Here is a 144,179-nt window from a genome sequence, read left to right as displayed (position 1 = left end):
TATTGCAAACATACAAGAGGAACCGTGACTGGGATAAACCACAGGAGTTTGACGTTCTGTCAATAATATATAGTATACATATATAAAAAATACCCCTATATACTATATAGGGTATTTTTATATATGTATTCTATATATTATTGACAGAACGTCAAACTCCTGTGGATAAACTTACTATGTTAGGCCTATAGGTCCTAACCATGGATTCACATTTACAACTACACTTATAAACGTGTTTTCTTAGCTTGAATATTTTTCATGATATGGATTATGGATCCATACACAAAGATCAGAGTGTATGTTGGGAGATGATAACTAATTTTCAGACCAATAAATTAATGCTCGTTATAACTTAAGCATGATTGAGCAATCCATATCTCCATAAACGATTTTTTCAGGCCAATGAAAATGCTCGTTGTAACTTCAGCAAGATTGAAATATTCATATCTCCATAATGTTATATAATCTGTGTATATATTTTTTGTGTGAACTTGTTCACAAAAAAAATCTTTTCAAATTATTCCTTACATATCAAATGTCCAGTCTTCAAAATTTCAAATTCACTCTATTGACTTGATCTTATTTCTATGACGTTATAACAACCAATCAGAGGCGACAATACAAACGGCAGAGTCATTTTTCCATCGTGGACTGATAAAGGATTTTTAAAGCCAATTGGATACAAATACTCGTTGCAAGTAAAATTGAATTATATGATTATGAATTGTTACTAATTATTAGTTAGGACGAATAATCATACCCTGCCTCCACTCCGTAATCTTCCGTCCGTCGTTCAGAGCTACGTCATCGCAGCTAATTGTTAGTAGGCTATATAAAATGTAGGTATTAGAGCGAATAATTTACGGTCTTGCCTTCAACACTCCCGGCAGGAACGACGTAATTTACAGATTATAGTAAGAGTTATCAGCTCATAATTTGATATTCCAGGGGTTATTATCACTGACGTTACTATCAATCTGAACTATATCATAGTAAAACTGAAGGGCACCGGAAGACACCTACACATGTACATTTGATCCTATAATATACACCAAAAGAATTGCATAACGGTACACTGTGGTTGACTATGTACATTTTATTAATGTATGTGTGTTGCTCTGAAGTTGGACATCGCTCACTCTGTAATCTGCAAAGGAAGTCTCAATAGGCATGTGAGTGGTCAGTTTTTGTTTGTTTTTGGTTTTTTTCCTGAACTGCCTTCATCTTCGGGATCATGAAACAGTCTTAGGTCCAAAACTGTATGAAGTTTATATTTAGCCAATCAAAAATGACGCTACAAAAAGTTACGTCATTAATGATGACTCTAAGTCTAAACTTAAGCCTAAAATTATGTCGTGATTCTGGAGCCAGGTGTGGATATAACGTCACGGTTATAGTAACCCCCATCCTCGATACTCCAGGGGTTCCGATCACTTACGATCTCTACACCCCTGGACTATCTCATAGTAAAACTGGAGGCAACAGAATAGAACAGGTAATTTAGTCAGACGATGTACATCAAAAGAGCCGTATAACGGTACACTGTGGTTGACTGTATGGCTTTGATGTTAGGCGTCGCTCTCTCTGTAGTCTTCAAAGGAAATCTTTGCTGCCTGTGATTGGTCAAATGTTTTTTGCTGAGCTGCCTTCAATTTCACTATGATATGTCCAGGGGTGTAGAGATCGTAAGTGAACGGAACCCCTGGAGTATCGAGGATGAGTAACCCCTGGAGTACATTACGTCGAGGATAAGTATGGTGTCGTTTTACAGAGAGCAACGTACACTGATAAACTATGAAAAATAGCGTATTTTCGTATACGTTACAGTTATAGGGTGTTTTAAATATGAAAAGAGAGTCTTCACGTGTAGGGGGTCTACCCGTTGAAATCGAAATCTGACTAGCGTTACGTTACGAAAGATCTAGAGAGGCGCCTAAAGTTTTCCCCAGGTGTATGCACATGTAGACTTTAGAGCGAAGAAACTCCTGTACCAGACTATGTTTATTGTCAATAATCAAATTTCATGTCTAGACAATGTCTTATATATTAGCGTTACGTCATTCTAATTTAAATTTTGACGACAACACTTCATTTCATTTCCTAGAAATCAGCGTAACAATCGTTCCCAACTTGGGAAACTAGCTACATGACGTCAAATAGCCTAGCGTAGTATATATATTGCATTTCATTTTAACATTAACTTTATTTTCTGCAGCTTTTTAGTTAGTACTGAAATTTCACTTATTTATTTCATTATGTTGTTTTTGTGTGTCTTTACTGACATGGCCAAAGCAATGATAATATATATATATATATATATATACATGTATTAGTTTATTAGACCTTACAGTCGGGGAAAAAAATGCATGTACAAAGGGAGGTAACTCGAGAAGTTACTCGTCTTTGAATAACATTGTGATAACTTTTAAACAAAGCTAAACAGGTAAATTCTTATAATATTTTTCCATTGACGCATACCATGGTGATTTTATGAATAAACTGTATATCACCAGTTGGTATGCCGAAATAAAATGTTCGCTTCGTATTATAATGAAAATAGCGACACACCATAAACTTTAGGCAAATGTAGTCGATAGCAAAAATGTATATATTTTGTTATTTGTCCTCACTTTTATGCACATTATGGACTTAAAGTACTGTTTGGTTTTATTATAAAAAGATTTAATAAGTTGAAAGTTCTCTATGATAAATTAGTTTTTTGGATGACTAACATATTTGTTATTTTACAAAATGTCACTTATAAATACTTTCGCCTTCGCGCGCAGGGCTATTTCAATTTCCATTGCGCATGCTCAGCCTCTGTGTTCCTGAAATATGGCGACTCCAGCGAAAGTCAGTAAGCCTGACGCTAAAAACAATCATGAAAACGCCGACGAACAAGCAGGTGATAGTTTTGTTTCAAAATGCACTGATCTTTATTTATTCAGAAATGCCATGGAACATAATTCAGTTTCATGTGTGGTCAATTTCACCACTTTCCAACGGTTCGACATGCTGAAAGGACCGCCATGTGCAAACCAAATCTTTTGTTTGGTAGTGTATTTGTGTTCCCTTTATGGTGCTAGCGGCTCAGTTATATTATTTGCCTTTCGTATCATTTGCATATGGTACAACAATGTCATGTGTTTTGTATTTATATCTTTGGCATCTTGGAGAAAAATACCAGAATTGAATTTCAATGTGTGTAAATCAACCGGTGCGGTTCTAAAATTGATGCCGAATAATGACGTCACAACTACACGTGCAACCGACTTCCGGTTAAAATAACCTCTCGTTTTGTCTTCTTGGTACCATATATATAGCTAAACAAACATAACTTACCGTTTTGAAGGCAATGTCAATTTATTAACCAGATTTAACCACTTTTAATAATCTTTATCATATATGAAAAAAATGGGACCATGTTAAAATCTCTACAATCTTTGTTATTCACAACATGATCTCATGATCAGTAGAGGTCTTTATAAATTTAACATGTTATTAACATTATTGTTTTGATAGTGTAATACATTTGTACGTTAATTTAAGAATATGAATGATATATTCAAAGTAGTCGACATAGCCAGGGAAGGGGGTGTGGGGTGGGGTGGGCTACTCAGCCATGCCTCAAAAGTATTGCTGTAACCTCTTGAGGACAAGTTCTTTTCTTGATTGGGGAAGGGAAGTAAATATGTTACCCTGGTGAATACAAGCCGCAAAATACCGCTTGGCTAATTTAGCGAGAATTTCTCTTTAGCTCAATCAGTTGAGCGTCCGACTAGTAACCCAGAGGATCTGAGTTCAAATTCTGGCAGAGTTGGTGATTAATTTATTATAAAAAACATGTGCTGGAATATAAATTTTGTGTTGTTGCAATGCAGTGCGTTTTGAGGCCCCATTTCCAATAAAAATGATCTTATTTTTTTATTGGTACCATGCAGTTAATATTCCCATTTGATACTTTGGATATTCATATACAATTAATTTCTTTTGAGAAGTAATGGGATTACAGTATGCTACTCCTTATTTGACTCTCAATTTCATATGAATTTCATTGTTAATGACTTAAATTTTCTGATTAAAAAAGCTCTGGGCTCAATTTTCAAACTAGAGAATAAGAGTCTGCAATTACCAATGTGACATGATTAATTCCTATACCTACTGATAATGTTAAAAATAAAATGAAAAATTTCAGCAAATCATCAAAGGATTGTTGATGAAAATACCTGCATGACTATTCAAAATCTCAAATCAATGAAACACAATAATTATTGTGTGCTACGTTGTCATATAAAAAATGTTTGTTTTTCTTTTAATAGACAAAGAACAGCAGGAGGCGATTGAGCAAATAGATGAAGTCCAGAATGAAATTGACCGTTTAAATGAACAAGCCAGTGAAGAGATACTTAAAGTTGAACAAAAATACAACAAATTAAGGCAGCCATACTTTCAGAAGAGGTCTGACTTGATTGCAAAAATTCCTAATTTTTGGGTCACTGTTGTATCCTTTTGCAGTCTGTGACGTTAATTATTGTTGCTGCTAGTCAAAATTTTTACTATGACTATTTAATCACTAGTCCAAATTAAATCAACAGCATTTTTGCTTCAGCACTTCAGTCATGATAAGTTTCAATTTTGGCCCAAATTACAGTCTGGATGCATTCCTGAATGCAAATTCTCACAAAATGATGCACCTGGATAGAAATTATTGCATGCAAAATGCACTCAAAATGTGTCAACAAATGCCAGTTGACCATGGCCACTGCTCTTGCAAATGCGTGTTTACCGGTTTTAACTTGAAGGGATCAGGGAAACTACTAGTCTGGGCTAGCCTTAAAATTTTATGTCAATGGCATTGGACTAGTGCTTATATTAAGTCGCTTACTGATTTAGTGTTCTGTGTGTTTTCATCAATTTGAAAGTCTGTGTAGATTTAGATAATATAACTCCTCAAAGTTATCTTCTTGAAAGAAAAGAAAGGTTTATTATTGGCACAAAAAGTGTTTTAATAGATAAAAAGTATTTATTAAAGACCCTTCCAAGGGAATTCCGGCTTTTTTCCCCTTATTTAATAATTACCCATCAATATTTTCTTTTCGTAACCTGAATAACATTGGATGTATGAATTTGAGCAATTCCTTCCTTAACCACATCCAAGTTTGTTAATCACCCACAAGTATCTGCATTGTTAAATGAAGAAGATGAAGAGGCACTCCAATTCTTGTCCAAGGTTGAAGTTCAGGAGTTTGAGGACATAAAGTCTGGATATAAAATCAACTTTGTAAGTAAAAGTTTTAAAACATAGATAATCATATTTTGTTATGTATCATTGTGATATATGAATTTGCTTTTAAAAAATTAAAACAAAAATTATAGCCTGCATAAAAATATAGGTTGAAAAGTGAAAATGCAAAGTATTAATTTTAAAAACAGCTTCAAATTTTGATATAAATGTACACAACAGAGCTACTTCAAATAAAACATTCTTTTATCTTGTATTTGCAGTTCTTTGATGGTAACCAGTACTTTGAGAATGACGTCATATCAAAAGAATTTCATCTAAATGACACAGGCGAGCCCTCATCGAAATCAACACCCATCAGATGGAAAGCAGGCAAAGTAGGACATTATTTGTTTTATACTTTACAACCCAACTAGTGCCCAGATAACTTCAAAAATAGAGAAAATTACTTTCATTAAAAAAATCACTAAAACAGGTCCATAAATCTTAAAGAAAAATTTAGGATTTATAGAAAGTAGGGACTTTGTAGAAACATTTAAAATGAAGAAATATTGTCGAAGCATCTGAAAAGACATCAGCGGTTTCATTCCAAATGAGAAAATAAAAATTTATCTTAAGAAAACTGAAGAACTTTTGATTTTGAATACTTCAGGATCTAACAAAGAAGTCCAGCACCCCCAGTAAGGGAGGGCGTAAGAGGAATATGGAGGAGCAGGAATCCTTCTTCTGCTGGTTCACAGATCATGGAGATGCAGGTGCTGACGAGCTTGGCGAGGTGTTGAAAGACGATATCTGGCCCAACCCCCTCCAGTACTACTTGGTATGATCAATACAAATAAAATTCTTCAGAAGCAATTTTTCATATAAAAATCTATCTAATTCATTCCATTTCTTTGTACTTAACTTGCATTTGTAAGGTTTGAATTGGCATCAACATGACACACTAAGCTAGTGTTTCCCACAGCCCGATCGCAATTAGCATGGCGCTGCGCCATGCCCCTATAACCAAACGTTTACTAAACACTACCTTAATACCAGGCAGTGTCATGGCTTGATAATTGAGTAAACAAAAGTGGTGTGACCACTTCCTGACCCAATGACCAACACCCCAGTGGTCCTAATTAGCAGCCTTGGGCTAATTCCACCTTGGCTTTTGATGTCACTTTCACATCTGTGTATTATGTAACCTGAAGTCAATCAGCTGGCCTTTCATTAAGTTTTATGACTAAAGCACTAATACAAAAAAAAAAAATACTGCTTACAATTATAAATGATTTACTCACATTTTTAATGTTTAATAGGCCTATCTATATCTGATGTATGTCACAAGCTTTGCAATCGTAATGGCTGCCATTTTGGGTATATTGTAATCGTCAATCCGGATGGCTACACAATATTTCAGGATTTTACTAATATTCACGTTTTTTAAAAATGTAAACGGTATTATTATTTTTTTAGAATTTTGGTGTGAATTTATTTGTAGACAAAATAAATAATAATAAAATTATTAATAGCAAATTAATTAAAACAAATAAAATTAAAAAGAAATCTATAGCTACTTGTTTCTCTCAGATTAAATTACATTTTGAATACTACTGTAACAATTATCTGTATTATCTTAAGTTAGTGCTTGTAAATTTAAGAATATTATTGTAGATAATTATCCATTTTTGTGAAACATGTTTATTTATTTTAATACAGTATTTTTGATATTTCAATGTTAAAAGACATATTAAAATAAAGGTAATAGGATTGAAATAAAGGCATTTTTCCTATACTTTTAGCTAATATAAAAGAAATTTAGATCATTCTTGTGAATCAATAATAGTCATGATAATATGATCGGCAGATTCCAATTTCCCAAATCATTTTTAAGTCTGTTAATTTGTCATATTTCCATGTTGTCTGTGTTTACCATAAAAAAATTATAAAAAAAATTATACTGCAAAAGATGTCATTTCAACTTCTGTAGGAGGCAAGATTATTTTTAAATAGTAAATACTTGAACATCAACTTCTTCTTTTGTTTAAAGTAGAGTTTAAAGCATTTAAATGATATTATGTTGAACCAGAATTAAATAAACAACAAGACAGTTTTAAAGATTTTCCCTTGGATTGGAAGTTGTCCATTTAACCTTTTTGCCCATCTGATGGTTATTTATCGCCGTGAAGGTGCCCTTTTCAAAATCTAGCACCATGTCCTTTTTTCCCCTGTGGGAAACACTATGAGCTCATATGCTGATCATTTTAAATGAAGAATTTTGGCAATTTTGACGGAAATATCAGAAAACAGTTTTCATTATCGAGTCCACTTTTATTTTGAGTTGAATTTGTTTGTGTTATTCTTACTGCAATGAAGTAGAAAAAACATTTTTGGAAATTATGTTGATTTCATTCAAGGGATACCATGTAAAAATACTCAAGATCCAGTTTTTCATTTTTCCCGAATTTTTAAACATAAATTCATAGAAACTGACCGCGAGAGAATAAACCATTACTGAATTGAATATATAATAATTCGATTAACAACCTTAATAATTAAATTTCAACAATATTTTTCTTTTAGTAGAACATCCTTAATAATTTAATTTCCAATATTTTTGTAGGCATCAGAAATGGAGGAGGAGGGTGGAGGTAAGTTGAAATCAGCAAGTCAAGTTTTACTCCATTGTTAAATGAGCAGTATTAAAAAGTTAAATTATGGAAGGTCATGTTTGATTTGCTTCAATGTAGGGTTGAGGCAATGAAAGATGTTTTGCTCCTTGTATAGCGATGCCACATGCCACATTTGAACCTTCAATTTGGGAATATTTTTGGATATGTCAGCTCTTACAACTTTTAAGGTCAGTTTAAGACCTTATTGGGAAAGTTCAACTAAGTGAAGATGATGATCGAACTTGCCCTCTCTTAGAAGTTTATGATAGAGGTTTGTTTCCTAGTTATGTACTCAACTAATTCTGATTCACACTTGATATTTAAAACGTTTTTACATTATCTAGATGTATATTGCAAATATCAATTTTGAACATGTTTATTATTTATTTGTAGATGAATTGGATGATGAAGATCTTATGGAGGGTGAGGAAGATTTTGACGGCGAGGAAGAGGTTTGTATTTTAGGGACACTTTATCTACATACCTCAGGACTTCCAGAATTTTGTTAAGGATTATCTCTGAGAAATTTATTTTAACAGAATAAAACCCTTAAAACTGAAGTAATAAGATATTAAACAAAAGCTTAATAAGTGAATTGCATAATGTAAGTTTACAAATATTGATTGTGAATGAGTGACAATGATGAAAGCTTTATTCCCATCATTCGCGGTTTCCACAGATGGGCAGCACTGCTCTATGATGTTCAAACTACCTTCCTTGGATGTCTGAGTCACTCTGCAAATTTTGAAGTCAATACAGTTTTATATTTGAAAATAATTTATTATTCCTTCAAAACAAAACATAAGTTATCCTGATATTTCACAAAGTGATCTGGCAGTGAAAAATCGTGCAATCAAAACTTAATATCATATCTTAAGTGATACTCTCTATAAATATAGTAGATTTGAGTATCTTTGGGTCATTGCCTTTTGATGAAGTTGTAAAAAAAGCTTTTGGACCACCAGAATCATTGCTATGTGATAAACTTAACATTATGGCAATAACATTTCTTTCTGTTACTTGTACTGGGTGTATATAGGTTAAAGTGAACAGTCTGGCAAGGATGGCTAAAGTCGGTTAAAATGGTGCGAATGTATCCAGTATAATTTCTTATGAAATAGAAAAATAAAATCTCTCGCCAAAATCTGTCTGCGTACGAAGAAATTAATTTAAAGTATAGGAACCCTAAAATATCCTCCTGGCTGACTATGTCCGTGCTTACATTTCCACGCAGCCTCGCTTTCAATGCTTTCAACTTTCCTTTACTTTAATGGTCAGAACTGGGAAACGTAAGCAGAACTTGGCCGTCGTATGAATATGTGAGAACTTTTGGAAGGCCAATGTATGCATTTAGACTGGTTTTCTTTGCCCGACTATTCACTTTAACATCTTTAGTATGAAACTACACTACTTGCAAGGGAGACAAATCTTGTAAATGTTGAAATACAAGTGATGTGAAATAACACTATTAAAAACACAACTTTCTTAGTTAATGTATCTCGTTCGTAACAAGTATATAACATGATTTTCACAGTCAAAAATTATTAAGAAAAAACTTAATTTATTTTTTGAATATTGAACAAAGACAGAAAAATTTGAAATAGGTTGACTCCACTATGAAAGGAAATGATGAAACTTACCATAATCCATTCACTGAGGAGACGTTCACTGTATCCATGGTAACACAGCACCGTGTGGAGGTCCGGAGTTATCTGCTACTGTTGAGGTTTTCTCATTGGTTAGTAGGTAACCCCATGACCTCTTGTCCTGGGTTCAGTGTTGCTCCCATGATAAGATTTTGGCTCTGATCTTTGCTGTGTGAAAAAAACGTCTTGACTTAGCATTATTTATATTATAGCAAACAAATTTTATGAGTGTTAAAGACATCTAAACAAAAAATGAGAAACATGATTTTAACATAAGTATATTGTAAGATGTTGTAGACAAACATGATTTTAACATAAGTATATTGTAAGATGTTGTATTCTTGCACATTTAAATGATATAATTATCATTATATAGTAATATTTTTGCTAAACTTACATATTGAATATAAAATGAAATTGGTATTTATTTTTATTTTAGTAATAATTGGGGTATTAATTAGCTATCCTGAGCGCTGTTCTTGATACAAGATTAGTGTCAATGTGATCGTGGCATCTTATACTATAGTATAAATATTTTATTTGATTGTACATGTAGAAATGATGAAACTTACCATAATCCATTCACTGAGGAGATGTTCACTGTATCCATGGTAACACAGCACCGTGTGGAGGTCTGGAGTTATCTGCTACTGTTGAGGTTTTCTCATTGGTTAGTAGATGACCCCATGACCTCTTGTCCTGGGTTCACTGTTGCTCCCATGATAAGATTTTGGCTCTGATCTTTATGTATTAATATTTAGTATGTAGAAAGTTTCAGTGTTATGATTTTCTTTTAAATTTCGTATGAAGGTTTCAGTGTTATGATTTTCTTTTAAATTTGGTATGAAGATATATAGCTGAAAACTTTGGCTTTTGTTATGTCAAAACTTGGGGGAAAATGCAATAAATATATATTTTAGCTGATTATGTGTGTATAATTATGCTATTAGAATTTTGGAAAACCCAAAATTGATTCTGATAAGAATAATATTTTAACTATTTCGTACATGAAGAGAAATTTTCTACATTATATAAGATCTGTATGGATGTGACCATCCTGTCAATTATAAAATAATTGTACATGTAGAACTGATGAAACTTACCATAATCCATTCACTGAGGAGATGTTCACTGTATCCATGGTAACACAGCACCGTGTGGAGGTCCAGAGTTATTTGCTACTGTTGAGGTTTTCTCATTGGTTCGTAGATGACCCCAAGACCTCTTGTCTTGGGTTCAGTGTTGCTCCCATGATAAGATTTTGGCTCTGATCTCATTGTATTATTAGTTTGTAGGTTTCAGTACTAGTGTTTAAAGTTTGTTAAATGAATGAATATAGAAATCTAAATCAGAAAACTTAAAGCTGTTTACTTTCATTAATAATGTAAAATTTTGAAACGGAAAATTATATAAATAAGATATGATAGTATTTACAACTGAATTTGGATGGTAAGTTAGGTTTTAACTTCATATATATCATCTTGTGAGATGTTTGGTAGTAGTCCAAAATTAAACTTAAAGAAACCAAATTGTTCTATGTCATATAGGAATATAAATTTTGAAAATAATTATCCTGACTATTACAAATGATATAAGAATTCAGATCAGTATTGATGTAATCATTTGTCATTGAAATTGATAGTATGTACATACAGTAGAAGTGATGAAACTAACCATAATCCATTCACTGAGGAGATGTTCACTGTATCCATGGTAACACAGCACCGTGTGGAGGTCCGGAGTTATCTGCTACTGTTGAGGTTTTCTCATTGGTTCGTAGATGACCCCATGACCTCTTGTCTTGGGTTCAGTGTTGCGCCCATGATAAGATTTTGGCTCTGATCTCATTGTATTAATAGTTTGTAGGTTTCAGTACTAGTGTTTAAAGTTTGTTAAATCTTGTATGAATATATAAATCTGAAATCTTAAAGATGCTCCACCGCCAACAGAGCGTAAATGATATTCATCATTTGAACAATAATTAGTGTTTAATCGTGTATTTATATGTCTAATTAACACAAAAAAATTATATAGAATAATTTATTTTGCCTTTGGTGCATGCGCAATCAGTACTTCATTCAATATAGGAGATAGTGCCACAAATTTTTTTCGGGATGCAATTAATTATTTTGCATATATATTTTTAACTTGAAGTAAAATTAGAAGCTCAAACTTTTCAATGGTGGTAATGGTGTAAAGTAAGTAACTTTTGTAACTGAAGAAAAACACCAAATCGTCTGCTCCTGTTTTTGATAGTGAAAAAATACCATTTGTCAGCAGTGGAGCATCTTTAAGCTGTTTACTTTCATAAATAATGTAAAACTGAGAAGGAAAAAAAATACATTAATAAGATATGATAGTATTTGCAACTGATTTTGGATGGTAATTTAGGTTTTAACTTCATATATATCATCTTGTGAGATGTTTGGTAGTAGTCCAAAATTGAACTTAAAGAAACCAAGTTGTTCTTTAACAATGTCAAGCAGGAATAGAAGTTTTGAAAATATTTATCCTGACTATTACACATGATACGGGAATTCAGATCAGTATGGATGTAATCATTTGTCATTGAAATTGATAGTATGAACATACAGTAGAAGTGATGAAACTTACCATAATCCATTCACTGAGGAGATGTTCACTGTATCCATGGTAACACAGCACCGTGTGGAGGTCCGGAGTTATCTGCTACTGTTGAGGTTTTCTCATTGGTTAATAGATGACCCCATGACCTCTTGTCCTGGATTCAGCGTTGCTCCCATGATAAGATTTTGGCTCTGATCTCCGAACTGGTGCTATCTTATTATAATTTAGGGGCCTGTAGCTGTTGAGTTTTAAACCTCACTCTGAAGTTTATAACCTGGTCCGTAATTCTTGTGTCTTTTGGCAACAGTGTATTGTCTATGTAAATGTATAATGGAGTCTGGTCAGCATTATAAGTAATAAGTAGTTCAGTATAAATTCTGTAGTCACCTCCTCCCCACAAACAGCTGCTATTTTGAAATGAATATTATAAGGTACATGTATCTGTTTTATGGTCATGGAATCAAGAGGGGAATACAGTGTTACAGCGAATAAAATTGAAGTGTGAATGATCAAACATATAAACATATGTACCGCCTGTTGAGTGAGCAGAATACCTGTGTATAACATTTGACCCGCCAACATCGACTAACAAGCATTCTGATTGGTTGGGGGCGGAGCTACACTTATACTTGGCAGTCGAATCTACACAGACCACGTGTATTGACATTATAACTAATGTTACACACGTGGTATTTGTTTACATTAAAGTAGAATGATGTTCAATCAAATAAAACAACAAATTCTTTTCATATTGGGTTTATTTCTTACTTATTATCAATGCAGCATTTTATTATTGCATTCTCCTGATATCCATTATGTTATCAGTTTGATCACGGCCAGTCAATTTCCACATTACACGTATCCACACTTGCTGAAATACTGCGAGGTCTGACAGTTCGGAATGTCCGCAAGGGCATTAATGATGGCCATTTTCAATGAACTCGGATGTGAATGACGTATTTGCCTGTAGTCGACATCGCATGGCCTGATACACACATATCGGTGACGTTACACTAGCTTGATATCCAACATGGCTCGTAACCTTGCACCTCTGTGGTGGTGAAATCCACAGTTATCAAGTATTACAACACCGCCTCAGACAAATACAGGGTTTCCAAAATCATGCTCTGTTACCAGCTGTTGCGACAACTGACACCTCATCAAAAAAGTGCATTTGTTCAGGGCGATAGTTCATTAAAGTTCCAGAAATTGTGTTTCAATATCTCCGTAATTAGGTCGTAATGTTGGAATTCAGGACAAAACTTTGTACGACATGCCGAGATTTTTACGAATTACCAAATTAATTGACATCATACAGGGCATGTTGTCGTTGTTACACATGCCATTTTCGAGCAGTTAATCGCGTATTTCACAGCAGTTAATACTTGTTCATTTATATTTTTGTAATTCAATAAATTTTATGACTTCAGTCAGTTTCAGCATTGTCGAGGTGGTCAGATCTGCTCGCCATTTTTGCAGCTACACTATCACATGAATGCTTACTTCACACACACACACACGTGTGATTTATGCATTTTTTTTTTGTCAGGGACTGTGTCAGCCTGTTTACCCATCAGCCAATCAAATCAGCATAGGATTGTTTTAGCCAGTGATTTAGTGAAATGATGTGTTGTACACATGTAGGATTGTTTGATCGTTCACACTTGAAGTTTATTCCTGTAACCATCCTACTTTGATATTAAATTAAAGCAAAGGCATTGAATTTATTTCTTAATATATTCTGTATTCAGATTACTTATGTAATATTTCTGCCAAATATTTGTGTACCAAAATATTTGAGATCATTACTTATTTTGAAGTAATACGATAGGTTTTCTTCTTGTTATTTTGAGTTAATTGTTTGCAAGATCTGCTAGTAATGGTAATTAAATGTTGTTATGTTCTATATTGTAGGAGGGAGATGAGGATGATGTTGGTGAAGATGATGCAGAAGATGACGCAGAAGATGAGGGTTGATCTTTGTCTTAACATTTATATTGTTTCATTGTCGTTCATTTTATCATCACATTTTTCATCAGTCATGTTTCATTTGGAGTTGTCTGTCAGTTGTCGTCTTTGCATGTCGGCCGCCTGGTCGCTACAGAAGTGGACCATCTCATGAAAGGATAATCAAGACATTGTGACATTTGTATGGACAAAAAACTAAACCACCAATAGTTCTCAGCTGTTTCTTGGAATTGTGTTCTGGACGGAAGACAAGTATATTGTTGTCTTTGGAAGTGATTCATAGAACTTGCCTGCAAATGAAAACATTTTTAATTCTTCAGTCGAGAACGAATGGATTCATAAATGTGCTAGAATATGATGACTTCTTTAGTAATGATGTTGTTTGGGACAGGGGGATGCATTTTTCTTTTGTTAATGTTTGTTTAAATGTTTAGTAGGCCTTTCCATCCTCTCTGTTCAGATCAGCCAGGAGTCGTAAAGAAGGCTGTACGAAATGGGCTTCACACTGTCTATGCAGAACATCCCAGATATGCTGACTTTGAATCACTCTCTCAAGATTGCACTGTATTGTTCAATATGAGGCTTGGTTTAATATCCACCAAATTGAAGGATTGTGTTAAGACAGTCCAAGTATGTTTTCTAGAATTCAATGGCTTTAAACTGAAGGCAGTGTTAGTCAAATCATTGTTATGAAATTAATATATCTTCTTTTAATGGGAAGGTATGAAGTTTTTTTCTGAAGATCAAAAGAAAAAAAGAATAATGGAATTTAATATCCAAATAAAAATGATTGTTTAGATAACGTGACATTGTCATTTTTGTGTGCCATGCAAGATTTCACCAAACCGAAACATTTCATTCATTTTGTTATTGTGTATCAAATCATCTGAATATTTTTGATTTTTTTTTAAAGATTAATCTTTATATAGGGGTACCAATCTATTTGGTTGTCACCGGTAGTTGAACTCAATTGGTAGTCCCCTTTAGATACATGTGAGGCTCACTTACCAGAATAAATCTGCATGTATTTTTATTTCTTTTGTTATAATTTTTTTTAGATACATTCTTTGATATAAGTACTTCCGTTCCATCAGTATAACCCTTTGTTAATACGATGCTGCTGCATCTCTGGTATCTAAACAAGATCACTGTAATTCTGATGTTCCTATTCTAAACCAGCACAAGGGACAACTTGTCACAATTAACATTGATATACTGTACAATGTTGATGCGGTACATAATCAGAAATGGCTGCTGTCTTGGTGCTATGTCTAAAAGAAGAAAATATATTAAGACGGCTCTGGACACTAGATTGTGGCATTCAAGCAGACATTTTCACATGTTTATTCTTGCTGTCAACGACTTCCTGGAGCAATCCTGTGTCAGAACTACTTATAAGGCGTTTTACTTTCGGTTAGAATGTTAGTTGCACATAAAGTCATTTACATAATGTGTTTTATAATGTACATGTATTCTGCTTAAATATGTTGAGCACAAACAAAAGTCGAAGTGTAGTGCTCAACCTTGATATGTAAGCATTAAACTGTCTTCCTATAGCATCTATGGTTAATATAAATGCCAGAGCTTTCCAGACAATCTTCATAATAACGATTACAGATCAAAGCAAATCTGAAATGTGCGATAACACTGAATTCATTATATCATTCAGAAACAAATACCATAAAAAACATGCTGTATAGATAGAGTAGAACCCCGATATTTGGCCAGTAACATGCTGGGATGAAGGGGTAACAAGGTTTTTTTTTCAAATGAATGACCTTGGCCATCATTCGTTTTGTGGTCACCAGGGATAAATAGGCTAAATTGTTAAAACATCCTGTAAATATCTTGATAAATAGCTTAAGAAGTTTTCTTACAATGTTACAAAGGCAGAACAGATGGCAGTATACACAGGGACCTGGCACGAAAATTTTTAACCAACAGTATACATATATATATTACTAAAGTATAGTATCAAGTGATACTATAATATACATTTGTGTATATATATGTATTCTGTGGAACCTCCCAAAACCGATCACCTCTAGAAACCGAACATGGATGTCATGTACGGAATGAATTCCTCTTTATTAATAGTATAAAAAAACTTCCCAAAACCGTTCCCTCCCAATTCCGAATACCGAACCGATTTTGAGATCGGAATAGTCAAATGTAACTAAAATACACTTCTGAAAACCGGCCTTACCTGAGCGACACCGATAGATTGAATTGAGGTCTGATCAACCGACCGTGAAATACACACGTACCTGTACCATAGTTGTTGCATGACATGTCCTGGGGCATGTATACAGATGTGAAGGCTATAGGTACACGGTAATTATACCCGAGATCGTGGTGTGATTATTTAATCATGTCTATTGTTAAGATATCTAACGAAGGTCTACCATGTGCACGCGGTTTGTTTACTGTAGGAAAACAAGCAGAGCTAGTAATAAAGAGAAAGTTTCGTATTCAAATCACACGTTTTTTTTATTTACATATGTAGTTGTCGGATAACATAAATTATCTGTATGAAGAAGCCGAAGCAATGTATTGTTTTAGAAAATGACTATGTCATATAATGGCCGGCATCGACTGATCATCGTGTAATTAGACCATATAATTTGATTCTTGACGTAACCGGAAGCGATCGGTCGTACATGTATGTAGGTTGCAGACGATAACATCCCCAAGAACATTCACGCAACTACTAACTAACTAAACTACGTTTATAAGCGGTAACAAAGTCAAGTTTGCTGTAATCCATTCCTTTTAAACGTATGATTCTCTCTTTTGTGATAACATTCCCATTAACAATCAATATCGGTTGGTTTTAACGAACACTAGGCATAAATGCGGTGCACTAGTGTAAAAAAAGACTTCCGATCGATTAAATCCGGATCGTGATGATCGGTATTCGGTTCACTTCTCCAAACCGAACCCTCTCTAAACCGGCCGAAATTATATGCACCGACCATGATCGGTTTCGGGAGGTTTCACTGTATTTATTCTGTTAGTTAAAAAAATCATGCCAGGTCCCTGTGGCAGTATAGACTAGAAACATATACAATATTAGATATACCCCGATTTTCTTCTATTTTCATTGGTTAATAGATATGCTCACGTGAGGTTCGATATCGACTTGGTGTTTCCATTTTTAGAAACATCAAGTCAATATTTCTTCTGTGACGTCATTATCCAAACATTGAGTTCTTCAAGGTGACGTCCTATAGCCATCGATCTTGTAATTAACATCTAAATCGGATCATACTTTTTATATTTGTCAAAGGAACTACATGTATCTAATATAAAAATCCAAGGACCTTTGATTCGGTTCATATATGGTGTTATACTCAAATGTCCATAATTGAGTAGCATACGCAATATGTCAATATTACATGAAAACAGGTTTAAAATGCACTTTCTTAAAAACATCCTATTATCTTCTCCAAGTAATAATAATTCAAAGGGCAATGTGTTAGTACATGTAAGAGCTGGAAACCTGTGTATATTCGGCATGTAGCATGCTGGAATAAAGGACTACCAAGTTTGTTCAAATAAACGACCTTGACCTTCATTCATAGTCGCAGGGTAACAGGCTGAACTACTAAGAGGCCTAGAGACAGTGTAGCAATCTGGAATAAAGGGCTACAAACTTTGAGCTTCATTCCAGGTTACAGTAGTAAAATAGGCTAAAATATGCTGGGATAAACGAATGAATGACTTCGACCTTTTACGGTCAAATAGGTCCCATTGGCTAAAATCTTTAATGTCTTCCTGCTAATAATAAGAGACGCGGAGCCTTGATATGCTTTTAGCATGCTGGGAAGAAGAGCTCCTAGGTTTGTTCAAATGAATGACCCTGACCTTCAGTCAAGGTCAACATGGTCGAACAGGAGAAGAAACTACCACTTTATACTAGTCTATGGTGTGCCTCAAACCAGTCTTCCACACAGCGGCGAACGTTTAACTCGAAGCCAAAAGTGAGACGATGTCAAGGAAAACGCAAAGAAGAGGAAAGTCGGTTAGGACGTTCTAGTGGAAAGAAAAAGATAACAAATTAAGTCGCCTTTAACGTTAAATGTAAGGTGTTCAATTCAACAAATGCTCTCCAAAGATTACATGCAATCTTCGCTCGCGCGCTTAACCTGGACCACCGAAAGTGATTTTGTATAAGATAAGTTTGTAACTCGTTTCGCAGTCGATGTAAAATAAAATTTTACAAAGTTTATTAATTCATTTATTTATGATTACAATTTTAAGACATGTTTTGTCGTTAAAAGAACAATAACAACTGGAAATGATATACATGTATTATGTTCTTTATACAACGGTTAATGAACAAGCGACAAGGGACGTTATCAGGACAAAAACGGAAGCCGCGCCTATCCCTGCACCTCCCGTACCAGCCGTCGTCTGTCCCGGAGATATTGCTATGTCCGTAATGATATTAGCATCGTGTGTGCTGAGTTTAGGTGTATAGTACAACGTCAAACCAAAGCTTCCACCGAAACTGGACTGAACTTTTTCGTGCCACTGAATCTGTAGGAAAAATATAATGCCGTCAATGAACGCCAATTCAGGTTGTTATAAATCAACGTATACAAACGAAATGCTGCTATATGTAGTTGCGCTAAATACACAAAATAATGCTAAATATTATCGCCTAGGTTGATAGATTATCTTTCCCGTTTCTGAAACGCATTTTATTTTTGTGTCTATTTTAAAATATTCTTTAAAAGTCTACGTGTGGTTTAATTGCTCTGATGGTATACTCTTTGTTTATCTCATGCGAAAAAAACCCCGTGTCTAGTGGAAAAAAGGGCGACTAACTTAGTAAATAATCACATGAATTGTGCTATCATTTCAAATTTGCTACAAAATCTGTGAATTCGATTCTAAAAATGGGCAAGTAGGTAAAGAATGGAGTACTTCAGAATTTTATGAAATTCTGCTAAGGTAGTCCTACAAAAATGATTTTACCTTGAACAGGGAATTGCCGTTAAACTGATTAGCCTACTTATTTTTTGAACAACTGGGACCTAGCTATATATAGTTTTCTTTCATACCTACGGGTGTAATACTGGCTGGTCTAGGGCAATACACTCATGTCGCCTGAGGCTGTATTGCATGGCTACTCATGCAATAAAGCCTCATGACGTCACGGCGTCAACAAAATCTCTAATTCCTCGGTAAAATTTGAACCTTTTATTCACGAATATGACTGGTTTTATTATGAAAGATGCAAACAACGGAATTTGTTATGAAAATATCACGTAAATTTTCATGTATGGAAAATTGACTTCCAGTCGTCGATTTCTCCGAATTTATTTCGAAATGGTGGGATATTATAGCTGTAAAATTGCAATAAAACATCGAGGTATGAAAGAAAAATACTCTTTCATAAGTGGATATGAAGGATAGGGATATTCTACCCTCGGGATCACAAAATGTAGCAAAACCCTCGGCAAGCCTCGGGTTTTACTACATTTTGTGACCCTCGGGTAGAATATCCCTATCCTTCATATCCACATATGAAAGAGTCTTATAATCTTTACTACCCTTAGGACTGCCTTTCTGAATCCGCTCCGACCAATAAGGAAGCCTTTCTGTAGGCATTCTCCACTTAAACCGTCAGTCCATTTTCCAATCAGAACATTGCACTGTTGATGAATGCCTGTGGTACACGACCTTGGGATGTCCTTGGGGAATGTTGAGGTAGAACCTTTTGGTAAAAAAACATGATGTATTGATGCGTAAATATTGGTGAGACTTGTTTATAAATAAACCAAACAGTAACATTTTAAGAGAGAATGAAGGCCTTTCGTCATCTACTGTAGCCGTCGTCACGAATAGGGGATACACTTTTAAACTATGGCCCCAGACCCCTGCTGGCTATACCATTGACCAACAAATTGTCATTGATCAGCATTACCTTAGATTTTTATAGACAAGCGTGAAAAGCATCCGATTTCCAATGCCCGTTATTCCTTTGTTTACCATCACTGTCGTTATATCTATCCCTGGATCATGTTATAGCAAATCTGAAGGCCCTGTTTGCAAAAACAGATGAGACAGGCAGATTGTTCCTTCGTTGTACACTGTATGACTTTGAAGGTGGGCGTCTCTGTCAGAAATCCCCAAAGTAGTCGTTACATTCCGTAAACTAGGCCTTTGATTGGTCAGTATGTTTTATTCCTGAACTGCCTTCATATTCAGTATGACATAAAATTCAGGGTGGGGGGGGGGTGTGTGGTTATCACGACAGCGATAGCAACCCATGGAATATTGAGGATGAGTTCCATAGATTTGTAAAATGTTGATTTGTAGTTTAGAATGTTTCTGATCAAAGAAGTAACATTCAATTAAATCGATTATTTCAATTGTAAATGGGTCGCCATACCACCTTCATCATACACTCAAAACTTGAATAAAACTAATTATGCTTATCTTGTTTTCAATGTATTAAACACTTACTTGTTTCGTCACAGCCATACAAGAGGATCTCGTGCACAACGTCATCATCATTGCTGAGATAGGGTTTAGTAGCTACCATCTGGTAGTCGCCATCTGTTGGCAGATCGGTCTGCATGCAGTAGTGGGACTTGGATTCTGTTGGAACGGCTGTCTCCGGGAAACGAATGGTCTGGCTCTTTATTCCTGGAATTAGGGATTGAAAAGATTTAACATTTTGTTAAAACAGTTAATGATACGTCTCTTCGGGCAAGTCTATACAGCATTTAGAATTAAATGGAACGCCCGTCTTACATGTGGCCAAAAAATATATATGTCTGATTAGTGTTACCCGACCGACCCCATTTTTTCAAAACGACCCTAATTGTTTGTCCACTTTTCTACGAAAAAAATTAAAAGGCGGGATATCGATCTCAGACTCCGGTTCCGGACATTATTTTAGAGTGAAAGACTATATATAAATATAATATATATAATATATATATGCCGACCTACCGACCCTATTTTTTGCCAATGTAACACCCTAAACAGACATGTATTTTTTTGGCCTAATCAAAATGCTTGCGGTTTCTTTATTCAGAAATCAGGGGTGGGATTGGAGACATAATTGATTATTTCTTTTAAAGATTTAACATTGTACTGAAATGTGTTGCCAACTTATGATGTCTTTTCGATCAAATGTATGCAGCATTTAGAATTACTAAGTGAAACGACCGTCATGAGAAAATGGATAAAAGTTTGTTTTGTTTTGTTCTTTTGTTTCGTTTTTTTATTTTTTTTTATTCCCGAAATGGTGAAATGATGTTGAAAAAATAGAAAAGCAATGAAACTCGATCTGTCACATAGAGAGAGCTGACAACAGCAAATATTTTCATCCTCATAATAATGAAAGTTTGACAAAGCATTAATAAGTTTTCTTGACGAACCGGCTCCATTTAAGGCGTCACAGTGAAAACCGTCGTCGTCATCACATTTAATCCAGGAGTTGGCAACACTACATTTAGAGTCGGAGAACGGTGTACAGATTCCGGGATGAGTGATCCCGACTGTGATAGGTGGTGCATTTCCTTTGGTCCACACACACTTTGGATCTCCTAGCTCCTCGCCGTTTGTCTTCCCATCATTGTCCGAGTCCATCACACAAAATGTTTTTGTCCATATCTGTAAAACATCATTAAGGTTTATAGATATATTTGTCTTTTTATTGACAATTTGTATCCCATAAAACAACAAAATACATTGCAAAGCAGAAGTTTTAATCAACAGTCCATGTTGATATATAGACCTTTATTGGGGTGCATGTGGTGTCATTTCACTCGATAGAATTAAATAATGACCACATTACTTGAGATTATACATAGGTGATATAACCCCATATTGACCGAATCAAAGGTCTTTATAATTTATGTCAGACATGTAGTTCCTTTGACAAATTTCAAAAGGATTATCCGATGTAGTATATGCTAATTGCAAGAAAAAGGATTGCCATAGGATGTCACCCTGAAGAACTCAACATTTGAGCAATGGAGTTTACGACGGAATATTATAAATGTCTTGTTTTCCACTATTCTCATTAGTTATACATGGTCATGTGAGGTTCGAAATAAGCATAATAACCCAGTGTTTCCACTTTTAGAATCGCCGAGTCAATATTCCTTTTGTGAACTTCATTGCCCCCATATAGGATCAGTTTTGCAGGGTGGCGTCCTATGACCATCGTTTTTCTTGTAATTAACATGCACATCAGAGAATACTTAGAAACTACATACATCTAATATAAAAGATAAAGTACCATATGATGTTATACCGCCCTGGTAAAATGAGATAACAACAGAGGGCGTACCTTAAGGTCACTATTTAATTCTATCGGACGGTATTACTCCTGGAATAAACCTCAACAAAGATTCATAATTGATAAATATCAACTCGGTGTTTCCCATACTAGAAACACCTTGTCGATATGTATATATCAAACTCAACGTGGCAGTGTTTTGGTCAATAAGAGTAGTGAGAAATCAGAGTATATCTAAGATATATATATATTCTTACCTTTCCGGCATTATAGAAATCTATTCCGAATTGGTTTGGCGAACCTCCACCTAGCGGGTTAAAATGGCCAACGCCTTTCCACATGTGACTTGCCTTACACGGATGAGGCACGTTCTTACCGTTGGGAATTTCGTCCTGGAAGTGTTGGAACCCCCAAACCGTTGTCAGGCATATTACAATACTAAATGGCACACGCATTCTGAAATAAAGATGTAACTAATTTTCAGCTTATGCTATTTTTGAGACCAAATATTATACAATAAAATAGATCACGCATTCTAAAAAAATAGGATTCGTAATGATTTATATCAATTCTTAAAAACAACAACATTATTTACGTTTGTAATAGAATTGATTCCTTAATCACAATTAAAACAAGTTTATAAATATATGTAAATATAAAATTCATTATGCTTCCGTATACTAATGATCGAAGTCATTACACTGAAATATAAATAAAACGACAAACAAAACGCGCAACATGTATACAAAAGCACATCATCGTTGAGGCAAAATCGTTAGATACATAATTCACAATAAAACAGTATTGTAATATATTCAAAACAAATTTACACTCGTTTATCCGCAATTTACCTCACTGCAACATGGGTCCAAGATATAAGGCAAATATTTTACCCGAAAAAATGTAAGAAACGCAGGCCTACATGCACACATCCAGTTTTCAACACATCTTTACATATATATGAACACTTCATGAAAGGCCACACGACATTAATTATCACTGGTTCTCAACTATCAGGCACTTTAAATTACATCCGAGTTCGATCACTCGATAACAGCACAAGTGAACATAGCCCCGGGTGGATGTAAATTGATATTACGCGAATAATTACATTTACATAATTGTACGTCTAAATACGATTCTGTCCCTAAAGGCGACGGTGTGGTCGAGTGGTTTCAAATATGTTAAAAACATTTTTGAAAAAGAATATATATCCCGCCATAACACTACAGACCCCCAACTTCTGGGTCGCTTGTTCGTATCCAATGTCTTACAGATTCCGACTGCTAGTCGGTGGTTTTTCTCCGGGTACTTCGGACGCTGGTTGCCAATAGTATAAGTTGTACCTAGGCGTCGATTTCTTTGAAAAGTATGACGTAACGTATATCATATTTAACCTGGACACCGTTCCTAAAACAAAACATGAGACGACACTAACATTAAATATCTAGTTCATATGTTTAAAGTATATATAGGTAACTAATGATGGATACCATGGGTTATATCATTTTCGAGCATTTTCGAGCAGTCACCGTATTGTATCAACTGCAGCCCGTCTGGCATTCTTGAACGTTTTCCATAAATTGAAGTTTGCAGTTGTCACCGTTGATCGCAGTAAACTTGCTGCCTTCCGCCATATATGTTGCCGACTATAAAATTGAGGTCACAATAGATTATCCCCGACGTCTCCATTGAATGAGGGAAACTCCTGTTACGCTATATTTGGGTACGACTTGACGTCAAAAAAGATTATGACGTCACATTTCAAGGGAGTTTTCCTCGATCTATTTTTGACACAGGTTACTGGACTCGCGAGAGGTATCTGGACTGAGTCCAGTAACCTCGCGTGCTTTTCGCCGCCGATTTCGCGTGCTTTTCGCCGCCGATTTCGGTGTTGATATCGCAGTTGATGAATACTTCTGAGAAGCGTATCGGCCAATCAAAAGACAGCAAAAGAAGTAGTCATATAATAATATACAATTATCGACCTATTTTCAGGTGGATACGGTGAGTTATCAACCCGAGTAAGTGATATATCCCGAGGCCCGTAGGCCGAGGGTTATATCATTTGCGTTTTTATTTTTCATGTTGCGCAATTTGCAGCTGGGGTTTCCGAACTGCAGCCAGGATTACGTGGAGGAAAGCAGAAATGAAAAAAGACATGACCCTCCTCTTTTTGGCCTTTGAAACTGATTTTTTTTTTCATTTTTTTTTTTTTTTGTTATCAAAACATTTGGCTTACTTTTCCAAATATTCACTGCGAGATCTTTAGAAATGTTTAATCTTAGGTAATTTAGAAATATATAGTGTACATAAATTTATACCACTTATCATTCGGCAAAACCCTGCAGTTAACGCTTCTTTTTATGATGGAATCCGCAGAGATTTACCAAAAGTGAAGGCACTATTCATTTCCCGCCAAAATCCAAGCACGCAAAAACAAATGACGTCATATACAGAATATGACGTTTTATGCATACAGTGTCCAACTTGAGCGTCAAAATCGCAAAAGTCAAATATGCGAAAATCTTTCTAATGGTATCTCCGTGGTTAGCTGGATTACAAAAAAGGTATAGTATCACATGAACAACTATGACGTACATTTCGGTATTTAATTACTGTAAATTACAGTGTAAAACAGGAAAAAAGGGTGCACTTGAATACTGTACGACACTGCTGGAGGCAACCAGTTTTTGCCGAGTACCAACGCATCTGTATCTGTACGATTTCCAAGCAAATCTAGTCAATAAGCCTTCTTCTGATAGCCATGTCTTTTACATTGTATATCCCTTTCTGATATATGGTAACATTTTTATTAAGACTCGGGGACCCTTAATGCATTGTTATTGCACTTTCTCTTTAGCACTATACTTACAATCCTATTGAATTTTACAAATTTTTCCTTGTGTCATCTTCGAATGAACTGGCTAGAAGACACTACCATGATGATTTTCAAAAAATATTGTCTCAAAATTCGTCTGTGATAATACAAGTACATATGCGATGGCGGTCGCTTGCCAGTTCACGAGTAGAAAATTCTCATAATTTTCACATTAGACTGACGAGTGCTTGAACGGTTAGAACTCACCAATGCATGTATGAGACGACTCGGGAGGCAACTAACAACAATCCTTCAATAGATAGGAAATATCGTACGTCGAACCCACGAACTGAAAAAAAAAATATGTTTCTCGAGTAAAATTGAATTCAAAACATAATTAGGGAATACCCGGAACCACCCAAGATGTTGATATTTGCGTCATCTTGATGTCAGCATAACGTCATATTTGTTCAGAGAATACAAGGTGATTTACGTTATATAAATATAACAGTGCATAATAATAAATGAAATAAAATATTTTATATTCAAATTAAAATGAGTAATGCAAATTTCATTTTGCATAATAGAAAGTGAAATAAAACATTTTATATTCAAATTAAAATGAGTAATGCAAATTTCATTTTTATGTAGATCCATTTATCTAAATTATTTTTCATTGTTTCAGGAAACTTTAACGTGAACAAATCACGAAGTATAGAAGGATAATCAACAAACATAGCTGAAAACACTGTATTCACAGATATGGATCGTAAGCTATTATCCCATCAATATTACACAGTGATTATGTGTTTTCAAACTTTTGCTACGAAAGCAAATTCCTTTGACATACATTGTAAAAGTGATTCAGTAATTGGAATTTAAAGAGAAGGAAAAAAGAATACGTTTTAGAGATATCGAAATAAATTTTCCATAAGTCTTCCAGACGAGTTCACGTTTTCACATACAAATGTAACCTGTCATTTTCTATATATGTTACAATTTTCTATTTAACGTCAATGCTACCTTACAATAAAGAAACACAGTCAAGAGCACAGGGACCCGACACGAATTTCCTATAATCGCTATACAATGTATATATACAGTCAAGCTTGCCTTAGCGACCATCTCTATATAAAGATCACCAGATTATTAATAAGACCACTTTCTCATGGTCACAATGAGTAATTGTAACACAACTTTTCCGTCTTTGCATATTACAGAATTAGCTCACTTGCGGGTAGACGTATCCATTGTGATGTCATTATTTTGTGAGTGTAATTCACGTCGTTTTCTCCGAAAACTATGACGTTACGCTCGCAAACACATGACGTTACAATCAATACCTACCTGCAAGGACAGATAACTCTGTAATATACAAAGACCACCTTGTCTTGTTCCCTTAGGTAATCTTCATAGACAGGTTTGACTACATTGTACCGTTGGTTAGAAATTCATACCAAGTCCCTGTAGTCAAGAGCACTCTCAGTTTTACAAACGCTTTATATGTTTCTCTTTCACAGTAAACAATAGTGCACACCAGAAAACTCTCGGTGACGGGAATATCGGCTTTTGTGGATATGTGTTGCTTTTCTTCTCCTGGATAATCTTTTTCGCCTTTTTACCAATTTCTGTGTGCGCTGCGATACATGTAAGTATAGACACAAAAAATGGCCGCAACATTTACAGATACACCAACTTGTTATCGCGTGCAATTGAATTATAAATAAAAAAAAATAGCGAATATTATTCACTGTGGAAATTGTTTCATTATTCAAGCACAGGGTACATCAAAACAATGTGACTAAAGGTCCTTTGCAACGCGCGCGTGGTTTACAGTACTATAAGGTCGAAAAGTGCAGGTTTATATTAACATACTAGTAATATACTTGAATCGATGTGAATTATGATTAGACAAAAAAAAAAGTCTGTTTAGGGTTACATTGACAAAAAATAAGGTCGGTAAGTAGGGATTTTTCTTTATAGTGTCTTTCATTCTAAAGTAATGGCGGGAACTGGAGTATGAGATAGAAATCCGGACTTTTATTTATTTATTTTTTTTCGTAGAAAAGTGGAAAAAAATAGGGTTGGGGGTAAATAATTAGAGTCGGTCGGGTTACGGGTAAACAGACAATTTTTTTTTGGCCCTAGATACTCTAAACATTGAAATTTACGCGAGGATAAATTACGCTACATTTTGTAATTACGCGAAGGTCGCTTGATCGCAAAAGTATTCTGCGCATAAAATTTTGAATATGTTTTTAAATATAAAGGTGTATCTATCGCAAAAATAACAATTTTAACACCACAAAAGGTTAATGCACGCAAACCGTTAAGCATTCACAAAGATAACCAGGTTTACAGTACAAAGATGTATAAATGGCCGGATAATGCATTTGTTTGAAGCTTGATATCTTGGATTGGAACAAAGTTTCAATGGTACAGATGGCCTTTTAATGTAGACTTAATGGGACCTCTAAAATTGTTGGCGCTATGATTAAATCAGATTACGATCATCGCATTATTTGTTTAAGTCTGTATGGTAAGTATTGATATATTTACCATAAAAAATAAAAGTGTCGTCATAGATCTGTTCTCTAAATCTCTAAATCACGAACATTTTAATTTGATTTTCTTTCCTTTTAGTGTATTTTCTTTTTTCATTCATAGGTAGTGCATGACTATCAGCGATGTGTCGTGTTTCGTCTGGGCAGGGCGAAAAGAGCAGCATCCGGTCCAGGTACCTTGTAAACTTGAAATCAGAGGGGGGGGGGGGGGGGGGGGGGGGGTAAACCTAAATTATTTATGGATGCAAACGATTTGGTTAAAGAATACTACCGCAAAATGTCATGTTCTCCGTTGGACAATCTAACCTCTCACCATGGACGTAGATAATCAATTGTAAATCCTTGCTCTCACTTACACGTGTACACAGGCAATATTTCTTCACGTGAATTTTACGTGAAGATTTTCATGTGAAATTTACGTGAAAAAATATTGCCTGTTTAGGGCCTTAAAGGTCCACTACTTTAAGAAACGGCTTTTAATTTTTTAAGGATAATGTAAAACAATATTGCTAATTTTGTAGATTAGCTAAACTTGTAAAATTCTGAAAAATGTTAATTTTTATAACACGGCTCGTAGGATTTCTCCCGCCGTCGTCATACATTAGTGCTCGTTAATTAGCTGTGTCTATCAGAATTAAAGTACATGTAACTCTGATATATGGATAATCATCAAGTTAGCTAATCGCCAGACACATGACACTTCTTATATAGTCATTGGATACGATACTTTTAATTTCTTGCTTAAATTTTCACTTGTAATTGTAGCAATTTGAGTGAAGAAAATGAGACTTTCATTGAAAATAAAATTAAATAAAGCTGACAATGCAAGTTTAATCTAAATTGAATACCTTTTTTAACTTGCATTGTCAGCTTTTAGTTTTCAAGATCGAAAACAACTCGCATAAAATGTTTCACATCTGTGAATACTGTTGTATAAGTTTTATTGTGTTTCTCGTTTAAGGTCTCATCTTCACTTTACCGTGTGCTGACCAGTGTACTATGGTGGACCTGAGAATAAAGTCCTTCGATATACCACCACAGGAGGTAGGTCTGGTGTTCAACTTATAGTTCAACGCAACATGCTGCTCCAGATCTAATATCAGGTTTCTGGGCCTCCAATTATCAACAAGATGTCATTTAAAGATTTTAGCCTATTTGCCTTCAATGACTTTGAACAAACTTTAATCCCAGCATACCATATACCAATATCCTGTATGGTACAAGTGTGGCATGCTTTCCACCAACGATGAACCGATATTAAGTGTAAAATTCCACTACAGTAGGTATCTTAAGTAAATATAACATTCAATTAACTGATTTTTTCTTCTCCGTTAATATAAGACAATCAATATTTTGTCTGGTTTGATATAGATTCTGTCCAAGGATTCTGTGACAGTGGCTGTGGATGCTGTGATCTACTGTTATGTGTACGACCCAGTTATGTCAGTTTGTAACATAGAAGATGCCTTTGGTTCCACTCGTCTGCTGGCAGCAACTACACTGCGAACCGTCCTCGGCACAAAGAACCTAGCGGGCATGCTCTCCGAAAGGGAAGCCATTTCCAAGGAAATGCAGGTACATGTCGAACCTATGTTTCTTGGAATGTTTACATAGTGTTCTCAGACTATTTCGCAATAATAATTTCAAAAGCACCTTTCGCTTTTTAAAGACACTTCCAAAACACTAGTACCACCACCCAAATTTTGACAGGATCTATTTTAACGACATAGACCAAAAACATAAAATGATCCATCTGGTGGCTAATACCATCACAATGCTGTATTACTTCTAACACTGAATATAATTCGTATGTATATCATTTTTTTAGCAAATTCTGGACGAGTCAACAGATCCTTGGGGCATTAAAGTGGAAAGAGTAGAAATGTAAGTATTATAACATTTTCTCTATATATTAATTTAAACAACAATTTAGGAAAAATAATATTAACAAGAGCTAGGCCTTAAGATTTTGTATAGCTCATTTGCTTAATTGAGGAAATGTAACAAAAACTCCGCCTGTGGAGTCAATCCAATGCTTAGTTTCAGAAACGGCGTTTGTATATAATAGCAACTTTCCAAACCCTAGCAAAATATTACCAATGTAACTTGAGTGCTATAATAAGTTTAGAGGATTCGTTTATATAAAAATAACCATATTTACCCTTCAAGACGGCTTTCAGGTTGAATTTTGAATTTCTACCCGGTAGGGACTTTTCTTATGCAATGAGAAATAGCCAATGCTTAGTTTCCTAGAAGTCGTTTATATATGAAATACAAATGTAGGCAAATTCACCCCTTTCGACCCCTGCCCCTAGGCCTCAGGGCCCTTGAAGATCTGGCCAACTGTTAGTATAATTTTGATGTTACCAATGGAATATGAGTGCCATCTAATGCTTAGTCTCAGAGAAATTGTTTGTTTTAAAAATCCTGATTGACCCCATTTGACATCAAAAGGATGCTAAAATTGAGTGTTTTCAAATACTAAGACTCAGAAAAGTCGTTCTTGTCACAAAATGTTAGAGGTCATTTGTCGAAAGAAAGATTTATCCTATGTATTTATTGATAGTAGTATATTATGATTGTAAGAACTTGCCCATGCCAATGGCGTCGAAATAAATTTTCAAGATATACTAAAATTTTGAGTTTTCACCCCAAAAGTGTTTTAAGTGTTATGATGGATGCAAAATGTGTTTTGATCAAGTTTCAGTATTTAAAATCTTGACATTGATTAGTATTAATTCCCAAAATCCACTAAAATCCAAAGTTTTAGCTCGAAATATCAGAACCGGTGTCAATATTTTTGTTAAGCTCTGTCCATGTATTCTGAAAATTTTTATGAGTAAATAGACCAACCTCCAATTAAAACGGGTCGTGATTTACGTTGTCAAAAGTGGACTTTAACGCAAATGCTGACGCTGCCGTTGCCGCCACCGGAAAAGTAACACCCTTGGGTTTGCCCAACCATTCATAGTTTTGAATCCCATCAATAGGGGAGCAAATAACCAAAGTTGGTTGTATTCCGACCAGTGGTTTTCAAGAAGTCAGATTCGTGATTGTTGACTTATCTTGAGCTAGTATACTAAATAAACTCGTTGACACGAAATCGCTGAGTCGAAATAACTTTAAAGTCACTTTTTATCCTTTATCTATGTATTTTCATTTCGTGTGAATCGAACATACGCTTCAGTTAAAGTGACTTCCAAGTCCTTTGAAATAATAACCAATATAATAGAAAAAATGCCAAGACAAGTTTTTTTACGAATGGAGTGAAGATCACATTTTAAAGTTCAGTTGTGTGTCACTACTATTACAGAAAAGATGTCCGATTACCAAAACAGTTACAAAGAGCTATGGCTGCAGAGGCGGAGGCATCTCGAGAGGCTAACGCGAAAGTGATAGCAGCCCAGGGTGAACAGAAGGCGTCGGCCGCCCTACGCGATGCTGCTAAGGTGATGGCCGACACTCCAGCTGCCGTCCAGCTCCGCTATCTACAAACACTTAATTCGATAGCTGCCGAGAAGAACTCTACAATCATATTTCCACTGCCAATGGAACTGTTGACAGGCATATCACGGGATTAGCGCAAAAAAAAAAAAAAAAAAAAAAAAATGCATAATTAAAGATTCTTAACAGCTTTCTAATAATCAAATGACTTCGACCAATCTTCTTTCAGAAATCAATAAGTTCATGACGTTGTAATTGCGGCCTTCCAAAGATGGGTGTCACAATTTTAAATAATTTTTTTAAAGTTTCTCGTAAAATGCTTTTGATATTTTTCTGTTATTATAAGGAAAGCACATTAAAGACGAAGTTTTCCGGTATGCTTTGACATCGTACACAGAACCGATTTAAATATGCATATTTACCGGCAAGTGCAGATTTAAAACATAAACATACGTTATTCGAACGGGTCATACCGCAAAACATACGGTCGTTACTGTTTAACTAGGTCGGTTTCATGGAAATTGATCATATAGGCTAGAAGAATGTCCGGGCAAGATTTACGTACCACAGATCAAGACGGACGATTTGAGCATAACCGCCCTCCATCCCTCCCCCCTCCCAATAAAAAAAAACCCGCAGCAAATACAAGATTAGTGGATGGAATGAAGACCATTGAACAGTCGTTTGAATTCAATAATATATCATTATTACAGAAAAGATGTCCGATTACCACATCAGTTACAAAGAGCTATGGCTGCAGAGGCGGAGGCATCTCGAGAGGCTAACGCGAAAGTGATAGCAGCCCAGGGTGAACAGAAGGCGTCGGCCGCCCTACGCGATGCTGCTAAGGTGATGGCCGACACTCCAGCTGCCGTCCAGCTCCGCTATCTACAAACACTTAATTCGATAGCTGCCGAGAGGAATTCTACAATCGTATTTCCACTGCCAATGGAACTGTTGAAAGGCATATCACGAGATAAGTGAAACTAGATGACGACTTTTAACGAATGCATACAGCTTTCTGACAATCAAAGAACTTTGGAAACTTGGAAGTTCATACCGTTGGTGTATATTTTCCAAAGATAGCCAATTTCTTTGATTTTTTTTAGTTTTCCTGTAAAAAAACTCTGCTCTTGTTTTTATATAAATGTTGTTTTTTTTCATAAATGTATTTTTTTCAGAAAAAAGGAGAAGCAAAAATTCTTAAGTGTTGTCTGATACTTATATACATGTAATTTTCAAAATCTCAATAGTTTTAAATAATTACATTAAACAGTGAAAAAATCAGAAAGGCTTGAAGCGATATTTTTTTCAATGGCTGATCAGAATCCATTCGCGTACACAATTGAAAATAGGCCATGGGCTAGGAGGGTCCAACATGCACCCCCCCCCCAAAAAAAAAAAACCCCTCCGAACCAATATTTTTCTTAACCCTTATGACCAACTGATCATAAATCAAAATGTTAACATTGCATAAGCAACTACCTGTTAAACAGTATATGTAATGCTATTTAAAAGAAAATGCGCTATAAAAAGTAGCCCGAAATTGAGAGCCAATCGGAATCAATAGATCTTGGAATTGACCAATCAGAGGCGCCGTAGGTGTTTACACATTGGAGTGTGTAAAGATAAATGATAACTAACTGCTATGGAATTTATCACATGGGTTTTCCATAGTTATGGGATAAATGCTGTTTCAGATTTCTCCGGCATAATGGAAATTACACCAGATCCCTATTCTTCGAATGGTGGAATTGGTTCTCCTTAGCACATAATTCCATAATTCCTATGAAGTACCATTCATCAATCTTGTGGACCCTCGTGCGACCATAAATGGCACAGGTGATATCATCGAGGTCATTAATGAGGCCATATATGTTAAATGTTTTTCTTTGGTCTGACCTTTCCCACTCCCTTGAAAGTGCTGGTTGTGTCACATCTGGTGTATGCGTAAAGAGACCATTGAAGACTCTCCAAAAAAGGTTCTCTACAGTGCTTTCCAGACATGGCAAATAGTGGAACGTCACTGCAGGTCTTATTTATGACCTCAAAGAATCCACCTTTGCCATCTATGGTCACTGAGGGTTCACAAGAATGAGGAATAGTGCTTCATACGAATTAAGGAGAACCAACTCAACCCTTCGCAGAATGTGGATCTGGTGTCTTTTCCATCATGCCGGGGAAGTCAGGAACATCATATACGATATGTGAATCACTAGGTTGGAAACAGGAAGAGCCCCCACATCCCTTAAACCGATGTTTCTTATGTTAACTCTGGCTTTGGACGGTTGACAAGTTAGAACTACGATGGTAACCCGGTAATGTAACGTCACATCAGCTCATCGCCATTGAAGACAAAGAACTAGTGATAGAAATATGTGACACCGTAGTAACCATCTGACATTTCCTTACGTTATACAGAGGAAATAACAATGGATCTGCTCATTCTAAAAGACACTTTCGGAAAATGTTATGGTATTTACGGATAACAGGCTTATCTCAGTTTTAATTTGATACCATATAGCTATTAGTTGGCGTTTTGATGTAATAATTTAGTTTGAGACGCTACTAGCCTACAAAATTTCGAACATGAAAATGGATTATTTTGATGTCCCACTTAGATATTCAGCCAACTTTGAATTCAAATGTTAAGATCTAAATCATCAATAGCCAATGTTATATTCAGGAAATTCTAAGACACCAGGAAACAATTATGGTCATTTTGATACCTCATTTGTCTACTTCGGTTGAAAAATGTCAATGTTATGACTATTTTTTCCTTTTTAGTGAAATTCGAGATGGCAGCCATCTTGATGGCGTCATAACCGGAAGTTCACCCCAAATTATGCAATGTTAACATTTTGATTTGTGATCATTGGGTCATAAGGGTTAGGAAAAATATTGGTTCAGAGGTTTAGGGGGAGGGTGGTGCATGTGGGACCCTCCTAGCCCATGGCCTAAAACCATATTTCGTGATCGACGAACGAATGAGATACAATAGCAACTTCACTTAAATTTGTATGGTCTATAACTTTCTCTCTTTTTGTCACAGAAAACATTTAAAGCGTTTCCACATAATTTTATCTGCCTTAATTTTAGACTTTTGGTATATACAGATTTTTGTAAAATTCGTATTCACAAAGATTTTAAATAATTCAGTATAAATGTATTACTTTTTGTCGTGTACACGTTTATAATATCTCGGAAATCTCCGAAATGTTCCGATCTATTCGGGTATTGCCGATGTTTCCGATTGTATGCTATATAATAGCTGCAATATTGTAGCTCAAAAGACTTTCAGACAGAAAATGGTGTCGTCTTTAGAGCTACAATTGCCTATTACTGCTAATGGAGCAAAGTAATGATTATACAAACCATTATAAAACGTTTCTTTGCATTTTATCGTACTTTTTTATGTCGCTTACCTACTAGGGAATAGAACTGAGCTATATAAAATATCAAATTCTCATCGATCATTATTTTTTACATAATATATATGAAGATCTTTCTGAAGGAAACTTATACGGCAAGTCCACAAGTTGTGAACTTGTGACCGGTACAGTATATATTGAGAATAGTAGTTATGTTTGTTTTAGACAAAAATAATATGTATATGCATGTATACGCTTAAAATAATTGGAAACCTACAAAAAAGTATAGAAAACTGTGCCCGTGTGATTTTCGGAGGCAGTGCTCCACTACGACACATAGGGACCAATTCGTACCCGGCCGAAAGGTATAGTAGGCCGGGTACGTATATTCGTTCTAGTTATATAACAGTTTGTTAGAGTAAAAATTACATAAAACATAACTTAAAACATCAATCAAAGTTATCCGATTTCTATGTCTTGAATTTACACCACATGCCAATGAATCTCATACCAACCATAATATTCAAGGGGTTACTATTACTGCCGTTATATCCAATCCTGGACTCGGCCATAGTGAAACTAGAGGTTCTATCTGCGACAACGGACGAGTGGGTGCTTTGGTCCTTTGATGTACATTAAAGGAATCGAAAAAAAGTACGTTGTAGTTGGCTGACTTTACGGCTTTGAAGTTGGGCGTCGCGTTTCAAAGGAACTTTCTGCTGGCCCGTAATTGTATTTTTTTGTTGTTGAAATGTCTTCAGCTTTAAAACGAGATAGTCCAGGGGTTGGATATATAACGATAGCGATAGTAATCCCTGGAGCATCGAGGGTAATTACATGCTATCATAAATACTTATATAGCTGTCGTAATGGTCAACTGAACTAAAAGGCAGTAAATAGTAGTATGATGTTAAATATTTTATCGATTCAAAATTGTATCATCTTCCATATCATATTCTTCCCTAAGACTGGGTGCATCTTTGTCAAGAGAGCTAATACGAGTGTGATGAAATAAGAGCATCTAAGCCGTGTATGTGTCATCAGTGAGTAGTGAGTAGAATGGGTGTGTAATAAAATACAGATTGAGAAACGTGCAAATACGTTTCTTCTGGAAGTAAGCGATGTAAAATGCTATACAAAGAACTTTGCATCGCACTTTAACCTACGTCTTGAATATTCTAATGACAATGCATTTTCAAATCAATTTACTAGCATATGAAACCATGTTTTGAAAATCAAACAATAGAAAAAAAAGTATTAGAAATTATTATTTATTGAAACTTAATATACATGTATGTGCTTGACATACATGGGGTGGGAAAGCTCATATCCAAATTCGTGAGAAAAGAGCACTTATTTTATGAATAAAAAAGTTATATGTTTTTACTATCTTGTGTGTTCATATCCACGCTAACAGTACGTATCAATGACGCCTGCTGACATAATCTCATCAGCGTGTCGGAATCAATAGTAAATGTATTAGGTACTAAAGGCACGGTTGTAGCAGAATGGGTTCGCTGGTCTGCACTGTTCTTTGGATCAACTACTAGTTGTGGTCGGGTATGTGTAGTTGCACAATTTGCACTAGGTGGTATAGGATGGATCTGCCCAACAATTGGCTGACTTTGTCCTGTACCAACCACAGCTCGCTGGTTTTGTGATGGGTTGATGAAAAGAGTACAGTTGATAGGAAGAACATTGCCACTCACAGGATTTTCATGACGTCCAGTCGATGATGAAGAGTTGCTATCACGCGGCTTACTTGGTGTTTGTTGATGGCTATTTCTTGAAATATGCGTTTCTTTCGCATGATGTTGCGAAAAGTTCACTTTACTTTGATGTTGCGGTGCAGAAGCAATAAGAAACTCTTGGTGTGAAGTATCAGATACCGCCATTACCGCTGTTGCCACGGTAACGGGTAATGGACGCAAGCTTTCTGCATTACTACCAATCATAAGATGTGTAGAAGGTTTTGCCATTAATTTAGTCGGATATGAAACGACGACTTTGTCATGTGGATTTGCTGACGGAAAACTGGTAACAGCTTGTGGTGAACTATTATGCATGGAGTCTTGGAGTATTTGAGATGTAGCTGCTTCCTCAGATAAACCTATCCCATTGTCTTGAGATTCAGAGGAGCATGACGATAAAGGAATTGATTTAGCTCGGTCCTCCGATTTATGAGATGCAATATCAATGGAAGCATTTTCTTGTTGAGTTGCTAACGCAGATGCCTGAGTTTTAGGCTCACCACTTTGCACCAAAGATTGGCAATGTTGGTACTGCTGCGTTGTAGAAATAGGAAGCGCTGCTCTTTGTCTGATTGCAAGATTGGTCTTACCTATCTGCATCCCTTTCATCACGGGAACAGAAAGATATGTACCAGGTTTTATCGGCGTAGATGGCACAATATTAACAGAAGAGGTAGGAAATCGGCTTTGGGTAACTTTGGTAGTCTGATTACGGCGGTCGATTTTACAGCGTGGCTTACTTGTTGAAAATGCAGGAACAGAAACATTTGACGTATGCATATTGTGCTGAATATCTAAAGCCATATGCTGTAATAAATTCCCGGACACCGAGTCAGTCATTTTCACAGAGTTCTGTGTGTTTGTGGTATTCACTTGTATATCTTTGGCTGTAGAAGTTGTACATACGGTGTTATACCTGCACGTTACCGCTGACAGTTTATGAGGAGCATGAAATGCACTTTTAGGTGATGCGTGAAGCATATTGACAGCCGGTTGATCACATGTTGAAGTTTGCGACGTGTGATGAAAACCAGATTCCGAACGTGACAAAGTATTCGCCATAATTGAGGGTAATGACAAACTTGCGCAATCCATGCTGTGTGTAGTTTTATCAGGAAATGCTTTGTTTGCTGCTGCCAAAATAGACGACGCTAGAGTAGAACTAACGACAGGATGAACATTTACAAGAGTCACACCAGATGATCGTGGTCCATTTCCTGTGAGATTCATCGATACATTTTCTGTCGCAGCCTGTCCATCAAGTGCTGTCTTTCTTTTGTTTGCGGGATCAGTCTCTTTAGCTAATTCTGGCGTATGTTTGCTGGCCCCAGTAGTTTGTATTGGTGCTTTATCTGTGGCATTACGATTAGTCATTAGAGTGGATGCAAACGCACTATCCTTGGATTTCTGTGCATTCACAGACTCAAATGTTGCTTCTGTGCTTGTAACCGCGATATTCTTTACGACGGTACTGTTTTCACTTACAGTTGTTGGTTCCCAATTGTCTGTAAGGATGTGTCTAATAACATTTACTGTTCCATGTGCACTGTCTGTTGTAGTATGACCAACTACATTTACCGTTTCAAGTGAGTTTTCCGTGACAGTACGACTGGCAACATTTACCGTTCCAAGTGTGTTTTCTGTGACTGTTCCCTGTGCACTGTCTGTTGTAATATGACCGGCAACATTTACCGTTCCAAGTGTGTTTTCCGTGGCAGTACGACCAACTACATTTACCGTTCCAAGTGTGTTTTCCGTGGCAGTACGATCGACTACATTTACCGCTCCGAGTGAATTTTCTGTGGCAGTATGACTAACTATACTTACCGTTCCAAGCGTGTTTTCGGTGGCAGTACGACCAACTATGTTTACAGCTCCAAGTGAGTGTTCTGTATTAGTCTGACCAATTACGTTCACGGTTCCTAATGTACTTTCTGTTACTACCTGACCGGGTACACTTACGAATGATGGTATCGCATTTTGATTAAAATCTAAAATAGGTGTATGCAAAATACCATGATCAGTATCTATACGGGTGGTTTGCTGCTGATATCCATTTTCGGGGATGTCATACAACTCTCTATTTAGTTGAGATGCACTTGGAATATCACTACAATCAACCTGCTGCTGGTTCACAAAAACCAATGGTGGTCCTGCAAGACGAGGACCCTGGTTCACTGGGGTATTCAGCTGCTGAACGAGTACACTATTCTGTGAGCTTCTGGCAGCATTTTCTTGAATACAAGGATTCATACTTGGATACGTTTGGATAACAAACTGTTCTAGTGGCACATTATCATTTGAACTGACCCTGCCTTTATTCATTTGAGAACTTGGCAGAAATGTCTGTACATATTGAGTTTGATGTGATGAAGGAACTGATGAGGCTTGTTGAACTTGGATGATTGTAGGTCCATTACTCTGCACTGATATTTGATTGTTGTGATAGTTGTTTGAATTATTAATGCGGTTGTGCGACTGTCCTTGAATATGAGAAGGTGAAAGCTGATTCAGAAATTGTTGCTCCTGTGGTGAAATAGTCGGCAGAATTTGGTTAGTAGGCTGACTGAGACCACCTTGATCACTAGTTTGGAAATGCGTATTTACGTTACCAGGTACCATGACATTGGTATGCTGTTGAGCTTGAGCTTCCACGTTTCCACAAATCTGTATAAGGTTGGGTTGTGTTGTTGGCGTCACATCAATACTGTTGCAAAGAACCCCTATACTCCCTCGAGTTGCGGGTTCTATGATATGTTCGGCTATAGGAAGCATATTTTGAGCTGTCCCAGAGACACCAGTAGTGTTAACAGTCTGTGAGCCGATCATGTTCATGGTCCTCAAGGATAACTGGAGCTGCTGTTGTGTGTTCTGTATCTGAACATTTAACTGGTCTATCATCGTCTGAAGCATAGGAAGGTTCTGAAATAGAAAAAAAAACATTTCCCTAAAGCTTTGTTTTCATGTCGGTGGGCTTTAGCAAAATTAGCTCCCCAAAAACCGACCAGTGGCAAGATTATAAGATTATTTTATTTAAAATTATGGTGGCTATTTAATCCACGTTGTTTCTAGATTAGACGGGAATATATGAGAGAAAAGGTCTCTACGCACTTGTGGCATTCCATCAGTTGCCTGTCCGTTTTGTTGTAAAATGGTGTGTTGCAGAAGTTGTTGTTGAAGCAGGTGTTGTTGTTGTTGTTGCTGTACTTGTTGTTCAAACATCTGTTGTTGTATCTGTAGAAGTTGCTGTCGCTGCACTGTCAACTGTTAAATAAAATTTCTCTAAACGGTGATAGGGAAGGTAAATTGTATATCATAAGGTAAACCAATTTTCTTTTGTGGCTACTAATTTCGTGATTTCCAAAGTTCTTGAAGGTTAACATTAAAATTTACGTATTTAAAAATTGATTGGAAATTCCTATGATAAATGGTGCAGATATTAATTACTAGAGATAAACTTTCATGAAATTGCTGAATTTTGGATTGTGAAATTCGCAAAAGTAAATTGTGTGAAAAAGAATGTTAGTACATTATTACTTCACCAACAAAAAATTTGACATTGAGGATTTTATCCAATAAAATAATTTTATTTTTCTTGAAGCAAACATTTTTATTGGCTTAAAGGTAGGTTTCGCCCAACCAAAGAAATAATTTTTCGGAAGAAAAGATGAAAAAACCATATAAAAAATACCTCAAATTCATTTCTTTATGCGTATGAGATAGAACAAATGTGTCTTGAATACAAAGTTGAAGGAAATCCTTGATTTATTACGATATGTCAGCCAGACAGGATAATATGCAAATAAAGCTGCGATGGATTGTGTTGTCAAAGTTTTGTGCATGCGCATTGTTACGCACTAAAAGTAAACAAAATGGCTGAACGAAAGTGTGTCAGAAAAAAATGTATCTGAATCGGCAACAAAGAGGAGGAAATTAGAATGGAATAGGTAGCACCGTAGGATATATCTAGGGAATGAAATTCAGAGATGGCATGTAGCAATAGAAGAAACAGAAGTCACTTATCAAGCGGAACTTGCCCGGATTTTGTTGGGACAAACTAGATATATATTTGATTTACTAAGTTAGCGAGCGTATGTAAGTAACATGAAGTGTTTTAGATCATATGATATGTATAAACAGTCAATCACACTTCGATTTGTTGTTGTCATTTTTTCACTAAACATGCCGTGGCAAGACTGTCACTGGTACCTGACTTTTTGTTGCATGCTTTCGTTTGTTAATGCGGCCTCGTTTTGGAAAAAAATACATCTATGTAAAGTTCGACTTTGCTCTATTTTTAGAGGAGTATTTTCCTGGTCAAGCTAGGCAACTGACCACCCATATTGTTCGCTGTATGCATTAAAAATGATCTGAAGATTATATACATGTAAAGGATAAATTTCAATTTCATAGACTTTATATTTCATTGGGTGAAACCTACCTTTAAAACTTTACTATATTATTCCATAAAGAAAATGACAAGTTCGCCATTTGTATCATCACTTCTGATTTGCACAAACAGTACATGTATCTCTATTAATATTTGGAATTTCAAGAGCTTGCGAATAGAATATTAACTAGTCAAGAATTGACTCTTATATCCTGATACTATATACAATGTACTGTATATGATGTATCTCTGTAACAAAATCATCAATTTAAATTAATCTTTAAAGTGAGTGAGTCTAAACAGAGTATGACAATAAGGAAACTTGGCCGTAGTTTTGTGTTCTCTCTTGAGACACTTAATCCTGTTGTACTCACGTTAGATCCACTGGAGGTGGCGACATTCACGGACACAGGGATGATGATGTTTGATGTTGTGGTGGAAGTATTCGATGTAGTTGTTACATTCTGTTTGGAGACAGTTGCTGCTATAGAATTAGTCAACGTCGTAGAACTACTAGTTTTTCCAAAATCTGGAAAAGGACACAAGACAATAACATCTTATTAACAACAAATGTCATTTAATAAAGGATGGGCTAGATTTAGATGGTGGAGCATAGCTGGGTTACTGATGCATGGGGAAAAACCACCAATCCAGTGGTCAGCACTTAACAATTGCCCAACATAAGGAGAATGCTAAAGACTCAGAAGAAAAACTATTCACTTGCATTCCCTAGCTGGCAACTGCTAAACGTGAGTTTTGAACTTGCAAGCCAGTGAAAGAAGGCTAGTGGTATTATGCCAAGACATTTAATTCACTCAACCTGTGTAACCTCTATTTTAGAAGACTTACGTGAGCATACTTTGACCTGGCTGACAGTTTCTGTAGTTTTTCGGCGGTTACTCTGCCAGAACTTTTTCATTCCGTGAGTCGGTGGCTCCCTCTCACCGCCTGTCTGCTTCATCTGATGACTCACTTGGACAATGGTACTGCGTGATGCTCCCGTAACACTTGTGATAAACGTATAACAATTGGTCCTGGCTCCAGCTGAACAAAACAAAGATATAATTATGTAGCATATATTTTGCAATATTTACCAGAAAAAAAAGTACATTAATACCAATAAATTATTTGTTATATGCATATCATCTCCTCATGCGGTTGGATAGGATTTGTTACACCATATTTTTATGAGCCTAAAATGAACCCTGGGAGATTGAGGAGAAATTAGGAATGTATGTCAGGAAATCTTTTGATTTGATGGACAAGGCATGTTTACAGCTGCAAATAAACGATTTAAAGACTAAAATGACAGGTTAGTATTCTATGTAATCTTCATCTCATTATCAATACAAACTTACCAGAAGGTGTTAACATCTCTGCAATGACTCTCCTGTGTTCTGATTGGCCTTTGTTGGAGCGGCTCCTCCAATCCTGAAGCAGTTTCTTGTGAGTAATTGCCATCTAGTAAAATAAGGAAACACCATGTGATATACTCATTGGTAATATCTATAACCATCAAATCACTATCACTAAATGATATGTTTATGTACTGGTGTAAAATTACTTTCACTAAATCATATCACTATCACTAAATGATATGTTTATGTACTGGTGTAAAATTACTTTCACTAAATCATATGTTTATGTACAATTGTGTTAGTTTATTATATCAAAATAGACTTACAAAATTTCTGAAAAACATCTTTATTATTTTGTACTTAAACTCACCAAAATTAATGAACTCATCTTAATAACTTTTACATGAATTGTTGATAACTAATGGAATTTTAATTTATTGCATAAAAATTCATTTGAAGGTAACCAGTTTTTGGATGAAGGGCCCAAGGGAATTGATTTTTACACAAAAACTATACTGTCCAGTGGCTGAAGCTAACATTATGAAATGTACCTAAACAGCAGAAGACACAATATGAGAATTTTAGTAAAAAGCATACCATTACACAGTTGTCCACGCAGCACCGAGTTTGAGAAATCTGTTCAAATGGCTGTAGGAGACCTTTTCTGGCTAACCCATTCACTGGCTTAGCACGACACAAACTCTGTAAATCAACACAATCATATGCATTTTTATAAATAATTTAACATTAAAACATATACATATACAGCATAAATCATTTTTTATACATGATAAGACAATTAGTTATCTCCCATTAATAACATATTCGCAAATACATAAATAAACAAAAGTGCTTGATAAGTATATTTGATTCTGTGTAGTGGCCTAGCTGACTTTTCATGTTGATACATGCGTGTGCAATCTGTTCGTCTCTCCAAGGTGGAATCAACTGTCTGCAATTACGATCATGTATATGTCCAAGAGGAAAAGACTAGAGTATCACTCATAAAATAATGTTTTATCATTGCCACATCTTTCTGCAAGGGTAGATAACTCTGAAATATGCAAAGACGGAATGTCTGTATGGAGCCACAACTAAAGAAACCAGAGGCTCTCTGTTTGTATAGTCCAAACTAATTGTCTTTCGCAAATTTAAATACTAAATTTTACGACTTCAGTTTCAAAGCATATTCATGGAAATAAAGTTTCGCTGATTTGAAGTTAAATGGAAATACCCTTTAATTCAATTGTGCAAGAATTATGGAAGATATTAATTCATGGAGGTAAACTTTCCCAAATTAACCTTGATCGCAAAATTTGCTGACAGGAAAATAAATCGCACTCTAAGAAAGTAGGTTTACAGTACATATAATGCTGTCTTACCTTTTCAGTGACAAGTTTCTTGTGGAGGAAGTTGTTAGAATACATAAGGACCTTTTGTACAGCTCTCTCGCATAGCTTTTTCTCATTCTTAAGGTATTCTCTCTGGACCAGAACAAAAGCCTCAAATGTTTTGGATCGCTTCTGTCCATTTCCTATGCCTATTCCTTGGTTTTTAGAGCCAGTATGCCTAAAGATATTGAAGAATTTTCATATAATATATTAATCAATAATAAATATGCAGATTTGTTACTTAGTCATATATGCCTATTTGACCTATGCCCTTGACCTTTAAAAATTATTGATTTCTAAAAATTTGCGATGCATGCATAATAGCTTTTCAAGTAAGTTTTAAAATCAAGACAATATCTCTACTAAAAGCTCTTGCATGGTAATGTCATCAGTTTTTGAAAAGAGAAATATATATATCAATTTTGACTTCAATGACCTTGACTTTATATGGAAGTCATACATAAGAATAAATATAGTAAATATTCAATCAAGAGTGTTACAAATCCTTACAGAGAGATGTTCCAGGCACATGAATAAGGATCGTGAAAAAATTCTAAACTTAGGAGTGTATACTAATGAGACAATCAAAAATGGTGTTACTTTTCATGAAATCATCTGAGCTTATATTTAAGGACTCAATTTATTCATATATCGGTCATTCTAATGTCTACTGAATACAATCACTTACTTTCTCTTGGATTCATTGTCCTTTGTGTAACACTTCTCTGCACTGAGTTCCTTTGCCTTCATCAACAATTCAGTCAAGGCTTTAACTCGAGTATCAGATTCTTCTGAGTTACCTAATGGAAACCAGAATCATGGTAAAAATGTAAAAATGTATTTAATGATGCAAGGACTGATCTTATATTTTACATTCAATATTTTTAAAAACCCAGTAAAGATTTAAATAGTTATATGTGCCGAAAAATTAAAGATGTTCATAAAAGGTCATATTTCGTAAGTGTTTCCCGATTCAAAATCCACATTTGCTTTGAGGGATTTTGGTGAAGAAGTCTAATATTGTCTTCGACAAGATTCAAACATAATCAAATTTAACAACTTGGTAACTGGAAATATATATAGACTATTCTAATAATTTTCCAGAATGACAAATCCTCAAGTCTTTCTAATGTGCACAAAGTTATGTTAGGCATACAGTTGGACATATCATATGCATTTATACGTAATTTGTATTCTGCAGCGTTACGCGTATTCAAATGTTGTGTTTTTTCTGACTGTACAAAATGTAAGTCAGATTTTTTTTTGCATGCTTGAGCATGCAAGCATGCACGGGCGCTACGCCACTGTACACTGCCAATATGAAATATTGTGTTTATCAATTAACATCATATACTCAGTCATATAATTATATAAAAAAGAACATGGTATAATTTGTACATTTTATATCTTTTTCTTAAAGTATGCGTCAAGTTAAATATCCCATACATCTGTTCATGCCACTACATACCAACAGCACACTTAATTTTGCAAAATACATATAGATCTGCCATCATTTAAAGGGCCACTACCTTTCTGAAATAGCTTTTATTCTTTATTATGGGAATGTAAAACGAGATCAATAATTTTGTAGAATCACAGAAGTTAGAAACTTACTGTTGATACTACACATATCATCACCTTCTGAACAATCTAATCGAAAGAAATGTTAATTTTCATTACGCGAGTCGTCTTATGTTTCGCGCCGTCATCCTAAATACTGTGCGGTAGTTAGCTATCACAATGCCTGACGGCAAAACAGCGAAATGACTCTCCACTGTTTTCATATAATACACAGAAAATCTTGAATATGTTTGGTGTTGTAAGCTCATCTTAGGCCATGAGTATATATTTTCTGATGTTATAAGAAACCTTTATGTTTTACTCCGGCAAGGTTACAAGTGGGCCTTTAACTTGTAACATTTATATACACTATCTAATATATGTATTCTTGAAGTGTGTTTTTTCTTGAAAGTGGCTTGTTTTGAAAAATATTTTAAGTACATATACCATGTTATAATGATGTAAATAACAGAGTAAATATCTACTTACCATCAGCAATAATATATTTCTGTAAACAACCACATGTTTTAGGTCGGACTACTGGGCAGAATAACCTTTCAGCTGAAGTTACAGACAACAAACTAAACAGGAATCAATATAGGCTCCTATTAGCGTAATGTATTTTCACAACATTTTATTAAAAAATATTCCGACATTTGTTGATATTAAGACTCTTAACAGCTTTTAAATAAGTAATTTAATGTTAGCTTATTCAGACTTTACAATAGTATTTTTATTATTGCTTGAGTTATTTACCCTTGCACATGCTAATGCAGGTAATGATCGTGATCTTATAATTTTATTACCCGCAATAATGTACTTTTTTTCTAAAAGTATGACAGTGCATACTCTCAAAAGCTCATGGCATATTACCTTAATTACAATTGTTATTAATTGTAATACCAACAAAGGTAGATAACTCTTCAATATGCAAATACAGAATTTATACATATGTAGCATTGACGCTTTGTGTAGATTTTCAATATACATGTACAGTTTCTTGGATCAAATATTTACCCTCTGGAGTATTCATTTTTTCTGCCAATTGTTTCGCAAATGTTTTTGCTCCTTCCAGACATTTTTCTATTTCCTCTGCTGTTGGTACAGGCACTATTTTTCGCGGTTTCCGTGGACGGTCAAAAGTAATGCCTGAAATAAAACAATAATAAACCTTTTAAGCCACAATTGTATTTAACTTTCTTGGTAAAAAGAATTGACATATCTTAAGAAGCGTACTAGAATTCTCTATAAAATAACATTTATAACATTGTACATGTATAAATTAAAAAGATTTAAATGTCTCAAATTACATTTACTATGGCTGGGATTGATGAAATATCTTAGGGCTGTTCCAGCAAAACATATATGGCACCCAGGGAAGGCACTTTAAAAAATAGTATGTGCCATGGTGGGTTCAAAATAAAATCACTTCTGTGCCAGGGTGGCGTTTCAATAAAATCACTTCAGTGGGTGGGTCTATCTGAGAAAATTTGTAACCTTTTGAAATAAAATGCAAAATTTGTGTTTTATAATGTTGTTGTCAGTCATCCTGACTACAAAAATAACTGTTGAGAAAACAATATTAATGTGTTGTTCATCTTCAATAAAGAAAGTTTTATTTTCTGGGTGTTTTAATATAATAATGACAGAATATTTATTTAAAACATATTATATTCAATCAAACTTGGCAATGGTACAGAGAAACAATGGATTAGTATTGGCAAAATACTGTTGTCATCAATAGATCTTTATTTAAATTCACTGGTATTAAGTCAAGGAAAGAGTGGAAGTTCACAAGCTTTAAGTGTCAATGTCCAGATGTCTACTCTTGCAGTACCCTTGTGCAACACTTCAGTATCTTTAGATTTTCAACTGGTTCTAGGAAGATTGTACCTTTATACAAATCTAGTAATTGATGCAGCACATCAAACAATAGTTCACTGCACCATATACAGCACAATTTTGTCCTAGGACTCTTCGGTGATGCTAGAAATCAAAATATGTAAATCCAAAAAGATGTTGGAGCAAAACAAAAAATTAAATCGCTTCTATGCCATAGTATCATTCACAAAAAAATAGATATGTGGAGGGGTCAACAAAATTGAAAATCGCTTCTATCGGTGGGTCTCCCTATTTCAAAGTGCCTTCGATTCCCCCCTATCACGTTTTTCTGGAACAGCCCTTTTATGAAACAGGGTATTTGAAGGAAACAATTGGAAATCCAGACTAAAGAATGCATAAAAAAGCAAACTACTGTATATGATTGGCGGAAAATTAAAAAAAAATGTATTTATTTAACATTGATTGCAAAATAAGTTATACAACTTATACAAATCACTTTTAACAGTCCGGATGTAAGTGCGTGAGGGGTCTTACTGTGGGAGAAAACTGGAGTGCCCCGAGAAAACCCACATGATCACACAAGTGACCCCTAACTTTTTCACGTCCATGCAGGGGATCAAACCCCGGCCGGCTAGGTGAAAGGTGAGTGGCTTAACCAATACACCATCTGATCACCCTTAGAAAATTTTCATAGGAATAATATTTTTTGCGATAAGTCATCTATGTTAACAATAATTCAATTTCTGTTAAAGTATTACATAAACCATAATGTGTTTTTTACTCTTCAAGTCAGATCATGAAATTTCAATCCATCTCAATCAATAGTTAACTTACTATACACAACATACTTACTACAAGCATTACACAACATGAGTATCTTCCCTGTTAGTGGATCCATCTTGTTACGAGGAGCAGGGTTGTGCTTAAACAAGTCACCTGATTTTTAGGAGGTAACTGATCTTCTACACAAAGGAATGGTCACCTACAACAATCAAATGTCAGTCTTCAAAAGGAAGGAAAGATGATCATGTCACCTACAACAAAAGTCAAAATGATCATCACACAAAGGAATGGGTCACCTACAACAAAAGTCAAAACTGATCAGATCTTCACATAAGGAAAGGGTCACCTACAACAAAAGTCAAAACTGATCAGATCTTCAACATAAAGGAAAGGGTCACCTACAACAAAAGTCAAAACTGATCATTTCTTCTACACAAAGGAATGGGTCACCTACAACAAAAGTCAAAACTGATCAGATCTTCTACATAAAGGAAGGCTCACCTACAACAAAAGTCAAAACTGATCAGATCTTCTACATAAAGGAAAGGGTCACCTACAACAAAAGTCAAAACTGATCATCATTTTTCACACAAAGTCAAATGATCCACTAAAGAAGTCAACAAAAATCTGATCAATTTTCTACAAAAGGAATGGGTCACCTACAACAAAAGTCAAAACTGATCAGATCTTCTACATAAAGGAAGGGTCACCTACAACAAAAGTCAAAACTGATCAGATCTCTAATCTACATAATATAGGAAAGGGTCACCTACAACAAAAGTCAAAACTGATCATTTCTTCTACACAAAGGAAAGGATCACCTACAACAAAAGTCAAAACTGATCAGATCTTCTACACAAAGGAATGGGTCACCTACAACAAAAGTCAAAACTGATCAGATCTTCTACATAAAGGAAAGGGTCACCTACAACAAAAGTCAAATCTGATCATTTCTTCTACACAAAGGAATGGTCTCACCTACAACAAAAGTCAAAACTGATCAGATCTTCTACATAAAGGAATGGGTCACCTACAACAAAAGTCAAAACTGATCAGATCTTCTACACAAAGGAATGGGTCACCTACAACAAAAGTCAAAACTGATCAGATCTTCTACACAAAGGAATGGGTCACCTACAACAAAAGTCAAAACTGATCAGATCTTCTACACAAAGGAATGGGTCACCTACAACAAAAGTCAAAACTGATCAGATCTTCAACATAAAGGAAAGGGTCACCTACAACAAAAGTCAAAACTGATCAGATCTTCAACATAAAGGAAAGGGTCACCTACAACAAAAGTCAAATCTGCTCAGATCTTCTACACAAAGGAATGGGTCACCTACAACAAAAGTCAAAACTGATCATTTCTTCTACACAAAGGAATGGGTCACCTACAACAAAAGTCAAAACTGATCAGATCTTCTACATAAAGGAAAGGGTCACCTACAACAAAAGTCAAAACTGATCAGATCTTCTACACAAAGGAAAGGGTCACCTACAACAAAAGTCAAAATCTGATCAGATCTTCTACACAAAGGAATGGGTCACCTACAACAAAAGTCAAAACTGATCAGATCTTCTACACAAAGGAAAGGGTCACCTACAACAAAAGTCAAAACTGATCAGATCTTCTACATAAAGGAAAGGGTCACCTACAACAAAAGTCAAAACTGATCATTTCTTCTACACAAAGGAATGGGTCACCTACAACAAAAGTCAAAACTGATCAGATCTTCTACACAAAGGAATGGGTCACCTACAACAAAAGTCAAAACTGATCAGATCTTCTACATAAAGGAAAGGGTCACCTACAACAAAAGTCAAATCTGATCAGATCTTCTACATAAAGGAAAGGGTCACCTACAACAAAAGTCAAAACTGATCATTTCTTCTACACAAAGGAATGGGTCACCTACAACAAAAGTCAAAACTGATCAGATCTTCAACATAAAGGAATGGTCTCACCTACAACAAAAGTCAAAACTGATCAGATCTTCTACATAAAGGAATGGGTCACCTACAACAAAAGTCAAAACTGATCAGATCTTCTACACAAAGGAATGGGTCACCTACAACAAAAGTCAAAACTGATCATTTCTTCTACACAAAGGAAAGGGTCACCTACAACAAAAGTCAAAACTGATCAGATCTTCTACATAAAGGAAAGGGTCACCTACAACAAAAGTCAAATCTGATCATTTCTTCTACACAAAGGAATGGGTCACCTACAACAAAAGTCAAAACTGATCAGATCTTCTACATAAAGGAAAGGGTCACCTACAACAAAAGTCAAAACTGATCAGATCTTCTACATAAAGGAATGGGTCACCTACAACAAAAGTCAAAACTGATCAGATCTTCTACACAAAGGAATGGGTCACCTACAACAAAAGTCAAATCTGATCATTTCTTCTACACAAAGGAATGGGTCACCTACAACAAAAGTCAAATCCGATCAATTATCTCATTTGTCTCCCTAGCTTTAGGCCTATTTAATTACTGATTTTGACCCAATAATTGCCGTGGGCTCTTAAAACATTGAGAAAAATGTAGGGGTGCTTAATATATATAAGGAACAGATTTGATCCAACATTTCACAAAAATTATTGCATGGCGTAAGTCATGGCACTAAATAATTTAAAGAAGTAATTATTTAAATAGAGAAACCTACAGTTATAATAGGTTAAGTCTGCATTAAATTCATGGTAAGTGAGACCTCAAAAAGGTTGAGAGGCACTAATTGGGTCGAATACGGAACCGGTATATATATATGTCTAAATTTGGGTCTTCGCATTGACAGAAGATTTAAAGTCATTCATGTGGTGCCGGCTAGTTCACTAACCATTTGGCATGAGGTCACAAGGACGATCAGGTGCTGTAGCTGATTTTGTCCTCTGTTTCTTAGTTTTGCTTGATTCATTGCGATCACCCACAGCACCTTCGAGGGTTGGTGAGAAGGACTGGGGCGGCCGTTTACATCGGACACTTTTTCTCACACTATTTTCTCCATCACAGGCAGGCTTTTCCTAGAAGTAGATCAGAGGGCAGTTCTTAATAATATAACAGATATAGCATGTCAATAACCAGTTAAGATGCTCGGTAAATTGAATCAAAATTAATTTGCTGCATTGCGCTCTGGCCCTACACCAGACATTTATCTGTCATAATATCTAAGTTTGGTGTCTGAGCTAGCTGGCCAGAGTATGGTGGGCTTATCCCACACTACTAGCACTGCATATAGATAATTATACAAGAGGCCCAGAGGGCCTGTATCACTCAAGTTTTTTTCTCTCTGTAATTTAGTAATAAGTGATTCAAAAATCACAAAGACGATTTGATCCCATGATTTATTTAATTTTGAATCCCAACCATATAATGATGCTTTAGATACCATACGAATATGCTATCCAATACATAGTTTCAGAGAGGAAGTAATTTATATAAAAATAGTACAGTGCGTCTTATACGTGTACAAATCCTGAAAAAATCGTAAAAAAGGCCTCTGCGGCTTATACACAGGTGCGGTTTATTGTCTGGAAAATACGGTAGCCTAATTAACCTTTTTGGCCCCGCGCCTAAGGCCCCAGGGGGTCAGCCCTATCATTTTTACAATTTTGGATCCCCTACCTAAAAGGATGTTACCATTGCATTATGGGTGCTATCCCATGCTTAGTTTCAGGGAAGAAGTTGTTTATATTGAAATAGTCAAATTGACCCCTTTTGACCCTGCCCCTCAGGCCCCAGGGGGTCAGCCCCCCCCCTCATCCTATAAGGATGCTACCATTGCATTATGAGTGCTATCCCATGCATAGTTTCAGAGAAGAAATGGTTGATACAGAATTAGCCAAATTAACCCCTTTTGACCCCACCCCTCAGGCACCTGGGGGATCAGCCCCATCATTTGTACAATTTTGAATCCCCACTCTTTAAGGATGCTATCATTGCATTATTGGTGCTATCCCATGCTTAGTTTCAGAGAAGAGTTGTTTATATGGAAATAGCCAAATTGACCCCTTTTAACCTCGCCCCTCAGGCCCCTGGGGGTAAGCCCCTTCATTTGTACAATTTTCAGTCTATAACCCATAAGGATTCTACCCGTCAAATTTTGTTGAATTACGACCAGCTGTTATGGAGAAGAAGTCGATTGTTGACGGATAGACGACGGACGCCGTACGCCAAGGAATCCTAGGTCCTTATAGGACCAGGTGAGCTAACAGGTAAAACATCTTTTTGGCCCCAAGATTGAAATCACTCAAAATCCTTAAGATTAATTAAAAAATCTTCCAAATTAATTGTACCATAATCATATGTGATTCAATCAAAATGTATACATTATTACCTGTCTTTCCAATTCTAGTCCAATGATGTTGCTGTCCACCGCTGCCAGCTGGGGGTACACAGCATTACAATGCTGATTTTCCATGGCACCAACTTAAATCAGATCCTCAGTATCATCTCAATGCAATACAGATATATCCTAAGAGAATATCGAATAGAAAATTAATACATATACAGGGCAAGAAACTTATTTTGAAAACCACTTGCCCGAATTTAAAATTTAAGTCTAATTTTACCCAAAACAGGGTAATTAACATTAAAACCGGGCAAGTTTACACCAATTTTACTTGCTCGGGAGCATATTTTACTGGTCTCGGGCCATCGGACCTGGGATATTTCTTGCCCTGATATACTCTATTTGCCACAATAAGCGCCGCTCCCCCTAGCTTTAATTGTTGCGGTTCCCTCTTCTGGAGGAGTTGGTGTTATATTAATTATACCTGATGCTTATAACATCGTCAAGTATAATGTAATGGATCCGATTTTACATGAACTTGGGAGTTATTAACATTCACATGTGACTCATGATCACATAAGAATGTGTATCAAAGGAAAGCAATTAATGCGACAGATTAATGTATCATGAGTACAGAAAGAGTTAAGATATGGCTGACTCTTTTTAGAGGTTTTTCATCTAATGCCTTCCTTGGCACCGCCTCACTTTTGGCCTTGAGTTAAGCGTTCGCCCCTATGAGGAAGGCTCTGGCGCATGAGTTCTGTTCCCTGGCCGAGACACACCAATGTCTATATAAGTGGTAGTTTCTGCTTCTGCTTAGCACTCAGCATATATACAGGGAGTGGGACGACTGATTGGACCATCCTGTTGTCGGTATAATGTGACCGGGTGGGGTGTGTTGCTTGGTGTCTTCTGCAACATGCTTCAGCGATATAGCACTACAAAAAGGGCAACAGTTCCACTATACAAGAAGACACAACATGAATATACCGCAGTCTCCCAAAACACACACCTCTGAACACAAAATACACACAGCATACATGGGAGGCCGCCCTTACATGACCATAGCTGTTAATAGGACCTTAATGAATTAAACAAACAAACAAAAATCCACAACCTACATTTTTGTTTCCTAATAAGTATCCCCTTTTGTTATACAATATATGATTGGTTACACACATGGGTACTATTTGCAATAGTGCCTGGGCAAGCGGGCACTATTGAAGTGTCGCGATATTGAATGTGAATGTATTGTGACGTCACCATTACATGACGTCATTATAACGTTGCGCTTCGACCAAGACGTCAAGATGGCGGACAGGCTGTTGTGTGCGAGGATGGAGGCAAACATTGCTTTTCTACAGAAGACAGTTCCCTCCTGTTCTATATTGAATTACTTTTAATCTTCATGAAGCTGAATCCCGTTTTATTAAAACACAGATTTCTGCGATAATTCATATGTTGTACTTTTAATGTGGTGTGGAAAAGAAAACAGCGTTGCGAGGTGTAACTTGACGTGCTTCTGATACGGTGACATACAAACAGGTCTCGTATGAGGGTGATGTACTAAACCCATTTTGGCCTATTTGAGAGGGCACTATTGCCTCATAGTATTGTCTCGTGATGCACTATCCCATCCCTCATCAATACTATAGTGCCCTCTCAACCAGGCCATAATAGATAAATATTTGAATGCCTCGGGTGCTAATTATACAGTGAATACAGCATTTATATTAAATATTCAATTTCTTAATTAATTGTATGTATTATATAATTATTTAATAACTCTTTTTGTTAAGCCTCCAAGAGTCTTATATGATTTTTGAGTCAGCTAGATGCCCTCGTTTTGGTGGTTAACTTTGACATGCATGCATGACTGCACATCATGACATGTAGTACACAAACGAATACTACTGGCTATCAATTTATGCTTATACTACTTAGTACACAAAAATAATATAATACTCGTAGTCGAAGGTTGATCATGATCATGCATTGTCATGCAAAGTTGTCTGAGAATGTTAAAAATCCTTGAATCATAGACCTGTATTTAGCACGCTGATAAGCCAAAGACCCACCATAGACTAATATAGATCTATATATATATTAGTGTATAGTGGGTCTTTGACTTACCAGCGTGCTAAATTACGCTTGAATGTTAAAAAACATGTTTGATACATTATTGTTTCTGATAAAAAAAATCATGTTTCTGTATATCAATACAAACTGCTAATTAAAAAATGAAATATAGTAGACTATCATTTCCTAAGCGCTTCACAACTACGCAAAGCCCGAGGCGCTACTTTAACTATATCATGTGATCATAGTTAGGAGAAATAATTTGTATTTGATTTACTTTCTACTGAAAATATCTAAATTCCCACGTTGTCAACCCTGTCAAGGTTAATCATAACTGCAAAACAAACCATTGTTAGTATCTTCAATAATGGAAGGTGTTTGTGGTTCCTCAAGTCACATGTTTAGAACATATTTGCCATCACGTTTTTTGAAATCCACTCCAAAATTTGACGCCATTCTTCAAATTCTCCTTTGCTAAAGCTACATCCGGGACATTGCTTAGCCGCGGGGGTTCACGAAGGGGTTTTTATTTAAGATTCAGTGCTTATTAAAGCAAATTTATTATATCACCTTAATAATAGAAACATGGATGAAAACTTTTGATATTTGTAGTATTAGAATAAAGCACATACATTATTTCACTTCAATATTACATATTTGCAAAACGTTTCGATAACTACGACTACGATCTGTGTCACTTCGGCGTTTGCTATTTGTTTACATGCACAGAAGGAAATCCAGAGAAGTACGTCATATCTTATTTTAGGGCTTATATTAACGACAGCCATTAATACACGAAGAAAAGTTCGATTGACGTAAGTAAACTTTGACAACTATTCTTGAATCATGAACTAGTTTCATGTTAAATCACGACAGACAATAGCGGGTTCAATAACAAGAAACTGATTAAGAGAAGGACAAACCGAAAGTAGCCATGCAGGTATTCTTCTTTAGTTTATCACCATCCGTCAATAGTGATGATACGGCTCAGTGGCGTGGGGAAGGGGGTTATTTACAATGCATTTTTTTTCTCTGGTGCTGGAATAGATAAAAGTAGATTGGTTAAAAACATGATGAAAATGAGGTGTTTTATTTGTGTGTGGGGGGGGGGGGGGGGGGGGGGGGGCAAGCGAATCAGGGGCTACGTTGTTTATGTTTGCCTTGAAGCCCTCCAGTGTAGTGTTTTGTAATGTTGCAACAGGGAGGAGATTCTCCTGTGTGATGGTGTATGGGAAGAAGGAATACTTAAATGTATCCTTTGTGGCTATGATGTGTCTGTATATGCATATGGATGTGTGTGTCTATAGTGCTCCTGGTGTCTATGGGTGTTAGATATTGTTCTGGGTTTTGAAGAAATTCGATCAGGATTTGGATTAATTTTAAACCCCTTCAGTATGTTAAATACCGGTCAAAAAATTTCAAATTTAACGATAACAATTCAATTTGTATGCTTACAGTTCCAAACTCATTCAATTTATAACAGTATTGTGAAACAGTGTACAATGTACTGTATATATAGTGTCAAGGATTTATAAGTTTGCTTTAATTGCTTTCAGAATGTTCAGTGATCTACATTTACTGGTGTATAGAAATTGTGTGTGATCAAGGATTACAAAAGGATTACCAATGAGATATGGATCTATATATGTTTAGACAGAGCCTTCAAAATTTTACTTTTTGGAAGATCAACTACAATGGATTCACAACTACTGATGATAAATGGAAAAAAATTTCCAACAGTTTCAAAGTTACATGACTTACTATCAGGTCACAACAATCCTAAATTGGTTCAACAATTCACTTTGACAGGATCTCCTCTTAGGAGCATACCTCAATGTTTGGGGTCATTCAGTAACATTAGCTATCTGAATCTTTCTGGGAACAAGATTGATTTCCTACCCTGGTCAATTGTGTTGCTGAAGAAATTGAAGCACCTAGATTTATCAAACAATTGTATATCTGTTGTATGTCCGATTCTCTGTTACTTCTCATTGTTGGAGACTCTGGATCTAAGTGACAATTCCATTGAGAGTCTTCCTACTGACATGCTCAATCTTTCAGCTCTTCAGACAATTAATGTATCCGGGAACAATACCCTCCAATCGCCTCCACCTTCAGTCTGTAATGCTGGGAAGGAAGCCATATTTGAAGCTCTCAGAATTCGACAGAGCCGTAAGGATGCATTAGCAAACTGGAAACCTTACTTCAAAGGAGATAATTCAACAAAATTACTTTCTTTAGTGCAGATCTGTATTGATTGTATCATTGACAGTGAAATTGATTTCCTTTCAGCAGAAATTCCACCCATTATGAAAACCTTCTTAGCTGAAACAAAAACGCAGGAGTCCTCCTTGCTGCCATCTCTTTTTAAATGCAGCAATTGTGAGAGATATTTTTCCAAGAGGCACCTGTTTGATAATCATGACTGCAGAGCTGTCAATAAATGTAGAAAATAATTTGTAATCTATAATACAAACACAATACACTGCCCTTCAAAAGTTGTGTTTTTACAAATATACATTATTAAAGTATAGAAATATGTAAACTTTGGTAATGCAGGCATCAATATATATCATTTATCGACTTATTCATCTTCTCTAACATAATGTTTTTGCTGTTTTTTGTTTTTGTTTTTCTCAGGGATAAGTTGTCAGTATATATTTCAACATAATTGTAACAGACCTTTCCGAGGGCAGCATAAAACAACAGTAAACTCATGGTTACAAATTCCCAAGCTGCTAAGGTTCCTATAATATGTGTATAATGAACTATGTTTATAACGAAGTGATTTCATCGGTCCCTAGATGGTCATTATAACGACGGTTGTTTAAGGTACATATAGGCTGGATATAGTTAAAAATAAAGCAGTTTGATACCATGATAGTAACCCTTATGGTATCAACAAAACAATACATACAACATATATATCATTTGCTTAACATTGTAATTAGAAGTGAATACACATGTTATGGTGCATATAATGTATTTTTAATTATAAAGCAAACTTGTTTTCTCACACACTGTGCCCATATCTTCTTCATTTTGTCAATTATGCATCTGGATTGTTTTTCAAATACTGATAAGAGTATTGGTCCTTTGTAAAACAATTATGCAACTGTATTTTTTATAACAAGTAAAGATTCTATAATATGTACAAAAACACAACACACTCGCAGCTTACACGTATGTAGTGTAGAGAGACATCTCACATTACGATACATTTATTTTTTAACGTTACCATTAATATGTTAATGTCACACAACACGTTTTAACACTCTCATATTACATTTCTACATTACTTACAGTAAAACTTGATTTTTTATTATTGTTCTCATATTGTATCTCTATTTTACTCACAATACATTAAATACATTCATAATCCTATATTACATTTGAACGTTACTCGATTTATATCCAATAATGATTATGATTGGAACGCTCTTTTTGAAAACTGTAATTCAGTACATTTTGCTTGTGATAATTTTACAAAAGTTTTTCTTGAATTTGCAAATACATGTATACCCAATTAAGAAGTAACTGTCAGGCCTTATGATAAACCTTGGATGAACTCTGAGTTAAGAAAAAACATGAGATTAAGAGACAGGTTAAGGAAATTAGCAATAACGTCTAAGAGTCCTAGAGATATAGCAAATATCAAAACTCAGTGAAATAAGGTAAATAAATGAAAAAATATGCAAAAATGACATTTTACGATAATGTAGGTGAAGTAATTGATCATGATTATGAAGGAGACCCCGGAAATTATTGGAAATTGGTAAAGAAACTTCTAGGTAGTTCAGGAACTACTGAGTCTATCCCCACTCTTACAGATCCAAACACTGGTCAGTTATCTGCTGATGATAACGATAAAGCAGATTTACTAAATAAGTATTTCTGTAGTATTACCCATATAAATGATAATAATGCTGAACCTCCACTCTTAGAAACAAAAACTAATGGTAATTTTAATTCTTTGATTATAGATGCTAATGAGGTTTGTGATGTTTTAAAAAATCTAAAACTTGGTAAAGCATCAGGTGATGATGGAATCAGTCATCATATGCTTAAATACACTGCTGACACTGTTTGCAAACCTGTAGAAGTTCTCTTTAATCTATCCCTATCGTCTTGTGTTTTCCCAGATATGTGGAAACTTGCTAAAGTAATGCCACTTTTTAAAAAGGGAGATAAACACTCCATTTCTAACTATCAACCTATATCTCTTCTTTCAACTGTTGGAAAAGTATTTGAAAGGGTAGTTTATAAGCATATTTATAATTATTTCCTTGAAAATTCGTTATTTTTCCAGTTCCAATCGGTAGACACAATGACACAATAGAACGTGCATGCGTGATGAAATGGATGGCTATGAGTAGATAAATAGATAAATAAGGTAACGTTACTCGATTTATATACCAATAATGATTATGATTGGAACGCTTTTTTTTGAAAACTGTTATAAAATTCAGTACATTTTGCTTGTGATAATTTTACAAAAGTTTTTCTTGAATTTGAAAATACATGTATACCCAATAAAGTAATGTAACTGTCATCATTTTATGATAAACCTTGGATGAACTCTGAGTTAAGAAAAAACATGAGATTAAGAGACAGGTTAAGGCTCAATTAGCAACAACGTCTAAGAGTCCTAGAGATATAGCAAATATCAAAACTCAGCGAAATAAGGTTAAATGAAAAAAATATGCAAAAAAATGACATTAAGAACGATAATGTAGGTGAAGTAATTGATCACGATTATGAAGGAGACCCCAAAAATTATTGGAAATTGGTAGAACTTCTAGTAGTAGTTCAGGAAACTACTGAGTCTATCCCCACTGACTAGATCCAAACACTGGTCAGTTATCTGCTGATGATGCTTAATAGTAAGGCCACTTTTTAAAAAGGGAGATAAACACTCCATTTCTAACTATCAACCTATATCTCTTCTTTCAACTGTTGGAAAAGTATTTGAAAGGGTAGTTTATAAGCATATTTATAATTATTTCCTTGAAAATTCGTTATTTTTCCAGTTCCAATCGGGCTTTATGCAGGGACATTCAACAGTATACCAATTGATAGAAATTTTTCATAACATTTGTATGAATCTGGAAGAAAAAAAATACTTGTATGGTTTTTTTGTAATATTTCAAAAAGTATTTATCAATAATTCATTTTCCGAAATTAGTAGGATTATGGCTGGAGTCCCTTAAGGCTCAATACTTGGGCCACTTCTTTTTGTTATCTTCATAAATGATATTGCTGATGAGCTTGAATCTTCTACTCGTCTTTTTGCGGACGATACAGCTCTATTAAAATCCTCATCATCATGTAGAGACATTGAACATGCACTTAACAGCGATTTAGAAAAGATAAATAGGTGGGCAAAAAGATGGCTAGTATCTTTTAATCCCAATAAGACTGAAGTGCTCTTCATATCAGTATTTACAATTAATTAAGTTTCATTTTCCGGTGTAAGTAGAAAGTGAATCTAGCTTTTTTTTGTAAACACTCTGCAGTTTCGGATAAAAGTACCATGTCGTCCTGGTACATCAATAGAAATAGATTAAGTATTGGGTTTGCAATTCAATAGATGGACAGTCATCTGTTAAAAAACTCATCTCACATTAACGTACATTGAGAACATTAAAGATGACAATATTTCGTCTTGGAATAAACCATTTTTGCACTAAAAGAAATCAGACATTTTATTAGCCCTTAAAATATATGCTATAGCAAATGTGATACCCTTTTACAGATTTATAAGTCATTTATACTACCGATTTTAGAATATGGTTGTGAAGTTTGGGATGGTTGCTTCGCAATTGATGCAGATAAGTTAGAAAGGGCACAAAGAGAAGCAGCAAGAATAATTACAGGTTTGCCATCATTTGCAAAAAAATGAATTTCTTTATAGTGAATCAGGTTTGGAATTACTAAGTGATAGGAGAGCTAGAAGAAAACTTAAATTATTACATAAGATGAAAACTTATGATACTCCTAACTTTCTTTCGAATCTATTACCTCCCACAGTTGGTGAAAATAATCAATATGCTCTATGAAATTATAACGACTTTAGTATTCCAAACTATCGACTCTCATCCACTCTCAAGCCTTTCTTACCTTCTACTTTAAGAATCTGGAATAATTTAGATAATGATATTAAGTCATTACCCATTTCTTCTTTTAAGATTGCACTTTCCCAACAAAAAGTCTCTCATCGACCAATTTATTTTAGCTATGGTGACAGAAAATTAAAAATGTAGCACTCTAAATGACGATCTTTTCCGTTCAAATATAGTCGAAAACTCTCGTTGTACAAACTGTGGAAATCATTGTGAAAATGCTTATCATTATTTCTTAGAATGTCCTAATTATTTAGATGCCCGTACAAAGTTAATTAGCGAAATTAATGAGCAAAATCTGGAAATACACCTTAATTTGCTACTATTTGGTGATGAAAATTTGGCTTTGTAGGTAAATTGTAAAATATTTGAACATGTGCAATCGTATATTAGGTCCAGTGGAAGATTCTGAACATACATGTAAGCTTTAAACATTCAACAGCTTTTACTACACAATTATTATTAAATTTATTTAAAGTAATATTATTTGATTTGTTTAATCTGTATAAGATATCTAAGTCATCATGTATAATATGTTAATTGTGTTATAATGTTAGGAGACGGATGTTTAAGTTGGAATAACTTGTGCCTGATCCTTTTGTGTTTTACAATAAAATATGTTTAAAGTAAAAAGTAAATTTAAATATCCAATTATGTTCTTACATCACATCTACACGTTACTTATCTTACATTCATTAACCAACGCACATTACATTGATACGCACGCAATATCTCTTCACTTCGTTACATATTAGACGTTACTAGCACATTACATCAATATTATTTCATGTTATCTCATTCTTACGTTACATTACGTATACTGATCTTGTTCGCATAATATTACATTTACGTTACTCAAATTACATTATTATTATTTTCACATATAAATGTAACATATTACATTATATTATTTCTGAAAACTAATACTTTAGTTTTATCAGTATTTACAATTAATTAAGTTTCATTTTCCGGTGTAAGTAGAAAGTGAATCTAGCTTTTTTTGTAAACACTCTGCAGTTTCGGATAAAAGTACCATGTCGTCCGGTACATCAATAGAAATAGATTAAGTGTTTGCAATTCAATAGACGGACAGTCATCTGTTAAAAAACTCATCGCACATTAACGTACATTGAGAACATTAAAGATGACAATATTTCGCCTTGGAATAAACCATTTTTGCACTCAAATAAATCAGACATTTTATTGTTATACTTAACACAAACAACATTTGACATCATTGTATAGTGAGCGTATTATACGTAGCATTTTCCCTTCCACGCCTTCTTTGATTAATTCAAACCATAAATTCTGCCGATTTACAAAATCATATGCTTTCCTAAAATCAATGAAACAGCAATACAATCTGTTTCTGTTTTTTAATGTTTTGCTGATTAAAGACTGTAAGACAAATATAGCATCAACTGTTGAGATATGTTTTTTAAAACCAAACTGTGCATCACTTATTTTTGAATATTCATAATCAAAATCAACTAATCTATATTGTTTAAAATTGAGGTGAAAAGTTTCCCCAAACAACTTATTAAAGTAATGTCTCTATAATTATTAGTGTCATCCTTATTACCCTTCTTGAAAACAGGAACAATGTTACCTATTGACCAGGATGTTGGATAGTTACCAGACTTAAAATATTATTAAACAATACAACCAGACAAGGCAAAAGAACATCTTTACTCTTAATAAAATACTCATTAATTAGTAGATCCTGACCACATGCTTTAGATGTGCTTAAATCATTAATAGCTTTAAGTGTTTCCTTCTCCATAATATCGGCATCTAATTCAATAAAAACTGAATTAGAAATATTGTTACATGTATCATAATCGTGTAAAAAGTCGGTTACCATTTCATTCTCTGGAGGTACAGTGGAAGATAATTCATGAAAGTACATGTATTCGTAAAAAGCATGTTCGTTCCAGATTACATTTAACACCCTTATTTCTTTTCCTGAATTTTCTGTAAAAATCCTTCGGGTTATGTTGTAATTTAACATATTGCCTTGCTGTACTTTAACCAACAACAAAGGAGGGAACCCTTAAATTATTGACCATTGTTAAAAACATAGATGTTTCAAGGATTTATAAGTGAGAAGGATTCGTTACTGTCTCTTTACACTACTAAACACCACGCGAGACGCCTATGAACCGGGAATAAAAAAACATTTTTCTCAACAAATAGATCTACTTGTCTTATCGAGTCAAACTAAACACCAATGTAAAGTTTATTAAATTTCACAACGTTTATCACTTGCTTTAAGGACGGATGGTTTAGAAGATATATCTTAAATTTTCGCTAAATCAGCTCATGAAATGACGACCCGCTTCATATACGTCCTTGCGTGTTATTATAGCTATCACGAGGCTATTTCAGTGTCGTTTTAAAATTGACCTAAATGATATAAAATGGAGGTATGTAACATCCCGGGCCTCCGCCATAATACATCCCGGGCTTCCGCCATTAATTATCATACAAAGAGATGCTGGTAGAAAACTACAAACTCAACCCTCTTCTCTCCATTTGAGATAGTTGAAAGTGTTGATATTTAGGGGGAGGGGTTGTTCTGGGATTGTGATTTACATAAACATAGTGCCGTTTGATTTCCTGAAAACCAACACAAAGCATTTTAAAGATTAAGCTCTTGCACTATGTATGTATAAATCTACCTGTACCACATGGAAGGAGTGACGATTCGACAACAAAAACCTTTCCATGAAACCAATAGGTTTCTTTCTATAATCATATAATTTTATAATCATATCACCGTATTACAATGAAACCACTTTGAATATATGACATTGGATAAAAATCTAAGTTGTTTATTTTTTTCACATCACAACTATCTAAGCATGATTTTTGTAGAATATGTAGCCTCTATACATTGTGGATTTCTTGAAGAAATACATTCAGAATTTCACAAGTTTCATAAGTTTTTGCTTAAGAGGAAACGTTCAAGACAAATATTCTGGACATTTACCATTCTGAATAGTATGTAGAAATGAACGAAATTGGCGTTGTGGTAAGGAACTACGGCATTGTCAGTGAGCTGAATTTTCATAGCTGTACAATTACACCACTTTATGAAAAGCCATGATAAGAATAAGAAACTTAACGAAAACAAAAGCCCAATGGTGAAAAGATCTATTTGGGTGAAAAGCCCTAATAATTTTAATACGTGTACATAATCGTCTACGTGCATATCGTTATTCTCGCTTCCCAATATACAAATAATGTACATGTACATTTTTAGCTGCTAAATAATGATATACAAAAAAATCATTAAATGAATTATCTACAGATGCACATTTGTCGCATTTACTACTGTCTATGAAATAAAGCTGTATATGTGTCTTCTACTAATGGATAATCCTCAAGTCCCTGTGTCTAATAATATATTTCGTCGAAGTGTAACAAATAAAGGAGCAGACGTAAACGCCCGAGGCTGATCGAATGAAGTAGGAAATGAACACATAACGCCCAGTAACATTCACACTACATACGAAATGTATTTAAATCAAACTAGGCCTAACTTGTGAAAGTTAACGACACCCAAACAGTAACAATGGCACTGAAAGAAACTATCGGAGTGTGGCACGATGGCGCTACAGCTTTCGAGGACGGAGACTTAGCAGGTGCGCTGGACACATTCTTGACCATTTCTGACCCGAGTGCTCGGATTTTATTCAACATAGCCCGTGTGTCAAAGCTAAACGACTCAGTCAAGGTACGTACAAAGTCGTATACGTGTGTACACGTCCGCGTTAATATACGACTGTAGATCAAAATTCTGATTTGCAACCTACGGAGCGTCTGCCATTGAATGGTTAACGTTGTGAGTTCGAATCCTGTCGAGGCTGCGTTCATTTTCGCTCAGTATTCTCTTGAAGTAAGACATATTTTTATTTGTTCGATAATTAGTAGGCTAAATATGAATATAACATACTCAATGCGAATTAAAACTATTCTTATCCTATCAAAAATATATCAGAAATTATACATTAATAATAATAATGTCTTTTTGCAAACTACATACAAGTATCCAGTAAAAAATTTGATAATCCCAATATATTTTAATTGAATCTGTTGCATATATTCTCTTTTAATATGGAATCTACATATAGATGATCTGATCTGTTATTGATATTATTTTATCTCCCATCAATTTTATTAATCTTAAGAAAGGATTTATTTAGACTATAAAAGATTGATATTATTTCATCTTCCATCAATTTTATTAATCTTGAGAAAGGATTTATTTAGACTAAAATAGATTGATATTATTTCATCTTCCATCAATTTTATTAATTCTTGAGAAAGGATTTATTTAGACTATAAAATATCGCTGGAAAAAAATCCTAACTTGCTTGTAACATAAATTTACATGTAGACTTTTTTGGGACAGATTTCAATTTTGAAGGTATTCAAGACTATGAGCCTGTTAGGGTCACATTGAAAAAAATTATGTGCCTTATAATGACTTAGTATGTCGTAATAACAACTTAGTTGTCATAATAATGACATTGTATCTCATTAAACGATATCTATGGTTGTTATAATGACTTAGTATGTCGTAATAATGACTTAGCTATGTTCTAATAACAACTTACCTATGTCGTCATAACGACTTAGTAATGTCGTAATAAACTTTTGGCGACCCTACAAAATTATCGATCGATCGTTTTACATTCCTATTTCAAAAATTAAAAGCCGTTTCAAAAGGTAGTGTGACCTTTAAGACGATTATTTAGATATAAAATATCACTGTAAAAAATTCCTAACTTGCTTGTAACATAATTTACATGTACTTTTTTGGGGACAGATTTAAATTTTGTATTCAAGACTACTGAAGTCGTTAGGGTCACATAATATGGTGTTTAAAATGACTTAGTATGTCGTTAATAACAACTTAGTCATGTCATAATAATGACTTGTATCTCATTACAACGACTAACCTATTTTGTTATAACGACTTAGTATGTCGTAATAACGACTTAGCTATGTCCTAATAACAACTTACCTATGTCGTCATAACGACTTAGTATGTCGTAATTAGGACTTAGTTACTTAACAACTTCTTTATAAACGACTAAGCTGTGTCGTTATAACGACTTAGTATGTCGTTATAACGACTTAGTAAACTCGTTATAAACAACTTAGTATCTCGTTATAACAACTTAGTATCTTGTTATAACAACTTAGTATCTTGTTATAACAACTTAGTATCTTGTTATAACAACTTAGTATCTTGTTATAACAACTTAGTATCTTGTTATAACAACTTAGTATCTTGTTATATAACAACTTAGTATCTTGTTATAACAACTTAGTATCTTGTTATAACAACTTAGTATCTTGTTATAACAACTTAGTATCTTGTTATAACAACTTAGTATCTTGTTATAACAACTTAGTATCTTGTTATAACAACTTAGTATCTTGTTATAACAACTTAGTATCTTGTTATAACAACTTAGTATCTTGTTATAACAACTTAGTATCTTGTTATAACAACTTACATAACAACTTAGTATCTTGTTATAACAACTTAGTATCTTGTTAAAACAACTTAGTATCTTGTTATAACAACTTAGTATCTTGTTAATAACAACTTAGTATCTTGTTATAACAACTTAGTTTGTCGTAATAATAACTTAGCTATTATAATTTCGTAATAACAACTTAGTGCATTGTATGTCGTAATACGAATTACGAGAAACTATGTCACTATTACGGCATACTAAGTCGTTATTATGACAAAACTAAGTCGTTATTACAACATAGTTAATTTGTTATTACGAGATACTAACTCGTTATAACGAGATACTAAGTCATTATGACGACATAGCTAAGTCGTTAAAAAGACATAAGTAAGTCGTTATTATGAGATACTATGTCGTTATTACGACATACTTAATTGTTTTTACGAGATACTAAGTCATTATGACGACATAGCTAAGTCGTTATAAAGACATAAGTAAGTCGTTATTATGAGATACTATGTCGTTATTACGATATAGCTAAGTTGTTATTACGACATAACAAAGTCGTTATTAAGACATACTAAGTCGTTATAACGACATAATTTTTTTTCAATGTGACCCTTACAGGCTTCAGTACAAGACAGTAAGTGATTTGTCAAATATTCTGGTAATTTCCTGTATCATTTATATACACAAGTGGTTGACGTGACTTTCCTCACATGGCCATTAGTACATTTACACGTATACACATGTACACATCGATGACCACTTGTAAATTAGATACATCTGATCTAAAACTATTTCACACATTGAATATGTATACATTGTATCAATGTAACGTTGTTCAGCAGTTCAATGAAATTTTTCGCGATATTATTTCTTAATGCATAGATGCATGCATTATGTATGCAATATTTCATTTTATTTTATTATCTTTTATTGTTAATTAACATTATAATTATGTTCAGGTATACAGAAACAATATGCCCATAGGGCCTGTACCGCACACCTAGTTATTGTTATGCCAAGCAATGTTCTGATTACAGGATCGATGTTCTTTTCTGGAGGAATTTAAAGATTTACCTCTGATATCCCTATTGGGACCCATTCTTTCTGCTCCATGGGGTCTGAGCCAGAAAGTATACAAAGTCTGTTCCCCTTCCCCCAAGGATGTTTGTGGCCAAATTTGGTTACAATCCATGCAGAACTCTTGGACAAGTAGCGATTTATAGGATTTACCTCTATTTCCCCTATTGGGCCCCACCCCTCCTGCCCCCAGAGGTCAGAATTAAAATTTATACAAACTCTGTTCCCCTTCCCCAAAGGATGTTTCTGGCCAAATGACTAGTAGTGGTTTAAAGGATTTACTCTATTTCCCCTATTGGGCCCTGCCCCTCCTGCCCCCGGGGGGGTCAGAGCTAACATTTATACAAATTCTGTTTTCCTTCCCCCAAGGATGTTTCAGGTCAAATTTGGTTAAATTCCATGCAGAACTCTATGACTGTAGTAGCGGTTTTAAGGATTTACCTCTATTTCCCCTATTGAGCCCCGCCAATCCGTCCCCAGAGGGGGGGTGGGTGGGGTGGGGGGGTCAGAGCCAAAGTTTATATTAACTCTGTTCCTCTTCCTCTAGGATGTTGTCCAAATTTAGTTACATTCCATGCAGAACTCTATGACTAGTAGCGGTTTAAAGGATTTACCTTCATTTTCCCTATTGGGCCCGGCCGCTCCTGCCCCAGCGGGTCAGAGCCAAAAGTTATACAAACTCTATTCCCCTTTCCCCAAGGATGTTTTTTGGCAAATTTGGTTACATTCCATGCAGAACTCTATGACTAGTAGCGTTTTAAAGATGCTCCACCACCGACAGAGCATAAATGATATTCATCATTGAACAATAATTAGAGTTTAATCGTGTATACATAAGTCTAATTAACACAAAAAACAATTTAAAATAATTTAGTTTGCCTTTGGGTCATGAGCAATCAGTACTTCATTCCATATAGGATAGAGTGCTATGGAATTTTTTCGGGATGCAATTAATTGTTTTTTATATTTTTTACTGGAGGTAAAATTAGAAGCTCAAACTTTTCAACGGCGGTAATGGTGTAAAGTAAGTATTTTTTGTAACTGAAGAAAAATACTTAATAGTCTGCTCCTGTTTTTTAAAGTGAAAAAATACCATTTGTCAGCGGTGGAGCATCTTAAAAGGATTTACTTGCATTTTCCCTATTGGGCCCCGCTGCTCCTGTCCCCGGGGGGTCAGAGTCGAAAGTTACACAAACGCTGTTCCCCTTCCCCCAAGGATGTTTCTGGGCAAATTTGGTATGCAGAACTATATGACTAGTGGCGATTTAAAGGAAATGTTGGCTGACAGATGGACGAACGGATGCCGCGCCATGGCGTAAGCTAACTGGCCCTTTATTTGGGCCAGGTGAACTAAAAATTAGGTATGAACAAATTGCTCAGACAAGAGGTTAGGTTATAGGTGAACTATTCAACTATATTTAAATTCAACATTTTCTCTTTGGTCCTTCACCTCTGGGTTAGGAGTTTGAAACCTAAAAACATGAGGTCAGAAGATCCATCGTCATGGATGTGTTCCTTATGTATTATACAACGTACATATTATAAACACAGCGACATAATAGATTTGTTTGTGATTTTAGTATCTGACTGATGCCATTACCAAAGACCCTCACCTGGCTATAGCTTACTACCAAAGGGGACTACACTACTTCACAAAGAAACAGTAAGTACCAGCGGGGAAGAATAAAAACACTGGGTTAATTTTGTTTGATATCAAGGATATACAGTGGACTCTCGATAATCCGGACACCTTCATTCCCAGCCTAAACCGTCCGGATTACGAGTTTATACAGTAGATATAATATATACTGCCATAATTATATATTCAATATAAAGTAGTCACTTGGCAAGGAATTGACTTTATGTCTTACATGTTATCATGATGTCCACCCTTCTATCATTAGACCCCCGGGGCCCCGCCATCCAGGCAAATTTATCTGTTCGCAAGAGTTATAATTAGCTTATTGTGATATTTCTTATTGATTAATCTTCTAAATAGACATGATGAACCCGGTGCATATTTATATCCTAAGGTATTGTCAGGTCATGTTGACCAATACATTATTATATAAATGTATGTATGCATGTGTTATATTTATTAGACCAGTAGATGTGTTTTGGAATTCATGGTCTGACAAACAAACAATGTAACATTAACCTTATTGAATAGAGTTTCAGGATTAAGATATATATACCCTTCCATTTAAAACATGCAATGCTAGTCCTCCCACGTGAGATTTATGACCAAAAATTCTTTTTATGGTTGTTTTATTTTTGTGTTAACTCATGATCACTGAAAGCAAAAGAAATCGTGTCTGAAATTTCCATTAAAATGGTAACATTATACACGTGACTGGTTGTGACATTCTTTCATTTGATAGAGTTTACATGAGTTAAACCCCAATAAAGCATTGGTGTAGAAATATGGGCATACATGCACTGGTATGTGTGACTATGATAGTGTGGGTCATTTATTGGAACATTGAACTTTAAGTCCTATACACATTGCTTTACTTTAGTTTGAGTCATATAGAATAAGAGACACTAGTTATTATTAGGAAAGTTTTCAATATTTATTAATTTTAGAGCTTGCACTTTTCCAGCTGTTTCTATGTTTGTTCTTCTTTCTGAACAAATAACCTACAATGTATCATCTGAACCCAGTAGATTGATATTAATTGTTTTAGTAATAAGTTTATTAATATAAATATTTCCTAGGTATATATAAGGATTTCAACAGGTCAATTTGTGATTTTATTCATCAAATTATTTTAGTGTCCAGATTGGCAAATACAAACTATATCTATAAGATATTTAGTTGATTCTCTGTTCAGCAGTTTACTGTGACTATACTGAACGGGTTAGATGTTTATATTGGTTGTCTTCAATTGTGGGGGGGGATGCATACACTTGTACACAACATTCCCTCAAAAACACAGGCGAAACCCACATATTTTATGTTTACAGAGGAAACAATTTACAAAATAAGGCAAAGATAATGTGTACATTTACAGGTATGATCGAGCCTTGCAGGACTTTAACAGTGCTGAGGAGAAGATGCATGGCCGACCAGTGTTGGACTATAGCCAGTTAGGGATGGCATTCAAGCTGTATTCAGCAGAGGTATATACCCAGTATATAATCCTATTCTTGCGCCTCGAGCAACTTTTTGATATGAATTATATGCCTTCTGTTATTGATTCCTATCATTCATCATATACAGGAATGACCATATAATAGGTAAGTAATGAAATGAGTCATAAATATTCATCTATTTTAGTTTGTTTTTTTTTAAACTAGATTGTCCATTCAGATGACCATAATATGTACACTTACAGTCAAACCTATCTGTAAAGACAATAGACAAGAAAAAAGTGTCAAATTATACAAAGGCTCATTTGGGAGCCTTAGGAAGTGATCTTAAAGGTAGGTTTCGCCCAACCAAATAAATATTTTTTTTATAAAATCTGATAAACGGAAGAAAAGATGAAAAAAAAACATATAAAAAAAGCTCAATTGAATTTCTTTATGCGTATGAAATTGAACAAATGTGTCTTGAATAGAAAATTGAAGGAAATCCTTAATTTATTACGATGTCAGCCAGACAGAATAGTACCAGGTATGCAAATTTATATTTCATTGGGCAAAACTTACCTTTAATAAACAATTGGTCTTTATACAGAGGTGGTCACTAAAGCAGGTTTCAATTTATCTAAGTTAAAAAAAATGTATGTCTGTTTAGGGTTACAGTGGGTTTTTATTTTAGTTTCTTTCACTCTTAAGTACTGGCTGGAACCGTAGTCTGAGATCGAAGTCCTGACTTTTAATTTTTTTTCATAGAAAAGGTGGGGGGGGGGGGGGGGATAGGGTCAGGGGTAAAAAATTAGGGTCAGTCAGGTAACCCTAAACAGACATATTTTTTTGACCTAATATTATACTAACCTATTCTTTCCTCTACAGATAACCATTACTAAAGCAGCTGTATGGCAGAGGAAGGGCAACACTGATCATGCTGTGGAAATGGTGATCACAGCCAGCCAGGAGGCTGAGGAGGATACAGTCAAAAAGAAGTGTGTTAGTGCCCTCCAAACACTCCAGGTACAATATTGTACTTTTATTAGCTCACCTGGTCCAAAGGACCGAGGTGAGCTTATGGGATACCGCAACGTCCGGCGTCCGGCGTCCGTCAACAATCAACTTCTTCTCCATAACCGCTGGTCGGATTTCAATAAAATTTGACTGGTAGCATCCTTATGGGCTACTAACTGAAAATTGTACAAATGATGGGGCTGATCCCCCGGGGGCCTGAGGGGCGGGGCCAAAAGGGGTCAATTTGGCTATTTCCATATAAACGACTTCTTCTCTGAAACCAAGCATGGGATAGCACCCATAATGCAATGGTAGCATCCTTATAGGGTGGGGATTCAAAATTGTACAAATGATGGGGCTGACCCCCTGGGGGCCTGAGGGGCGGGGTCAAATGGGGTCAATTTCGCTATTTCCATAAAACGACTTCTTCTCTGAAACTAAGCAAGAGATAGCACTCATAATGCAATGGTAGTATCGTTATAGGGTGGGGATTCAAAATTGTACAAATGATGGAGCTGACCCCCGGGGGGCCTGAGGGGGGGGTCAAAAGGGGTCAATTTGGCTATATATCCATATAAACAACTTCTTCTCTGAAACCAAGCATGGGATAGCACCCATAATGCAATGGTAGCATCCTTATAGGGTGGGGATTCAAAATTGTACAAATGATGGGGCTGACCTCCCGGGGGCCTGAGGGGCGGGGTCAAAAGGGGCCAATTTGGCTATTTCCATATAAACGACTTCTTCTCTGAAACTAAGCATGGTATAGCACCCCCATAATGCAATGGTAGCATCCTTATAAGGTGGGGATTTAAAATTGTGCAAATGATAGGGCTGACCCCCCGGGGGGCTTGAGGGGCGGGGTCAAAAGGGGTCAATTTGGCTTTTTCCATATAAATGACTCCTTCTCTGCAACTAAGCGTGGTATAGCACCCATAATGCAATGGTAGCATCCTTATAGGGTGGGGATTCAAAATTGTGCAAATGATAGGGCTGACCCCCCCGGGGGCCTGAGGGGCGGGGTCAAAAGGGGTCAATTTGGCTATTTCCATATAAACGACTTCTTCTCTGCAACTAAGCATGGTATAGCACCCATAATGCAATGGTAGCATCCTTATAGGGTGGGAATTCCAAATTGTGCAAATGATAGGGCTGACCCCCGAGGACCTGAGGGGCGGGGTCAAAAGGGGTCAATTTCCATATAAATGACTTTTTCTCTGCAACTTAACATGGGATTACGCTCATAATGCAATGGTTACATCCTTATAGGGTTTGGATTCAAAATTTTGCAAATGATGGGGCTGACCTGAAGGGTGGGGTCAAAAGGGGTTAATTTAGCTATTTCCATATAAACGACTTCTTCTCTGCAACTAAGAATGGAAGAGCACTTATAATGCAATGGTAGCATCCTTATAGGGTTGGGATTTGAAAATGTACAAATGATAGGGCTGACCACCGGGGCCTTAGACGGCAAAAGATGCGAGGTCAAAAAGGTCAAATAGGCTACTACTTTCATATAAATTACTTTGTCTCTGAACCTATGTATTGGATAGCATATTTGTATGGTATCAATAGCATCATTGTATGGTTGTGATTCAAAATTAAACTTTGGGAGTCAATTTTGCTTATTTTTCTAATTGTCAGAGTCTTGTGATAATTACTAACAAAAAACCAGGTGAGCGATACAGGCCCTCTGGGCCTCTTGTAGTGTGTATTGATGATGCTTTTGAATGACTTTGTCATGAAATTGAAAGTTATTGCTATTGGTGAAATGTTGGATAAATCACTCAACCACCTCAATCCTACAATGGCCTGCTGGTACTCCAGCTTTGCTTATCCTCCTAATCCTGGCATTCCTCATATGGTCCTGGGAACTGAGGATTGCTTAAATATTTGACAGTAAAATATACCAAATCAAGCTTGTAATAAAGAAGAGAAAACTCTCTCAAATATAGAGAAATCCTGTGAAGGTGCCACACTCCCCATATATAGACAAACCACACATTTTGATGGATAGTTTCCACTTTATTATGTTTGTAAAACTGTGAAGATTGGTACAAAAATAAATGGAGACAAATCCATAAGGAATACTGATGTTTAAAATTTAGAACTTTCACTCTTACTGTCTAAAATATAATGGGACTTTAAGGTACCTTAAATTTATAGTTATACTTTATAGGACGCAAACATAATTTTCCATGGACTCACTTGTTTTATCTCCCCTTGCATAAAAGATTGTGTTATCTCTATAAACTTAATATTGGTTTCTTTGAATTATCTCCTTTTATTTGATGACTATGAATTATCTGCCTTTGTTTTATGACTGAATTGTTTTCCGTTGATTGATCATTATGAATTATCTCCCCTCGTTTGATGACTATGAATTATCTCCCCTCGTTTGATGACAATGAATTATATCCTCTTGTTAGATAACTATGAAGTATATCCCCCTTGTTTGATTACTATGAATTAGTTATCTCCCCTTGTTTAGGACTGAATTAAAGGGCCACTACCTTTCCGAAACGGCGTTTAATTTTTGAAATAGGAATGTAAAACGAGATCAATAATTTTGTAGAGTCGCAGAAGTTATTAACTATGCGTTTACTAGCACACTTATCATCACCTTCAGAACTGTTTAATTAGAATAAATAAATTGTTAATTTTCATAACGCGGGTCGTTTTATGTTTCCCGCCGTCGTGCTAAATGCCGCGCGGTAGTTGACTATCACTGCGCCAGACGGCAAAACAGCGAAACGAATCTCCACTGTTATCGTACATTAGACAGGAAATCTTACATATGTTTGGTGTTATAACCTCATCTTAAGCCATCGATATATATTTTCTTTTGTTATTAATGTTTTTAAGAAACCTTTAAATTTTGCTCCGGAAAGGTAGTGGGCCTTTAATGATCTCTCTTTGTTTGATGACTATGAATTATCTCCCCGTTTGATGACTATGAGTGATCTCCCCCTTGTTCGATGACTGAATTGTCTTCCCTTCCTTAATGACTATGAATTATCTCCCCTTGTTTGATAACTATGAATTATTTCCTCCTTGTTTGATAGCTATGAATTATCTCCCCTTGCTGGATGACTATGACTTAATCGCCTCCTATTTGATAATTTGTTAATAATGTTGTAGGTCTTTCACATAATCACAATGTGGATATTTATCATTAGGACTTAATTTCTTCCTGTTTTCTTTACCACAGGGTAGCAGCGGAGGTCCTTTAGATCCGGTAAAAATACATGATCATTGCATATTTCACCCTCCAAAAAGTTTGACAGCAAATCTAAAGAAAAGAGAATATGTTGCCAAGGCAAAGGTGAGTATTGTTACCTCCTAGTCCTCTGTTGTGTCACCTAAGCAATAGTTGCTGATGCATTATGGTGTTGTTTCCAAATCCTTCAAGTTTGTTTGGCCTAATGCTAATCAAATATAATTTTAATCCTGAGAAGATCTTAAAATAAAGCCCCTCAAAATGTCTCTAAATACCTGGTATACAAATTTACACTTTACATTGTGTAAGTATTTATTAACAAATCTTAGTCACTGATTCAAAAAAAAAATCTTAAAGATGCTCTACTGCCGACAAAGCTTAATGATACTCATCATTTGAAAAATAATTGGTGTTTAATCGTGTATAATTTATTTTGCTTTTGGTGCATGCGTGATCAGTACTTCCATATACTTGTGTAGTATATAGTACCACAGAATTTTTTTGGGATGCAATTAATTATTTTATTTTTATTTTTAACTTTAAGTCAAATTAGAAGCTCAAACTTTTCAAAATCTTTTGTGGTAATGACCGGAGTAAAATAACTAACTTTTGTAACTACAGAAAAATACTAAATTGTCTGCTCCTGTTTTTGATAGTGAATAAATACCATTTGTCAGCGATTGAGCATCTGTAAATTTGGTCATATTTTAAAAGTATTGATCAATTGTAAGTAGCTAGATTTTAAATGATCAAAATTAAATTCTTACTGCTGACTTATACACTGTTTCTGTACAGGTTGTATCAGACTACAGGAGTAGAGAAAATTCACCTAATCCTGAGGGGAGACAACCAGCCAATCAGGCACCAAACCTTCCTCCAAGGGGAGGTAATCAACTGGATATTCCTAAAAAATCGCGCACACTACCAGAAACTACAAACCAGGGCAATACAAGAAGGTCCAATCCGATTAATTTTGATGAACAGAAAAAATCTTCAACAATGGCAGGCCCAACTCCCACAAGACATTTACCTCCTCCCCCTTCACGAGCCGCGCCCATATTATCTATGAATGCTAAAGACTCTAGGTCAGCAGAGGACTTGTCTGCAGAAAAAAAGAGTAATTCATTACTTGTGGAGAAACAGAGAGTGAGAAGACATAGTCATGATGTTCCACGTGAGTTTGATTATGAATTGACCAAAGTTGTGACAGGTCAACTTAAGAAAGCTCATATCGGAGAACCTGGTAACACCAGTAAAACAAATCATACTAGTGACAGAAATGGTAGTGTACCTCCTCCACGACCCCCACGTCCCCCACCCCCGGGGATTGTGGTAGAGTCCGATTCTGATTCGCCTCCTCCTCCAGTTCCCAGAAGAGACTATCCAAAACCACGATGATCAAACATGTGGGTGTTAGATTGTTTTCTACTTTGTGTTCTGCAAATATAGGACATTTTTCTCTTACCCTGGACAAGGATATCCCCAATTTTACCTGTGTCAAATTTTTCTATCTCACCCTAGGGTAAAGACAAACTACACAAGATCTTAACATGTGAGACACAAAATGATGCACAGGGTAACAGAAAAAGAATCATTTACCCTCCTAGGAGTGAGACATAAGATCTCAACCCTTGGGATAAGATATCTAAGCCCTTGACAACCTGAGAATCTTACCAGTCCGGTTGGGATTCTCCTGTGTCACCCTAAAGAGGGTTGAACGTTTCTATTAATCTCATATTAAATAAAAATAATATGCAGTGTTTTCATAATTCATTAGCTCTGTATTGCAGATGAGTGAGTCCTTTAGTGATCACCTTGTCTGTTCATCTGTTAACTCCCTGGTCACTATTGGTTTCCATAGATTTTTATGAAACCAATGGACTTACAAGTATTATTTTGAAGGTGCATTGATGACATGTGTAAATGTGCAATAAGGGTTTTAATTTTAACTGTGAAATCCAAGAAGGCTACTGTGGCCCCTAGAGGTGTGGCAATTTAAGATTCACAGATGATTTGTATAAAAGGATTCAATGTTTTTAAAAAGTGCTGAAATTCAAATTGGCACTTGTAGTTCCAATCTAAGATGGCTGTTGTGGCAAGCCTTTCAGAATTTAAATTGGTTGTTGTTGAAAATTGGTAAAATATTATAGAGGTGCGACACTGAATGGAATGGTAATAGTTTCAAAGAGATTCAGCAACAAAAATGGGTGGTTATATTTATGTACATGTACATGGTTATAATAGAAGATCTCATTAATGTGTTAAGACTGTTTTTACATAATTTATGTATGTTTATATTGTTTAAGAGCAAACCCTATATACAGCAACCTCATTTTAATCATCATTTTGTAAGTGTTATAAATCATATTCAATCATATATTATATCCTAACAATGTGTTATAAGTTTAGTATAAATGTACAAATTAGTGGCTTAAAAATATATACCATATTTGTATGGAAGTTATTATGAGTTTTCTCATAGCTTTATTATGCCAGTTATATACCCAATCACCATGACAGATGCTTGTAAACTATGGTTTAATGCAGTATTGCTAATTAGTAAATGTTAAAAATCTGGTGTTTGGATCACTGAATTATGATATTTAACATGAAATTTAAGTTTCTGAAAAGGTTTTGGTATCAGTGGTTTGCCATATTAATTTAACTATAAAATGATGGTCTTTTATTGAAATGGAATGTTTCGTTATGGCAAAAATGATTCATAATTTTTAAAAACACTGTGTTTCAGTTTGTAAGAAACATGCGTGCACTGAAAGATAAGGATTCCAAAGAATCACATGTACCTGTATAACTATAAGACTCTTTCATATGTGGATATGAAGGATACGGATAGTCTACCCAAGGCTTGTCGAGGGTTTTGCAACATTTTGTGATCCCGATGGTAGAATATCCCTATCCTTCATATCCTCTTATTAAAGAGTATTTTTCTTTCGTACCTCAATGTTTTATAGCAATTTTACAACTACAGTGTATACTGTAATATCCCGCCATTTTGAAACAAATTCGAAGGAAACCAGTATTACACCCGTAGGTATGAAAGAAAATATGGTTCTATACTTGTATGTCCACACATAAGTTTAATACCAGAGAACCACGGTTGATTGCACTACAATTACCAACATATGTAAGTATAGCGTAGCATGATACAATCACGCGTGGATCTCTGATGATGCATAAATTCAGCATTATTAAATCCATACAAGGCCTCACTTTCTTGATATTGTTCCATATACATGTACGGTAATCATATAACTGAAGTGTGACTGTTGTGTTATTATGATTACATGTCTGGCCCTTCTTCAGCTCTTCTGTATGAGACCAATATCACAAACCGGTAATGTATATTGTTGGTATTTGGTATGTGTTCCATGATATAATGTACACTGTAGATTTATGTACCTTATGTTTTTATGCAGCTTTTCTAATTCTTATTACATAGAATTAATCATATTTCTTCCAAAACTGATGTCTTTATATGATTGGTTTTGCCTTCCATGATCTGAAGGAGCCAAAGATGTTTTTGAAACCTTGTACTCCACTCTTATAGCTTTCCAACAAAAAATTTCAGGGTGCAGGGGAGAATATATATACCCACAATTTATGCTGAAAGCTGAAATACTCAAAAATGTTGTTGTTGGTGCTCTATTTATGGCATGTGAAAAGCTGTTGTTAAAATCATCAAATATATATTCCATAAACATTTCAAATTACCTATGAAACACTGGGATCATATTTTAATTCAGATTAGATAATTGAAGGGGAGACAACTCATTTTTGTTTAAGCTTGTTAGCATTACTCAAAATGATATAATCAACCATTACATTAATGCCTGTAATGATAATGATGATGCTTTACCAAAGTTGACATTGCCAAAAGTTGTAGATATTTATTGATCAAACAAATTTCAATGTAAACTATTCCTCTGATTCCTTTAAAACATCTGTCTCGTCCTATTACAATATGCAAATGCTTCTCTAAACATTCCAGTGTACAGATATGATTATTTTTGTACATCTTTTATATTTTGAACCTTTTGACAAGTTACTATATAAATGTTCTCTTTGTCATTGATGTACACTGCAATGATGTATATAAATGTTTTACACCTCACTGAAATGTGCCGGCATTACTGATACAACATTGCTGTATTTGCTTTGTATTTAATGCTGAGATTATCCATAACAAATCCCTTTACATTATTATTCATAACTGTTTAATGTTGATGTGATATTTTTCTTCAAAATGAGGAATAAATGTATGGAATTTCTGTGGTTTGTTGATGTTATATAGGGTATGGAATGGTATGTAAATGTTGAGGATTGGACAGATAATTTATTGTGTTTGCTCTGTTTCTTATTCTTCTTCTTCTTCTTTTTCTGGTTCTTCTTTTTTCCTTGGTCCGACCATTTTCTCTAAAACTATATGTCAGATCGCTATTAAAATCTTGCAAGGTCATTTCTGGTGACCTGCAGATGTGTTAACTGGTTTAATTTTTTATCCCCTGCGAAACCCGTTTGTGGGGGATATTAAATTGGGCTCCATCCGTTAGTCTGTCCGAGATTCTTTTCTGGGCTATAACTTAAAAGCCATTTAATGCAGTTCATTGAAACATTCTGCATATATCAGACAAAAGCCCTAGTTAATTGTACCTTTTGCTATTGCGGACTTTCCATTTTTGGATTTTTTTCCATTACCATGGAAACTTTGTCAAAAATACCAAATTACTGTTTCCTTTTGTTTTCAGACTATAACTCCAAAACCGTTCACATAGCTCCCCCCCCCCCAGGACATTTTCTGGATATATCAAACAAGCGCCATAGTTGTGCCTTTTGCTATTGGGGACCTTCCATGTGAGGTGTTTTTTTCTGTTTCCAGGGAAACTTTTTCAAAAATACCAAATTACTGTTTCTTTTTTGGGGGGTGGGCTACAGATCACCAGAGATGTAACAACACTTGATCGGGACCATGTCAGAATCATTTCATGCAAGTTTCAGCCAAATCGTACCGGTTGAACTTGAGAAGAAGTTCAAAATGTGTTCTCTAGATGGCGGCTGTGGCGGCCATCTTCGAGTTCAGATCGACCAGAAAAATTACAACACTTTGTCGGGACCATGTCAGGTTCATTTCACGCAAGTTTCAGCCAAATCGCACCGGTTGAACTTGAGAAGAAGTTCAAAATGTGTTTTCAAGATGGCGGCTGTGGCGGCCAAGATCTTTGAAGGGGAGACAACTCATTTTTGATTTAAGATCAACCAAAAAAATTGCCAAAAGTTTATAGATATCTATTGATCAAACAAATTTCAATGTAAAACTATTCCTCTGATTCCTTTAAAACATCTGTCTCGTCACTATTACAATATGCAAATGCTTCTCTAAACATTCCCAGTGTACAGATATGATTATTTTTGTACATCTTTTATATTTTGAACCTTTTGACAAGTTTACTATATAAATGTTCTCTTTGTCATTGATGTACACTGCAATGATGTATATAAATGTTTTACACCTCACTGAAATGTGCCGGCATTACTGATACAACATTGCTGTATTTGCTTTGTATTTAATGCTGAGATTTATCCATAACAAATCCTTTACATTATTATTCATAACTGTTTAATGTTGATGTGATATTTTTCTTCAAAATGAGGTAATAAATGTATGGAATTTCTGTGGTTTGTTGATGTTATATAGGGTATGGAATGGTATGTAAATGTTGAGGATTGGACAGATAATTTATTGTGTTTGCTCTGTTTCTTATTCTTCTTCTTCTTCTTTTTCTGGTTCTTCTTTTTCCTTGGTCCGACCATTTTCTCTAAAACTATATGTCAGATCGCTATTAAATCTTGCAAGGTCATTTCTGGTGACCTGCAGATGTGTTAACTGGTTTAATTTTTTATCCCCTGCGAAATGCGTTTGTTGGGGATTTTAAATTGGGCTCCATCTGTTAGTCTGTCCGAGATTCTTTTCTGGGCTATAACTTAAAAGCCATTTAATGCAGTTCATTGAAACTTTCTGCATATATCAGACAAAAGCCCTAGTTAATTGTGCCTTTTGCTATTGCGGACTTTCCATTTTTGGATTTTTTTCCATTACCATGGAAACTTTGTCAAAAATACCAAATTACTGTTTCCTTTTGTTTTCAGACTATAACTCCAAAACCGTTCACATAGCTCCAGGACATTTTCTGGATATATCAAACAAGCGCCATAGTTGTGCCTTTTGCTATTGGGGACCTTCCATGTGAGGTGTTTTTTTTCTGTTTCCAGGGAAACTTTTTCAAAAATACCAAATTACTGTTTCTTTTTTGGGGGGTGGGCTACAGATCACCAGAGATGTAACAACACTTGATCGGGACCATGTCAGAATCATTTCATGCAAGTTTCAGCCAAATCGTACCGGTTGAACTTGAGAAGAAGTTCAAAATGTGTTCTCTAGATGGCGGCTGTGGCGGCCATCTTCGAGTTCAGATCGACCAGAAAAATTACAACACTTTGTCGGGACCATGTCAGGTTCATTTCACGCAAGTTTCAGCCAAATCGCACCGATTGAACTTGAGAAGAAGTTCAAAATGTGTTTTCAAGATGGCGGCTGTGGCGGCCATCTTGGATTTAAGATCAACCAAAAAAAAAAGAAAAAAAAAAACTTGTCAGGACCATGTCAGGATCATTTCGTGCAAGTTTCAACTAAATTGTAACGGATGAACTTGAGAAGAAGTTCAAAATGTTTTTTCAAGATGGCGGCTGTGGCAGCCATCTTGGAGTTCGGATTGACCTGAAAAAATAACAACACTTTTTCAAGACCATGTCAGGTCATTTCATGGAAGTTTCAGCCAAATCGCACCTGTTAAACCTGAGAAGAAGTTCAAAATGTTTTTTCAAGATGGCGGCTGTGGCGGCCATCTTGGAGTTCGGATTGACCTGAAAAAATAAACAACACTTTGTCGGGACCATGTAAGGATCATTTCATGCAAGTTTCAGCCAAATCGCACCAGTAGAACTTGGGAAGAAGTTCAAAATGTGATTTCAAGATGGCGGCTGTAGCGGCCATCTTGGATTTAAGATTGACCCAAAAAATAACAACACTTTGTCGGGACCATGTCAGTATCATTTCATGCAAGTTTCAGCCAAATCGCATTGGTATAACTATATCATAGCAAATGACAAAACAAGTACATTTGCTTTGATATATGAAGTTTTTTTTCATTGTTTTTAATTAAAAAATGAATGCATATTAAATATATTAATCAAATATGTGGATGAATTTAATTTGAAAAACAAGAGGCCCAGAGGGCCTGTATCGCTCACCTGGTTTGTAATGCCAAGTACTGTTGTGAATATACTGGTTCATTGTTTCTTTTCTGAAGGAATTTGAATATTTACCTCTAATTCCCCTATTGGGCCCCACCCCTCCTGCCCCCGGGGGGTCAGAGCCAAAATTTATAGTTAAAGTATATATAAAATATATTTAAAGTACTGTTCCCCTTTTCCCAAGGATGTTTGTGGCCAAATTTGGTTACAATCCATGCAGAACTCTATGACTAGTACCGATTTAAAGGATTTGCCTCTACTTCCCCTATTGGGCCCCACCCCTCCTGCTCCCGGGGTGGCCAGAGCCAAAATTTATACAAGTTCTGTTCCCCTTCCCCCAAGGATGTTTGTGGCCAAATTTTGTTACAATCCATGTAGAACTCTATGACTAGTAGCAATTTAAAGGATTTACCTCTATTTCCCATATTGGGCCCCCGCCCTTCCTGCCCCTGGGGGATCAGAGCCAAAATTTATATAAGTTCTGTTCCCCTTCCCCCAAGGATGTTTGTGGCCAAATTTGGTTATAATCCATGCAGAACTCTAGGACAAGTAGCAATTGATAGGATTTACCTCTATTTCCCCTATTGGGCCCCGCCCCTCCTGCCCCCGGGGGGGTTCAGAGCCAAAATTTATACAAGTTCTGTTCACCTTCCCCCAAGGATGTTTGTGGCCAAATTTGGTTACAATCCATGCAGAACTCTAGGACAAGTAGCGATTTATAGGATTTACCTCTATTTCCCCTATTGGGTCATGCCCCTCCTGCCCCCGGGGGGTTCAGAGCCAAATTTTATACAAGTTCTTTTCCTCCTCCCTCAAGGATGTTTGTGACCAAATTTCGTTACAATCCATGCAGAACTCTATGACTAGTAGCGATTTTAAAGGAAATGTTGACGGACAGACGGACGGACGACGACGCCGCGCTATGACATAAGCTCACCGGCCAGGTGAGCAAAAAATAATATCAATAACAAAATATTCATGATTGTAATTTTATTGTTGTTGTTTCTGTACTTGCTGTAAACTGAGAAAAAACATGTTGTGGAGAAGAAGTTTGTTAGAATTTGAATCGTTTACAAATGGATGAGAGTTAAGAATGTGCAGAAGGCAATAAGGATATATATGTCTAACAGTCACCTGAATTCCAATATGCACAGTTATAGATAATGTTTTGCTTTTAAACAAATAATAAATATGTCTCAGCCCTGTGACTTGGCACATAGGTCAAGATCATTGATTTAAACAAACTTTGTATCCCTTCATCCCAGCATGCTATGGCCCAATATCGTGTCCATGTATTGTTTTAAAATTGTTTACAACAGACACTGGATGATGCTGGCCAAAAGACAATTGCAACAGGTCACTTGAGACTTCACTTCCACAGGAGGAGATTAATTCAACACACAACCATTATAACTTTATATACATTTTTTCATAAATTATTAGATATAATGTACACATTCACATCTATATACAATGGTGACGCTGACAGGAAATTAATGTAAATGGCGTCGAAGGGTCGAGATTTTGGTGTTTTGGGGTTCGGGGGTCTCACTCGGTAGAAAAATTACGATTTAGAATGGCTGAGATGAGTTTTACGATGTATTTTAATGATTTTGCGAGCGCCGAATGCGCGAGATTTTGGTGTTTGGGGGGTCTGGGGGTCTCAGCCAGAAAAAAAAATATTTCGATTTAGAATGTCCGAGATGAGTTTTAAAGATGCATTTTGAGGATTTTAAAGCGTTCTTAACGTGGTAATTTAATTGTCTTACTAAGACATATATAAAAAATTTATATTTTTAAGAAACATTTTTGAAATAGTGGAATCCCATGATGGACATTTTAGTCTACTTCATGTGTATTGAATTTTCAGTATTAAAGGTTTGAACATTACGTGATTGAACGTCTTAGGAAATGTGCCGCAAAGCGGCAAAATTTTCCAAAATGAAGAACGAAAAATATGCAGGAGGACTCTTTTTCTTCCTACGCCCCTGCAGTTGCACATTAAATTTTAATGAACTTAGTACCCACTACTTACTGATGTAAATCATGCCAATAAAAGATGGAACTTTTCTCTATTTCTGTACTTCTTTACCTTTTTCTTTCCTCTTGGAAATATTTTATAACATGGGAAAACTAAAAATGAAGTCCATATAGGAGTAATAAAAAAAAAAAAACATAGCCATCTGTCAGTCATGTTTTTTTTCTGATTTAATTAAAGACATACACTGTATATAAGCACCATATATTGGCCCATCAGGCCCATGAAATCAGTCAGTGATGAAGTATCAATTTAACCTTTTAATCTATGAAGAGTATTTGATTCCATTACATCTGTTACATTTCCTATGAAAATTGAGCAAATAATGCTCATAAATGTATTATATAAACTATGGTAAATTCGACCCTCTCCCCTGGGGAAAATTCCGAGACCCCAGGGCCATGAAATTCACAATATTGGTAGAGGGCCTCGAGACCTTTCAATCTATGAAGATTATTTCTGACAAACAAAATCGGTCACACTTAATAACGACAACAAACGACAAGAAACGACAACAAACGACAACACGTTAAATACAAGGAAAATTTAGTGACAACACAGGATATGTTATTCGGTACATTAAAATGAATATTTCTACCAAGTTTTACGAAGATTGGAGCAAAAATGAAGGAATTAGAGCGATTTGAATATTCTGAAATCGGCCGCTGGTCAACGATAGATCGAGTGACAAGAGGTTTGCCGTACGGTATACTGACAACACATTGTAACATCGAAAATGTTTTGAAAACCTAACGACAACAGAAGATATGTTTTTTGTCATACTATAATGCATCTATGTACAAAATTTCATTAAGATTGGAATAAAAATGAAGACTTGATACCTGTTTTAATGTTACAAGATCGGCGACTGGTCAGGTTTATATCGTGAGTGTGTATGTTCAGTATTACCGACAACACATCATAGCATTAAAAATATTACAAAAACCTAATGACAACATAAGATATGTTGTTTTTCATACCATAATGCATATCTGTACAAAATTTCATTAAGATTGGAGTAAAAATACCGGAGTAATGACGATTTCAAATATGAAGAGACGCAGAGTGTATACATGTGTGTAAGCCAAGCTTACATGTACAGATCTAGATCCGACCGACAACACAAAATATTTTACGAAATTACGCAGTAATGTTACCGCAAATAATAATATATATAACCTATATCTAAAGAAAGTAATTCATGTCAAGTGTAATGACTTTTGATGAAGATTTGAATGAGTAATGATCATTGAAATTCTCAGTAGACCGACGGCTTGCATACAGTATAGGCCTACATATAGAAGAAGCACACACGTGTGTATATTATCAGTGTGTGATTACAGTTCGCGATTGTATTTATTGTTATGTAAACATATGGTGTTTATATATACTTCCCATATGTTATCTTAAGAAATACACTATTATATGTTTATTTTTTTTTATTGTACATTTTTGTATAAAATATTTGCGTATATTTTCGAGAGCATGAATGAACGACAAAGAAAAAGCGCCGATAATGTCGTCTATCTTTGGCGAGGATGGACTGATCAATTCGGATACTATCAAAGAATTTGATTCAGTATCAAGCAAAATCGACGATATGTATGGTGAACGTATGGGTACATATTGGTCTGAAAAAATGTCTTAGCGAAATCTTGTGTGCCCGCAGGACGGGATTCAAGATATTTAAGGATTGTGTTTCTCTTAAACAGTTAGACTTTAAACGATACGTTTTGCGAAATAATCAGTTGGACATTTTACGATATGTTTCCGAAATCTTGTATGCCCGCAGGACGGGATTCAAGATGTTGTAACAGTTAAAATTCGTTTACCTTCTAATACTTTTCAAATGAATTATACGTATGTATGTGTCAGTAAAAATCTTTCAATAAATGAAATATGTAAGTTCAGTAATAAAAAGTGTTAAATAAACGTAATATTTGTAAGCTTCCCGAAATTAAAACTTAAGATACGCAAGCGAAATCTTGTGTGCCCGCAGGACGGGATTCAAGATATTAAAACTTAATCTTTCAAATAAAACGTATTAAATAAAGTCAAAGTTACCGCGTAAATAAAATAGTGAATTAATATAAAAAAATATTTACGCAGCTAAAAATACACAAAAAAAAACTAAATAGATTAGCTACACCAACATATAAAGGACCCTGAGAAGAACCACGTCCGTTCGTAGGGTCTGGAAACATATTCGTGTATTGAGTATGGCCGAGAGTTCTACACCGACTATAATGATGTTTAAACAACAATGGTTTAGACAAACAGTATCGAGACCCCATGCACTCGTACAAACGCGTGTACAGGTGTGTGTGTGAGTCGTCGATCTGTTGTCGGTAGTAAACCTGACCAGTCGCCGATCTCGTAACATTAAAACAGGTATAAAGTCTTCATTTTTATTCCAATCTTAATGAAATTTTGTACATAGATGCATTATAGTATGACAAAAAAACATATGTTCTGTTGTCGTTAGGTTTTCAAAACATTTTCGATGTTACAATGTGTTGTCGGTATACCGTACGGCAAACCTCTTGTCACTCGATCTATCGTTGACCAGCGGCCGATTTCAGAATATTCAAATCGCTCTAATTCCTTCATTTTTGCTCCAATCTTCATAAAACTTGGTAGAAATATTCATTTTAATGTACTGAATAACATATCCTGTGTTGTCACTAACTTTTCCTTGTATTTAACGTGTTGTCGTTTGTTGTCGTTTGTTGTCGTTATTAAGTGTGACCCAACAAAATGATACATATTCGTTCGGAACCTACCGAAGCATATTTACCAGGCGTGAAGCTACCATGTAAGCACATCACATAAGCCGGTGCATGCACATCATTTTCCTCAGTATGTGTACACATGTATGAGATTCTCAGATTTACACATAAGCACAACATAACATAATTTGCATAATGTAGTCACGATATGTAAAGTCGAGAAGCGTTCCGAGAGAAAAATGAACATGGCGGTGACGGTTAAAGTAAGTGAGCTACACGATGTTTAAATGGAGTTTCTACAAAGTACGGGTCATGACACCTCCAAAGGAGATTGTGGATGAACACAGTTATGGGTACTGTTTACCACCACAAGCGTAGATTTTGTGATTTTGGCTTGGTTTTTGAGGTACCCATTAGAGCCGAGACGACATTTCGACCGGACAGGGAAATGTCTACCTAGCATATATTTTCGTAAATTTCCCGATTCATCAAGCCATAACTTCGTCAATACTTGGCCAATTTTGTTCCTCAAGCATTCAATGGAAAGATAAATTATTTCTCTTTAAGGTAAGATATCCGTCAATGTCGTATAGAACCCATTTATTAAAATAATCACGGTTTAAAAAAAAATAGGTCCGTTTTTCTCGACCGCCGAGTTCATACCCTTGATACTATAATATATAGAGAATACACGGTTAGTATCTTACAATACAAGGTTTATTTTGGTGCGAGACTTAGGAAAGCCGAGATGACGAGGCTTTGCCGAGTCATCTCGGCTTTCCGTGTCGAGCACCAAAATAAACCTTGTATTGTAAGATACTAACCGTGTATTCTGTTTATCCTGCAACCATTATGGCATTCAAAACGAAAGCAAATTGACAGTTCCTTACTTTGTTTCGCTCGAAGCGAGACAATTCTTTGATGCGGAGGTAAAGATTCATTCACTTAACCGAATGAGAGTGCACTCCTTTTTACTGCCGTGGGAAATAAATAAGCGCATTCACAAACAGTCACCATAATTCTATTCAGTGTGATATCTCACTAAAAGAAAATGAAAATACTCAAATAACAATAAATACCCATTAAAGAATTACTTAACAATACATACCTTTGTCATGAGCCAAGAAAAAGACGGCACCGCCATACGAGATTTTCGATATCGTAAAAATGACGTCATTTCGGTGAATGTGACGTCACGTTTTAGCGGGACTGAATGACGTTTCATTCACCGGAAGGTTCAAGTTCTGGGTCAAGTTAGAAAAAGTGCCGTCAGATATGGAACAAATTCACGTGATCGTATTGACGGATAAAGCATATCGTATTGACGGATAAAGCACAAGTTTATCCCGGCAGTAGTTATCGGTCAGTATGTGGGACAGTTGCAGGATAAATATATGTATACTATTGGTTAAAATTTTTCGTGCCAGGTCCCTGTGCTTACATGTACCTCATTCATGCCATTGGCCGAAATCAGTAATATGGAATTGTATTATGGGTAACAAGTGATCACATGAGTATGTGTTTACTTTCAAATGTATATAGTGATTTCTCTGACCTGGTATTTAGTATATATAATTTGGCCTTTTGACAAAGATCTTATTTTCTCTGTGTTATATGTATCTGTTCTGAAACCTAAAGAAGGTAATTATGTATATAAATATAAATTTAGAATTCTACGAATTCAGCCGGGAGTAGCCGATCTTCGCTGATCCTAGATTAGACGGTTAGACCTATTGAATTGATCGATTCGCATTATATCATTTATTTACAAGACGTGAAATGGCAGTTTTATAGCTCATTTTTGTTCATTATTTATACTAAAACAGTACATATGTGCAAGTCAAAATGATATGCATGCAATATTAATACCATTTAGGAGTCTAGATATTTTCAAATAAACCAATTTTTCCGAAGAAATGGCAAGCACACTATCACCATATTTGGGAGTAAACTGACAATCACGTGATCACTAGTTACCCATAATACAATTGTATATTCTGGCAAATGACATGAATGGGGTATAAGCACGTGACCTTTTTTACTACGTTTTTACTACAAAAAATATATGCATTTTTATGGCTGTTTGCAGGAGTGACCTCCCTTTAAATCAATTAAAATCATTTGTGTTTTCTTTATACCTGTACCTATTAAGCCCATAATGCATATTTCAAAAACTTATTACGTTGTACGTTGTAATTCAGCATTCCTTTGATTATGTAGTTCCAGTCAAACTTATTACTTAACATAAATTAAATATATTGGCAACAAGAACTTTCCATTTTCCCATAAACTGATATCTAATCTCTTTGCTCAATAAATTTCTACCAAATATATAATCCTGAATAATAACTTTTCTTTATATATCCTGAAAAATAGCCTTTCTATTAGTTAGTTAATAAACAGTAATTTATCAGGTTTGTCATACACACGGGTGAATGATTATACCAGGAGAATCTGTTAATTTGGTGTTGTTGATGCCACAGTCCACACGTGGGTAAAATTACACATGAGGACCGCTTTGTAAAACCTTTAGTCTCCGATGTATTTGTCAATTCATAGATGTTGACAGGTAACTTCCAAGTTTAGTCATCTTACTTTTATCGGTTTTGGTAGCGAGTTCTACATAAATATATTACTTAAGATTTTACACAAAGCCTTTATATACTTTACAAATCATTATTTCATATTCATTTAACAGTAAGCGTGGAAAGCCAATTACCTGAATACACTTAATGCATGTCAATAGTAGTCGTAGACTAATGGTACCACGTTAACAACGGTCAGTTAGCTAGGTAAGGTTCCCTCCAGTGCATTATTGAGATACATTGTACGTTATGCATTATGCATATTTTCATTAGGAGATGACCACTTCCAGCCCAGCTATGAAGACATGCATGTTATCGACCCGATAGTCCAATAGCCTGATAAACCGAAAGCCTTGCAGTCTAAAGAGTCGTAAGTTGAAATTGTCAACAGAATTCAAATTTTATTATGGCTTGTGACCAAGATATAATACAAAAGGAAAACTTTGCTTTAGTTTTATTATTGCTGGATATAACTTAAGTTTACATTTATTTGCAATATCGTGGTATTGCTGTTTTGCCTATTATTGTCACCGGTAACTTATTCGCGATTTTCACTTCAGATGGGGAAACTAAAAATTCTCGATTTTGTTATGTGTTATTTACATTGTTATTTAAATTAAGATTTAATATTGGCGTCTAGATTATTTTGTAACAGGGAAAATTCTCTTGAATTAACAACATAAAGAAAGATAACATCTTGATTACTAACAAAAGTTTTATGATGCTTAAAATGCTATACCTTGATGAATTGTGGTTCAATTCAAAATTCACTGAATGAAAGAACAGATGTATATTTTATTCAATAAGTATTCTGAAAGAACAATTGAACCATACAATTTGGATATGTTCTGATTTTTGTGAATATTTTAAGGCATTACACGTGTTAGTAATGCATAGTCTTGCAATTAAGTCTCCGCACTGTAATCCGAAGGCTCGATTCATCACCATATAGGGCGCCTTTTATTTTAATTTATATATATTTTTTCCATTTTTTTACAGTCAATAGAAATCTGTGTTGGGGTGCAAATAGTTTTTTTCATATTGTCAATTATATGTTATAACAGATAAATTAATATAAATATTAAGATTAAACTATTTTATCAGAAAAAAAACTCCTGAAGTGAACAATATTAATTGTAAACATCGTCAACCCTGGTAGGAATGGGATGATTTAATAAATGCGTGACTTCAATTTTCCCACAGATTGAGATATCTTATTACGTGTTATTAAAGATGCTCCACCGCCGACAGAGCATAAACAATACTCATCATTTGAACAATAATTGATGTTTAATCGTGTATATATATATGTGTCTAATTAACACAAAACATAATATGAAATAATTTATTTTGCCCTTGGTGCATGCGCAATCAGAACTTCATTCCATATAGGACATAGAAGTCCCACTGATTTTTTTTTTCGAAACACATATAATTTTTTTTGGACATTTTTATATTGAAGTAAAATTAGAAGTTCAAAAAGAAAAATACATTGTACGTTGTTCTAAGATGCATAATTACAGAAAATGTTGACCTCCTGTTTGCAGCACTTTTAAAAAATTTAACGTCTTGTGTATCCGTTTTTAGTATACATTTATAGTCTGTAGAAAGCGCTAAACGTGTAAAATGTACAAATGTAAATCTATAAGTTAACAAAAATATTTTATTCAAAATGTTCGTAGGCTGTCTTACATTTGAATGTAGATATAGATAAAGAATCATCATGTTCTTATTAAAAAATATTTTAAATAAAAAGTTCCAAAGGGATAATGTACATTGTAAACCATATGCTTGATCAGTTCATTTTTTCATTAGATCCAGTATTAATTATTTTTGTAGTTTTGTAAATAATTACTGTATTGTGTAGAATAAGATAACAGTCGTAAATGAATAGAATACCATTATATTAGTAACTGCTACATACTAAAATTTACCTTTCGGCAATGCATTCAATTAGTCGAGTGCTGACCGAGTGAGAATGAGTATGAATAATTTATGCCGCGCTACCTTGATATTGATCTTCGCTAAATGTAATTGCTATCGGAGTGACGTCCCTTCACGGATGTACGGATCAGCGCATGCTGGTTGTCATGTCAAAACAAAAGAGCGTCACAATGGAGGACGGCATTCATAACAGTGTTTCAGTATAGCGTACGTGTGTATCGTGGTCTAATAACGGTGACAGCATGAAGTTTCACATTACATAATAATGACAGTCTTCAATAATACACGGAGAAATGATTTTACTGTATGACAATGGCTAATTTAGTATATTTGCAGTCACATATAATTAGGCTCATTCATTAGCAGGTGCCCGTTTTCTAAACGGATGTAATTATTGGCGTTTTCTATAACAATTAGTACACGGTGTCAAAATGACATCTCATTCACGGGACTACCACGCGCGTTCAATAGACTTTGGAAGTCTAAAGAAGCCGGAACCTTTACAGTTCAAAATGACGGACTTTCGTCGTGATCTGCAGATACGGAGTAAGCGGGAGCAACACGCGCGAAAGGAGAGGCTGAGGGCGCTATCAGAGGCTAAACATCTGTCTAAAAACGCTGTCACCATCGATACCTCTCGGGGCAGATCGAACATTGAGGTCCTCAGACTCTGTATAAAGGATCTTGCATTTAGAGAGGTAAATCCATGCATGTAAATTTTGGGATAAAAAAAATTGGATAAAAAATTATTATATTTCTTTGTTTAATTAATTTATTGATAATTTGATTTGATTTCGAAGTTGAAAGTTGTCCATGTACCTAAATGGAAACTCATTTGTCACATAACTGACTTTGTAAAATCGATGACACTGTTGTTAACACTTCAGTTTGATGTCACATACATACATGTATGTAATGATGTGTATGTCATATTATCAACATTTGACTTCACATGAATATAAATAAAATCTTACACAGTGATGGATATGTATTAATTACATTCAAATAAAAACATTGGTTAGCGGTTGAACATACATGTACATGTATTCTGTTTTTTACTCATAAATCATAATACCTGTATTAGTGTCGGATCGTCTTAGATTTGTCTCAACATAAAACTTATGGCATGTCATCATAAACATTATCACACTAATGTTATTTGATTTGCTAAGAATTAACTATTGAATTACTGCGGTTTCATTGGTATATCATTTCTAATGAAAATCATTTACTTCAACATAATTCCTGTGAAAATTTTAAGCAAAATAATTTCTTCAATTTAAAGAATTTCCCTTAAGTCAAGGAATGGTTATATTAAACTTAGACATGACATAGAAATGATCTAATGTACAAAAAGTACGTGTTAGAGTAATGGCCTTTTTGTTCCAATTTTAGAAACACCTCTACACATAACCATGAAATGTAGGACTACATTTATATATAGCCATACGTACATTAACCAATCCCTGCACCTATATTGTATACTGCAAAAATATTTTTATGATCTATAATTTTACTAGGGCATGTTTACTCTGGCAATGACTTATTTATTTATCTTAGCCAAAGTTTTGTTTTTGTTTTAACTTACAGCTTATTGACATAGGAGATTATTGGCACATAGACGGATTGTCAGTTATTTAAGCTAGGTAACTTGTACGAATATTACATCCATACAATCCTCATTGAATGTATGTGTATTTAAATTATTGTGACAAAACCATTGTTGTGAATTTTAAGTTGAGTGTGCCGACACACAAAGGGTGATTGGCGGATTTGTTTTTGTATGCCAATATTGGCACGGTCGATTAAGCATTAACACCGTCATACTGAACATTTTTTTGTCATATGGAATTTTTAAACCGTACTATAGTGCCTTCATTTGCATGAATAAATATTTTTGATCAGAAAACAGATTTTAATGCCAAAATATTATCCAAATGACAAGTTTCTAATTTTGATGTATGTAGAAAAAAATTTAACACTAAAATGTTATACATGTAATGAAAACAATAATACTGATTTCAATGACAAGAAGAATGGGGAAATTACAATGGCTATTATGTATATATAATAAAATATTTTGATGAATATATCCATATAGTCAATGTGCCTAAAATACTGAATAGAACAAAACAACTATATCACACATACATGTATTTCCTATTGTAAATTTTACCTTATAATTGGTGATTTCAAAATTCTGTTATTGTTATTTTAAACATATTTATAGGGATTGTGTTTATGCTGTCCTCATATCTATTTCAAATACAGAAATGAAAAGGACACCACTTTTTTCTGGAAGTCAATTCAGATTACATTGTATACAGAGAGACCCTTTTTTATCTGAGAAGGACCCCATTCATTGAGCACTCTCAGCACAAACTTTGGAATATATTATATGTACATTAAAAATATTATTTGGAGAGAGACAAATTTGAAGGAAGCCTTTTTCCAGGCAATTAATAGTAATAGACTTAATTTATCTGAATAATATGATTATATGTTTATTAATTTAACCAAAATGCAAATAATAGAGCCATAAGCAGCTTTGTTGTCTGTGTTTGTCTTTGAAGTTTTAGGAATTGTTTACGACCTATCCTAGTATTTGAGCAATGAGGAAGTAATTTAAGCTTTGGACAAAGTACAGACTATATCCCTTATATTTCAAAGATATATAAATAGATTTATGGCATAGTTGATAAACATTTCCAGTGACATTGTCAAGTAAAACATTATAAAATAATTCTGTACAAGTCAATAACCTTGTAACAGTATGAGATTAAAAACTAATGAACATGTTGGCTATGACATATTGTTCAGATTAATGAATAAGTCAGCTGACCAAATCTAAATCTCCTTTGAATATCAATTATATCAAAAACATTAAATTTGGCGTTTATGTATTAATAGTATGATGTCTATAGTACTCTTAAAGTAGAAAGGTTCTTTCTGACTGAAGTCATTATTAATTTGTTTGTTTTTAAAACATTTGAAATAAATGATAAGTACCTGGTATATTTTTTCTGTTTTCATGAATATATAGATATTATATAGGATGATAATTGCAGACTGATACTTAAATGTGGTTTTATTTTTTTAAATCTTCAATTTTGTAAAATCAGAGTTTAATTGAATACATTTTGTTAATGTGAACCATTAAAGTTGTGGTTCATTGATTATTAATCAAAATGAAATTAAGGCCTAAAGATTATGGGAGCTAGGGGACGAGGTGGTATCAAATCAATTTAACTTATTCACCCCTGAAATTCCAAAATGAACTATTCCAACCTTTGAAATAAAAGAGTCTAAATGTGTCGTCAGGGGTGAATGAGTTTAAAGATAAATATATCAGGTATAAAAATTATACTACCTGCAGTTTGTTTGAACAAATGCTGCATACTTTGATAGATGGGGTTAGAGAACAGTTAAACTTGATTACAGGCACCCCAGATTCAATAAACTTCAGGAATCAAGTGAAACCTGTATATTAATACACTACATACGTGATAGGTACCATTGAACCATTCCATGGGGCCACTTCTGTGTTATCTTATGCTAACAGTAGGTACATACAACGTCAACAAAAGATGACTTTTACTTATAATCTGTCCCCTCTCATCAACTGAAGGGTTTATCCATTGTACTTTTTATTTAGTGCAGAGTGAAAGCACACTGGCAACTTATTTCTTCTGTGTTTTTTTTTCTTTTTTAAGGGGAAGGGGGAGGTGATGGGAAGGTTGACGTTGTGTTAATTTTGTGGTAGGATCATTTACTGGCAGTAAGAGTGCAGCCTTTACTGTTGGAGCTAAACTTAAGTTTGAGTGAGGTCTTTGCAGCCTGAACATTTATAGGTAAAGTCTTGAATTTGTGGTGCTGATTTTGGACACTAAATTTAGGGGTATAATAATAGAGTAGATAACGTAAATATCACCTGAATGTACCTCGGTCATATGCTGACCACATTTTGTATGTGCTGTTTACTCTGAAGTACTGGTAACATAAATACATTACAACCCAAATATCAGGTGTCTTCATATTAAAATTAAGTCATAAACATGCAATGTGCAGAAAGAAAAGATTAGTTTAATTCAGTAAAACTTTTTATGCTGTCTTGAATGTGTAGACAACATAAGTCACTATACATAGTACATGTTTGCATCAGGAATATTGGATATAAGCTTCCATGTGATTAACTCAAGATCTATCTGGGTGAAAGCAAACTTCATTAAGACACCTTCCTTAGGGGAAAGGTTTGGTTGCAAACTTGTGAGTCTATTCCAGGTCGTGTTACGGGTAACTTTTAATTCCAAAGTAGGAAGCACCCAACAACACCCTTATATTACATGTATATGTTGAAAAAAAAACAAAAACAAAAACTGGACAAGGATATCAGCTTGACACAAATGATACGCTCAGGTGATAAACTTCTTAGACCAAATGTTTTCTGTGAAATAATTTTACTTGATGTTTTAACACTAAAATGTTGTTTCTTGTTATACTGTTCAGTCCGAATTCAGAATGATGTGTATTCATAAAATTATTAATGTTTTCAATTCTAGTATCCATTTGGTCGTCGTGACAACATAACATGTGACATCCACTGGCATGCCTGTAACTTTGATGAGAACCCAGAAGTATACAATGGTGCTGTTAACAAGTTTCCAGGTAACTATATTGACTAAATTTTTCTTTAATTCATAACTGTTAGGCATTATGGAAGATCTCTCAGGTAAAAAACAATAAAACTGGAACTGTTCATTCTCTTTCCATCATAATCATACAGCTGTTTGCTGTTCATAAGCTGATCACAGTTAAATTTCTTCTCAAATTTCATTTGTGGAATTAGTTGAAACTTGCCTGGAAGGATCCCGAGATAGTCCTGACCAAGTGATATCATCTTCTGTCTCAATCCAAAGATGACCACCACTGCTGCCATCTTGAAAAAACACATATTAACTTCAGTGCGTGTGGAAAGAATATTAAGAAAATAATTGCCCAGGTTCAGTCTGAAATCCAAGATAGACGCCAAAGTCGCCACTTGAGAGACATATTTGATTCTTTTCCTATTCTTTTTATGCTCTTGCTGTCAAATTTTATCATGACCATTAAGGTCCAAAGGCCTTTTATTAAATTCTTATGTTTTGTTTATTTTGTTATTTAAGATTGATCCATTTTGTGTATAAAGAGTACATGCAATGTTCTGTGAATTTGTTTTTTTCAAAAGTGTTCAATTTATATTTTGTATAGGAATGGGAGATATTTGCAGCAAAATGTCCTTGTTCCGAAGCTTGGACACCATGAGAGAACTTTTTCCGAATGAGTATGACTTTTATCCTCATACATGGTACCTTCCTGCTCAGTATCACGAGTTTGCTGCAGACGTTCGCAAAATGCACGAGAAAAGAGTAAAACCCAAACCGACATTTATAGTGAAACCAGACACAGGATCTCAGGGGGATGGGATATACTTAATTAGAGACATCAATGAATACAATCCAAACAACAGCAAATCCCACGTGGTGCAGGAATACATGAGTAACGTGTACCTCATCAATAACTACAAGTTTGACCTGCGGGTGTATGTGGTGCTCAAGTCCTTGGAGCCCCTACAGATCTACATCTGTAAGGAAGGGCTCGCTCGGTTCTCTACAGTGCAATATGAAACCCCAACAAAGGGAAACATTCACGAGACTTTCATGCATCTGACAAACTACTCTCTAAACAAACGTAGTGCCACCTTTAACCGATCTGAAAGAGAGGATGACGGGAGTAAACGGACATTGACAAGTGTTCTACGTCGTATTGGAATCAATGGTCACGATACGGACAAAGTGTGGAAAAACATTGAAAAGTGTGTGTGTAAAACTGTTATAGCCATACTGCCAGAGCTCAAAGTGGAATACCAGGCCACTATCCCACCCAACAAACCAGGACCTCGCTGTTTCCAGGTAAGTTAACTGTCACTCAAACATTGTGACACGATGACTGAGGCCTTGACCAACACCTTTGATTTTCAAAAAAAAGTATATAGTAGCTCATTGGACTTCTACCTTCAATCTGATAATGTTTGTAGTCTTTCAACTCTATGCAATTATACAAATATACCAGCTAGGTAGACTTATTGTGGACTTTCTAGCTCGTTTGCATGTTCTCTTCAATGTCTGCCTTTCTGGTATCAGTTATATTAGAATTTTAAGCCAGTTGACCACCATTGTATTAAAGCCTTTTTTCACCATTTAATATATAATATATTATATTCCCTTAATACCCATGGTGCTCGTTGCATCCACACCAAAGCTAAAACCTTACTAAAACCACCAATCCCCTGCCCTGTCTTTTTTCCTTGGATCTGTGAGTCTTGTCGGTTTCTGACAAATGGACTATACCTCTCCTAGATAAGTTAGTTTATATTAGATTATTTACTCATTTCATGTCACGATAATCCTATTGAAATCAAACTTAATTGTTCTTTTTATTGATACAATGCAAATAGCTTAATTCATAAAATGGAATTAAATAAGTTCTTTAATCTGTATGTTAGGAATATCAAAATTTTGAAATACATATATGTACGGTACATGTAGTTCGGTAGTGATATATCGGTTCCTAAATCTTATGCCACCTTTCATGTGTTTTTGTCTAACAAACTTTAAAATATATGTAATACAATCTTTTAACAGCTGATTATCATACCAAATCTGTTCTAACCTGTTCATAAAAAATTCTATTGTTATTTTTTATGGGAAAAACTAGAAAGAATAGGTAATTGTTTGAAATTTAATTAACAAAGGGATAGGGTAACATTATGGATAGCTATCATATTTCCGTGGTAGACCCTGCCATGATTTACATGGAGGTGTATACCATTTGAATAATACTTGATTAGAGTAGGTCTCCTGACTGGGTCTCTACCACCTTGGCTACTTGCCCATGTTCCTTAATTATGGTACAAAATGTTCTTAATACAGTAAACTTGTTATAATTCCAGGTTACAAGTAGGAAGTTCAATGGCTCTCTTTTATTTACCTGTAAATAATATTCAAGTTATAACTAAATATAATGTAAGGTAACATCCTCTGTTACAAAAACAGATTAATACTGTAGCTTAACCAACAGGTCTAACACAAGGATTTGCTTGACTTAAATATGTAATATCTCAATATACTATAATGTGTCCTTAATCTGTTAAAGCATTGTTATACATTCTGACAGTTATTAAGCTGATTTTCGAGGTGAAACATAGGAATGATTGAATGAATAGCATTAAGTGTTAGATTGAATTTTTCTTTATTTTTCACTGTCTAACCACAGGATTATTCTTCTTCTATTACTTAACACAGATAGTATATAACTCTCAATAAGACTTATTAAACAATTATTCAAATTTTGATGAAAAAAAATTACAAAAAATATAGTTAATAATTTCTTCAGACATTGACAGCATTATTAGGATTTTAGCATTAATGACCTATATAATAAGTATAATATCAGATAGTATACCTCCGATATATCCCTCTCTGGCAATCCCCTTACAAAATGTAAAATATTCTAGATGGTAAAGCCTTTTTGATTTATTTTCATTTGAAAGTGCCCTGCAGTAGATAATTGTGATTCGATCTATAAAAACAACAACTGGATTATCATAAGCCATTCGACATGCACCATTACACTGATTCAGATAACTACACAATTCGTCGTGCGCCGTCCGCCGTGCGTAAACTTTTCATTCAAACGACTTCTTCTCAATAACCGAAAGGCCCAGGGTACTGATACTTGGCCTGTAGCATGCTGGGATGAAGGGCTACCAAGTTTGTTCAAATGAAAGACCTTGACCTTCATTTAAGGTCACAGGGGTCAAGAAGGCTAAAATCTTCAAATGACTTCTTCTCAAGAACCAGAAGGCCTAGGGTACTGATATTGGGCCTGTAGCATGCTGGGATGAAGGGCTACCAAGTGTGTTCAAATGAATGACCTTGACCTTCATTTAAGGTCACAGGGGTCAAATAGGCTAATGTCTTTAAAAGACTTCTTAAGAATAACTAGAAACCTAGAGACCTGATATTGGGCCCTTGACATGCTTGAATGAAGGACTATCAAGTTTTTTCAAATGAATGACCTTGATCTTCATTCAAGGTCACAGGGGTAAAAAAAGCTAAAATCTTTAAACAACTTCTTCTCAAGAACCAGAAGGCCTAGGGTACTGATATTGGGCCTGTAGCATGCTGGGATGAAGGGCTACCAAGTGTGTTCAAATGAATGACCTTGACCTTCATTTAAGGTCACAGGGGTCAAATAGGCTAATGTCTTTAAAAGACTTCTTAAGAATAACTAGAAACCTAGAGACCTGATATTGGGCCTGTGACCTGCTGGTATGAAGAACTACCAAGTTTGTTCAAATCAATGACCTTGAACTTCATCCAAGGTCACAGGGGTCAAATAGGCTAAAATCTTGAAACAAATTTTTTGTGAATAACTAAGAGGCCTAGAGACCTGATATTGGGCCTGTGACATGCTGGGATGAAGGGCTACCATATTTGTTTAAAAAAAAAAAACCTTGATCTTCATTCAAGATCACAGGGGTCAAAATGGCTCAAATCTTTAAATGACTATGTTGTATTGTGCCAATAGTCAGATGACTGTTAAGGCCCATGGGCCTCTTGTTTTCAATATTACCATTTCCTTTTGTAGTATAGATAATTTATCTAATTGAATGTCGGCAGATCAAGGTATAATTTAACATGTATGTTTTGTATATATATTGATGTAGATTTGCAGTTAATTACTGACTCTGCACTGTGCCTGGTGGATCACCACCGAGTCGTTGATGTGTATAGTAGCATATTGTACTGTATATACCTGGTGCCTGGTATCAATGACTGACAGAATACATTAATTGCAGTCCTGATAGTCTGTATAAAGTTCATACATTAATTGATTGGTTTCCCTCAACTGGATTAAGTATATACTAATTTAAATACCATATCCTTGGTGGAAACTGAATCTTCAATAACTAGATTAAAAATATTCAAAACTTTAATGAAAAAAAAACCATGCACAATTTTACTCAGCCAATCAACTACAGTTTGTGATATAGAAATCCAATTAGTGGAAGCGTCATTAATGAGTTTCAATTAGGGCCTATCCTATGAGGAGTATTGATCCTTAATTGGAGTATCCTGTGGAGCAGTACACATCGCAGCACATACTGATTGTCAGGTATCATTCAAATCATACTGCATTTTAATAATGACCAGTAGAATTTCATTATCAATATTCCACAGAATGTAGTTAATTGACCAACATTTAGAATTGGTTTTAACTCAAAGGACCAACTGTCTAATGAGGAAATCATTCTGTGCATAACCTGATTTCAATATTAAGGGAACATCTAGTCGTCTACAATAATTGTCCTTCCTCCTGATGATATATATATATATATATATTAATGGAAGATCAGGGCATTGACCGTTTGGTAAACATTTAATAATATGATTCACCACCATCACCGCAGAAAAAATGCTTTTCCTTCCATAGGTTGAGTGGTGTAATATCCCTTTGAATAAAACACTCTTGGTCCCCTGCTGGGTAAATGGTGTTGTATCCCTTTGAATAAAACACTCTTTGTCTACTGCTCGGTAAATGGTGTTGTATCCCTTTGAATAAAACACTCTTTGTCTACTGCTCGGTAAATGGTGTTGTATCCCTTTGAATAAACACTCTTGAATAAAACACTCTTGGTCCCACTGCTGGTAAATGGTGTTGTATCCCTTTGAATAAAACACTCTTTGTCTACTGCTCGGTAAATGGTGCTATATCCCTTAGGATAAAACATCCTTGGTCGACTGCACGGTAAATGGTGTTGTATTCCATTGAGTCAACTGTACGATAAATGGTGTTATCTCCCTTTGAATAAAACATTCTTGGTCAACTGTAGGATAAATGGTGTTGTACCCTTTTGAATAAAACACTCTTGGTCAACTGCTGGGTAAATGGTGTTGTATCTGTTAGGATTAAACGGTTACCTTGGTGGACTGCTGGGTAAATGGTGTTATCTCCCTTTGGATAAAACATCCTTGGTCAACTGTCGGGTAAATGGTGTTGTCTCCCTTTGAATAAAACACCCTCGGTCAGCTGTAGGGTAAATGCTGTTGCCTCCCTTTGAATAAAACAACATTGGTCAACTGTAGAATAAAGGGTGTTGTCTCCCTTTGGATACCCATTTTCCAGTTAGTGAGATCACTGAAATGACATGGCCTGTTGTACATGAATATTAATACGGGGGTTTCGAGATCCCAAAACGACGTGAGTAAAGTACTATTTACTGTCGATTAGTCCTACCTTCCGGTGATTATGACATCGTCATTTGACGTGATTTTCGTGACGTCATAATCACCGGAAGGTGGGACTAATCAACAGTTAATTGTACTTTACCCACGTCGTTTTGGGATCTTGAAACCCCTGTTTGGGATTGAGATGTTTTTCTCATTAATTTTCTTTTCACTTGTTATTTTCTTCACATGTTTAATGACACATTCTCACTGCTTTAGTATTTGTCTTGTAGATTTATAAAAGCTAGTTTGTGAAAGACTGATATTACATTACTGTGTACTATACACATAAAAAAGCTTATATTTATCTAACCATGAACCATGGTTGGTGTGTGGCATATATCAGTACTTCTTAACATAATAACACATGGATTCTTATTCCAATATATTACTTAACTGTTTGTTTTGTACTTTTCAGATCCTTGGTTTTGACATCCTCTTGCTGGATAACTTAAAGCCGATTTTACTGGAGGTGAACTCCAGTCCTAGCCTCAGTATAGACGGTGAAGTAGAAACGTCCCCGGGAGTGTTCGAATATATGACATGTGCATTGGATGAAATGGTTAAACGCCCCCTAGTGAGAGATTCTTTGTTGTTGATGTCACCCCTCAATAAACTGAAATCTGGGTAAGAGTCAAAGTCATTCATTAATAGTTTGAGTTAATATTTATCAATATATTTTATAAAAGTCAAAGTATATCTTTGAAGTAAATTGATTATACTCAATGGTCTTAAAGTGTACACGGAACGAAAAAAATAATATTTTGATATGTTATTCCGTTTGATCTCTAGACAAGAATGTTGAAAACTGTATCAAAAAAGAAACAAATTCGGAAAACAGTAGTCATATAATTATCCACTTGAATATGTTTCTGTTTAAATAAAAATCTACTATTCCTATGGATTTCAAGAACCAGCGTAACGAAAAGAAAATGTGTTAATGTGTTGGGGTTATAGATTATCATTATTGGTATCATATAATGATCAATATTTGACCATAATTCACAAAGAATTGGATATCCCAAACCTAGCAACTGTATCAGAAATATCAAAATTCCGATATTGTGCATTACATTTGCATTGTTCTTTCTCGACATATGCCATTTGTGAATAATTTTTCAGTTTCTGGTATAAAAATACTCATACATGTAACCAGAAACATATATGTACATGTACAATGTATACATAGGTGTATCTGAAGTACATGCATATACATTACATGTAGTGCTTGATCCACTTGTTACATGTATATGTTATGTACAAACGGTATATTTTACTGTAAACCAAGGATTTATAAATGTATACAAATATGACATTATACAACAATTACATGATGGTCCATCGCTAACTTACCTGTGGTCTGATATTTTGACATATGACGTGTGCTAATCAAAAAAGCATGACAGGTCACTTCACACCTTTCTTACGTAATCTGGTCAGCCCCTCATTAGCCAGGGTTGACCACACGTTTTAGTTACTGCAGTATACGGGTATAGAGATAAACGCAGCACGACATTGGCTATTCAGAACTTTTATATTTCAATTCTTAACTTCTTTGAACCTTACGGTTCATCAGAAAAGGTGCATGAATATAATAATACAGTGCAACAAAACTTAATATACAATAACATAGATATTTAATACTCAGACACACATACATTGTACAGATCGATACACCCAACACGTGCACGACCGCTACGCTGAACATTGCAACTCAAAATTATGCGAATAAAGTTGAGATTCCATTGTCCTCATGACGTCACAGGTCAGGGCTCCTGAATCGAGATCAATAGCTTGGGGCTTCAGATGTGTTCTAGAGAAAAGTCACATTTTGCATTATCTCTAATACCATATTCGCTATGAAACTCGTACTTTCTTCATTCTAAATTTTATCCAATGACACATTTTTCAAGCTTTATTTACATAACCATTCCGTGAACACTTTAATTTTTTTCATATGACAATCGATCATTCAACCATATACAATTGTTTTCAGTTGTTCTGTCTGTGCATATTACATAGTTATCTCAATTACAAAAAGGCATTGATTGTGACGTCATTATTTTTTATGAAACATGATGTGGTATTTAATACCAACCCCCAAGGGCAGATAACTCTATAATATGAAAATACCAAATTCTTGTATATAAGATTTTGGACTATTAGTGGGTACATGAGAAATTTTATGAACATTTCTTATTTTTGAATATTTTCTAAACAGATTTATGAGTAAAAGACGGAAACGGAAGAGGAAAAAGGGAGGTCACTCTAACGGGAGTGGCGGTCCTGAGCCATTACAACACCAGAGGACACATATTCTCATTATAAAGGCCGACGAGTCTGATGAGGAGAAGAGAGAAGTCGATGTTACACAACAAATGTCAGAACTCAACAATGAACTCGACTTCACTCGTTGTATGTCCTTATTGCTGAAACCATATAAAACAAACATAAGTAGTTTGGATTTCATAAACTGTTGAATGTTAGATGTTCATATGGAAATCACTGAAAATTGCTTTGGTGAAAACATTTAATATCATCTATCTAGTGTTTAGGATCATCTCACTTGCTAAGAAAACCCTCAGGTCGTTTTGGTAAGCTCAAAAAAGCAGAGTTTTCCTAAAAAGCTCAAGAGATTTTTCAAGTCCATAACTGGCTGCTGGCTTTGCATCAAAATCATTTGAATCTTTGCTGATTTTGTCATCTTGAATGAAAGAGTCTGGCAAGATAGGACAAGTATTTTCATGTATTCATATACAAAGCTCAATGTTTATCTGATCAAATTCATGGTCTAACTATAACAGGATTTACATGTATATAGCAGTTTTTGTAGAAATTGAAATTACATTGTACGTCAAATATCTCTATGTCTGTCCATAAATAACTCAGAGAAAATGTTTTGTGTTTAAAGATTGTTTGAGCAAGACGTCACAAGTATCAGGAGAATACACAGAATGAATAACCTAGTCTGATTATAAGGCAATGTACGGACAATTTTGTTTTTAAAGCAAAATATTGTATATATATGTATACGTACACAGATAATATTGAATACACAATAACACTGTACCAGTCAGCTGACAGTTTTAGGATTCAGTGAATTGGAAACAATATTATTGTAAAGCTAAGGTACCTCCTCTCTTCCAGTTGATAAAGATGAAGATGAATTCCTGGACAGCCACACAGAGGATGAAAATCTAAATGATGATGAAAAATTTATGAAAATTTTAGAAAAGTTATCAAAAGAGAACTGTCTAAAGCAACTATACCCTGCTGTGTATGATGAAGCGTTTGAACATTTACGGATTCTGGAACGAGTCGCCAATCTATTCATTAGTTTTCTAGGGGTCAGAGGGTCACTCAGGATTGGTCCAACAGGCTTCAGAACGTTTGCCAGGTAAAGAAATGAGATAATCGTCATCTTCATAATCATCATCAATGAAGATATTCTATCTGATATCCATATTTACTTAAATACGCGCATTCATTCAGTTTGAAATTCTTTTTTTTTCATACCCAAATGTGACAATGAAGGGAAACAACTCTGACAGATCAGAATGTTCATGTTTAGATCTAATTACTTCCATCAGCCTTTCAATGATCCTTTCATTATTAGTCGTTCTAATATAATATCCATGGTGACCAAGTGGTTTAGATATTTATACAGTCATCAGTCATTACTTATTGGCCATGGTGTTTGTGTAGTAGTCATGGTGACAGACATCCAACAATATACAGGATAAAACTCACCACTAGAGTATACAGTATATAGACTGCTGTGAATCACAGGTATTCTGTAATGTTTTCTATTCATAGAAAAAGTAAGTAATTCTCTTGAAAAATTCCTTGTTTAAATATATATTATTACTGAAAATGTTTCAAAATGACAGGATATCTAGATCTGAAGGATTTCCTACACTCAGGATCACATATAGTGTTATAGAACACTCGACCAGCTTTGGGTATTACAGGAACTACATTTTTTTTATCCTTGAGTAGAATATTTCATAGAATTATTTTACTATTGTAATGATCATCATCACACGTTGTGTTGTAGGAAGTGTCGGTTGAGTAGAAGGGGAATCACAAACGCGGCTGTGGACATTATGTATATAGACATGCAGAGAAGGTGGGATCACATGAACCCAGACAGGACATCAGGTAGGTCCAACTCTATCTTACTGCCATATACTCCATGGGCCAGCTTTCACACGTGTTCTCTGATACACACACTTCTACATCTGATGGCTCACTGAGGATTCACAAACAAACTAAGTAAAAAAAAAAATTAACATTTTGATTTCATTTCTTAATAATATGTACAGTCAAACCTGTCTATACAGACCATGCAAGGGAAATGGAAAAGTGGTCTTTATAGCCGGGTGGTCTTTATACACAGGTGGCTATATTGCCAAGTATCTATATATACAGATGGTCTTTATTGCCAGGTATCTATATACACAAGTGGTCTTTATTACCAGGCATCTATATACACAGGTGGTCTTTATTACCAGGTATCTATATACACAGGTGGTCTTTATTGCCAGGTATCTATATACACAGGTGGTCTTTATACACAGGTGGTCTTTATTGCCAGGTATCTATATACACAGGTGGTCTTTATTACCAGGTATCTATATACACAGGTGGTCTTTATTGTCAGGTATCTATATACACAAGTGGTCTTTATTGCCAGGTATCTATATACACAAGTGGTCTTTATTACCAGGTATCTATATACACAGGTGGTCTTTATTGCCAGGTATCTATATACACAGGTGGTCTTTATTACCAGGTATCTATATACACAGGTGGTCTTTATTGCCAGGTATCTATATACACAAGTGGTCTTTATTGCAGGTATCTATATACACAGGTGGTCTTTATTCAGGTATCTATATACACAGGTGGTCTTTATTGCCAGGTATCTATATACACAGGTGGTCTTTATTGCCAGGTATCTATATACACAGTGGTCTTTATTGCCAGGTATCTATATATACACAGGTGGTCTTTATTCCAGGTATCTATATACACAGGTATTTATACAGTGGTCTTTATTGCCAGTATCTATATACACAGTGGTCTTTATTACCAGGTATCTATATACACAGGTGGTCTTTATTACAGGTATCTATATACACAGTGGTCTTTATTGCCAGGTATCTATATACACAGGTGGTCTTTATATACAGATGGTCTTTATTACCAGGTATCTATATACACAGGTGGTCTTTATTACCAGGTATCTATATACACAGGTGGTCTTTATTGCCAGGTATCTATATACACAGGTGGTCTTTATATACAGATGGTCTTTATTGCCAGGTATCTATATACACAGGTGGTCTTTATTGCCAGGTATCTATATACACAGGTGGTCTTTATATACATGTCTTTATTGCCAGGTATCTATATACACAGTGGTCTTTATACACAGTGGTCTTTATTGCCAGGTTATATATACACAGGTGGTCTTTATTGCCAGGTATCTATATACACAGGTGGTCTTTATTGCCAGGTATCTATATATACACAGTGGTCTTTATTGCCAGTATCTATATACACAGGTGGTCTTTATACAGGTGGTCTATTCAGTTAACACAGGTGGTCTTCAATGTTATTGCCAGTATATATATACACAGGTGGTGTTTATTGCCAGGTATCTATATACACAGGTGGTCTTTATCATCTTCCAGGTGGTCTTTATACACAGGGTCTTATACACAGGTGGTCTTTATTGCCAGGTATTATATACACAGGTGGTCTTTATTGCCAGGTATCTATATACACAGGTGGTCTTTATTGCCAGGTATCTATATACACAGGTGGTCTTTATACACAGGTGGTCTTTATACACAGGTGGTCTTTATTGCCAGGTATCTATATACACAGGTGGTCTTTATTGCCAGGTATCTATATACACAGGTGGTCTTTATACACAGGTATCTTTATACCAGGTTCTTTATCACAGGTGGTGGTCTTTATTGCCAGGTATCTATATATACACAGGTGGTCTTTATTGCCAGTTCTTATATACAACAGGTGGTCTTTATACACAGGTGGTCTTTATTGCCAGGATCTATATACACAAGTGGTCTTTATTGCCAGGTATCTATATACACAGGTGGTCTTTATTGCCAGGTATCTATATACACAGGTGGTCTTTATTGCCAGGTATCTATATACACAGGTGGTCTTTATTGCCAGGTATCTATATACACAGGTGGTCTTTATTGCCAGGTATCTATATACACAGGTGGTCTTTATACACAGGTGGTCTTTATACACAGGTGGTCTTTATTGCCAGGTATCTATATACACAGGTGGTCTTTATTACCAGGTATCTATATACACAGGTGGTCTTTATTGCCAGGTATCTATATACACAGGTGGTCTTTATTACCAGGTATCTTTATACACAGGTGGTCTTTATACACAGGTGGTCTTTATACACAGGTGGTCTTTATTGCCAGGTATCTATATACACAGGTGGTCTTTATTGCCAGGTATCTATATACACAGGTGGTCTTTATTGCCAGGTATCTATATACACAGGTGGTCTTTATACACAGGTGGTCTTTATACACAGGTGGTGTTTATTGCCAGGTATCTATATACACAGGTGGTCTTTATACACAGGTGGTCTTTATACACAGGTGTTCTTAATTGCCAGGTATCTATATACACAGGTGGTCTTTAATGCCAGGTATCTATATACACAGGTGGTCTTTATTGCCAGGTATCTATATACACAGGTGGTCTTTATTGCCAGGTATCTATATACACAAGTGGTTGCTAAGGCAGGTTTGACTGTACATGTAAATCATAAACTACTGTAAGTAAAAAACATAAAATGTCAATCAAATTAGTTTTACAATTCCCAGGCCTTTGTCTTTTTTTTACACTCAGTACATGCCACCCGGGTTGTTTAAAAGTACACACCACCTGGGTTGTTTAAAGATGTAAATGGAGTAGCAGAGTTACATGATTTAAATATCTCTTACACTTCTGGGATCATTTTTGTGTCACATAATTTGACCACTGATATTGTTTGATGTTGTTATATAGATGTATATGAATTTCTGTAGTTTGTAGACTGTTTAGCCCTCCAGTAATGCATGCCTTATAAATACTTATATACTTAATTGAAACATCTAGACCTAACAGGGAAGTTTATTCTTAGTGAATTTATAATATCTATTATAGACATATCAAGAATATAGATATATCAAGAATGTTAACGCTTAATCAAATTCAGTGCTATCGATCAAAAATCAAGATCGTTATCTATTCTGCATTCACCTATTACAGTGTTATTTGCCCTTACAGGTATAGGTATTGATTGTGATTTCGTTAGTTTGTGAACGTAACATCATAATTTTCAGAAAAAATGATGTAAGTTTCGCTAAAACGTAATCATGTCACATAATAGATACCTACCCTCAAGGGAGCTAACCCTGTAATATGACAGACTATACAAAACATTTTTTTTATCAATCATCAATGCCTTTTGCTAATTGAATCAAGCTATCATAATTGCCTTCGTAAACAATAACAGCTAATTTAAGTTTTTCATATATACAGCAATGTCTATTGTGAATTTAAAGTTCCTGGTGTAATGCATTTCATTGTTTTAAGTAAATAATTGAGATCTGTAAATCTGCTGGCTTTAATAAGCAGTACAATCAGGATACTTGGTGAATAAATAATTAATGATATCAACAATTTTACATACCGTATTTGACCCAATAAGTGCCCAGGGTGCTTGAAAAATTGAGGCAAATAACAGGGTGCTTAATAGAAACAAATTTGGACTAGTCTTTCATAAAATTATTCTACAACGAAATTGATAACGAAACCAACATAATGTCATATTTTCAGTCTGCATTTAATTTAAAGTAAGTGAAATTAGTGAAAAAGGGAGGAGCGCTTATATAGCTGGGCCTTAATGGGTCGAATACGGTATTTGACTAATATTTTAATGTGGTTATCTCCCTTTGAAGAATTATTTTATTATTGGATTGTATTAAAGAAAGTATCTTTTATTGTGAGTAAAATGAAAAAACAAAAACAGTCTGATTGTAAATTGATTTCCTAATGAATTCAATAAATTCAATGTTTCAACTGAATATAAGTTATTATCAGCTAAAAATGTCAGTATACTATTGATTCTTTTTGTTTCAAGAGTAGCATGCTCATGTGAAATGTTTGGATGAAATACTGTCAAATCTTTACAGGTTTAGACTTGACCTCTACAACAAAACACAATGAAATACTGTCAAATCTCTACAGGTTTTGACTTGACCTCTCCAACAAAACACAATGAAATACTGTCAAATCTTTACAGGTTTTGACTTGACCTCTCCAACAAAACACAATGAAATACAACAAAACACAATGAAATACTGTCAAATCTTTACAGGTTTAGACTTGACCTCTACAACAAAACACAATGAAATACTGTCAAATCTTTACAGGTTTTGACTTGACCTCTCCAACAAAACACAATGAAATACTGTCAAATCTTTACAGGTTTTGACTTGACCTCTACAACAAAACACAATGAAATACTGTCAAATCTTTACAGGTTTTGACTTGACCTCTCCAACAAAACACAATGAAATACTGTCAAATCTTTACAGGTTTTGACTTGACCTCTAAACAAAACACAATGAAATACTGTCAAATCTTTACAGGTTTTGACTTGACCTCTCCAACAAAACACAATGAAATACTGTCAAATCTTTACAGGTTTTGACTTGACCTCTCCAACAAAACACAATGAAATACTGTCAAATCTTTACAGGTTTTGACTTGACCTCTCCAACAAAACACAATGAAATACTGTCAAATCTTTACAGGTTTTGACTTGACCTCTTACAGGTTTGACTTGACCTCTCAACAAAACACAATGAAATACTGTCAAATCTTTACAGGTTTTGACTTGACCTCTCCAACAAAACACAATGAAATACTGTCAAATCTTTACAGGTTTTGACTTGACCTCTCCAACAAAACACAATGAAATACTGTCAAATCTTTACAGGTTTTGACTTGACCTCTCCAACAAAACAATGAAATACAGTGTCAAATCTTTACAGGTTTTGACTTGACCTCTCCAACAAAACACAATGAAATACTGTCAAATATTTACTGGTTTTGACTTGACCTCTCCAACAAAACACAATGAAATACTGTCAAATCTTTACTGGTTTTGACTTGACCTCTCCAACAAAACACAAAGAAATACTGTCAAATCTTTACAGGTTTTGACTTGACCTCTCCAACAAAACACAATGAAATACTGTCAAATTTCTACAGGTTTTGACTTGACCTCTCCAACGAAACACAATGAAATACTGTCAAATCTCTACAGGTTTTGACTTGACATTTCCAACAAAACACAATGAAATACTGTCAAATCTTTACAGGTTTTGACTTGACCTTTCCAACAAAACACAATGAAATACTGTCAAATTTTACAGATTTTGACTTGCCTCTCCAACAATACACAAGGAAATACTGTCAAATCTTTACAGGTTTTGACTTGACCTCTCCAACAATACACAAGGAAATACTGTCAAAACTTTACAGGTTTTGACTTGACCTCAAAACACAAGGAAATACTGTCAAATCCTTACAGATTTTGATTTGACCTCTCCGACAAAACTTTAAACGTTTAAATGTCTTTTTAACGATGGGCCATATTCACTCAGCTCTCTGATTGTATTGTACCAGCTTTACTTACACTGTATAAATTCTCCTTTTTACCTGCTTTTGATATTCAATTCAATAAAGTTTTTACCCAGCGCAGATTATAACAACATAATTTCTTTACACCCATTTATTAAATCTGCCTTTCTCTAAACCTGTATATGCAGCCATGTCAGAGAAAAAGTCCAAGAGTACAGTAGGTGGGTGTTGTATGATGGGTAATTATTTAGTGTCACCAAGGCGATAGCTGCCTAGCAACCAATATCCCATGCCTTCCATACTAGATATCATGAAGCCTTCTGATTAGTCCATATTGGCTTGAAAAGACCATTTCATTATTCATTGTTAGAAAACTCATCAAAATCTGCTACAAATATTAACAATTTATAATGCCTTATTTACTGTTTGATTGTACTAATATTAAATCTTTTTCTTTTCAAAACAGTTTACTTGTCCTGCTGGTTTTGGTGCATTCTAACATCATAGAGCCTTAATAAGCCTTGCATATTCTTACAATATTGTATTGAAAATTTCTTTGGTATTGGTTACCATCCTATTAATAGAACGAAATTAGTAAGTCATAAAGAATGTTAAAGTGAATAGTCGGGCAAAGAAAACCAGTCTAAATGCGTTCATTGGCCTTCCAAAAGTTCTCACATATTAATACGACGGTCAAGTTCTGCTTAGTTTCCCAGTTCTGACCATTAAAGTAAAGAAAAGTTGAAAGCATTGAAAGCGAGGCTGTGTGGAAATGTAACCACGGACATAGTGAGCCGGGAGGACGTTTTAGAATTCCCATACTTTAAATTAATTTCTTCGTACGCAGACAGATTTTGACGAGAGATTTTATTTTTCCATTTCATAAGAAATTATACTGGATACATTCACACCATTTTTACCGACTTTAGCCATCCATGCCCGACTGTTCACTTTAAATACAGGTCTATACACACTTTGCTGAAGAAGATTTGATGATGACCATCAGTAAACAAGCTATAGTATCCAGATGACCAATCAGTGATTACCATACAATGGAGGTTTTTTCCGCCAATCAGAAACAATTTCTCACACTTGTTTAAAAGTTTCCTTGTCACAGATTGCTCTCTGGCTTTTTCATTGCACATAGAGAAATTACAAAAACAGCATTCATGTGAACTAACAACATCAGATTCAAAATATATTAAGGTGCAATTGAATTCTAGCACAAATATTGTCTGAACATGACCTCTTAATGAATTGACAAGCATGCCTGATAGTATAGAGTGTATAACAGATAATATATGTATACTTAGTATATGTTATCACCAGAATATAAGAGATTTTGTTATACTGATGAAACATTAATCTAAAACTGTACTTAATTCAGTAATCACAAATATTGAAAGAATACACAAAAAGATGAAAATAATTACGACACAACTGTAATGGATTTATTAATCCTAAATAGAATTATTTATAGTTAGAGGAAAATCAATCTTGTTTCATATATCAATGTATACATCGTCGGAGACCCACAGTTGATTGAGCTACATACGTTGCACTATATCACTGTAGACCGTTGTGCCATAATTGTCAACATATTGTCAAATGTAAATTAAAGTTGAGTTTAAATAGCATTTATTCATATATTGATGTAAGTACAAAACATAGAATATTTGAGATCTGAAATCAAAGTTTATAGTGTCAGCTTGAACAATGTGATACATGAAATCAAATATTTTACAAAATTTCTACATCTTCTTTCTTAACTGTTATGCTCTATCTAAACTTTACATCAATTTAACTTTGTTTTTGATATTTGTGATTGCTTTCAACATAGTATAAATAACACAAAAACCAAGTCTATTCCAAAGCTATAGAAAATTATAGGTTTAGTAAACAGCTTGACTAATAACATGTAGAAGACTCTGTAGTTTTGATTATACTGTAGATTGTTTCCTTCTAATTGGATGTAGTAATACATGCAAATGTATTTATGCTCTCATGGATTATCACATATGAATGTTCAATCTAGAAAAAGTGTCCATGTAATGTCAAACATCAAAAAAACTAGTTAGAACTTTTTAAAACAATGGAAAATATTGGTCACACTTTCAAGGAATATTCATTAATAACATTTACTTTGTGAATTAGCAGTAAACATTCAGCTCAGTTTGTTTTCATTAATTCTTTGATGAAACGTTTTCTCAACAGAAATATATTATGAAAATTACTTTTATAAAACATTTTTATTTCATATTCAAAAGTTTTAATTAAAATTGTATTACGCTGTGTGACCTTGAAGTCATAATAAAGCTAACTAATTTCAGTGACTGCATCCCCTCCAGTCTCCGTATTCCAATTTTTTCATACTAACTTTTTTGCTGCTATTAATGCTGTTTGTGAACAGAGAGTGAATTTTGTCGAGATTATCTCCCCTTTCTTTAATGTGAAATAGGCATAGCCCAACATTTTACTAGTAATTAAGTATTTTCTACTTTAATTATTTTAAAAGTTTAAATCCATACTGCAATCAAAACATTTCCCATTCGTTTTTACTTATGTGTTCAGATTTTACTAATCACCAGAAAATTTTCTGCTTCATGATTATATGTTTAGTGTATTAATGGTGTTAAAATTATAATTAAGAAAACGTTGGCAAAATATTAATGAAAGAGGAAAAGTTGGTAATGATTTATGCTTTTAAAATTAAGATAATCATGATAAAAAAGTAAAAGATTCCTGTTTAATTATTTATTCAATATTTTACAGGACTATGTTTCCAGGGATTTCTGGATTCATGTCTGGAGATTGCGCGCCGGAAGTTCCCTGGTCCATCAAAGATAGAAATGCTGGAAACCCTCGTGGACTTTTGTGAAAATAGTCTTAATCATCAGGATGATGATGGTAAGATTCCAAACCTTCCAAAACTTCACTTCCGACGCCTCGGCTTGGCGTATCGACCGTCGGGTTTCCAGGTTTACCGGAAATCTACTGACTGTATGACAGAAGAGACTGTACAGGACTTGTACTCAGCAGAAAGCCGCTCCACACACAACTCATCAGATGAAATTGAGAGTTTTCTGCGTCAACGAAGGAAAAATGCTTATCAACCAACTCTAATGAGATATGTGAGCCGAGTCTCACTTGTACAGTCACCTGAATAGAGATTTCAGTACAATCACCAGGAAAATGATACCGGTACAATCCCCAGAATAGTGATTTCAGTAGTCACCTGAATAGTGATTTTAATATAATCACCAGAAAAGTGATTTCAGAAAAAACACCAGAATAATGATTTCAGAACAATCACCTGAATAGAGATTTTAGTACAATCACCTGAATAGTGATTTCAGTATAATCACCAGAATAGTGATTTCATAACAGTCACCTGAATAATGATTTCAGAACAATCACCAGAAAAAAAAAGATATCAGTACAATCTCCAGAATAGGGATTTCAGTATAATCACCAGAATAGTGATTTCAGTACAATCACCTGAATAGAGATTTCAGTACAATCATCTGAATAGAGATTTCAATACAATCACCTGAATAGTGATTTCAGTATTATCACCAGAATAGTGATTTCATAACAATCACCTGAATAGTGATTTCAGTATTATCACCAGAATAGTGATTTCATAATAATCACCAGAATAGTGATTTCAGTACAGTCATCTGAATAGAGATTTCAGTACAATCACCTGAATAGTGATTTCAGTACAGTCACCTGAATAGTGATTTCAGAACAGTCACCTGAATAGAGATTTCAGTACAATCATCTGAATAGAGATTTCAGTACAATCACCTGAATAGTGATTTCAGTACAGTCACCTGAATAGTGATTTCAGAACAGTCACCTGAATAGTGATTTCAGTACAATCCCCAGAATAGGGATTTCAGTACAATCACCAGAATTGTGATTTCAGAACAGTCACCTGAATAGTGATTTCAGTATAATCACCAGAATAGTGATTTCAGAACAGTCACCTGAATGGGTATTTCAATATAATCACAAGAATGGTGATTTCAGAACAGTCACAAGAATAGTGATTTCAGTACAATCACCACAATAGTGATTTCAGTGCAATCACCAGAATATGGGTTTAGTATGGATACTGTGTTATAATTATACTGTCTATTCTGTTAGGTATTTGTGATACACCTGAGCATCTGAAATCATGTAGAGAGGGTACAAATCAGTAGCTTAAAGAGCTTTTAGATACAGCACTGCTTTATGCTTGCCAATTTAATCTTTGAATACATACTATTATTTGTGATTTGTTGGTGCAATATGATCGGCTCAGTGATGCTGTTTTGACTACATTATCATAACAATGGATATTGATTATCAGAATAATTGCTCACATATCGTTTATGATAGCAATCACTTAATAGGTTTGATTATTTATGAATAATATAGGAAGCAGCTAAGGTAATATCAACATTATTTTCCAAGGAAATAATAGCTGGTCTTCATCTGACGAAATCACTCATGATGTCAATATTTTATGATACATAATTATATAAACTGTTCCTGTTACTGGACGTCTGGAATCTGTAAGAAGTTCACATAAAGTATTCCATACAGCCGTTATTTACGCAGGGTTGACATGTTCGAGGCTTCTTTGGATATTGATGTAGCTGCAAAAATTTGATGTCTGAAAAATTGAAAAATCGATGAATTATATATACCCTTATAGCGACATTGCGAAAAAAAAATTAACCGCTAAAATTAAATATTCTCATTGTCAGTTCAAAATAAGAAAACTTTGACTTTGACGAGCTTATGGTACCAGTATTATAGTTAGATTAACTCTCTGTTGTTGTTGTAGATTTCAATGGTCTGAACTGTTGACATTTCAAAATAAATAATTATGTCAAATGATGTATGAGTTAGGAAAAGGGAGTACATGATATTTGTGATATATGAATTATAGCCATGTGTTTGGTCATGGAATCAGAGTCCTTTATATTAGAAGAAAGACAGGATTGCTTTAAAATGATGAAAAAACTATTAGTTGGAAGTTTTGAAAAAAAAGTTAATAAAATATCAATTAACAGTTTGGGACACAAAATAGTAATATGTTGAGGGACAAAGTGAGTGATAAAGTATAATTATTAACTTCAAATATCATTTAGTTTGATATTTTTATCATGTATTCATGAAGTATTGCTCAAATATGTTGACAGGGTTACTTTAAATGATTAACACACAAATATTTTACTGGTGTAATGTGTCAGAAATGTTTTTTTAATGCCTTTAAATCATTTTGAAGAATTGAAGTGCAAATGTTGTTAGTTTATCTCTTATCTACCATATAGGACTACCATATAGGACTATGGTCCTTATACAATCAGGAAAACCTTTCAGTGCAAGGTCATGTAGACATGATCGCAATGGTAACATGTATAATAAGGTATAACTATTGGGTATACGTAGTTGTCATGGTGAATTCTGCTGGTTCATATAATGTAGGATGTTTATTTTCTGTGATATAATACAGTCTGTGATAAACGTTTATTGTGATTTAGGTGCAAAGGATCAATTTTAGAATTACATGTGCTATGATATTTATGAAAGCTGTTGGAACTTTGACTTGAACACGTAACTTATATGTAACACAAACATTGATGACTTTGACATTGACCTTGAATAATGTTCTATAAATCATGTGACCTTGAATATGAAAAACATCTGTTTGGTAACTGTTGATAGGATATAAAGATGAAGGTTCGCTTTTAACCTTGATATCTTTAATGTTAATACCTTTATTATCATGACTGACAGTGGACACGACCTTGGATATTAGAAGACCTTGACCTTGGTTATATGTTGAATTTTTCATTTAGATGGCCTTTAATGACCTATGATAGGGTCACTAACTCTAAAAGGGAAGTTTATGTCAAGGAGTGATAGTTGACCTTTGGATCATGTCAAGACTTTACTTGTGATTACTAAATAGCATTCAAATATATTTATGACTTATGTATTTTATGATATTGTAGGACTCTCAAAACCTGTTATATAATACAAGGATGTTTTTTGAACATTTTTTTTCTCTCATACCTACACGTGTATTACTGGCTGGTCTAGGGCAATATAGTCATGTCGCCTGAGGCTGTATTGCATGGCTACCCATGCAATAAACCCGCGTGACGTCACAGCGTCAACAAAATTACTATATTAGGTGCAATTTTAACTTTTTTTTTTTGAAACTAGGGTGGACTAACTTTAGAAGATATGAACAACTGAATTTGCGTTGAAAATATCATGAACTTTTCATGTATGAAGAATTATCTTGCAGTTGCATTTTTTTCAAATTTATTTCAAAATGTCGGAGAAAAATATTAGTAAAATTGCAATAAAATATTGAGGTATGAGAAAAAATACTCTTTCATACGTGGATATGAAGGATAGGGATATTCTACCCTCGGGATCACAAAATGTTGTAAAACCTTCGGCAAGTCTCGGGCTTTACAACATGTTGTGACCCTCGGGTAGAATATCCCTATCCTTCATATCCATATATGATAGAGTCTTATGATATAGTATAGAGGTCTGTTTGGGAAGTATTTATTACATCTGTACATATGTGTGTGAGATGTACCTGTGATGGAGGTATTTGTTACACCTGTATATATGTGTGTGAGATATACCTGTGATGGAGGTATTTGTTACACCTGTACATATGTGTGTGAGATATACCTGTGATGGAGGTATTTGTTACACCTGTACATATGTGTGTGAGATATACCTGTGATGGAGGTATTTGTTACACCTGTACATATGTGTGTGAGATATACCTGTGATGGAGGTATTTGTTACACCTGTACATATGTGTGTGAGATATACCTGTGATGGAGGTATTTGTTACACCTGTACATATGGAGGTATTTGTTACACCTGTACATATGTGTGTGAGATATACCTGTGATGGAGGTATTTGTTACACCTGTACATATGTGTGTGAGATATACCTGTGATGGAGGTATTTGTTACACCTGTACATATGTGTGTGAGATATACCTGTGATGGAGGTATTTGTTACACCTGTACATATGTGTGTGAGATATACCTGTGATGGAGGTATTTGTTACACCTGTACATATGTGTGTGAGATATACCTGTGATGGAGGTATTTGTTACACCTGTACATATGTGTGTGAGATATACCTGTGATGGAGGTATTTGTTACACCTGTACATATGTGTGTGAGATATACCTGTGATGGAGGTATTTGTTACACCTGTACATATGTGTGTGAGATATACCTGTGATGGAGGTATTTGTTAGACTATTACTGTGATAAATGTTAACTGTGCTGTGTATCAGATTATGGAGCAGTGTTATAACTGTATGTGTGATATGTTAATAAAACACTCAAATCTCTCACTTCCTTCACATTTTGTCTTCTCCAGTGTGCATGTTTTATTGAGTATTACCTTTGATTACTGGAATAAATCAATATCTTAGTACAAATTTAAGCTTCAACATGCCCCTATTTTGTTTAGTGTAAAATTGAAAGCATTTCTATAAAAAATACATCATAGAGCATATCAATTTTCTCTGTGTAAACTAAACTTTCTGAATATGTGGTCAGATATAAAAAAAATATATAGAAATTTATTATAATACCTTTCAACTTCCCAACTTCCAAAATATGTCCAAGTCTCCAATCACACAAAAATTGAAGAAAAAAAACCAAAAAAACACAAGTGACATAATGCATTAAATATAGAGAAATGTTGTACTACCATTGATATGCTTAAATAATGATGTGATACCACTTATAGGACAAAAATCTACATGGTGAAAGTGTTGTATAAAAATACAAATGGACACCTTAGAACTACTTTTCTACAAAAGTATGGAGGCCCAAAACTGACAACCTTAATAAAATGATCAAAAATTGTTTACATACCATTAAATATCAATGAACTTGACTTGATTGGCTCTGTAATCCTCTACAAGATGATCTACTTCAAATATATCCTCCCCATTCTCATATTGTACTTCGTACACTGCATCTACAGCTCCATCTCGTCCCTATATAATTAAAATATCAATATGTGTATAATTTCAACATAGAAAAAGAGGGTTGATATTTACACAAATATTGTTTTATGCATGTCAGATAACATTGATTTCTTTTTACAAAAATAACATAATTTGTTACCTTCACAAGTGACAACACAGACCCTTTGTACCAGCAGATTGTACCTTGTTCATCGACTATCCATTGGTGAGAAATAGATCTGCCAACAAACTTAGTTTGCATCTGTTTCTGTAAATGAGAAAAAAACCTCATTGTATTACTTTCCATACTCGGACAAAGAATGCGAGGTTTAAAATTTTTGTAAAAAAAACCCCAACATTTAAATTGAAAATGAAATCTGTTCATGGTCTTTTACTACCATCCTATTCAATACTTACCTTTTATATGTTGCAATTGGCCTGTCGTCACTGACCTCGGAGATACAATCTGAATTCTCAGTCTTTCTTTTGGATTTCGGTTTACTTTTGTTTGGAGCAGAGAGTTCTGGCATATACTGCAATGGAGATATTAAACATATTAGTGCGAATTGACCCACCATTTTTCTTCAACTAAAATCCATGTGCATGTGTTTTAATTTAAAATACCGTATTCGACCCAATAAGTACCCGAAGTGTTTAAAAAATGTAAATGTGGCATCAAAAATAGAGGTGCTTATAGGGACTTGGACGCTTATTGGGTCAAATACGATATGTATTGGTGACAGGAATAGCATGCACTTTTCCATGAAAGTTACACATAATACATGTACATTAACAAACAAACCGCAATAAATTCTTCAACATTCATATTCACTTATTAAATATGGTTTCCTATCCAAAGACCACTTAGTAACTTCTTAGCTACTGTACCAGGTTCGCGTATCCCTGGATTTTTATTTTGGCGTGGAGAAGCCAACTCAGGCAGCATCACTTTAGTATAAAATGCCTTCAACTTGGGTAACATCCAGTTGTCCCATAACACCTTGTCTATAGCAATTCTATTGACATGTAACTGGTATGGATGTTATGTTCGTACAATGAAATCTTACCACGAGAGTTTGCAGATTTTAAGTAGTCCCTGACATTGGTAATAAAATACATGCTTTCGTTTCAAAGTTGATGTTTGGGAGCCGGAGTGAAATTGTAAACAGAAATTTGCAGAATGTTTTAATTTGGCAGATCAAGAGGTTTGTTGTAAAGAAGATTTTTAATTTCGAAAAGTCCAATTTTGTTGTTATTTTCCATGACTTAAACATCTGGACTGCAGGCAAGAAATTTGTAAGTATAGTTAACGACAAGGCAAGTTTTTGCAATTTCGATGTTCTCATCTTGGTGCCTAAGATATTCGGTCATAGTTGCTTCTTCCTCATTCAAGCCTATGTTGGTATGTGTATTGCCGTGGAATTTTGAATAAAGTATTTGTCGAACTAATGGCTGTATTTTGATTGAAGGATTTCGTTTCACGACCTGTCCAAAGTGTGATGATGTTAAACGCATCTTTCGCTGCTTTACCCGTGTGGTGGACTTGAATTGATCTCTGGTCTCTGTTTCTATTTCTTTGATCTTAGCATCACATATGTCAATAAGTTGTGACAAAAACTTTTTTTAGCATATATGGAGCTCCTCTGCTGTTAGATCAAGGTCAACATCCGTTGCCTCAGGTCCATATTCTTTGCGTGCTGCCTTTGATGAATTAGTTCTACTGATACTTCTTTTTCTGCTCCATCTGCGAAGAGTACTACTAGGTTTTTTCTTTGCTAGCTTGCAAGTTGAAAGAGCAACTACCCTCTTATTATATAGCTTGTTAAACTCTTCACCAGGAAGTGTAGAGGTGCTGTTCTCGAACATGTAGAAGTTTTTGTGTGACTGCCTCAATAATAATGGCCACTCCACCCAAAGCATTGTAGCTGTGTTTGTGGGAACGCCTTCACCATCCACCATCACATATTACTGTGATCGAAGGATATCCTGCAAATATGAAGCATAACAATATAACTCTTGTTAATTTAAATTCTACACCGCTAACAAATAGTTTTTGTGTATCAAAAACATGTGCAGATGAATTAGTATTTTTGTTCAATTACGAAAGTGACTTACTTTACACCATTGCCACCATTTAAAAGTTTGAATTTCTTATTTAACTTCAAGATAAAAATAGTAATCAAATGAGGTACTGAATGCATGTGCAATAAAATCAAAATAAATTGGTGTGTGGAGTCTCTCACTAGTTTGGATCAAAAAATCGTTTTCGCAACCTTTACAATTCACAGATAATACTGATGCAAGTCCAAAAGATGATACTTCCGCAACAAGCTGAATCGGGCTGGAACCAATAGCTGCCAGTTCCCTGGCATTTTCACACAAAGCTGTATGCATTGTTAGTTCTGATACATGTTTTTTCTAATTAACCAAGATTGACAAAACGTTAACCAGTAGGTATACCAATGAACACACGTTTTACTTGTCTTTTTCTTTTCCTTCCGGTCAGGGCATGTTTTTACAGCTCATAGTGTATGTTTCTTGCAGGGGAATTTATAATGAATTTTCCTGATAGTTAATTGTATGCCATTAGAACTAATGGTACATGAATAGTGTACATGTATAGAGGGTTTTGGCTTTCTCTCACCTTTTGAATGCGCCGACTGTCTATTTTATCGGTGGCGTCCTGCAGCTAATCCAATTTTCGTTGCGATTTCCATGGTTTAAAGTGGTGTTTGTTAGATTATGATGATATCGTGAGGTATGACGTGGACGAAATGGGCTACCTTATAATGTCTAGAGTAAAACACTTTCAAAACAAGCGCTCAACGACAGAAAAAAATCCACAAAATTTGTTTATTCCCTTTATTTCACAATGAAACAAAATATAAAGGGTGACATACCAAAAAATAACACTAAATAAAATGTTTGTATTTTGTATGTAGTCTTACCGGATGACACCTCAGAGTGGGTCGTTTTTATACATAATTTGACTAAACAAAGTTGTGATCACGAGAAACAAATATTGCCTATGTTATTTAACATACAAATTGTTGCAAATAGTATGGTTTCGCCTTCCTTATTTTCCTTGATACCCTTCGCTACAAGAAGATACCATTTGCTTTCCTTCACGTAGCCGTATTACTGCTAACCGGAAATGGATTCCCTCAGAAAATCACTAATATAGAGAGATAACAAATATATATCTATAAGTAAACATTTAACAATTGAGTTCTTGTTTCATGTAATTATGATTAATATTATCAATTAAATCACGAATTACACTCTGGACACTTTTTCTTTGCCATGTCGTTGGGATACTAACTTTGCGCGTAGTTATATAAAGCATTGGTTATTAAGCATTTTACTTTGAGGAAAGTGATGAGATGCAACTGACCAAGATCGAAGGATTATAAAAGAACATCAACATCTTTAATTTTCTACGAGATAAACAATAAAATATTTCACTGACATGCACATACTAACGATAGTTAGAAAGAATTCAAAATAATCCAAATGGAATAGTTCAATATACTTCAATCTTGTTTTTATAAGATGCAGAGAAAACTTGGCAACATGCCATGCTATCAAAAAAAACGCGCGAATCTGTGCCGTCATTTTGTGACGTCACTGATGACGGTGCCATGCGCTTGAGAACATACACAGTATATATTGGACCAGTACATTTATTGCGTTGTTCTTGTAGATATATACCGTAGTTGTTAATATAATTTTAGGCAAAGCCTATCTGAGAGCGCAGCAGTTGATCCATTCTTTGTTGGGTTTTTTAACTGTTACTTAATAGAAAATATGTCAGGTAAATAAAGAATTTCCATCAGCGAAAGAGTAATCTCCCCTGACCCATCACTCTTATCGATGTTGACGTGTGTTTTGTTCTTATTGCATATAATTGTTTGCGCTGAATAACTGTACTGCTAAAAAACTAGCTCTGCTGAATTACTGGCACTGAGTTTATAACAAGAAAAACAATATTGAAACAGGTTTCTTCTACTTTAACTTTCTGCAAAAATACGTGACTGTGGCTACAAAATATTTTCAACGTTATTCTCCGTTGCCAGGCAGAAAATTCCGAAGCAAACAATCACGTAAAACGGCTTTTAAGTTTAGATTCAGTAGAAAATATTAATGTGAGAATCAGGTAAGAATTGATTGAAATGGTTATCTTTCACTCATGTTTTCATTTTGATTTTTTTTTCAAAGTATAACTTGTAATCACGCGAGAATGTGATTTTGTAATCAGCGCGAGAGTGTGACTTTGGATACTGTCTTGCGCAACGCTGGATCTTGTGTTGACTTCCGGTTTCCGGTTTACGAGAAAGGTTTTCAAATCTTCATATATTGGATGATTTACATACAGAGAATAACATTTGATAAATCCTACAACTCCCATTTTAAGACGCACAATTTCAGAGTGCCTAATGATAATAATAATATAATTTTAGGCAAAGCCTATCTGAGAGCGCAGCAGTTGATCCATTCTTTCGTTGATTTTTTTTAAATGTGTAACTAAATAGAAATATGCCAGGTAGATCTAAATAAAGGATTTCCAACGGCGAAAGAGTAATTTTCCCTGACCCATCAGTCTTATCGATATTGACATGTGTTTTGTTTTTATTGCTTATTGTGTGCGTTGACTAACTGTACTGCTAGAAACAATTTAATATGACTGAAGGCAAGGCCTTAAAGGGCGCAGCCAAATGTTTTAATATGAATCATGCATGGCATAATAGGAGCGAATCTCTACTTGTTTATGTTATTTTCTATTTCATGTATAAGACATAATTTAGAAATAAAAAGACGCACTTTAAACTATAGAAGTATATAATGTAATAATTGTCTAGCATAAACTCAAAGAAATAAACTCAAAGATTCAGATTTCTCTGTGTCCATTCATGGCCTGGAGTGCCGCGAATGCGAACCCTATGATTTCGAGCCATTTGTTGACGTTATGTGACGTCATGATTCCTTGTGCTCATCTTCGCCTTGGTGGATATTTTAACTGCATTCTATAGCTTTTAATTTTCAAAGTGTTTTTATTATTATTTGACAAATAATAAAAATTCAAATAATAAAAAAAATGTTTAACTACTCCTGTTATGCATTTGCATTAGTTAAATATATATTTACTGGGGAGAGCAGTACCGGAACAACGCACAACCTACCCATATGTATGAAAAAATGGCGGCCGCAAACTGAAGCTGTCAGTATGTAGGATTGAATTTTGAAGATTGTGTTTTTTCTTATATTTTCATGCATGTATTACCTTAGAAGTGCTTCGCACTTCGTGCTCGGGCACGAAGAGCTGCGCGCTTATGAAATCAATAATTATTAGAATCATAGCTTTACTGAATTACTGGCATTGAGTTTATAAAAAGAAAAATAATATTGAACACAGGGTACTTCTTCTTTCGCTTTCTACAAAAATACGTGAAAGCATCCTTCCTGCTTGGTTCATCTTAACACCATGCAAATAAAGGAATACCAATTTATTAGTAATAACATCCTACATTGTAGATTGCAGAATATTCAACTGATATTCTACATTGTAGATAGCAGAATTTCTATTTTTTTTTCATGCATTTATATCTTATTTAAAGCTGATAATGCAAATTAAAGCATTGTGTTGAAATAAAAAAAAAATCTTTCAAATAGTCTGCAGATGACCGCTGTGTAGGTATTAGCCATCATTTTTGAAGAAATTTAGTTTTGGCCACCCATATAAACGATTGCGTATTTTCTGTAGATTATTTGAAGGATTTCTTTTTTATCTCAACATGAGTGGTTTTAAATTGCATTATTAACTTTAATTCACATTTGTATTCTATATACATGGAAGAATATTAATTGTATATTCGGAGAGTGAGTAAACTCATCTAGGAGTGTAATGATGAACATTTAGCATTTTTTCACACATATTTTTTTTATTGTCTTATATTCAAAGTGGTGATGCGAGTTCCAAGTAACTTTTACGTATCAATTCAGTAACAATTTTGATTTTGACTTCTTAATAACCAAAAGGCTATGGATTGAGTCATTCACCAGTGTATTTCTCGTACAATTTCTTACAGGTTTTGTTTGAATATATGTATTTGAGCTTTATTCTAGTTCATACCTAAGCAAAATGCTGCAAAAAACTATTCATAGCAGTATATCAGGCAGCTCGAATCCCAATGTCTTTTTATTGGACCAGCAGTATGATTCAGTCAAAGGCTACATGTATGTAATTTGTCGTTTTTTAAAATTATCAGCCTTGATCTTCATTTATAGTCCACTAAAGCTGCCTACATTGTATATTGTTAAACGTTTTTACAATTATGGTATCTGCTGCGTTGAGAGGAAACTGACCAAGGTCCATATTATTTTATCAATGTTTTTTCCTTGTATACTCCGTTTTAACTCAGATCTCTACATATGTCGACATCTTTAAATGACACTGGATGTTAAAAGGTAATTAAAAAAAACAACTAAACATTGTTTTGTGACTAAAGGTATCGGTCTACTCACCTTTTATTCTACCTGTGTGAGTACGATTCCACAAACTTCTTTTTTTGAATGAATGGTTACATTATTGTTATGGTGTCATGATAAGGAGAATTAGGTATAAGGTATGAATTTGTGGTTGACCTGCATTCATTGTTTCTTTGTGCAAGTGAAATTTCTTCTCGTCAAGTAGAAATTGTTAACAATGTCTTGAATCTACAAGTACTTATAAATACTTATTTATACTGAATTTTTATCTATATTATTTATCATTTGCAGATTTGTTATAAAATTAAAACTTTAAATACATTGCACGGAAATTATGCTTTGAAAGATCTCTCGAATAAATATTTTGTTATAACCTTTATCAAACCTTAATAATTATGTATGGCAGTTTGTGAAAAACCTCATTTATTTCGATGTAAATAAAAAGCAATTTTATGGTCAGTAAAAATAATAGCAATAATACGACATATCTTTTTTTCGGGAGATCGAGTGGTGTAGTGGTTAAGCCGCTCGCCTTTCACCTAGCCGGCCGGGGTTCGATTCCGTTCAACTAGCTGTAAGTTCCTTCTTAACGAAATTTTTGGAAAAGATACAAGATTTGTAAATCGGTTGTTGCCCGTCTCCATCCGATACCAATTGTGTTACAAATCGTTGTTTTACAGATACAAATTGTGTTTACAATCCCATTGTTCCCTCTCCCTCCACACAGTTTAAAGCAAGAATCTTGCGATATATTTAAACGTATTTAAAAATGAATGTGCTGTGCGTTATAACAATGTCTCTAATTAACACAAAAAGTTATCATGTTAAGATACTAGTAATGCATCTAATTTTATTTACAACTGATGAAAAGTTGGTGTATATTCATACATGCAATGTTTAACATAGATTAATTTCCTAATGCGCTGGAGGCACTTGTCCTGCTTATCTGACAGACATCATTGATAAGCCAGGACGATCGCGTACTTATAAACAATCACTAAGGTGTGATCTTTCATGCAAATAGACTATTCAGCATGAAACTGTCCATATTTTTCTTGTGGATCTTGTTTTGGTATGGGATCGAAGGTAATGCATTACATCTTTTAAGCAAGTTATTATAGTATATTGTATCAGTTGGAATGTAACCGATATGTTTTAGATTAAATAACGTATGTTGTGGTGCGTAACCTGCAGCATAGACGGCAGAGCTTCAAATATTGTAAAATAGTCCCAAAAAATTCATACATAGCTGAGTACATGTTTGAAATCATATGTGCAAACAAATAATTTGAAATTTATATGTAGGGGTCATATGCAAATTATGAAATTCACAGGCAAATTATGAAATCGTCAAATAAATTATTGCAAACTAAATTTGCAAACTATGAAATTCATATGTCAGAGTCCAATATGGTCAGGGGTCAAACTTGAAATCATATGCCAGGGGTCAAATTGCAAACATGAAATTGAAATTCATATGTCAGTGGTCAAATATGCCAACTGTTGAAATTCATATGCCAAGTGTCAAATATGCAAACTATTGAAATTCATATGCCAGAGGTCAAATGTGCAAACTATTGAAATTCATATTACACGGGTCCGATAAGTCTGATATATTCTCTGTAGTACGCTGGGGGTGAGGTTCTACCAACATTATTCAAATGGCTGGCCTTGACATTTAAATATGTTCCAGAACGTTTTATAGGAAAGAAAACTTCTTAAAATTTGTAAGTGAGAATTGTTAAAACTAACCTTTGACGAATCTCTTTGTAATGGGTTTTTTTCACAGCAAATGTTCCTGTTACAGGATCTACGTTTAACAGAGAAACAAGGGCCAGTTCTTGTAAAAGTGGTTGGACCCAATATAACGACTCATGTTACTTGTATGTCAGAAGCGAGGGCGATAATTGGACAGATGCATATGTAAGTAATTCATTATAAAGGTTCTGGATTGACATTTTAGATGCATTTGCTATGAAAAATTATAACATATTTAAATGAAAAAGCATCTCAAGAAAATTTTTTTCAGATAATTATCGAATATTGGAATTAATTTGTAGAATGAAGCTTATTTGTCATATCAAAATACCAATCGAAGATACAGAGGAAATAATTTCAACAAAATAGCTGAATATAAAATGTCCAGAACTTACGGATGTAACTTTTACTGGAAACTATTTACTGTTGGACGGTCTGTTTCCACACTAGATGGTTTGGACCAAAATAACATGATGAAAAGGTTTTTCAAAGCAATTTCCTAATATACTGTGTAGTGTCACATTGTGAACTCGTATACACATTAATTGAGTTTGCGAGTTATAATAACAAATATTTCTGCTTGGTAGCATGCTTGAATGACACAGTTCGCCTTTGAACACATTTTCCAAATAAATTATAAATATATGTCAGCTATGTCTGAAACCCAGTGATATACTTATTTCTGTAATAGACAGCTTTGAACATGGATATATATATATGCCATACTATTAATGAAATAGGCAATGCTAACGAAAAGGACTTGATATATCGTCATCATTGATTTAATTCTGTTTTGGCAGCTTCATTGTAACATTCTGCATGGATATTTAGCCGATATTTTGAATGACGATGAAAATAATTTTATTAAAGGACAACTAAAATCCAATAACGAAACGGGTATGTATTGTGTGCAAATATTTATTGATATTCTTCATCTAACTGTTGTGTGTGTGTTTCAGGATGGCGGGGGTTTTGTTTGCTTGTTTGCTTTTTTTTTTTGTTTGTTTTTTTAATTTAAAAATACTAACATATATATTTTAGAGGTGTTAAGGTATAGGAGAAACACCGAAAACTGTAAGGGTCGAGAACTATTCATTATCTTGACTATTCCACAGTTTGAGGTGTATCTCATTCTTAAAAAATGGCACTGGATGTCAATGGTACCCTCCACTATTACACTGAGTATTGTTTAACTATTCCACAGCTCCAGGTGTATTAATATAATTAATATAATATATTATTATCTATTTAAACCTAGAGGCCTATTCATAATTAATTTCATTACCTCACTCGGAGAACAAGAATCATGATTTGCATGATTTTTTTTGAAAGATCTACGTGTATGTACTATATGGTACTCACACTGAAACATTTACTCAGTTAAGTTTTCACTGTTTAACATGGAGAACCATAAATATGTGGCTCTGTATGCAGATTTGAACACAGTACGTAGTGATGATTTTTGGATATAAATTTGAAGCAAGTTGGACAAAAATCTTTTCCTGTGTAGCACAGGCCTTAGAGGGAGTTAATATATATATTACCCAATATTTTGGATTATAATTTTACTGGTACATATACACAAAAAAAGTGAAATCTTTTGACAAAAGTGTGGTTTTCAAAGTATATTCCTTGGGAATTGTTATCTTAGTGAAAGGTGTTGAGATTTGATAGATGCAATTTTATGGAATATGAAGTGCTTTGGATAACGAAATATGAAAAAAATCATGTCAAGCATCTGAAATTTCATTTTGGCATAAAACTCAGATTTGTCACATGGAACTTAATCTCTAATCTTCTCTCTTCTGGATTTGTTAGTGTGAATTCTTTTCTAGGTTATGGATACAGTGGCAAAGAAATAATTATATATTCACAAAGATTATACAGAGATGGTTTACAATATCTAAAGTAATTGGTGGTGGTACAAGAGTATACGATGATTTAAAGTGTTACTTATCTGTATGCGAATGTCCTGGTATAATCCTTGATCCTTCCAGGTTTCAAATTAACAATAATCACAAATCCACAAGGAAATTGAATGTCCACAGATGATTTGTAAAGTTCCAGGCAATATGAATAAATCCACACAAAGTGTTGTAATAATCCACAGATAAAGTCACAATAGCTCTCCCAATAGAATCTTATATGGCGCTGTACAATTCTTGATATGTCTTATTACAGTCTCATTACAGTTCTGATTAGCCTTGGACAGCTGGAGTATATATAGCTAAACCCTAATTCAAGAATATTGGAGAACCTTCTACTTCTAGAAATATCTAACTAAAAACAGTAAACAAGTAAACACACATAACTTTCTGGAAATAGATCATTCTAGATCTCTACTTAAAATCAACATGTTTACAAACATATTTGTTTATACATGATTATATTTCTAGAAAGTTCTATAACCTAAATCAATGATATGACCTTCATAGGATGTATTGATAAAAAAAGCTATAGGAGTTATCTCCCTTATCTCATAACTACATGTATTTAGTGTCATACATAACACACCCCTCCTTAAAGAAAAGAAAGTTTTCTTGAAAAGGAAACTTTCTTCAAATATTAAGTCATATTTAAATCCTTGATAAAGCATCTGCTAGAATATTGTCTTTCCCTTTGATATGTTTGATGTCAAGATTGTACTTCTTGCAAAGTCAAACTCCACCTGAGAATTCTTTGGTTTTTGTTTTTCATTTTCCCAATGAATGTCAAAGGGTTGTGGTCGGTGAAGACCAACACAGGCACAACTGTAGTGCAGAGATACACATCAAATTGGTTCAAGGCCAAAATCAACGCTAAACATTCTTTCTCAATGGTGGAATAATTTCTCTGGTGTTTGTCAAACTTTTTCGAGAAATAACAAATTGGATGGTCAATTTGTTCAGTACCTTCTTGCATCAAAACAGCACCAACACCTACATCGCTGGCGTCAACAAACAGTTTAAACTGTTTATTAAAATCTGGAGCAGTCAGAACTGGTGAGTTTGATAGTATGGCTTTCAATTTCTCAAATGCAGACTTACATTCGTCTGACCAAACAAATTTGACATTTTTTCTTTAACAAAGCAGTAAGTGGAGCTGCTATAACAGAGAAATTTTGACAAAATTTTCTGTAGTATCCAGCCATACCAAGAAATCTCATCAGCTCTCTCTTGCTTCCAGGAGATGGAAAATCTATAATTGATTCTACTTTGGCCTGAACAGGTTTAACCTGCCCCTGTCCTACAACATGGCCTAAAAATTCAACAGTTGCATGACAAAATTCACATTTCAATAAGTTTACAGTCAATTTCATGGTAGTGAGTCTTTCGAAGAATTCACGAATCCCGCGTAGATGGTCTTCCCACGTGTCGTGGTAGTTGATGACGTCATCGATGTATCCATCACAGCCTTCCAGGTCTGATATCACGCTGTTAAGAAGACGTTGAAATGTTGCCGGGGCATTCTTCATACCAAAACGGCATAACTTTGTACTGGTACAAACCTTGTGAGGTTACAAATGCCGACACTTCTTTAGCTCTTTCTGTTAATGGCACCTGCCAATATCCTTTCAACAGGTCAAACTTGCTTACGTACTTGGCTTTGCCAACTTTGTCAATACACGAGTCAATCCTTGGAATTGGATAAGAGTCTGTTTTACTGACAGAGTTTACTTTTCTGAAGTCAGTACAGAACCGGTATGTCTTGTCTGGCTTTGGTACCAGAACACATGGAGAGCTCCATTCACTTTTGCTTGGTTCAATAATATCATTGTCCAACATGTATTGAATTTCTTTCTTTAAGTGTTCTTCTTTCAAAGGATTGACACGGTAAGGATGTTGCTTGACAGGTGGCGCATCGCCTACATCCACGTCATGATAGATAGCATCTGTTTTGCCTGGTGTATCCGGAAACAAATGTTTAAACTCAAGTATCAAATCTTTCAGTTCATTGCGTTCCTTTTCTGATAGATGACACAGTTTCTTGTCCAAGTTCGCGAGCACATCTGAATTCCGTAACTTAACACCACAGTCTAAACCTACATCTTGTACACCACCATCTAAGTCTAATTTACAAATATCAGCTGTACTTTCACTTTGTGATGGTACAGAGGCCAAAGTAGCAATAGGTTGAGAGGTCTTGCTCTCTTCTCTATCTACATATTTCTTAAGCATATTAACATGACATAATTGAGTTTTCTTGCGCCTCCCTGGAGTTTGTACAATGTAGTTAACATCATCAACCTTTTTCTCAACAATATAAGGTCCAAAATATCTAGCTTGCAAAGGCTGACCCGGTATTGGTAATAGAGCCAAAATTTTGTCACCTGGATCAAAAACTTCTTGCACGGGCATCTTTATCATACCATGTTTTCATTTTGGTTTGAGTAAGGGCCAAATTTTCTTTTGCCAGTTCACATGCCCTTGTCAACCTTTGCTTAAAGTTACACACATACTCTAAGAGATTCACTTTAGAATCTTCGTCCAAAATTTTGTCTTTCAAAATTTTCAAAGGACCACGTACAGTATGTCCAAACACAAGTTCAAAGGGACTGAAACCAAGAGATTCTTGTACAGATTCTCTAACGCCAAACAACAACATGTGTATGCCTTCGTCCCAATCTCTTTTGTTTTCAAAACAATAAGATCTCATCATATTCTTCAATGTCTGATGAAAACGTTCTAAAGCACCCTGAGACTCTGGATGATAAGCACTAGACTTATACTGCTTGATCTGGAGCTGGTACATGACTTGTTGAAAAATACCAGACATGAAATTCGAACCTTGGTCCGATTGGACAGCTTTTGGAAGACCAACCAATGTAAAGAATTTAACCAAAGCCTTGACTATGTTAGGGGCCTTAATATTTCTGAGTGGAATGGCTTCAGGAAAGCGTGTGGAAGCACACATAATAGTTAAAAGATACTCATTCCCAGACTTAGTTTTGGGTAGAGGACCTACACAGTCTATAATGACTCTACTAAATGGTTCCTCAAATGCTGGAATGGGGTGCAAAGGTGCAACAGGGATTTTCTGATTAGGTTTCCCTACCACCTGACAAGTATGACAAGACCTACAAAAATCAGCCACATCCCGTTTCAACTTGGGCCAAAAAAAGTGATCTAAGATCCTGTTATAAGTCTTGGTCACACCTAAATGCCCTGCCATAGGTACGTCATGAGACAAACTCAGAATATCTTGCCTATACCTCGGTGGGACAACTATTTGATTGACAACCTTCCAGTCTTCCTCGGGAGACACATCAGGGGGGCGCCACTTGCGCATCAACACACCTGACTGACGGAAGTAACAAACCGGGACTTTCTCAGCCTCTTCCTCACTCAAAGCCCGATTACACAATAAGGAGATTTCAGGATCTTTTCCTGTTCTACTATAAGCTCCTCTCTAGACAAAGATGATTTGCTCATCATGTCAGACAAAGAAGTACCCTTGTTAGGAACAACTCTATCACTATCAAAGTCTACAGGATTGCTCAAAAGATCACACTTGCTCCCGACATCCTCTATATCATGAGCCAAGAAAGTGTCACCTAACCCTGGACTATAATGATCCTCAACTACTGCAACATCAGAAACCTTCTTACTCATTGAACGAGTTACAGCACAAGAAGGGAAAATACCAGGAAATTCCTGTTGAATAGTCTCAGCATCATCTGTTTTATCAGGAATACTGGACACTAAGGGATCTACCCTAACTTTCTCTCCAGCCAAGTCATTGCCTAAAATGAGCGACACGCCCTCTATGGGAAGTTCCGGTCTAACACCAATGGTGACAGGCCCAGTAACCAAGTCTGACTTTAAATAAACACAATGGAGAGGCACATTAACAAAACCTAACTCTACACCTTGAAGCAAAACACTACTACCAGATGAGGTCTCCTCAGACAAAGGCACTACGCCATCTAATATCAAAGAATGAGAAGCCCCAGTATCTCGCAAAATCTTCACAGGTTTCAAGTTGGTATATCACTAGTAAGTGAAACAAAACCTTCAGAAATGAAGGGAGAGTACTTCTCCAAGACACTATCAGACTCTGAGCTCTTAATCTCAACAGACACTTTAGAATCTTCCACAATATCACTAAGTTTCTGACTAGGCTTTGACATAGCTAACACAGAAGGAACTGACTGTTTACGCCTTTGCTCCTTACGCTGGAGAGAATAACATTCAGACATAGTATGCCCTACTTTCTTGCAGTAATTACAAACAGGACCAGAAGGAGACCCCACACCTGCCCTATGATCTGTTTTAGAATCAGACTTAGTCTTATCACCTAATTTAGGTTTGTCGTTAGAAGGGCCACTAAAGGTTGGGTTCCTAGGCTGACCAAATTTACTAGTACCTGTGGTACTGTTTTTGTCTTGAGAACTGTTTTTAACAAATGAGCCTTTGTGGGTGAGAGCGTAATCATCAGCCATTGTAGCTGCTTCACTAAGTGTTTCAACTTTTCTCTCATCTAAATGAGTTTTTATGTTTGTGTGGACACAACGTTTAAACTCCTCTATCAACAATAATTGCCTCAATTTACCGAAATCCTCATCAATTTCTTTAGAATCACACCACCTATTAAATAATTGTTCCTTTTCTCTGGCAAATTCTACATGAGTTTGTTCATCTCTCTTTCTCGAGTTTCGAAATTTCTGGCGGTAAGCCTCAGGAACTAACTCATAAGCTTTCAAAATAGCTTTCTTGACTACTTGGTAATTTGAAATATCATCAACAGATAAAGAAGAATAAATGTCTCTAGCTTTACCAATCAAGACACTCTGAAGAAGCATTGTAAGCTTATCTTCAGGCCATTTCATACTATCAGCTATTTTCTCAAAATGTAGAAAATACTTGTCAACTTCTTTCTCTTGAAAAGGAGGAACTAACCTAATATTTCTACTGACATCAAAACCTCTGTTTCCTTGTAAACCCCTAAAAGTTGGATTACTTGAACCGTCTTGAGAAGCTAGCTCTAATTCTTTAATTCTAAGTTCTGTTTCAGCTTGAATTTTCTGCTTCTCTAGTTCTAACATCTGATCTCTCTCGATCTCTTTTTCTTTTAATTTTCTTTCCATTTCTTTTTCTCTTAACTCTCTTTCTTTGTCTATTTCTTTTTCTCTTAACTCCTTTTCTATTTCTCTTTCTCTCATTTCTTTCTCTATTTGTTTCATTTTCATTTCATTCTCTATTTGTTTCATTTTCATTTCATGTTCAAGTTCCATTTGTCTAATTTGGATTTCTGAAGTGACTGTTTCCTCTATACTATCTAATGCACTAGAGTCAAATTTGCCATTGTCAACAAAATATCTTATAATTACATTCCTAATTTCAGCTTTCCTCAAACTAGTTTTGATAGTAAGGCCTAAATGTTTACCCAATAATAGTAAATCCTTCTTACTAACTTGCAAAAGAACTTCCAGGGATGGCGCTTTAACAAACTGTTCTACCTGCATAGTAGTCATATTTATCTAGCTGTTGGTTTCAAATGTAAACTCAAAGTTTGTACACAAATTTTGAAAATTTCTTAATTAATTTTTCAAAGTTAGATTTCACAAATTGAATATCGATCTCGGACAAGAGCCCCCAATTTCTGTTACATGAACGAATAACAGAAAGGAGAAACCAGCAGCTAAATTCAAAACACAATTTAATTATATATACAATATTATACAGAGATGGTTTACGATATCTAAAGTAATTGGTGGTGGTACAAGACTAGTACGATGATTTAAAGTGTTACTTATCTGTATGCGAATGTCCTGGTATAATCCTTGATCCTTCCAGGTTTCAAATTAACAATAATCACAAATCCACAAGGAAAATTGAATGTCCACCGATGATTTGTAAAGTTCCAGGCAATATGAATAAATCCACACAAAGTGTTGTAATAATCCACAGATAAAGTCACAATAGCTCTCCCAATAGAATCTAATATGGCACTGTACAATTCTTGATATGTCTTATTACAGGTCTCATTACAGTTCTGATTAGCCTTGGACAGCTGGAGTATATATAGCTAAACCCTAATTCAAGAATATTGGAGAACCTTCTACTTCTAGAAATATCTAACTAAAAACAGTAAACAAGTAAACACACATAACTTTCTGGAAATAGATCATTCTAGATCTCTACTTAAAATCAACATGTTTACAAACATATTTGTTTATACATGATTAAATTCTAGAAAGTTCTATAACCTAAATCAATGATATGACCTTCATAGGATGTATTGATAAAAAAAGCTATAGGAGTTATCTCCCTTATCTCATAACTACATGTATTTAGTGTCATACATAACACACCCCTCCTTAAAGAAAAGAAAGTTTTCTTGAAAAGGAAACTTTTTTCAAATATTAAGTCATATTTAAATCCTTGATAAAGCATCTGCTAGAATATTGTCTTTCCCTTTGATATGTTTGATGTCAAGATTGTATTCTTGCAAAGTCAAACTCCACCTGAGAATTCTTTGGTTTTTGTTTTTCATTTTCCCAATGAATGTCAAAGGGTTGTGGTCGGTGAAGACCAACACAGGCACAACTGTAGTGCAGAGATACACATCAAATTGGTTCAAGGCCAAAATCAACGCTAAACATTCTTTCTCAATGGTGGAATAATTTCTCTGGTGTTTGTCAAACTTTTTCGAGAAATAACAAATTGGATGGTCAATTTGTTCAGTACCTTCTTGCATCAAAACAGCACCAACACCTACATCACTGGCGTCAACAAACAGTTTAAACTGTTTATTAAAATCTGGAGCAGTCAGAACTGGTGAGTTTGATAGTATGGCTTTCAATTTCTCAAATGCAGACTTACATTCGTCTGACCAAACAAATTTGACATTTTTCTTTAACAAAGCAGTAAGTGGAGCTGCTATAACAGAGAAATTTTGACAAAATTTTCTGTAGTATCCAGCCATACCAAGAAATCTCATCAGCTCTCTCTTGCTTCCAGGAGATGGAAAATCTATAATTGATTCTACTTTGGCCTGAACAGGTTTAACCTGCCCCTGTCCTACAACATGGCCTAAAAATTCAACAGTTGCATGACAAAATTCACATTTCAATAAGTTTACAGTCAATTTCATGGTAGTGAGTCTTTCGAAGAATTCACGAATCCCGCGTAGATGGTCTTCCCACGTGTCGTGGTAGTTGATGACGTCATCGATGTATCCATCACAGCCTTCCAGGTCTGATATCACGCTGTTAAGAAGACGTTGAAATGTTGCCGGGGCATTCTTCATACCAAACGGCATAACTTTGTACTGGTACAAACCTTGTGAGGTTACAAATGCCGACACTTCTTTAGCTCTTTCTGTTAATGGCACCTGCCAATATCCTTTCAACAGGTCAAACTTGCTTACGTACTTGGCTTTGCCAACTTTGTCAATACACGAGTCAATCCTTGGAATTGGATAAGAGTCTGTTTTACTGACAGAGTTTACTTTTCTGAAGTCAGTACAGAACCGGTATGTCTTGTCTGGCTTTGGTACCAGAACACATGGAGAGCTCCATTCACTTTTGCTTGGTTCAATAATATCATTGTCCAACATGTATTGAATTTCTTTCTTTAAGTGTTCTTCTTTCAAAGGATTGACACGGTAAGGATGTTGCTTGACAGGTGGCGCATCGCCTACATCCACGTCATGATAGATAGCATCTGTTTTGCCTGGTGTATCCGGAAACAAATGATTAAACTCAAGTATCAAATCTTTCAGTTCATTGCGTTCCTTTTCTGATAGATGACACAGTTTCTTGTCCAAGTTCGCGAGCACATCTGAATTCCGTAACTTAACACCACAGTCTAAACCTACATCTTGTACACCACCATCTAAGTCTAATTTACAAATATCAGCTGTACTTTCACTTTGTGATGGTACAGAGGCCAAAGTAGCAATAGGTTGAGAGGTCTTGCTCTCTTCTCTATCTACATATTTCTTAAGCATATTAACATGACATAATTGAGTTTTCTTGCGCCCTCCCTGGAGTTTGTACAATGTAGTTAACATCATCAACCTTTTTCTCAACAATATAAGGTCCAAAATATCTAGCTTGCAAAGGCTGACCCGGTATTGGTAATAGAGCCAAAATTTTGTCACCTGGATCAAAACTTCTTGCACGGGCATCTTTATCATACCATGTTTTCATTTTGGTTTGAGTAACGGCCAAATTTTCTTTTGCCAGTTCACATGCCCTTGTCAACCTTTGCTTAAAGTTACACACATAATCTAAGAGATTCACTTTAGAATCTTCGTCCAAAATTTTGTCTTTCAAAATTTTCAAAGGACCACGTACAGTATGTCCAAACACAAGTTCAAAGGGACTGAAGCCAAGAGATTCTTGTACAGATTCTCTAACGCCAAACAACAACATGTGTATACCTTCGTCCCAATCTCTTTTGTTTTCAAAACAATAAGATCTCATCATATTCTTCAATGTCTGATGAAAACGTTCTAAAGCACCCTGAGACTCTGGATGATAAGCACTAGACTTATACTGCTTGATCTGGAGCTGGTACATGACTTGTTGAAAAATACCAGACATGAAATTCGAACCTTGGTCCGATTGGACAGCTTTTGGAAGACCAACCAATGTAAAGAATTTAACCAAAGCCTTGACTATGTTAGGGGCCTTAATATTTCTGAGTGGAATGGCTTCAGGAAAGCGTGTGGAAGCACACATAATAGTTAAAAGATACTCATTCCCAGACTTAGTTTTGGGTAGAGGACCTACACAGTCTATAATGACTCTACTAAATGGTTCCTCAAATGCTGGAATGGGGTGCAAAGGTGCAACAGGGATTTTCTGATTAGGTTTCCCTACCACCTGACAAGTATGACAAGACCTACAAAAATCAGCCACATCCCGTTTCAACTTGGGCCAAAAGAAGTGATCTAAGATCCTGTTATAAGTCTTGGTCACACCTAGATGCCCTGCCATAGGTACGTCATGAGACAAACTTAGAATATCTTGCCTATACCTCGGTGGGACAACTATTTGATTGACAACCTTCCAGTCTTCCTCGGGAGACACATCAGGGGGGCGCCACTTGCGCATCAACACACCTGACTGACGGAAGTAACAAACCGGGACTTTCTCAGCCTCTTCCTCACTCAAAGCCCGATTACACAATAAGGAGATTTCAGGATCTTTCTCCTGTTCTACTATAAGCTCCTCTCTAGACAAAGATGATTTACTCATCATGTCAGACAAAGAAGTACCCTTGTTAGGAACAACTCTATCACTATCAAAGTCTACAGGATTGCTCAAAAGATCACACTTGCTCCCGACATCCTCTATATCATGAGCCAAGAAAGTGTCACCTAACCCTGGACTATAATGATCCTCAACTACTGCAACATCAGAAACCTTCTTACTCATTGAACGAGTTACAGCACAAGAAGGGAAAATACCAGGAAATTCCTGTTGAATAGACTCAGCATCATCTGTTTTATCAAGGATACTGGACACTAAGGGATCTACCCTAACTTTCTCTCCAGCCAAGTCATTGCCTAAAATGAGCGACACGCCCTCTATCGGAAGTTCCGGTCTAACACCAATGGTGACAGGCCCAGTAACCAAGTCTGACTTTAAATAAACACAATGGAGAGGCACATTAACAAAACCTAACTCTACACCTTGAAGCAAAACACTACTACCAGATGAGGTCTCCTCAGACAAAGGCACTACGCCATCTAATATCAAAGAATGAGAAGCCCCAGTATCTCGCAAAATCTTCACAGGTTTCAAGTTGGTAATATCACTAGTAAGTGAAACAAAACCTTCAGAAATGAAGGGAGAGTACTTCTCCAAGACACTATCAGACTCTGAGCTCTTAATCTCAACAGACACTTTAGAATCTTCCACAATATCACTAAGTTTCTGACTAGGCTTTGACATAGCTAACACAGAAGGAACTGACTGTTTACGCCTTTGCTCCTTACGCTGGAGAGAATAACATTCAGACATAGTATGCCCTACTTTCTTGCAGTAATTACAAACAGGACCAGAAGGAGACCCCACACCTGCCCTATCATCTGTTTTAGAAGCAGACTTAGTTTTATCACCTAATTTAGGTTTGTCGTTAGAAGGGCCACTAAAGGTTGGGTTCCTAGGCTGACCAAATTTACTAGTACCTGTGGTACTGTTTTTGTCTTGAGAACTGTTTTTAACAAATGAGCCTTTGTGGGTGAGAGCGTAATCATCAGCCATTGTAGCTGCTTCACTAAGTGTTTCAACTTTTCTCTCATCTAAATGAGTTTTTATGTTTGTGTGGACACAACGTTTAAACTCCTCTATCAACAATAATTGCCTCAATTTACCGAAATCCTCATCAATTTCTTTAGAATCACACCACCTATTAAATAATTGTTCCTTTTCTCTGGCAAATTCTACATGAGTTTGTTCATCTCTCTTTCTCGAGTTTCGAAATTTCTGGCGGTAAGCCTCAGGAACTAACTCATAAGCTTTCAAAATAGCTTTCTTGACTACTTGGTAATTTGAAATATCATCAACAGATAAAGAAGAATAAATGTCTCTAGCTTTACCAATCAAGACACTCTGAAGAAGCATTGTAAGCTTATCTTCAGGCCATTTCATACTATCAGCTATTTTCTCAAAATGTAGAAAATACTTGTCAACTTCTTTCTCTTGAAAAGGAGGAACTAACCTAATATTTCTACTGACATCAAAACCTCTGTTTCCTTGTAAACCCCTAAAAGTTGGATTACTTGAACCGTCTTGAGAAGCTAGCTCTAATTCTTTAATTCTAAGTTCTGTTTCAGCTTGAATTTTCTGCTTCTCTAGTTCTAACATCTGATCTCTCTCGATCTCTTTTTCTTTTAATTTTCTTTCAATTTCTTTTTCTCTTAACTCTCTTTCTTTGTCTATTTCTTTTTCTCTTAACTCCTTTTCTATTTCTCTTTCTCTCATTTCTTTCTCTATTTGTTTCATTTTCATTTCATGTTCAATTTGTTTCATTTTCATTTCATTTCATGTTCAAGTTCCATTTGTCTAATTTGGATTTCTGAAGTGACTGTTTCCTCTATACTATCTAATGCACTAGAGTCAAATTTGCCATTGTCAACAAAATATCTTATAATTACATTCCTAATTTCAGCTTTCCTCAAATTAGTTTTGATAGTAAGGCCTAAATGTTTACCCAATAATAGTAAATCCTTCTTACTAACTTGCAAAAGAACTTCCAGGGATGGCGCTTTAACAAACTGTTCTACCTGCATAGTAGTCATATTTATCTAGCTGTTGGTTTCAAATGTAAACTCAAAGTTTGTACACAAATTTTGAAAATTTCTTAATTAATTTTTCAAAGTTAGATTTCACAAATTGAATATCGATCTCGGACACGAGCCCCCAATTCTGTTACATGAACGAATAACAGAAAGGAGAAACCAGCAGCTAAATTCAAAACACAATTTAATTATATATACAATATTATACAGAGATGGTTTACGATATCTAAAGTAATTGGTGGTGGTACAAGACTAGTACGATGATTTAAAGTGTTACTTATCTGTATGCGAATGTCCTGGTATAATCCTTGATCCTTCCAGGTTTCAAATTAACAATAATCACAAATCCACAAGGAAAATTGAATGTCCACAGATGATTTGTAAAGTTCCAGGCAATATGAATAAATCCACACAAAGTGTTGTAATAATCCACAGATAAAGTCACAATAGCTCTCCCAATAGAATCTTATATGGCGCTGTACAATTCTTGATATGTCTTATTACAGGTCTCATTACAGTTCTGATTAGCCTTGGACAGCTGGAGTATATATAGCTAAACCGTAATTCAAGAATATTGGAGAACCTTCTACTTCTAGAAATATCTAACTAAAAACAGTAAACAAGTAAACACACATAACTTTCTGGAAATAGATCATTCTAGATCTCTACTTAAAATCAACATGTTTACAAACATATTTGTTTATACATGATTATATTCTAGAAAGTTCTATAACCTAAATCAATGATATGACCTTCATAGGATGTATTGATAAAAAAAGCTATAGGAGTTATCTCCCTTATCTCATAACTACATGTATTTAGTGTCATACATAACACACCCCTCCTTAAAGAAAAGAAAGTTTTCTTGAAAAGGAAACTTTCTTCAATATTAAGTCATATTTAAATCCTTGATAAAGCATCTGCTAGAATATTGTCTTTCCCTTTGATATGTTTGATGTCAAGATTGTATTCTTGCAAAGTCAAACTCCACCTGAGAATTCTTTGGTTTTTGTTTTTCATTTTCCCAATGAATGTCAAAGGGTTGTGGTCGGTGAAGACCAACACAGGCACAACTGTAGTGCAGAGATACACATCAAATTGGTTCAAGGCCAAAATCAACGCTAAACATTCTTTCTCAATGGTGGAATAATTTCTCTGGTGTTTGTCAAACTTTTTCGAGAAATAACAAATTGGATGGTCAATTTGTTCAGTACCTTCTTGCATCAAAACAGCACCAACACCTACATCACTGGCGTCAACAAACAGTTTAAACTGTTTATTAAAATCTGGAGCAGTCAGAACTGGTGAGTTTGATAGTATGGCTTTCAATTTCTCAAATGCAGACTTACATTCGTCTGACCAAACAAATTTGACATTTTTCTTTAACAAAGCAGTAAGTGGAGCTGCTATAACAGAGAAATTTTGACAAAATTTTCTGTAGTATCCAGCCATACCAAGAAATCTCATCAGCTCTCTCTTGCTTCCAGGAGATGGAAAATCTATAATTGATTCTACTTTGGCCTGAACAGGTTTAACCTGCCCCTGTCCTACAACATGGCCTAAAAATTCAACAGTTGCATGACAAAATTCACATTTCAATAAGTTTACAGTCAATTTCATGGTAGTGAGTCTTTCGAAGAATTCACGAATCCCGCGTAGATGGTCTTCCCACGTGTCGTGGTAGTTGATGACGTCATCGATGTATCCACCACAGCCTTCCAGGTCTGATATCACGCTGTTAAGAAGACGTTGAAATGTTGCCGGGGCATTCTTCATACCAAACGGCATAACTTTGTACTGGTACAAACCTTGTGAGGTTACAAATGCCGACACTTCTTTAGCTCTTTCTGTTAATGGCACCTGCCAATATCCTTTCAACAGGTCAAACTTGCTTACGTACTTGGCTTTGCCAACTTTGTCAATACACGAGTCAATCCTTGGAATTGGATAAGAGTCTGTTTTACTGACAGAGTTTACTTTTCTGAAGTCAGTACAGAACCGGTATGTCTTGTCTGGCTTTGGTACCAGAACACATGGAGAGCTCCATTCACTTTTGCTTGGTTCAATAATATCATTGTCCAACATGTATTGAATTTCTTTCTTTAAGTGTTCTTCTTTCAAAGGATTGACACGGTAAGGATGTTGCTTGACAGGTGGCGCATCGCCTACATCCACGTCATGATAGATAGCATCTGTTTTGCCTGGTGTATCCGGAAACAAATGATTAAACTCAAGTATCAAATCTTTCAGTTCATTGCGTTCCTTTTCTGATAGATGACACAGTTTCTTGTCCAAGTTCGCGAGCACATCTGAATTCCGTAACTTAACACCACAGTCTAAACCTACATCTTGTACACCACCATCTAAGTCTAATTTACAAATATCAGCTGTACTTTCACTTTGTGATGGTACAGAGGCCAAAGTAGCAATAGGTTGAGAGGTCTTGCTCTCTTCTCTATCTACATATTTCTTAAGCATATTAACATGACATAATTGAGTTTTCTTGCGCCTCCCTGGAGTTTGTACAATGTAGTTAACATCATCAACCTTTTTCTCAACAATATAAGGTCCAAAATATCTAGCTTGCAAAGGCTGACCCGGTATTGGTAATAGAGCCAAAATTTTGTCACCTGGATCAAAACTTCTTGCACGGGCATCTTTATCATACCATGTTTTCATTTTGGTTTGAGTAAGGGCCAAATTTTCTTTTGCCAGTTCACATGCCCTTGTCAACCTTTGCTTAAAGTTACACACATAATCTAAGAGATTCACTTTAGAATCTTCGTCCAAAATTTTGTCTTTCAAAATTTTCAAAGGACCACGTACAGTATGTCCAAACACAAGTTCAAAGGGACTGAAGCCAAGAGATTCTTGTACAGATTCTCTAACGCCAAACAACAACATGTGTATACCTTCGTCCCAATCTCTTTTGTTTTCAAAACAATAAGATCTCATCATATTCTTCAATGTCTGATGAAAACGTTCTAAAGCACCCTGAGACTCTGGATGATAAGCACTAGACTTATACTGCTTGATCTGGAGCTGGTACATGACTTGTTGAAAAATACCAGACATGAAATTCGAACCTTGGTCCGATTGGACAGCTTTTGGAAGACCAACCAATGTAAAGAATTTAACCAAAGCCTTGACTATGTTAGGGGCCTTAATATTTCTGAGTGGAATGGCTTCAGGAAAGCGTGTGGAAGCACACATAATAGTTAAAAGATACTCATTCCCAGACTTAGTTTTGGGTAGAGGACCTACACAGTCTATAATGACTCTACTAAATGGTTCCTCAAATGCTGGAATGGGGTGCAAAGGTGCAACAGGGATTTTCTGATTAGGTTTCCCTACCACCTGACAAGTATGACAAGACCTACAAAAATCAGCCACATCCCGTTTCAACTTGGGCCAAAAGAAGTGATCTAAGATCCTGTTATAAGTCTTGGTCACACCTAGATGCCCTGCCATAGGTACGTCATGAGACAAACTTAGAATATCTTGCCTATACCTCGGTGGGACAACTATTTGATTGACAACCTTCCAGTCTTCCTCGGGAGACACATCAGGGGGGCGCCACTTGCGCATCAACACACCTGACTGACGGAAGTAACAAACCGGGACTTTCTCAGCCTCTTCCTCACTCAAAGCCCGATTACACAATAAGGAGATTTCAGGATCTTTCTCCTGTTCTACTATAAGCTCCTCTCTAGACAAAGATGATTTACTCATCATGTCAGACAAAGAAGTACCCTTGTTAGGAACAACTCTATTACTATCAAAGTCTACAGGATTGCTCAAAAGATCACACTTGCTCCCGACATCCTCTATATCATGAGCCAAGAAAGTGTCACCTAACCCTGGACTATAATGATCCTCAACTACTGCAACATCAGAAACCTTCTTACTCATTGAACGAGTTACAGCACAAGAAGGGAAAATACCAGGAAATTCCTGTTGAATAGACTCAGCATCATCTGTTTTATCAAGGATACTGGACACT

At 35.1% G+C, this 144,179-nt stretch overlaps 7 protein-coding genes and 4 long non-coding RNA genes across 16 annotated transcripts in view; 6 read left to right on the top strand and 5 right to left on the bottom strand.

Annotated features, from left to right (window-relative positions):
* LOC138321403 (protein SET-like) overlaps positions 1-15,129 on the top strand; it is a 15,540-nt gene extending 411 nt beyond the window's left edge. The window contains exons 1-8 of one of the 2 annotated variants that reach the window (XM_069265070.1): positions 2,791-2,905; positions 4,320-4,501; positions 5,159-5,281; positions 5,506-5,619; positions 5,895-6,062; positions 7,848-7,875; positions 8,290-8,348; positions 14,043-15,129. In XM_069265070.1, the coding sequence (XP_069121171.1) occupies positions 2,836-2,905; positions 4,320-4,501; positions 5,159-5,281; positions 5,506-5,619; positions 5,895-6,062; positions 7,848-7,875; positions 8,290-8,348; positions 14,043-14,105 (807 nt within the window). In that variant the 5' untranslated portion in view covers positions 2,791-2,835 and the 3' untranslated portion in view covers positions 14,106-15,129. Of the gene's footprint in view, positions 1-2,790; positions 2,906-4,319; positions 4,502-5,158; positions 5,282-5,505; positions 5,620-5,894; positions 6,063-7,847; positions 7,876-8,289; positions 8,349-14,042 lie in introns of those variants that run through there. The other variant, XM_069265069.1, reaches the window with a different exon arrangement.
* A 3,266-nt stretch (positions 15,130-18,395) lies between these two features.
* On the bottom strand, positions 18,396-23,334 carry LOC138321402 (uncharacterized). Of its 2 annotated transcripts, none has more exons than XM_069265068.1 (6): positions 23,256-23,334; positions 22,620-22,818; positions 21,497-21,731; positions 20,574-20,756; positions 19,658-19,821; positions 18,396-18,638 (listed from the first exon to the last, which is right to left on the bottom strand). In XM_069265068.1, exons 2-6 carry the CDS (start codon positions 22,815-22,817, stop codon positions 18,420-18,422), a joined length of 999 nt encoding a protein of 332 aa, XP_069121169.1. In that variant the 5' UTR covers position 22,818; positions 23,256-23,334; the 3' UTR covers positions 18,396-18,419. The 2 variants fall into 2 exon arrangements, with proteins under 2 accessions (XP_069121169.1, XP_069121168.1); XM_069265067.1 differs by having other exon boundaries at positions 23,214-23,333.
* Positions 23,335-24,775: 1,441 nt separating this feature from the next.
* LOC138321401 (mechanosensory protein 2-like) lies at positions 24,776-32,351 on the top strand. Of its 2 annotated transcripts, none has more exons than XM_069265065.1 (8): positions 24,776-24,932; positions 25,869-25,952; positions 26,704-26,831; positions 27,851-27,920; positions 28,709-28,791; positions 29,119-29,322; positions 29,576-29,631; positions 31,905-32,351. In XM_069265065.1, exons 2-8 carry the CDS (start codon positions 25,946-25,948, stop codon positions 32,173-32,175), a joined length of 819 nt encoding a protein of 272 aa, XP_069121166.1. In that variant the 5' UTR covers positions 24,776-24,932; positions 25,869-25,945; the 3' UTR covers positions 32,176-32,351. The 2 variants fall into 2 exon arrangements, with proteins under 2 accessions (XP_069121166.1, XP_069121167.1); XM_069265066.1 differs by lacking the exon at positions 31,905-32,351 and adding an exon at positions 31,061-31,890.
* Positions 32,352-35,817: 3,466 nt separating this feature from the next.
* Positions 35,818-47,778, bottom strand: LOC138321400 (serine-rich adhesin for platelets-like). Its single transcript, XM_069265064.1, has 11 exons — positions 47,707-47,778; positions 46,030-46,161; positions 45,502-45,573; positions 44,141-44,252; positions 43,444-43,630; positions 42,659-42,763; positions 42,062-42,164; positions 41,553-41,747; positions 41,078-41,232; positions 39,425-39,577; positions 35,818-39,235 (listed from the first exon to the last, which is right to left on the bottom strand). The coding sequence occupies exons 1-11, from the start codon at positions 47,750-47,752 to the stop codon at positions 35,936-35,938; spliced, it is 4,560 nt and encodes a 1,519-aa protein (XP_069121165.1). The 5' UTR covers positions 47,753-47,778; the 3' UTR covers positions 35,818-35,935.
* A 185-nt stretch (positions 47,779-47,963) lies between these two features.
* On the bottom strand, positions 47,964-53,982 carry LOC138322250 (uncharacterized). Its single transcript, XM_069266292.1, has 4 exons — positions 51,980-53,982; positions 50,483-50,666; positions 48,411-48,458; positions 47,964-47,983 (listed from the first exon to the last, which is right to left on the bottom strand). Exons 1-4 carry the CDS (start codon positions 52,061-52,063, stop codon positions 47,964-47,966), a joined length of 336 nt encoding a protein of 111 aa, XP_069122393.1. The 5' UTR covers positions 52,064-53,982.
* A 703-nt stretch (positions 53,983-54,685) lies between these two features.
* On the top strand, positions 54,686-58,100 carry LOC138321399 (uncharacterized). The gene is made up of 2 exons (XR_011208328.1): positions 54,686-54,828; positions 55,570-58,100. It is a non-coding gene; the product is annotated as an uncharacterized lncRNA (long non-coding RNA).
* A 5,461-nt stretch (positions 58,101-63,561) lies between these two features.
* LOC138321398 (neutrophil cytosol factor 2-like) lies at positions 63,562-78,314 on the top strand. Of its 2 annotated transcripts, none has more exons than XM_069265061.1 (6): positions 63,562-63,874; positions 68,297-68,379; positions 69,731-69,839; positions 70,677-70,814; positions 74,017-74,130; positions 74,821-78,314. In XM_069265061.1, the coding sequence occupies exons 1-6, from the start codon at positions 63,713-63,715 to the stop codon at positions 75,421-75,423; spliced, it is 1,209 nt and encodes a 402-aa protein (XP_069121162.1). In that variant the 5' UTR covers positions 63,562-63,712; the 3' UTR covers positions 75,424-78,314. The 2 variants fall into 2 exon arrangements, with proteins under 2 accessions (XP_069121162.1, XP_069121163.1); XM_069265062.1 differs by lacking the exon at positions 63,562-63,874 and adding an exon at positions 63,893-64,036.
* A 12,406-nt stretch (positions 78,315-90,720) lies between these two features.
* Positions 90,721-116,956, top strand: LOC138321394 (tubulin polyglutamylase TTLL11-like). 2 transcript variants are annotated; one of them, XM_069265059.1, is made up of 9 exons: positions 90,721-91,348; positions 95,210-95,315; positions 95,898-96,598; positions 101,397-101,605; positions 103,200-103,393; positions 104,126-104,375; positions 105,036-105,139; positions 110,863-110,895; positions 113,447-116,956. In XM_069265059.1, the coding sequence occupies exons 1-9, from the start codon at positions 91,082-91,084 to the stop codon at positions 113,839-113,841; spliced, it is 2,259 nt and encodes a 752-aa protein (XP_069121160.1). In that variant the 5' UTR covers positions 90,721-91,081; the 3' UTR covers positions 113,842-116,956. The 2 variants fall into 2 exon arrangements, with proteins under 2 accessions (XP_069121160.1, XP_069121161.1); XM_069265060.1 differs by lacking the exon at positions 110,863-110,895 and having other exon boundaries at positions 90,727-91,348.
* A 466-nt stretch (positions 116,957-117,422) lies between these two features.
* Positions 117,423-117,669, bottom strand: LOC138321397 (uncharacterized). The gene is made up of 2 exons (XR_011208327.1): positions 117,633-117,669; positions 117,423-117,556 (listed from the first exon to the last, which is right to left on the bottom strand). It is a non-coding gene; the product is annotated as an uncharacterized lncRNA (long non-coding RNA).
* Positions 117,670-118,607: 938 nt separating this feature from the next.
* LOC138321395 (uncharacterized) lies at positions 118,608-119,311 on the bottom strand. Its single transcript, XR_011208326.1, has 3 exons — positions 119,114-119,311; positions 118,857-118,964; positions 118,608-118,726 (listed from the first exon to the last, which is right to left on the bottom strand). It is a non-coding gene; the product is annotated as an uncharacterized lncRNA (long non-coding RNA).
* A 6,805-nt stretch (positions 119,312-126,116) lies between these two features.
* LOC138321393 (uncharacterized) lies at positions 126,117-128,599 on the top strand. Its single transcript, XR_011208325.1, has 3 exons — positions 126,117-126,268; positions 126,990-127,105; positions 127,741-128,599. It is a non-coding gene; the product is annotated as an uncharacterized lncRNA (long non-coding RNA).
* Positions 128,600-144,179: the final 15,580 nt, after the last annotated feature.

This window comes from Argopecten irradians, chromosome 4 (genome assembly GCF_041381155.1).
Source record: "Argopecten irradians isolate NY chromosome 4, Ai_NY, whole genome shotgun sequence".
NCBI classification, from domain to species: Eukaryota; Metazoa; Mollusca; class Bivalvia; order Pectinida; family Pectinidae; genus Argopecten; species Argopecten irradians.
The sequence above is the reverse complement of the archived record's forward strand: the minus strand, read 5'-3'. Positions and strand labels throughout refer to the sequence as shown.

Coding starts and splice junctions, on each gene's coding strand:
- LOC138322250 (XM_069266292.1), bottom strand. CDS start 52,063: ATGGAAAATCAGCATTGTAATGCTGTGTACCCCCAGCTGGCAGCGGTG. Junction 48,459..50,482: donor TTGTGACCTCATGCCAAATG/GTTAGTGAACTA, acceptor CTTTTGTTGTAG/GTGATCCTTTCCTTTGTGTA. Junction 47,984..48,410: donor GATCAGTTTTGACTTTTGTT/GTAGGTGACCCT, acceptor CTTTTGTTGTAG/GTGACCCTTTCCTTATGTGA.
- LOC138321400 (XM_069265064.1), bottom strand. CDS start 47,752: ATGGATCCACTAACAGGGAAGATACTCATGTTGTGTAATGCTTGTA. Junction 43,631..44,140: donor GACAATGAATCCAAGAGAAA/GTAAGTGATTGT, acceptor CAATATCTTTAG/GCATACTGGCTCTAAAAACC. Junction 42,165..42,658: donor GCGTGGACAACTGTGTAATG/GTATGCTTTTTA, acceptor TTATTTTACTAG/ATGGCAATTACTCACAAGAA.
- LOC138321401 (XM_069265065.1), top strand. Junction 29,323..29,575: donor CCATTTCCAAGGAAATGCAG/GTACATGTCGAA, acceptor TCATTTTTTTAG/CAAATTCTGGACGAGTCAAC. Junction 29,632..31,904: donor AAAGTGGAAAGAGTAGAAAT/GTAAGTATTATA, acceptor TCATTATTACAG/AAAAGATGTCCGATTACCAC.
- LOC138321398 (XM_069265061.1), top strand. CDS start 63,713: ATGGCACTGAAAGAAACTATCGGAGTGTGGCACGATGGCGCTACAGCT. Junction 68,380..69,730: donor CACTACTTCACAAAGAAACA/GTAAGTACCAGC, acceptor GTACATTTACAG/GTATGATCGAGCCTTGCAGG. Junction 70,815..74,016: donor GTGCCCTCCAAACACTCCAG/GTACAATATTGT, acceptor TCTTTACCACAG/GGTAGCAGCGGAGGTCCTTT.
- LOC138321402 (XM_069265068.1), bottom strand. CDS start 22,817: ATGCGTGTGCCATTTAGTATTGTAATATGCCTGACAACGGTTTGGGGG. Junction 21,732..22,619: donor ATTTCTATAATGCCGGAAAG/GTAAGAATATAT, acceptor GATGTTTTACAG/ATATGGACAAAAACATTTTG. Junction 20,757..21,496: donor TGACGCCTTAAATGGAGCCG/GTTCGTCAAGAA, acceptor CCCTAATTCCAG/GAATAAAGAGCCAGACCATT.
- LOC138321394 (XM_069265059.1), top strand. CDS start 91,082: ATGACATCTCATTCACGGGACTACCACGCGCGTTCAATAGACTTTGGA. Junction 96,599..101,396: donor CAGGACCTCGCTGTTTCCAG/GTAAGTTAACTG, acceptor TGTACTTTTCAG/ATCCTTGGTTTTGACATCCT. Junction 104,376..105,035: donor GGCTTCAGAACGTTTGCCAG/GTAAAGAAATGA, acceptor GTTGTGTTGTAG/GAAGTGTCGGTTGAGTAGAA.